Raw genomic sequence first — 144,179 nt, forward strand, 5'->3', positions numbered from 1 at the left:
TTTTCTATGCAGAAGTGTCCAGAGCTTACAGAGATTGCAAATTCTACAAAATGAATTTCTTCTTGCTGGCTACTAAAATGGGGCATATTAAACACCATTTTCATATCCTTAAAGTTACAACAAAGTTTTTATGGGAGTTAGCAGCCTGGAGTTTCAGAAATAGTTAAGTGCTGCATGTTTTGACTCTTTTACATAATCTTTCTCCTGGTTTATTAAGAGCTCGCCGTATGCAGGGCACTGTACCCTGAAATATTGTTGGAGGAACAAAGAGAGCATTTAGAGATGTTCTCTGGCCTCCTGGAATTTACAGGATGAATGGAAGAAGACATAGAGTTATGCATACTCCCGACAATAACCAGTGACTTTTTATTTGTAGACAGAGAAGCTTGGCGACTGAGACCTTTTTTTTCCCCACGCTGGATTTACGAGAACCGAACTGAATTGAAAAATGTTATTTGCTTTAACAAAACAATTTACTCTTGTGCAACATTAAATTGTGTCAATCAAGCAAACAAAGGAAGAAAGCCTTATTTATAAAATAGCCTGCTTCTGATTCACTTGATTGCTTCTCAGGTTCCAACAGGGCGACAAAATGAAGCTTTTGGTGCTTGGTGTTTTTCTGTTTTTCTGTAGTTCCCCAGCCTGGACAAAAGATAAGCACTATTACCTTGGAATTATTGAAACAACTTGGAACTATAACTCCGACCGTGGGGAAAAGAAACTTGTTTCAGTTGACACGTAAGTCACTGTTTTTATTGCTTATGGGCCAAATTTGTAACTTAGCAATTTTTAAAAATAAGCCATTAAGAGGTAATATTTCTTTAATGTGTCCACTGCAAAATGTGGACTTGAAACTGGAGACATTTTAATCAGTCTCCTCTCCATCTCTGGCTGTTTTACATCAGGAGAACTGCCCTGCTGCCTCTCCAGGTCCTGGTGAACTTGTCAGCCTCCTATTTATTGACTCCTCTGGTTTATACACCTCCATCAGCATTCTATCTTTTTGTCTGTTGATACAAAAATTCTTTAAATAATGTCTGCATAAAATGCTATGTTCATGGGGGAGGCAGGAGAGGAGAGAAAGGGGAGTACTGGGGATGGAAATTGACCACATTATGATGTTATATTGTGTGCATGCACAGATAACTAACAACCAATAAAATGCAACAATTGAAGAAAAAGAATAAAAACCTTTTAACAACAACAACAAAAAACTCTAAATGGAAAAAAAATTTTATAACACCATTTACTGGTTATCAATAGTAAAGATGCCACATTTTTTAATCCTTCAGAACATCATTTACAGAAATAAAATATAGTTTTAACAAAATGATTCTACCTAATACTGGTCGGGTAATTCTGCACAGTGAATGAATGGGGGTAATCGGAGTCCATATTTGCAAAAAGGGATAAAAACATATTTCCCAGGACACATGTCCAGCTCTTGGTGGAGAGCTCAGCATGGTGTACACATACAAAAACATATATGATACTCAATGTTTTCCTGTCTCATTCGAAAGCCCCTTTATTTTAAACAATATTCACTATACAGAAAATAAGAAAGTAAAGTTCTCCTTGAAGTGTTTATATGGAAGTTTCTCAGTTCATCTATTTTAATAATGTTAATTAAACATTTACCACCAAATGGAAATTTGTCATTTAAAACCAATATTCACTACATTAACAAATGTATTTTAATGGTGATAAAATACAATGAGTCCAATAACCAGCAGCTGCTAAGATTGTACCTTTACAAAATAGCTAAATAATTATGCCAAATTTTGTTAACTTGACTCTTAAGGATGGGTATATTCTATTCTGATTAATTGCATATATGGTTGAAATTGTTCACAGTAAAAAATAAATGCAAAACTAAGAATAACATCCAATTGCTACTTTATTAATTTAGTACTATGTGATTAGGATCACAGTAATAAAGACAACTAGTACATCTTACAATTATTAGTTTTTTTTAAAAAAATATGTTTTGAGATAGTATTCTTTTCTTAGGAGTATATTTTTACAGCTTAACTAGAAACATTACTTTGTATGGATTCAGGTTTTTCCTGAATAAAAGAATTAAATTACATGTGGTTTTTATTTCCAAGGAAAAGAGGTATCACTCAGTGGTGGAGCACTGGCCTGGTGTGGGCAAAGCCCTGGGTCTGATCCCTAGTACCTAAATAAATAAAGACATAATTTAAAATTTTTTTTCAAAAATAGAAGTACTGTCCTACTCCATGGTTTACTCACCCCCGCCATGGTTCATGAACAAAAATCAGATCAGTTCATCAGGCATAAACTAAGGGCAAGGTTAGGCTCTGGCCATGCTCCAATAAAGAAGTCTTTAATTCCAAAATTGGGAAACAGGAGAGTGAAGGAAGTTGGTAAGGATTTGGGTGGGTGGGGGGTGGTTCTTTTGTTTTTAAATACTCTCATGGCCTGTCTGTTCCTGGGAGACTATAAAGTGCATAAGTCTTGTTTATCCTGTTGTTCTTTGATAGGCACACTTAAGGATGCTTAAAAAGGAAAGTGATCCATCTTCCAGATAAGTTCAATCCTCTTTTTATCAATGTTCCATAACCTCCTGTGGCTTCAACAACAGCCTAGGGTTGTATGAACTCTTGAAGAGACTGGCCACACCATCTGATTTTGTTTCTTTCATACATCTGAACAGCGATCAGCGCATCAGCATTTTGCCAGTTGCATGTTAAACGTCTTGTGTAGATGAGTGTAGCAGTGACCTCATGCTGCCTTTGTTGTCCCATAGTCGCAGCAAGTCCAGCCCAGTCAGTGAAAGATGAGCTGGTATCACCAGACAAAAGTGGCTTTCCTTCTCATGTGATGGCCAAAAAGAAGGGGAAATAAACAGGGGAAGCAGAAGGGGAGAGAACGCAAGACGTGCATTGGGTTGAGATCTGGATTTCAGTGTGATGTTGACCTTGAATGTACGTGGAGACAGCAGGAACTCCCTCTGCTATGGTGATGGGTACCTAAAACATTGGAGTCACTGAATAAATTATTTGTGAATCTATTACAAATAAATGAATGAAAGTCCTATAGGAAGTGGGAGAAATTAGAAGCTATGTTGTAACTTTCCCTTGCACCTTGGAGGGACATATTCATGCTGTAGAATAAACCAGGCAATGGATATGATAGGAAAGGTCAGCACAGGAGTTGGTTATACATAGATTAATAAAGTTCAAAACAAGTGGATATTTAAAGAGAAAAATGTATGGATTGTCTTTGTTTTGCTTGATTGGTCAGGAAAATAGAGTTTACCTCTCGGGATGAAAGCCAGTGTTATTTACTTCTAATAGGGGACAGTGGAAAGGGATTTCCTTGTATTGTAGTCCATGCTCCCATTTATTTGGGTCAGGCCTTATCTGTCCCTTAAAAAAACCTATAAGTTGTAGTTTCTGATTCTAAATTACTAATATTTAAATAAGAATAAAAGACATACTCATATAAACAATTAGTAAATATAAGAGTGTGTTCTGGTTTCATAGTAGGTGTTAGTTCAATATTTATTAAATTAGTTGACTCTATAATAGTGAAAAATGATAATACTGGTATCTTCAGGTTATTTTGGTTTTCTGGTGACCTCCAAGAAGCTGGAATTAAGAGAAAAATTCTTTAATCCCAAGAACAGCCACCACAAAACCTTTTTAAACTTGACTTTGTAGGCTCCGACTTAGGCTTGGTGACTTTTCTCAACATATGGTTTTTACAAACTTTGATATCTAGTTTTTTGGTCATTGTTAGTTTGAAAAGCCAATGATATGATGAAGATGTCTATATAAGCAGACTAAGAAAAATAATAGCTCAAAATTTGAACAAAGAAACAGACAACAAACTAAAACTATATCCCCTTCATGGTATAATTATAATTATTATAATAATGTTGAGTGATTAGGATGCAAAAGTGTTCAACAATATTCATGTTTACTATGATTATCAGAAAAAAAAAAGGTGTCCTACCCCAGTAGAATCCTTGTTTAAGAAAACAGGGAAGCAAGCAAAATATTTTTAGAGCGAAAACTTGAAGTGAAGGAATTTATTTTATTCCTATTAAAAGATAAACACATTAAGACTTTTTCAAGTTTATCTGAGCATTCAGCATTCATGAATATGGCCACATCATATGGCCAAACAGTTTACTGGGGCATGAAGTGCAGGAAAGGATACTTTTATGAGGTGTTTTTGGAAGTCAAATTAAGAGAATTGTTTGATGAACTGAAGAGAAAGGGTCCTACTTAGAGGTTAGTTGGCAGTTTCTGGTTGGTTAGACTTAAGTTTTAATTTTAATTTTTTGGTACCAGGAATTGAACCCAGGAGCACTCAACCACTGAGCCACATCCCCAGCCCTTTCTTGTATTTTATTTAGAGACAGAGTCTCACTGAGTTGCTTAGGGCCTTGCTAAGTTGCTGAGGCCAGTAGACTTAAGTTTTATAGTATTGTTTACATTAAATTGATTTTTGGTTTGCTTGTAGGAACCCAAGGTACTGGAGCCATCTCTGCCTAATGGCCTCCCAATTATGTTAATGCCTTTTCAAAAATAATGTAAAGCTTTTAAAAATGATACTTAAGAAGGTACAACTTTTAGCTAAAATTTTCCGAAAATTTCACTTACAATGACTCATTCTCTGAGGTTGCCAAGTGCCCAAATAGTCGCAGCTAGTGTGCTGCAGACACTTCAGACAAGACAGCCTGTGTGAAGGAGATAATTAAATTATAACATTTTGTACTTTTCAAGCTAACAACCTATTACCACAGTTTCCACTGGCCCCAAGAATGAAGCCAAAGCAAGGTTGGCCATTAGGTGTTATGTTCGCGCTGTGCTGGGGAAGCCAGGCCAGTCAGGACCTACAAATTCAGGGGAACTTGTTGAGTCTCTGCTGACTTCCTGTTTTCCTTAGGATTCCTGTCTGTGGTAGGCAGAAGTTCTAAAATGGCCCCCTAAAGACCTTCCACACTAAATCTCCAGAACCTGTGAGGAGGATGAGCTGCCCCCCACCCCCAGGATTTCTGTGGCAGCCAACCTCAGGGAGGCTGCCAGGGAGGCCTCATCTAAAAGGGGAGTCCTCTAGAGGCAGAAGAGAAAGTGGAGAGATCAGAGACTGGGGGATTCCACACACTGCTGCTGACTAAGGTGGAAGGGGCACTTGAGAGGCATATGGGTGGGGTGGCCTTCAGGAACTGGGAGAGGTCCCAGCTGACAGCCACAAGCCAACAGGGATTTCAGTCCTCCAACCCCAACATCAACAACCTTCGTAATTTAGAAAGTGGGTTTTTCCACAAGGGCTTGGACAACTACTCAGTCAGACAAGCCCTCGATTTCAGCCTTGGGGTGCCCTGAACAGAGCCATGGGGTGCCAGACTCTGCCTCAGAACTGTGAGGTTACGAAATGTGATAACTAGGAGGGAAGTGTATCCACTGTAGTGAGTCCAAAGGAGAATTTGGCCACTGTCAACAGGAAGAATCATAATTAAATGTGAATTATTTGTTTGGTTCAAGGATTAACTATAATAAATTCTTTTGTCTGAATATTGGATGGCAAACTTCCTGCCAGCTTCCAGTAACTGACCCTTTGTCCCCAAGCTGTGCTCTTGAAATTAAATAGACATCCCCTAATGACCACTGGATATTCTTTTGGAGATAGATCATAAGCAAATAGACCCTCCCCCAAACTACCACACAAGGTGAAATACTTCCCAATTTGTGAAGGGGAACTTTCCCAATCAAAAGGCAAGATGGGAAAAACAGTTTGCATACTGCAATGTATAGAAAGAAACCCAAATACTAAAAACTCTGGTTCTATTATGGCTTCAGATCAATTTTAAAAGTAATTTTCTCATAAACATCCCAAAAAAACTCAGTGTAGAAAAAAAAATTAATCACAAATCTTGGACAATGAGCCTTCTATCTGGGAGAAATGATTAATACAGAAAAATACAATGAAAGCATTTTAACAAAGACCACTATAGCTTATTGAAATGGGATGTGATGTATACCTGAGTGCTTTTGAGTCACATTCAGAAAATATAAAAACACACTTAAGATTGGAAGGACTATTTTTAAACTTTGTTCTATGAAGGATGTGCTATCAACAAGGGATAGTGGAGCACAGATTAGAATCTCCATTAAATATCATCATACTAGGTCTCAGAAATAGGATGGTGTCCAGATGTTGAAGAAAGTTTATCCTGGGATTTAGACAAGCCTGTGTGAGATGGGTCTGCCCAAGGCTTTTCTGGCAGGACCAGAAAGGAGACTTTGAAGTCGCATCTGTGTGTGTGTGCCTGACCCAAATTGTCCTGGTCAGACCCCTCTCAGCAGAATGAGCAGATGAACCTCTGTTTCTAATCTCAGGGCTCTCGGCGCCTCACGGTGCTGCCTCCTGTCCTCCTGTCCAAACTCCTCCTGAGTTTGGGGAAGAGTCCACACCTGTGCTCTGCTCGTGCTCTGCTCTTTTTCCACGTATTTCCACATCCTGAAGTCTTTCTGAACCATCCCCAGTTAGTGTTCTGTTTTGCTCTAACAGACTGGGAAACTGCAGCAAACAACCCAAAGGTAAAAACAAATAGGGGGAAAGTGGCATACAAAAAGAAATGTCACTTTATTCTTCTAGCTTCCGGCTTGGTCGTCTCCCCAGGATGGGTTTGGAGGGACCGGGAAACCATCTCAGTCATTTCTTCAGGGAACAATTCTGCCTCCTTTAGAGATCCTGGGGTTTATGCAATCCAGGAAAGTGGAGGTTCCAGGTGTGCTGGTGAGATGAGATGCTCCTAGCAGGAGCTACGGGCCATCTGAAGAAGATGGCTCTATTATTACCAATGCCTGCTATCTCTGCCCACATTCAACCACCAGGACCATCGGCACGTCCCCATGCTCCCTGACCACAGCACTCAGGCCTAATCTGTGCAATTGCCACCAGCAGAGGTCTGGCCACTACCTGGGTATGGCCTGGAAACAGAACTTTGCACCCCTAGGTCTCAAGGTATCAGGGAATCTCATCTCCACTGGGACTGGTCTACTCTCTTCCCCTCAACCTCAGAAGCTCTGCTACCCAGGTTTCCCCTAAACCTAGTGCAACCCGCCTGTTCCAGAACCCACCAGGATGTCAGCTAAGAAGGGCAACTGCCTGAGCCCCAGGCCCACAGGATCAGAACCACAAAGCTAGGCCCGAAGGAGTTTGCACTCCACCAAAAACTCCACCGAAATGCCTCATCGATGTCCATACACAGAAAACTTGAGAAACATTGAGCCAGAGCCCTAGGCTTTTGGAAAACAAGATCTTTAAATTCTGCAACAATGGAATTCCAGAGCTCCTGGACAAAACCTGTTTTTGTTGAAGAAGGGAAGGGGAAAAAAAAAAAAAAAAAAACACAGCTCACTCCCTGAGTGAGTTTGCAGCTGAGGATGCATGACAAAGTGTATTCCTCAGTCAGGTGATTCAGGCCCACAAGTGTTAGTGGAAAATGTAACAGGTCAAGGATCACTGAGATGAAGGAGGCAAGACACACACATGCACACTCACACACACAAATACAAACTCAAGATCGTCAGCCCAAGTGTGAGCAGGTTTTGTTCAAGTGGAAGACAGCTGTGTTGTGGAGGGGCCGTTCAAAGTCCAGACTTACATGTCCACATGGCATTGCCCACAGATGGGTCCCATGGAGCCATCCAGAACCTTCAGTTAAGGCCAATAATGTAAAAAATCAGCTTAAGTTTGAGACTTCCATTTCTTTTTCCCCCCTGGATACTATTTATTATGCTGATTTATTTAGGAAAGACTTAAGCAGCTATTAATCAGCACTAATCAGAATATAAACATTCAATGGTTAGTATCTGCAGTAATAAGGGTTTAAAAAAAACACAAAGCTAATTCAAATCCAAAGGTGATTTTAAAACCCACACATATTGCGAGCTTAAGCTCTGGCCATGATTTAAGGGTGTTAAAAGAAATAAAAAGGAGAGAATTAATAAAGTTTCACTAATTTTAGATACATACTTACAAATTTTGAAGTCTCAAATATCCAGGTTGATTGCTTATAAACTCTAGTTGATTTTTTCCTATAGCTAAGAGAAGCATCATAGTGAAAATTCCCTTCGTTATATGCTAAATTTTAATATTTCACTTTAATTTTGTATTCAATTTCATAAAACCTCTGTTTTTATAGGAACATATTTTTGTGAGGCCTTCAAATGGCACATCCGTCACCTGACGTGAAACACCTCACATAATTAAAGCAGCAGGATTAACTGCCAGCCCTCTGCTTTTGCACAATGGGCAAATATTTAATGCCATGTGGTTATATTGTTTCTCTTTCATTATTTGCTATCCCCAGAAAATCTGGCATCTGATGGAGTTGTCTTCTTTTTCTTTGCAGAGAGCATTTCAATTTCTATCTTCAAAATGGCCCAGACCGAATTGGAAGAACATACAAAAAGGCCCTTTATAATCATTACACAGACGGAACCTTTAAGACAACCGTAGAAAAGCCAGCCTGGCTCGGGTTTTTAGGCCCTATCATCAAAGCTGAAGTTGGAGATAAAGTTTATGTACACTTAAAAAACTTTGCCTCTAGGCCTTACACTTTCCATGCACATGGATTAACTTACTATAAGGAGCACGAGGGTAAGTTCAACTCACATGGTACCTGGGATTTCCTTTCCTTTGTTTTTTAGTATGAAAACTCCTAAAATGTCGACTCCCCTCCTGGATGATACCTGTAACTGTATCATTTAGATCTGAACTATTTTAATAGCAGGTTAATTTGGGTTCATCATAAGTATGTATGTTTCTCCTGGTTGTGTGAGTTGTGTAAGTGAGTGTTCTGGATTTCTGGGTAGACTCTGATACTGAGAGTCCCTGAGACTTTGGCCAGTGCCCATGCAGCCAGTCAGAATGAGAGAAATTGACCATGTACCTTAATGGCAATTATCAAGAATACAAATAACAATAAGTGTTGGTGAAGATGTGGGGGGAAAGGCACACTCATTCATTGCTGGTGGGACTGCAAATTGGGGCAATCACTCTGGAAAGCAGAATGGAGATTCCTCAGAAAACCTGGAATGGAACCACCATTTGACTCAGTTATCTCACTCCTTGGTTTATATCCAAAGGACTTAAAATCATCATCAGAAACATGGTCACTTCAATGCTAATAGCAGTTCAATTCACAATAGCTAAGCTATGGAACCAACTTAGGTGCTCTTCAAGAGATGAATGGGTAAAGAAAATGTGGTGTATATATACACAATGGAATATTACTCAGCCATAAGAAGAATGAAATTATGGCCTTTGCCAGTAAATGAATGAAACTGGAGATTATCATGCTAATTGAAATAAGCATGTTCAGGTGCCGGGAGGGAAGAACAGAAATCCATTGGATTAGACAAAGGGGAATGAAGGGAAGGGAGAGAAGATGGGATAGGAAAGACAGTAAGTAGAATGAATCGGACATAACTTTCCTATGCTCATATGTGAATACATGACCAGTGTAACTTCACATCATCTTTAACCACGAGAATGGAAAGTTATACTCCATGTATGTATACTATGTCAAAATGTACTCTATTGTCATGAATATCTAAAAAGAACAATTTTAGGTTGTGGCTCAGTGGCAGAGCACTCACCTAGCATGTGCGGGGCCCTGGGTTCGATCCTCAGAACCACATAAAAATAAAATAAAGGTATTGTGTCCAACTACAACTCAAAAATAAAATAAAAGAACTTTTTTTAAAGAACAATTTTAATAAATAAATTTTTTAAAAAGAAATTTTAAAAGCCTAGAAGAGATGGAAATCCAAAGGGAAGAGAAAGAAGTGAGGGTGCAGACTGCCTTCACTCTGACATCCCTACCCAGGATCACATATGGCTGCCATCCTAACTCTGGATGTACTCCACCCCAATGAAGGTGGCATGAGCAGTCTCATAGTATTAACCAAACAGTACCCATGGCTGGGTGACCTAGAGTCACCTCTGTAGCACCATTAGCAGAAAACCATTTGAATATAGCACTTGGCAGCTTTTAGGGTGGAGTGTGAAGAACACAGGTGAGGTTTAGTCCTGTGGTCTGATTCTTAGCACAGTTTGAGGATCCCTTATTCCAAATGCTTGGGGCCAGGGTGTTTTGAATTTGGGGTTTTTCATACACATAATGAGATATCTTACGGATGGGACCCAAGTCTAAACATGAAATTCATTTGTTTCACATATACCTTATACACATAGCCTGAAGATAATTTAGCATTTTTCAGTAATTCTGTGCATGAAATGAAGTTGCAAGGTATGGAATTTTCTTCTTGTCGCCTCAAGTTAGTCCTCAAAAATTTTCAGATTTTGGAGCATTTTGCATTAGGACTGTTCAACTTGTACTTGATGACATGAAAAGAGGTAGTATTTTGTTATGGTCAAGGCAAGGGCTTTGAGATGAATAGACCAAGGTTAGTCCCAGGTTTGCCTCTTAGCGTCCAAGTGGTTTTTGGCAAGTTTAAATGGTCTGTGCTTCAGTTTCCTTGTCTATTAAATAGGGCTAATCAGAGTTCATAGTAAAAGCTAAATAAACATCAGCTATTATCATAAACAAAAGTGGAGGTCAAGCTACAGTTCATTGACATTATAAGGATCAAGTCTGGAAAAGAATTTAGATGAGTTCTGATTATTGGCTTTTTGTTGTTGTTGTTGTTTGTTTGTTTATTTGTTTGCTTTTTAGTACTGGGATTGATCCATATCCCAAGCCCTTTTTTTAAATATTTTATTTAGAGACAGGGCCTAGCTAAATTGCTGAGGCTGGCTTTGAACTCATGATTCTCTGTCTACTTCAGCCTCCTGAGCCACTGAGATTTCAGGTGTGCCCCACCATGCCTGGCTCATCTTTTTTTTTTTCTAAAGAGACAGCATGTTAGGAAATGAGCATTTATTTTTAAAGTGTAATAATGGTGTTGTGGTTTTGTTAAACAAAATTTAAGTTCTTATCATTTAGAGATAGCTACTCAGGCATTTCTAAATGAAATATGATGTCTGGAATGTCTTTTAAAATAATTCAATATTGCCAGGGATAAGAGTGAGTGGGTTGCAGATGAAACAAGACTGGCTTTGAGTTTATCATTGCTGGTGCTGGGTTGATAGGTATGTTAAAGACTCATTGACTTTTGGAGGTACCTAGAGATTCATCTTAGCTTCTGCATGCTTAAAATATTCCAAAATTAAGTGTAAAACATTTTGGGGGAAGTTTCATAGTTACTTCACAGACAACAATCTGATGTCGTGTCACAAGTTTAAAGTGGTAGGAGAGGGTAGTCATTTTGCTCAAACCTTCATACTGTGACCCCAAAGTAAAAGTTGTTCTTTAAATTATAAAGTAAAAGTCACATTCTTCCTTACATATCTATTATGGCCCCTTAAAGACTCAGTCAAGTATAAAAACAATAACAATTCCTGTGAAGCTTCTAGACCCCCTAGCCATTAGCCTCTCATTTTTTCAGGGTTCAAATAGGACACCACTGTATCCCCAAGGGCACTTATGAGATGCTGAATGTTTACTGAAGGAATTAATGGCCGATTTGTATACCCGTGGTGAAGTTCAAACACATTCCCTCCAACTCCAATGATGCTTCTTCCTAGGGGCCATCTACCCTGATAACACCACCAACCTTCAAAGAGCAGATGACAAAGTGCTTCCAGGAGAGACCTACACGTACATGGTGCTTGCCACGGAGAACCACAGCCCTGGGGAAGGTGACGGCAACTGCGTGACGCGGATCTACCATTCCCACATCGATGCTCCGAAAGACATTGCCTCGGGGCTCATCGGACCTTTAATAGTCTGTAAAAAAGGTACCTTTCTCTTGACTGGCCAAAGACAGGGACGCGGTTTATTTTTAGACATCCATCAAGTCTCCTTCATTGAGGCTGAGGAGGTGAGGGAGGGGTGAGCCTAGAACAGGGGAAGGGGAGGAGATGAAGGCGTAGCAAGGGCAAGGGGAAAGCCTGAAAAGCAGGGCTCCTGGGGGTAGGTCTGCTCTAACTCCAGCAGGGGTGTCCTGCAGAGATGCATGACTTAACCACGTGTGACCGCCCCCCTCCAGTGGCAATCTATGGTGACAAATCTGTAATCATCTGCATTATGCTGTGCCACAGTCTGGCTGGGCACAAATCAGGAGCCACTGAAGCAGGAACAAACTTTATTTTTGAACTCCACCACAGCAACTCCTCCCAAAGGCCACGCGGCTCCTCCAGGAACCGGCCACCGGAAATATATCCTCCGGAAATCCCTCCTCCTGCACTTCTCCAACCAATGGGAACTCCCGGGAATCCCCGGGAATCCCCACCAGAACTCCAAAGTAGTGCAAGAACTCAAAAGTAGCAGCCCAGGCAGATAGTAATTTAGTAATGCCTCGCCTGTCAATCAATACTGTTGGCAGTATGCCAGGGGTCATACAGACTCGGCCATAGCTCTCAGCAAGGCTGGTAAATACAGCCTTGGTGGTGTCTATTTGTAATACGGTGAAAAGGGCACCTGAGCACAAGAGCTCAGATTCCATGATTGGCAATCATTAGGCACTGGCAAAGTCTCGCCATGTGGCTCTATGCACCGGGAGATGGAGAGGCAATGCTGAGTGCCCACCTTCCCATTTGCTAAAAAGCACAGGGACGTGGCCAGTGGATGTGCAGATACACCAGTGACCCCAAAGGCAGGATACCAAACCCCAAAGACAGGATACCATTTCCATGCCTACAGAATACAAGTGACTGGTCCAGATAAGAGGCTTATTAGGAAAATGAATATTACACTTAAAACAACAAAAAAACTATAAATCACCTGAAAACACAAGTCAAAACAAATGCTAAAATTTTAGATCTACTGAAGCAGAAATTTTCACTTCAGATTCTCTAGATAAGGAGAAAGAAAAGAACATCGATCAAGAATTTGTGGTGATGTTTTCTGTGGTGGATGAAAACCTGAGCTGGTACCTAGAAGACAACATTAAAGCTTACTGCTCGGAGCCAGACCGAGTGGACAGAGACAATGAGGAATTCCAGGAGAGCAACAGGATGTACTGTAAGCACTGGACGCTCCACTTGACTTTGCTTCCCGTGAGCAATCAATTCTGCTAGGTCGATTCCCTTGCATAAGCAATGAATTCTAATCTGTGGCCTTGATCGCAAAGTGTACTGGACACGTGACCTGGACTCCATCTAAACAGGTCAAAATTAAAACCCTAAACCAGCTAAGCTAGATAAACCAACTGTCCACAAACCAATAAGGGCAAAATTAGAGTTAATGCATGTGTACATTACATTTATGTATTTATTTAGACTCCAAGCCCATTCTAGAAATTATTTGAGGTGGCAAATTGATTATTAAACCAAATGCTTAAAAATTATACTTTTAAAGTACTTAACAGTAATTAAGAAAACAGTTCAAATCCCTAGTTCCAAAAAGTATCCTTTTAAATGCTACCTCGCCCCCACCAGGGCCCTCTCTACATCATTCCAACTGTATTTTAGTTCACTTTCCATCTTCTAGAAATGCCTTTTTTTTTTTTTTTACAACTTACTCTTTTTCTTAATCCTCAGACACAAAATAATGAACTTAGAAAGATTATCTCTCCCTCAGAATTTGCATGAGAAATCAAATACCCTTAACACTAACTAGGCCAGTAAGAATAGATTTTTGTTTGTGTTTAGCTTCTTCAAAATAATCTTTGCTCAGAAACAAAGAAAACAAACAAAAATAACTGTACTCCCAAAGTAGAAAAATAAACTAATTACATACATGTCCTTAGTTTCTAGTTTTTGCTTATAAAAAACCGGGGCTGACCCGAGGGTCCCCTTTCCATACTTTGATCTTGCCTACGCTATGTGCTAACAGAAACAGATATTAGAAAAAGATGCTCAAACTTCCAGTCTGTATAGGTTTGGTGAATTGACAATCATCTGTGAACTGATGATCCCTCCCAGCACTGATTTCTACCTAGGAAATTTCCGAAATGACCCAGTTTGAACAATGACCCATACAGGTCTCAAGTCACACAACTTTTAACTTTTATGTCTTCGTGGCCATGGTCCTTGGTCCTGGCTCTCCTTCCTCTGCATTCTTCTTTTCCTCTTTCATATTTCTTTCAAATTTGCCTTGTAATCTTAAAAAAATAATGTTAAAGCTTTTCTTGTTTTCTTATTATAAAAGAAATTTATAGTAGAAAATTAGAAAAATTCTGATAAGCAAAAAAAACAAAACAAAACAAAAAAACTTTAAATCATCCACACTACCCCTACCAACATGACCAATAATCGATTGACTACTAAATAACCTCCAATCTTTTTTCTGTATGTGTGCAGGTATTATATATATATATATATATGCATGTGTCTATGAACACATTTTCATTTACAAACACAAATACTTACAACTAGGGTATATAGTTGATGACTAAGAGAGCAAATAGGTTTTATCTTCAGTGAATTCAGTCTGAATTCAGGTCCAAAATGGAAGAGCTCTGCCATCAACTAGCCAAGTGTGACATGAAAATGGGAGGGAGGAACAGCTGCTCCTGAGCTGGTATTTTCTATCCTGAGCTGATTCTTTTTCTGTGGAGGTAACATATTACTATCACAGGCACCCCTGGGCATCAGTCACAAACTCTGCTCTCGACTTGCAGCTGTGAATGGATACACTTTTGGAAGTCTGCCAGGACTCTCCATGTGTGCAGAAGACAGAGTAAAATGGTACCTTTTTGGTATGGGTAATGAAATCGATGTGCATTCAGCTTACTTCCATGGGCAAGCACTGACCAACAAGAACTACCGTGTGGACACAATCCATCTCTTCCCTGCTACACTGTTTGATGCTTTTATGGTGGCCCAGAACCCTGGAGAATGGATGCTGAGCTGCCAGAACCTAAACCATCTGAAAGGTAGGACACCTTTGCCTGAACTTGGCTGTCAGCTGATAAGAGTTATATATCTTGGGCTGGGATTTGTGGCTCAGTGGTAGAGCGCTTGCCTAGCACGTGGGAGGCCCTGGGTTTGATCCTCAGCACCACATAAAGATAAATAAATAAAACAAAGGTATTGTGACCATCTACAACTAAAAAAATATATATATATATTTAAAGAAAAACAAATTATGTCTCAGTTGCTACACTAACAGGGTGATCACGCGGAATCAAAGTCTAACTGTAAAATGTCCTTGGAATAATCTGAGCTTTGAACTGGTATCCTAGTTTTATCCCATAATGATACGTATCATGGTGTAATAAAAAAAAACTGAAAGCCTGGTATGTTTATAAAGTAATGAGGTCTGAAAAGATAATAAGTCCTGGACAAGAATAATTGATCCTGCCTTGAAAGCATAATATTGCATACAGTTTTTCAGTTTTGTAAAACATACAATATTGGAAAAACCAGATCCATTTATTATGCTGATAATCAACCTGGTTTTTGGCTTGTCACATGTAGCCAGCTTTGTTCCTTATTTGTGACTACCTATTCCTTTCCTTAACTTGATAAATCCCTCCTGTGTCTCCTTAATAGAAGGCAATAAAAATATTCCCTATCTTTGAAAACTATTTGTGAGATTGATCTCCCAAGGAAATTAGGCATAACCTGGGCTCCCTTATTACCCAGAACTCCAGACGCAACTGCTTGTAGCAAACATGCATGATTCTCAGGAGGCCCAGCAGGTACGGAGCTATTTTGTGAGAACAATAGTCTGTGCTCATTCTAGTCCTCCTTCTCCTGCCTCTACCTCATGAGATATGTCAGAGTCCCTCTTCCTTGCTTATCTATGGATTTGTCCTTTTTCCCTCCTCAAAAGAACTCCCCAGTGCCCTCCCACAGAAATTGGTACCACATTTTGGAAACACATGTGTTTAATGTCTCTAAGCTGTATGTGCATAAAAAGTAGATGTCTTTTTAAAAGTTTGAATTCTAAATAAAACTTGCAGCAGCATCTGCAGGGGAATAGGAGAGAGATACTTTTGATCCATTAATGAAGCCTCTTTGCTGTCCTCCCAGCCGGTTTGCAGGCCTTTTTCCAGGTTCATAACTGTAGGGAGCCCTCCTCCGAAGACAACATCCGGGGGAAACACGTGAGACACTACTACATTGCTGCTGAGGAAATCATCTGGAATTACGCTCCCTCCGGTATAGATATCTTCACCAAAGAAAATTTAACAGCTCCTGAAAGGTAATCCCCCAAAAATTATTATTTCAAAACATGCTCCATCCAAAATTTTTTTTAAATCATAAAGAACTGATTCAGCAAATTAAAATTTTAATCAGTATTGATACCAAATAGCTAGACTACTATTTATGCTGCTTGTTATAAGAGACTGTGTTTGAGAACGGACATTTGAGTCTATCCAAAAAAAATGGGTTCAAATGTTATGAAATGCTCAACAAAGTCCTAAGAAAACACTGAGTGCATTTAGAGACATGGATTAATTTTCTTTGCGTTTTTGAAAACAGTCTAGCAGCTCTGAATATGTCAACAATATTGTACAACATTAGACATATGCCCATTAGACATGCCACTACTGCCTATGCCCAGAACTTTCTTATCATCCCAAATGGAAACTCTGTATTCATTAAAACCCCCCATTTCATCTTTGCCATGACCCCTGACAACTCTATTCCACTTTTTATCCTTATGACTTTGTCTCTTCTGGGTGACTCATATAAGTGGAATCATACCACATTTCTCCTTTTGTGTGAGATTTATTTCACTTAGCGTAGTGTTTTCAAGATCTAGCCACATTATTGCATGTATCAGAATTTCATTCCTCTTTAAGATGCAACCATATTCCCACTGTATGTGTACACTGTATTTTGTTTGTTTATTCATTAGTTAAAGGACATTGGGGTAGTTTCTACCTTTTGGCTCTTGTGACTAATGCAGCTGTGAACATTGGTGTGCAAATACCTGTTCCATTTCCTGCTTTCTGTTCTTTTGGGTAGCCATCCAGGAGTGTGACTTCTGGACAGCATGGTAGTTCTGTGTTTAGTTTTTGAGGAACCACCCAGATGTTTCCCACAGTGGCTGCACCATTTTACACACCTAAAAGATGCATTCAAGGGTCCCAGTTTCTCCACATCCTCACCAACGCTTGCTGTTTTCTTCTTCTTTCAGTAGTAGCCTCTTGTGTGTGAGGAGATAAAGTGGTTTTAATGAGGCGATGGTTGGAGAATGCCATGAGATTATGCCCCTCGCCTGCCTTCTCTGTTCAGGCATCAGTGCCTCAGAGAAGTCCTGTCTGCCACCCATCTTACAAATCACACAGCAAGTTGGTACCTGGGCCTGCTGGCTCCACTCATGTCTGTGGCTCCTGAAGACTTGAGTCCCAGGCTCCCCTGACTTCCAGATGTGGCGACTCTCACAGCTCCATCTCCAACCCAGAAGGGTCTTCTTGTACATTTCAAATTTCTTAGTGACACCTCCACTTGGAGGAGTCCCATCCAACTCCGCACGTCTAAACCTGAATTCATTGTTTCCTGCATAGAACTGTTTCCTCCTCTCTCAGCGAATGACATTGCCAACTACCTGTGAACCCATTTGTCCACATGCTGGAGTCCAAAGCCTGAGTGCCATCCTTGTTTCCCTTGCTCTTCCACCAATCCCTCCTCCTCCCCCATCAAGCATTACCTTGGGGTATCCTAAATGTCTCTGAAAGCTGTCTAGTCCTCTCCTCCTCTTTGCCAATGTCTCTGAAGTCAACACCACCTTCCACTGAAAGCAACCCTCTGACTGGCCTTTCTCTTGCAGTCTGGCATGTTCCCACACACTCTCCAGGCAGCTGTCTGGAGGGTCCTCCTAAAACATTAAGCACCCATGCTTAAGTGCTTCAGCACTGCCCTTAACTAGGTCCTCTTACCCAGCCCTCATCTCTCCAAGCCTCTTTATTTACTCCTCGCCATGCCCTACATGTTTCGCTTCTGCTGTGTCCCTAGACCATCCCTGCTTTCTGAGCCTCCCTACAGGCTGTTCTTCTTTGTAATCACCTGCCCCATTCATCAGACCACACACATTTCATCTTGGTATCACTACTTCTCCTTTAGATATTTTAAAGAATCACTTCCCTGGGAGATCTGAGCAACCTAGGCCCCTCTGCATCGTGTCCCCAGCAAGAATGACTCCATGACACCCTGTGCTCATTGCATTTATTGTATCGAGATTGCTTCATAGTCACTCCTCTGATAAATGTCAGGTCCCTGTGGACAGGCATATCAGCCTGCATACTATGCATATCATCAGCATATCACAGGTGTCCTGGACAGAGCAGATATTCAACACATTTGCAAATGAAAGAAGAGATGAATGGGGTGCCTTTGTGCTAGTCAGATGCCCTTCTGGTGTTTAATTTCTTCATTTGTAAATGTGGAGGATGATTCCCACTTAGTGGCCTGTGGATTTCAGCAAATGAAAGAAAGTTTCCATCAGCTAGCTGGTGCAACTCTAAGACAAACTGCAGCTACTGTGTTTTCAAACACTTCATGACTAAGTACAAAGATTCTGTTGTAGAACAAATCATTAACTGTCAAGGGTGGACAAGTACCCTCCTGAACTTTTCATTTCAGGTGATGTTTATCTTGAGGCAGTGAACAGGATTTTTTTCTCATGTGGGCCTTATGTGAATACACACCTTCTGTCTCACTTCAACACCAGCTTCAGACCTTTTTTCTTTTGACAGTGACTCAAGGGTATTTTTTGAACAAGGTTCTACAAGAATTGGTGGCTCTTATAAAAAGCTGGTTTACCGTGAGTACACAGATGTGACCTTCACAAAGCAAAAGGAAAGAGGCCCAGAGGAGGAACATCTTGGCATCCTGGGTGAGTCTGCAGAAAATATGCATGGCTGGGGATACCCACCCCCAACCCAAGAAAGAACAGACTTCCATGTGAAAACTGGGCACTCAGAGAGTCAAACTCCAATAAAATGCAGCAACTAATGAGAAGGCCAGGCGTGACCCCAAGCCCTCTGCAGGTGTCCCCAGGACAGCCTCCAGATGTGCATAGTGGAAGACCAGAGTATGGATTCAGATGTCCTTCTTCTTCATCTGTTAGCTTCGGGGATTTTGGAAATGACTTAACTTTCTGTGCCTGCTTGACTCCGCAGTATGGGAACAATAATAGTGCTTACCTCATGAAATCATAGTGAGGATTAAATGAGCTATTACATGTAAATACTCAGAACTGCAGATAGAAAGCTCTCAAAGATCAGTTTGGCCATTCCGCAAAATATCTATGTACTATAGAACTATGTTTTTATTCCATAACTGGTAATAATATTAATTTTAGTGATAGAAAATCTGAAAGTGTCATCCTTTGTAACCAAACTAATAAGCTGCTTTGGGTGGTCATGGTTTACAGAACCCACTGACTCTTGGGACAAATGACACACATTTAGCCAGCAGAAGACTAGACTGAGGAGTATATAGTTACTTCAAATAAGTTTTTGTAGATGTGTAGACACTCAGTACAATTTTTCATGGATGTTGAAAGTCTATTATTAACTTGGGAAAAAAATGATAACAAATTTCATTACCCTGAAGTTGGATCAAAAAGTTCTTCTTATCTCTTCCTAATCTCACCATGTCAGATTGGCCATGAACTTTTTTAAAAAACCCAACTTTTCAGTTTGCCACAAATAAGCATGTTGCTTCCAGTGGTACTCGCTAGAGGACACTGCCGAAGAAAATAATGCTTATACATTTTGCACATTATATAGCAATGAAGTCCAATAATTCTCCCTTTGTTCCTAGGTCCCATCATTTGGGCAGAAGTGGGAGACACCATCAAAGTCACCTTCTATAACAAAGGACCATACCCCCTCAGTATTGAGCCAACTGGGGTGAGATTCAGCAAGGACAATGAGGGCATGTTCTATGCGCAACACTACAATCCCCCGACAGAAAGTGAGTATGGCCCCTTTCAACCAATCATCAGCAATGTAAAGTTTTACAAGACATCCAGATGCCCATTTTAGAATATTGGAAAAATATATGAAGGTATAACCAAAAATATACGTTATCCACAGTTCTATAGACAAGTACGATTACATTTTATATAATTCCTCCACTTTCTTCTATGCACTATAATATATATTTTAAATATGATCATGATAGTATATAAATATACTTATCATAATAGTTTTGCACCCAGAGTTTGTTCTGTTAGCATTATAAGTATTTATACATATAATTTTAATGATGCAAAATATACCAGCATATGGATAGCTTTGAGCTTTTCACTTTTCAAGGGTGACCAATGAAGACTGGTGATTTTGCCACCACTTGCAATGTGACCCTGGGCTGGTTATTCAGCCTCTCTGGCCTCAGTTTCCTCAAGTGTAAATTGGGGAGGTTTGAATAGTTCCACAATTACTTTCAGTTTTAAGCTTCTTGAATAAGTCACTCTAACCTGCTGATCTGACACAGGAGCACTAGTAGGATTCCATTCTCACTCACCACAAGGAACCTGGAAGTAGATTATCCTAAACTCAATTCATCATGTGGCTCTAGTGACAGTAAGAAGAACACTGACCTTCCTGCTGTGGCCTCCTCACAGGTCCACCTCCTCATCCAGCCTCCCATGTGGCGCCTAAGGAAACCTTTACCTATGAATGGACTGTCCCCCAGGAAGTGGGACCCACTTATGCAGATCCCGTGTGCCTGTCTAGGATGTATTATTCTGCTGTGGATCCCACGAAAGATATATTCACTGGGCTTATCGGGCCAATGAAAATATGCAAGAAAGGAAGTTTACATGCAAATGGGAGACAGGTAGGTCTAGTCAGAGGAAATGAAAATGATGTGTCAATCTCTAAATTATCATTATTTTGAGACAGTGAAGATTTCACATATAACTTTTATTCTCAATTTTTCTTAGCCTAATAAGATGTATATTAAGCAGAGATTTTCTGCTAATACGATTGTTAGAAGATGGGTTGGGAATGTGATCGTCCATAGGATCCCTGGTCTTTTATGATAAAAATAGACTTTTAACATGAACATTTTAAAAATCACCTACTAATGATAATGGTGCTGAGAATGAAACCCAGGGTCCCACTCATGCCAGACAAGTGTTCTACCACTGAGCCATACCCTAGTCCCATGTCTATATTTTTCTGTGGTGTTTTATAATACGTTTTTATTTCCCCTTCTTAATTGGTATAAATCAGTGACTTGATTTGAAGGTTTGATCAAATACAGAGGTTTTTTTTTTTTTTTCTTTTAAGGTTACTATAACATGTGGGCTTGTGGTCCTACAAGAATACTTCTATCAGAGAAAGTATAATGTATAGTAGGCCCTCAGTAGGAGATGTTATCAGTCATCAATGATCTTTTCCTAGATCATAAACTAATCAGAAGTTGTATTGTTGTCGTCGTCATCATCATCATCATCATCATCATCTTTTTGAATTCTACTCTTTTCTCTTTTTTATCTGGTATTTTTCTAAAAGTGGAAAGTTCCTGTAATTAGTTATTTGGTTATCTCAAGGGACATGTTCTATATGAAGGAGAAGACAAAAATTTGATCCTTCCGTTTTTTTTAAGTTTTCAAATTTGAAATAATTCAAGCTTCAATAATGTCTTTTTAAGTCAAATTATGTATTGTCAAATTTGGGGACGGATTTACCCATTCTAATAGGAGATAAATAGTTATCCTTTATTCTATTTATTTCTAGTTTATTGAGAATGTTTTTCTATTTATAAAAAAAAAAGACAAATTACTTGAACTTCTCAAAAAAAAAAAAAAATCCTGTGCTAGGCACAGACTTCAGTGGTAAATCAAACATCTAAGCTGGTTTATAGCTGTAATAGATTTACAGTTTAGAGTTATGTGGGGGGAGGGCAACAAGAGGAGAGGAGATAAACAAACACAGAAAAATGAAAATAAATAACTTCAGGGAGTGACAAATGCTTTGGAAACCAAAATACAGTAATGGGGCAGTGAACCAAAACCTTGAGAAGATGGAGACGACATCTAAGGAGCTAAACTTCAGGCAAACAAACTCACAGCAGTCTGGGGGGACACAAAGGGAACAGGTGGGCAGGAACACTCCATGTTACAAAAATTTCATTTCAGATGATATTTTTTAAATGGAATATTATAGAAATTCTCTCTCTGAAATTAAAAAAAATGTTACCAGGACATTTTTAGGTGTAGTTACTATTTCATCTTATTTCCAGTGAAGCTTTTGAATCTGAAGACTCTGGTTTTTTCTCTTTATGCTGGTGGACATTCCTGCTACTATATCTGATGATTGTGTCTCCCCCTTTTTCAACTCCTGTCTTTCTAAAATCATTGCTGTATGTACTTCTCATCTTCATTTCTTCTGATGTATGGGCACTTTCTTCAGATCACCTTCCTTAACTCAGTTCTCGATAGGATCTAACCTTCAGGTCTCTGCCTTTAGTGGGTTTTACACTTTGATAATTGTGTTCTTCATATCAAGAGGAATCTTAAAGGAAAGACATGCAACTCTCTCTAACGTTTGCTCTCCTTTGCCATCTTCTAAATTCTTTTTTTTTTTTTTTTTTTTTGGCCCAGGGGCAGGAGAGGGCCCAGCTGGTTGGAGACTGTGAATCCATGCTCCAATTCATTGGCAGATTATTTAATCACTCAGGATGATCTATCTTTCAATCTGTTGCTTCCACCTGCTCTGCCTTCAGGAATTCTGAAGTTCTCATAAATGTGCATGCATCTTCCCTGACTTCCATCACCCACACGTATCCACCCCCCAATTTTAGTAATTTTTTTTGGAGTGTGGTTTCAATTGATGGGGGGCACGTGGGTAGGAAGGGAGATGAGAATCTGAAGTTTTAGCTGCAGAGAGAAACTCAGATTACCATACTGAACCACAACCCCATTAACAGACGCCAAGGTAAACCCTGGTAACCAACTGGAATTTCACAAGCTCTAGTTCACAAAGAGGAGCAGACATGTCTGTTCTTGCTTTAGCCTGTCTGCATGCACAGCCTTATGTCTGCCGCTTTATTCATTCTGCCTTCACCTCATTGTTCTTCTGATTTGCAGAAAGATGTAGACAAGGAGTTCTATTTGTTTCCCACTGTATTTGATGAGAACGAGAGTTTGCTCCTGGATGATAATATTAGAATGTTTACAACTGCACCTGATCAGGTGGATAAAGAAGATGCAGACTTCCAGGAATCCAATAAGATGCACTGTGAGTACCACATCCCCACCAAGCTCTGGGGTTATTTCAGTGTTGAATACATACGACTTTTAATTAAACCAAAATGTGGACAGCTTTGCTCATTAATATTCAACAAATGATTAAACAGTGCTCTGATGGTAATATCATTGGTTATTTAATATTTCAGTCAATTATCCATCATTTCACTTAACTCAGAATATAAGACATACAAGATATGCCTAGTAGATGAATAGTCCTGAAAGGGGGTCCCTATCAGCAGCCTCCACATTGCCTATGGACATGAAAGGCAAATCCTTAAGCCCAATCCCTACCCAGTAAATAGAAATTTGGTGTGTTAACTCCCAGAAATCTACATTTAACAACCCTCCAGGTCATTCTGATGTAGGCTCAAGTTTGAGAACTACTGGGTTGGGCACTTTTCTCACCCATGCCTCAGTAACGACAGGCTCATTTTATTATTCAATGTAAAAAGATATGACCTTTGCCCTATGATCTCATGATTTTCACTCTTGACTGAACATCACCTGAGGATCACCTACCTGGGAGCTTTAAAAACTACCAATGCCCAGAATAATTTTCATTTAATTGAAGCCTAGATTTGAAGATATAATGCAGTGTGTGTGTGTGTGTGTGTGTGTGTGTCTGTATAATTTCTTCTTTTTCTTTTTCTCTCGGTGTAATCCTAAAATATGATGGTTATGGTTAGAGACAGTGAGCTAATGTTCAAAAAGCCCACACCACTAATTTAGAACAGTAAAAACTATTGTAGCTCACAGAGGGAAAAAAAAAAAAAGTTAAGTTTTGGTTAGTTTGTTTACAGCTAGACTGGTTCTGGTCATACCACCTACAATCTATGAAATATGTTATTGATTCTGCATTTTTGCATTTTGCAAATATCAAAAATATTATCTATTGAAAATAACAGAAAAAATTCCTTGCATCGACTCTTCCCTGACGTTCAAGATGAGAATTTTCATCTAAGACAAACACATTCCCAGTGTATGATGTCCAGGAAGAGCAGTATTTATTCATAGGTTTAGGAACTCACTAAAGTGACCACAGAGAGAAGAAAGAATGGCAGCGGAAACCCACTGTTCTAGCAGGAAGAACAGGGAGGTCCCCAAGGTGCCAGGGACACAGCACAGAACTCTGAGGCCTTCAGTTCTGCTCCTTTAGTCAGGGAAGTGCTAGGGATGACACAGACACTCCTGACACATAAAGAACAGACAGGCTTGAATGGGGCTTTTAAAAAAAAAAAAAAAAAAAACAACACATAGTTGGGTTTGGAAAGTCAGAGACTGTCATAAAATAAATTGCTCTCAATAGGATATTTCCCAACTTTTACAGCGATTAATGGATTCATGTATGGGAATCTGCCTGGTCTCAATATGTGCCTAGGAGACTCAGTCGTGTGGTACGTATTCAGTGCTGGAAATGAGGCCGACGTACATGGGATCTACTTTTCAGGAAACACATTTCTGTCAAAAGGAGAAAGAAGAGACACAGCCAATCTCTTCCCACAAACGAGTCTGACACTTCTCATGCAGCCTGACTCGGCAGGTTCGTGTGCCTAGAACCAAGATAAGACTCTGTTAGGCTGATTCGTGTAGCCAAACATGTTGGGTGGTAAAGTCACCCTGGCTCAAGTCTCCCAAAGGTCCTTCCTTCCTTGAAAGGGTGTGTAAGGAATATATAGACCTGCGTATTCCCTATCTACTGGGGATAAAAGGGGATACCAGAGGAAGAAGAGAGGGGGCTCTGGTTTACTCCGATTCCACACAGAAGAGTCCTCAAGCAATTTCCTTTTTAATTCAGGTCCTCTTGAAGGTAGCTGGGGAGGCAGAGTAGCAGGGTGGCTCCCACAGAGCTCCAACGCTGAGCTTTCCATAGGGTCTCTGGAGCCTGGATACACTGCTTGCCCTGTTCTCCGCTAGAACTGCAGCCATGCAAATTCAGACAGCGACCAGCCTTGCTCTGAATGAGCCAACCAAACTGAAACAACCCAGAAAGAATTTTAATCAAGATACGAAAATATGCTAATTTATTTCAGGATTTATTTGGCTCATTTTGTGCCACTAAAACTCAAAACAGATGCAGTGACTCCCTTTTTATTCTTTTGACAAGTAGAAATACATGGAATAATGAAAAAAAAAAGGGAGATAAAGTGTCTCATGGAGCTGAAATTCTATCCCAGGGAGACAGACACTAAGCAGTCCTAAGAATACATCCACATCAAGTGGTTATAAGTACGGGCAGAAGACTAGGGCAAGGAGGAGATGGCGACCTGTGGAGCAGGAGCCAAGACTCCCTCAGGAGGTGACAATTAGGGAGAGACATGAATAATGTGAGCATGTGCACCATGTAGATATCTAGGGAGAAGCTTCCAGGCAGGGGAGGTGGCCAGTGCAAGGGTATCTGGGTGGGCACATGCCAACCTCTTCTAAGAACAGCTAAGGGGCCTGCAATAGAGTAAACAGCAGGTGACGCCATCAGAGGTGGGTGTCAGGTCCTCTAACCGGGTCACAAGAAGGGCTTTGGCATGGATTTGGAGTAAGGTAGGGAGCCACCTTTTCCTCTCTCCCACTCCAGGGACCTTTGACATCGAGTGCCTTACGACCGACCACTACACAGGTGGCATGAAGCAGAAATACACTGTGAGCAGCTGCACACAGCAGCCCGAGGATCTCACCGGCTACCTGAATGAAAGAACCTACTACGTGGCAGCCCTGGAGGTGGAATGGGATTATTCGCCACACAGGGCATGGGAGAAGGAGCTGCATCACTTACAAGAGCTAAAGTAACCCGCCAGGCTTTCATTTCCACTTTGTGATTTTAGGTTTCCTACCAGAGGAGAATGACACCAACTTTTAGAATCAGAAGCCCTTGGGTTCAGCAATACCAACCCAAACAACAAAAGCCTCCTAAGAACCTGTCCTCATCTATTGCTGCTTAATTTTCTCATGAGGAAAACTTCCATTATTTTGTTATTTATTTTCAAACTAAACCAAAATTAGGGGCCAAATTCAGAGCTCACTGTTAACTTTATTTACCAACTATTGGCTGCTTGTTTTTCTTTCCAAATTTTACTTTTAATGCATTTTGTATTCCTAAAACTGTTAGGTATGCAAGAGTATTTTAAATGCCTGATGGCAGTCTAGGAACTCTTTCCTCCCAAGAACTTATAGGAAAATATGGTTCAAAACCATTAGCGATGTGTGCTGTATGGGAAAAAAAGAATAAATTTAGTGTGCATAACGAAGTGAAAGATGGCTACCAGAGCTTCCAACACCCGTTCCGAGCAGCATCACCTGGCACCCTAGTAAGCATTGTGCTCTCCTCTATATCAATTACATCTTGCACCGTCTGGATGATCTGGTCTGAGGACTGGGCTCTGCGTGGATAAGCAGATCCAGGGTGCACAGCACAGAGGAGAGCCGTGGTGGGCAGCACGGGCTGGTCAGTTTGACTGTGATGGCAACTGTGGTTTTCAGAGGAGTAAAAGGTTATTTTGGTGACTGGGATTAAATTGTTAAAAAGCTATGCAAGCCAGGTGTGGTGGCACACGCTTGTAATCCCAGCAGTTTGGGAGGCTGGCGCAGGAGGATTACAAGTTCAAAGTTAGCCTCAGCAATTTAGTGAGGTCCTAAGCAACACAAAGAGACTCTGCCTCTAAATATATTATTTTAAAACACAGGGGTGCTGGGGATGTGGCTCAGTGGATAAGCAATCCTGGGTTCAATTTCTAGTACCAAAAAACAAAAAGACTATACAGGAGTCATGAGGTGGCCATGAAAATTTTAGGAACAGGGAATGATTGGGAAAAGGTGCCATTGCAGCTTCTAGCATCCAGAAATGTGGCAGTAGCCTGAGATCCCATCACTGACCGAATCTGGACTCATACAGCTTTAGGCGGCACGGAAACCTAGGGATGATCTGTTGAATTCCTCATTTTAGGGGCAAAGAAACCGTGGCTCCAACAGGTCATGATGAGATGGAGGTAATGTAGCCAGTGGCAAAGTGAGGTCCAGGATCAGGGACGCCACCCAGATGGCGAGGTGTGCTGTCTGCCACACCATCTAGCTTTAAAGCCTTGGTTTTTTTTTTTTTTGTTTGTTTTACTGGGGTGGGAAATGACTAAAAACTGCCACATTACTTTAATAAAACTATACTTTTACTCAAAATTTAAAACTTAAATACAACTTCCATTTTCATTAAAACAAATACTAACCTGTTTTTTGTTTGTATTTTTTTTTTTTTTTTTAGTGTTTCCAATGCATTTCTAGATAAGGGGGAATTTTACATAGGCTCAAAGTACAAGAAAGCTGTGTACCGGCAATACACGGACAGCACCTTCCGAGTCCCAGTGGAGAGAAAACCTGAGGAAGAGCACCTGGGGATTCTAGGTAGGTTCACGCGCCTCCTGTCAGAGGGGCGGCAAGCCATGTCCCTGGGTTCTATTTTCCTTTCATATATCACAGTTGTTCAAATCAAAATAAAAGGTTATTCAGTAAAAGAGAAGCCTATGCTTATTGAAGAGTATGGATAATAATGCATTATTGCTTATACTGGTGAACTTTTATGTATTTGGTATTTATCAAGTGAATTAATGAAGTTTTGGTGAAGTTCCTAAGAAGCTGCTTCCTAATGAAATTCCTACCCAAATTCTCCCTTTTATCCCCGCCCCCTCTCTCTCTCTCACCGAGCCATTTAATTTTTCAATTAAGATGTAAATGGTTAATTACAAGAACACCCCCACACACGGGAAAGCGAGTGTTACCATGCACAGGCAATGGAGAAGTTGCCCTGGACTGGTCAGGAGCCACCTGAAGACAAAATGCCTGACTTGACCACACCAGGCTTGGAAATGATCTCGAAAACCACCTGACACCTTCACCCCCCTCTCTCCCCAACATCAGAGTTTCCCTGGGGCTTGGTTATCCTCAGCCCCTAGAGCAAGACACCCAGAGGAAAATGGCATTGATGTCGGATGGCAGAAATTCTACCAGACAGGAAATGGTTGGGATTGGCTGGGGGGCAGGATGGGGAGGGGCAGCCCATCCTGTCAAATAAGAACCGTCCTAAACTCACTCTCAGGAAGACCCCTGGGGGGACCAGCTCCCCAAGATTAGGCACTACCCCTAGAACTCTGGGTAAGAGATTTACCATGGTCTCCAGAGGATAGTGAGTAATACAGGATGACCCCTGGTCATCAGCTCCCCTGATGAGGCACTACCCCTGGAACTCTAGGTAAGAGCTTTACTGTGGTCTCCATCTTTCCTGGAAGCCATTGCTGGTATTTTTACCCCAGAGCATCTGGTACGGGTGTAAATCTATGCTGGTACTAGCTCAAAGCCACAGGGGAGATCAGAGACCGCCTCACAGTGGGAAAGTCACCTGGTCTCGGCTTTATTACTAAGTTAGAAGTTTCCATCTGGCAGGGGAATAAGCCACTCTTCCTTTCCCTCTCACCAGGCCCACAGCTTCATGCAGATGTTGGAGACAAAGTCAAGATTGTCTTTAAAAACATGGCAACAAGACCCTACTCCATACATGCCCATGGGGTGAAAACAGAGAGCCCTCTGGTGACCCCGACACTGCCAGGTACTCACGGGGAGGAGCACCTTAGGGACATGGCAGCCTCCCCATGGATGGCTACTGTCACACAGGCATTTTTTCCAAACAAGTGTGACCTGAGGAAGTGAAGCAGGAGGTGGGGGCTCAGAGGGGACACGAGGAGTGTGTCTGCACGTGCACCGGTGTCCAAGCATGTGCTCCTACCAGGGCAAAGGAGCCAACAGGGAAGCAGGAAGAGGCTGCAGAGCTGCAGATCCTCCAGGGGAGTCCCAGACGCTCCCCCAAGCTCAGCTAAGGCATGCCTCAGGTGGCACCGACCCTACTACCTATGGCCGAGGTGTGTGGGCCTGTCTCCCATACAGGGTCAGTAGGGCCAGAGACTGCCGCTTGTCATTTTAACTGCCCCCTGTATCTAGTCCAGTACCCGGCATGACCTAGCTCAGAAGATGTTTTCTCCCATTATTTGTCAAATTGGCTTCTAGGAAAAGGCCGTTTTTTTTTCGGTCATTTGGGAGTGCTCAAATACACCAAATGAGAAAAGGAATAATTGCTCTGCAGAGTTGCTCTTGCAAATTTAGCGGGGACAGAAATTAAAAAACCCTGCCCTGGTGGTCCTCCTGCTCTTCCCCGGGAGGCGAGCAGATCGGAGGGAGCTAAATGGGGAGCAGCAAGCACTGCTGTGGAAGGCCCAGCAGGGTGAGGAGTCCCGGGTGCTGTTCTAGGGCCATCAGGAGGGCTTCTTTGAGGACGTGACATTGATGGGGACATCTAAATGGCATGAGGCAATGGTGCCCAGGTAGTTGTAGGGAAGACCCAAGGCCCCCGAGATGGGAGATGGGAGTGTGCCTGGCCTGAAAACAGCAAGCAGCCCAGAGGTGAGAGCCGAGCAAGCAAGGGACAGAATGTGAAGCAGGGACAGTGGGGCGGGACAGAGGAGGGAGGGCCAGGAGGCTGTGACTAAGACGGAGAGTCTATATTCTAAACACCTGTGCGAGGATCTGAGCAGAAGAAGGATGACTGACACCTTTTAGGGGGCGTTTTGGCTAATAGGTGGGCAGGTGACTCTTGGGGCAAAGGCAGCATCAGGGACCAGTGAGAGAACTTGTTTGATAATGTGGGTAAAAATTCTACCAAATCATCGTGATTTGGAACAGAGGAGAGCAGCTGAAAGGGTAAGAAGTTGGGGTACCAGTTTGATTTTCAAAGTGCTGCTAAAATGGCCAAAAAGGGGGCAAGAGGGAGTGTGGGGGAGAGAAGAGCCAGAGAGGACTCAGGTTCTGAGCATCAACCACGGGAAGAAGAAGGCCGTGGAAGGAGGAAGGGCTAGGGAGAAGGAAATGCTTCTGTGCAGCTTGTTGCAATAAGTAAAAGCCAAGGCGACAGTAAGGTGTTCAGGTGGTGAATCGACATTTTATATTTACAATAAAATTTTTGACATAAGAATAGTTAAAGAACAGGAAAAAGTCTTCCACATCCCTGAAGACCATGCTCAGTTCTAGCCTGCTCGCCTAGTAAAGGTCTGCAGGATTCTGGCAGGTTAGAGTCGATGGCATTTTTAAATATGCGAGTAAAGAGCACAGTCAAGATTGGTAGAGGGCACGGGGGAAGTTCAGGTCCAGGAGCAAGGACACAGGAAACCTTGAGGTGACTGGAAATGGAGATGGGACTGGAGAAGAGCCTGGGGATGTGGGAAAAGGGTAAGGGTTTGGCAAGGTAGGAGGATCTTCAGGGTGTCAAGGACCAGAATATGGTTATGCCCTGCATGGGACAGGAGTGGCAGAGGAGCCTTCGATGAGACAGATGGGACAAGACAGGAGGCCAGCAGGACTTTGACAAGTCGGAGGCACAGGAGTAGGGGGGCTGATCCTGAATCCTGGGCTCAGTGAGGAGGTGGTAGGAGGAGGGGGAGAGGAGGGCCACACAGAGCCAAGGGAGTCGAGTAGGACAGTCACACACAGACATGACCCCAGGAACAGGGCTGCCCCTGCGAGACAGCCATTTGGCATCTGAGGGAAACATTTCAAGCTAAGAGGAGTTGCAAAGCTTCTTCAAATGAGGATACTGGAACAACCCCCCCCCCCCTCCTGTCTGAATGACAGCAAGTGTATCATCAATAGTTAGTTCCTAGTTGACACACAAAAATGACATGAAATATATCTAACAGTCAGTCTTACAACTAAATGCCTGCAAGGAGTTTTGAGTAGTATTACCCTGACATTCCAGTTCCTGGGTTACTACTATCAAGACTTAACTCCTGATTAATTTAGGTGAAATTCGCACTTATATATGGAAAATCCCAGAAAGATCTGGAGCTGGCACAGAGGATTCGCCCTGTATCCCATGGGTTTACTACTCCACTGTGGACCAAGTTAAGGTAAATGTTAAGTCATTTGGTGTTTTGTGACAACCCCCCCAAACACACAATTGAAGGAAGAAGAGTGTTTTCCTGGGCTCAAGTTCTATGTTAAACAGGAAAATAAGTATTCAATCTGTATTAGTTTGGTTTATTTGTTTGTAAAGATAGTTATAATTATCCTAGTATTGCCGATTATGGAGAATACTTATAGAAATTAAGTTATCGATCAATGTTGTATTTTATTTCCCTTTTGGCTTGAAAATACGTTGAACTCAAAGAGCTGGTACATGGTTTCAGCACTCTTTCCAACCAGATAATATAAAAGCTGATCTCAGCAGTCATTCACAGAGTAGCTGAAAGTGCTGTTTGATGAAACATTTCAACATTTGTTCAAATATTTGTTTTGTAGAAATAAATCTCTAGTCCAAATCTTTTCTGAGTTTTGGTGCTGCATACTGGGCGCCTCCCCCAGGGCCTTAACACTCAGCCACTCTAACATGAATGCTGGGTCCTTGGCCTCCTTCTGCATGTTCCATCGTTAGCAGCAGCAGCACAGGCACCCAGGCCACAGATCTGGTGCAGAGGTGCTGACTTACCCAGCACCTGCCTCTCCCTGGCTCACCCAGACCATTCACCCTCCCATCCCCACCTAGAGCTCAATCCATTCCTTCTCTCCATCCCCATAGCTCAGGTTCTTGAAACTTGTCTCAACTACACCATGGCCTCCCAGCGTCCAATCTCTTCCCCTCCAAGTCTTCCTTCGCTTCACCTAAATGACTTAGAACAAATTTGCTGCCATTTTCTGTCTAGTTTTTCAGTGGTTTCCAATGATGCACAAGACAGAACCTTAAGTTCTCTACCATGATTCAGCCCAAAGACCCTTCAAGACCTATCCTGCCATTTCAGACGCCCAGCCCAATCCAACTGCTCACTGATGTGGCATTGGTGGTCTCCCTCCCTGTGTGCATCAATCTTCACTGCAGCTGAGACTACTCCCATGTCTACTCCATTTCTTCCATTTCTGTTTCCTTTATTAGAATGAGTTCCTAGAGGGCAGGAGCTTTTTGCCCACTCTTCCATGGATTTATAGTGAGTGGCCTAAAGTGTGGCTCATATTCATGAGTTCATGAGCCCATGGTGTAAACAAGCCCACACTGTTCATTTAGGATTCTTTTAAATCACTGAGCATTAGCTGAGCCAATTTTTGGCCTCTATGCACATCTCTACTTCCAAACCACTCACATAACCACCCTGTTGCTCACCACTGTTCCAACCTAACCACTTCACTGCAAAGTCAGTAAACTGGCATCGTCACGTTAGGCCAAGTCTACTAATTAAATGGGTCCTCCCCAGATTCCTGAGGTCAAGGGTGGTAAGACCCCAGTTTGCTGAAACCTGACTTATATTCCAGAATGACTGAAGTTTCTGCTTGTCCCCAGGATCTCTACAGCGGATTGATTGGCCCACTGATCGTCTGTCGGAGACACTACCTGAAAGTATTCAATCCCATAAAGAAACTGGAATTCTCCCTTCTGTTTCTAGTATTTGATGAGAATGAATCTTGGTACTTAGATGACAACATCAAAACATACTCTGATCACCCCGAGAGAGTAAAAAAAGATGACGAAGAATTCATAGAAAGCAATAAAATGCATGGTATAGTATGATACATTATTCTAAAACAAATATCCTCATTTTCACCCTTTGTTTCTTTCAATTATAATTAGGTTGGAGACTATTCATTTATTACATTTTAGGTAAACTACTTTTTCCTCACTTTGTGAGGTAAAATTCTATTGAAGGGGACTATATTTAAAATCATTTGCTAATTTTTCTCCCAATTCCAAAAATCTTATTTCCTTTTAATTAAATCCAATAGTAGGATTAAGGTTTTCTTCAGTGCAAGGTGATGAGAGAAGCATTAGTGTGACATAAGTGACCTTAAAATATCCATTTCCTTCATTTGTAGTGAAATGCATTCTATTGTATCCAAAAGACTCCCCCCACATTCATCTAATATCATATTATCTGTGAAATACCTATCGGTTTAAAATATTCTACAAGGTAACATGCATTCACGTGCTTTCCCCAGCTATTAATGGGAGAATGTTTGGAAACCTGCGAGGCCTCACAATGCACGTGGGAGATGAGGTCAACTGGTACCTGATGGGGATGGGCAATGAGATAGATCTGCATACGGTGCACTTTCACGGCCACAGCTTCCATTACAAGGTAAGAGCCACTGGTGGTCTTCCTTCTTGCTCTGTTTGAATATGGCTTCACAGAGAGAAAATCTTTCCTCACATGTATCTATGAAAAATTCAAAGTTTCATCTAAGCATGGTGGCGCACACCTGTGATCTCAGCCACTCGGGAGAGGTGGAGGAAGGAGGATGTCAAGTTCAAGGCCGGCAATTTAGCAAGACCCTGTCACACACACACACACACACACACACAAACCTGACAAAAGGACTAGAAATCCAGCTCAGCAGCAGAGTGTTTGCCTAGCATGTGTGAGGCCCTGGGTTCTGGGGGGGAAAAAAAAAAAAAAGGAAGTTTCAAAGAGTAAAAGGTATAGAAATTTCAATTGATACCAGGTCTTTGTTAACCTAAGTTTTCCTTGAAGTTTTTACTGAATTTTCATGGAGTTCCGCTCACACATTGCTCAGTAAGGCATTTGAGTGGAGTTGCTCTCAGGGAGGGCAGGAGTGTTCCCGTAATAAGCCAGAGAGCAGAGGTCAGGACCATCCTAACTTTTGCCCTGCAGTTCAAAGTTCTGAATCTTAAAAGGCCTGGGTGAGCAAGGTCATCAGGCAGATGTTAAGCAACGTCCCTCCACCGCAATCCTACTTCTGTTCTCCACCCAGTGCTGAAGTGCTGATTTCAGCAGGAACCAATGGCCCTTTTATAATATTCTTTTTTTTCTTTTTTGAGTTAATGTAGAAAATGTATGAACTACTAAAAAATCACCTTGCAGAAAGTCCATTTATAATCTGCATTTTGTTTTACAATGATCTATCTCTAGTGGACTTTTGATTCTATCCTTGCAGAAATACACGCAACTCCTGTCTCCAGTTACGTCTCTGCCTGGACTGGCCCTGGCCTGGGCGTCTCCATCAGCCTCCTTTTCTGCTTCCATTACTATCCTCCTTGCCCTAGAGTTTCATACACAGATGGTCTAGGGCAGGTTCAGGCTACAGCGAGGTTGGGGCTGCCGGGCCACAGCCTAGTTCCTCTGTATAGCTCAAATGCTATACAGAGGTGGGCCAGAGTCACAGTGCAGGAGGCCACAAGCAGTCCTGAGCTGGGCCAACACCATCTCATCTTTCCTCTGCACCCACTTGATGGCCCATGGTGCTGAGGGCTTACTAGAAACACACAGACCACACATCCCACGGTCCGGATTAAACACAGATGTGCAGGGACTCATTCCATTTTTCTAACATCCCCAGGTTCCCCAGTGGAAGACTGAGCCAACTCTTAATACATTATGTAATGTTTGTCATTTTTCTAATTAAGCACAGGGGCATTTATAGTTCTGATGTCTTTGACATTTTCCCTGGGACGTACCAAACCCTAGAAATGTCTCCCCAAACGCCTGGAATCTGGTTACTCCACTGCCATGTGACCGACCACATTCATGCTGGGATGGAAACCACGTATGCTGTTCTACCCAACGAAGGTAAATATGCAGCTGGAAATTCTAGAAGCCGTATTTAATGATACGTAAAAGGCCTTTTTGCCTAAATACTCCACCCAATATGAAGAATTTGTGAATTTTATGCCCTGATTTCTTCCTTCTCTACCTCCAGGCAGGAATTTACATGGCTCAATTCCTGATAGCCAGTGCTTGAACAGCACATAGGCTCTAAGCTGGTCCCAATCTGATGCAGTATAATTGTCCCTGAAGCTGACATAAGGCATTCACCAAGAAGTGAACCATGATTTATGGAAGACACATTTAGGATTTAATTTCTGGGCAGAGGGTGTAGCTCAGCGGTAGAGCACCTGCTCAGCTTGCATGAGGCCCTCAGTTCAGTGCCCAGCACTGCAAAACAAAAACAAAAGCACAACTTTTAACTTCTTTCCTAAAGGAAAACACTAACTTTTTTCTAAGTAATAGATCATCCTTAAGAGAAGTCTGGGAAACCTCCCCCCCCCTCCAAAACAACATAATTTCCAACAGCCAATCAGACAGAGGAGCATCCTCTATGCTTCCAGGGAGAGGGGAAAGCATCACTGATTGTGAAAGATGCAGGAGAAAAAGTTAAAGCCCCTGCTCCCCAATTCCTGCAGCAATCCCCCTACATAAGTGTACACACACACACACATACACACACACACACCCCACAGCAGGAAACTGAACAGAATTTTAATGTATATACACCAACAAAGTGTACAGAGAGTGAAATTTCTGCCTTATGGCTACAGGCTTTGGTCTTTCCTGGTTCAAAATTGGACACGGCAAACTCAACAGGGGGAAATTATGTAAAGAAAACAACTCCGTTTCCTTCTCAAAACCGGGATAAAAGGAAATATATAAATGGTTGAAAATTTAAGTCACTGAAAGATTAATCCTTAGTGCAAATGGAGTTTAATTTCTGCTCCAGGATTTTATATCAACACCTTCTGCCATGAAAGTTTCTTCTATGAATGTTCTTTTTATTATAAAGAGTGTTTAGTAATAATGCAAGAACCCGATAGAAGACAAGCCAATAAATTAAACAAAGCAAAAAGTTAAAAAGGCTGAGAAAAAAAAAATTATAGTCTTTAAAAAACGCTTGCCTGCCTGTAAACCACACAAAAGAGCATCCCACTGTGATGTCATGCACCTGGAGATGGCTATTTCCACAAAGGAGAAGTCCTTAGGGAGAGTGTTGTCTGTCCTGTCAGTTACTGTAGTCCAACTCCCCACCATGAGCAGCACACAGGGACCTCCTGTGACAGATGTAAAAGGTACTTTTCTTACACTGTGACTTTTCCATGATAGATAACCTTTCAGATGCAGATCACAGGTTGAAAAACTTACTGGGTTTGAAATTCCCTAGACAGGGACTGGATATTTGTATTGCTAGCCAAGTACCCCAACCTAATACAATGCTGTGCTTGGTGACTATTTCACATATTCACAAAATGACACAAAATTTCATGAACTTTCTTTGGACATACAGAAAAGCTGCAGGAGTAGGACAAAGAATTCCCAAACGCCCTTTATCCAGATCCCCAAATGTGAATGCTCTATACAGCTTTATTTCCCAATTTCACCAATCATCCTAACTGTGTTCTTTACAGAACAAGGAACCCCACTCATGTCCCACACTGTTGCCACTTCCCTGAGGCCCCCCTGACACCTCTCTTACAGCAGCTCCTCAGACCCTGTCTTTCACAATCTTGATGCTTTGGAAGGCCAGAGGGCAGTCAGTGCACCCATCACCCTTCATCTCAGTCTGTCTGGTGCCTCCTAGTGCTTGTGCTGGTGTGTTTTTGGTGACCCTGTTACAGAAGCTTGCTGTGTTTTCCTCAATGCCCCATATTAGGAGGCACAGGATATTGAGTTGTCACATTAATGGTGAGGTTACCTTCGAAATGACTGGTTAGGGTGGTATCTGCCAGGTTTCAGCACAGTCAAGTTACTATTTGTCCCTTTATAATTAATAAAGATCCTGTAGGGAGCAATGTTTCTTTAATCATTCCTAGAATAAGAGATTTCTAAACATATGAAAAGTAGAAAATATAAACGAATTAAGAATGATTAAGCAAAGTAATACTTTAGAATACATTTAAAGTACCATCTACTAATTTTTTAATCATATAAAATACACTATTTTAAATAATGTCTTAAAATTTCTTTTTCTATAGAAACCAAGTCTGGCTGAAAGAAATAATTTGGTGATAAGTGGAAAAATTTTAAAAAAAGATTCATAACAATGTATGTGAACATGTTAAATACAACATTGCTTTGGAATGGCTAAAAACATTAATAAAAGACTGAAAACATAAAATTCTGTGCATCTGTGGGGGAAACTGTGTTGCCTGCTACAGATAAAAAAGATCATTAAGATGTTAAAAAAAAAAAAAAAATCTATGACCAGAGAGCTGTCCCGGTGGTCCTCAAAGGATCACATGAAGCGTCCCTGACATGTTCCCAACCATCACCTTCCCATCAATGCTGACATCGTTTCTAATGAGCCAGTGGGCATGCAGGTACAAGCTGCAGAGGAAGAAGGAAAAATAAAACAAAAATAAAAAGATGCCAATTGGAGTTTTGTTGAATCCTTGAAAAGATGGTCAAGGGATATTACCTGGAATTGGGAAAGGTGAAGTTGAGAAACAATGCCTATGTCAAATCCAGGTAAAAACAAACTTAAGATAATAAAATATTGAAACCTTGCCACCAGGAGACAAGCTTCAGAACGTGGTTGTGCCAGGCAGTGGGCAAGCAGAACTTTTGTACTGTCTCAACTGGATTCAGTGAATACTCTCAATGAGCTGAACTTGGACTCAAAACTCCTTAACAAGAGGTTAAAAAAGAAGACAGACGTGACTATCATGATACAGTGCTTTATTGTCACAAATGCTCCAGCTGCAAGAGCAACAGGAGTATACATCAACAGGAAACAGATACAAGGCTTGGGCTGGAAAGCATGCATTCAACAAATGATGCCAACGTCCAGACAGGAAGTGAGGTTTGTGAACATTTACTTCATCTGATGCAGAAAGAAACAGCATAGGATTTAAAAGTAACAAGAAGATAGAGTTGGAAATCTTTTACTGTGGCAAAACATTTACATCTTCCTCAAGAGAAAATTATTATTATTTTTTGAAAGTAACACAATAGAAAAATCTGGAAAAATCCAGAATATAAAAATTCTGGTGCTCTAAAGTAATATTCAAATAAACTTGTAAAATATTTCCTCGAGTGTTCCTGGGATAGAAAAAGATTGTCATGTCTCCAAGAACAAGAAATCGGTGGTGTTTTCTGGAATAAAAATCAGTATCCACTTTTAAATATGTGGCTTCCTTGAAGCATTCTTATGTCTTGAAGCTCTTTTACATTCTGGGCAATTAAAGGGATTCAGGTTATAAATTTAGAAATTAGTGGTTACCCACTACATGAAGCACCCTGAAAGAATCTGAGATATGTAAAAAATAAAAAAATTAAAAAAAAAAAAAACCCTTTGCTTGTATCTGTACCTGGCAATGAATTTTTAAAATGCAGCTTCATGTGCTACTTTCAAAAGACACTTCAAGTCAGTGATTTTTTGCGACTGCAGTAAAGAAGATAGGGCAAGAAGAATGCAGCAGTGCCATCTTCTGGGAGGATGTTCAAGAAATCCCTGAGCTCCAGTTCCATAGCGACGATGGAAAGCACTTCTGTTATGGGAAAGAAAACCTGTTAGAATGGAAAGCCCATCTTTAATCTAAGTCTCTTAATCACTCATTCGATTAATCAGAAGCTGGTTCGGGAGACAAAATACTACGACTACAAAGAGAACAGTCTCCTAAGTCCACAGATGACTTTGTGGTTTTAACAACTTCTAACATCCTTTCTAGACTCCTCTGAAGTTGATTTTATATCAGCCCCATGGGATCTGGAGTTCCTCTTTCATTGCTGGATTACTGGGTTGTTTTTCAATAGGTTCCTATTGTTTTCTAAAGAGAAATGCGACTATCTGAAAATGGCCTTCTGTTAGCGCTGTCCTGCAGGAAATATACATCAGATGTTTGCCAGGCAAGAAAACACCATTTCCAGTTGGATACCACTGCCCTAAATCAGTTCCTCTCCATTATGAGATTGTGACATTATTAATAAGTACAAATGTGCCTTTTTCATAAACTGCAAAGGAAGGTGCTCCAGTGAACATTTTCAACACGAAGGGCTTCTCATCAAGTGTATTTGTAAAGGTAAATGTGTGCTTTTGTGATTGTATTACTAGTTAAAAGATACACGCTTCCCTCTTCTAGAGAGAAGGGTGATGCTTAGGAGCAGTGTTCCCCATAAATGCCTCCTGGTCTCTGGCCCTATGTGCACTTCAGGCCATTCCTGAGTGTCCTCATGTGCCCACTACTTGCTCTACGTAAGAGCCGCTCAGAGGCATCTGCCCAACATTCAGCAATCTTAACCCTCGTCATGCAGAGGAGCCTCCTGCTGTTTTTGCTGAAAACTCATAAGTGCGGTGGAGCCATGTGGAAGATCCCTAGCTCTGGAATCAGACAGTGTAGGGAAGGAATCCAGATGTCAACCCACCTACTTGGTGAGTGACTTAAAGAGAGTTACTTAATCCTTTGAGTCCTGGTTTCCTTGTCTGTAATGTGTTTTTAGTTTGTGGTTCCTGGGGCAGTGCTACTGGTATTCAGCAGGCAGGGGCAAGGATGCTGCTGTTTAACATCCTCACGTGCACTGGGGACATCACACAAACAGACAATTTCCCAACCCTCAAAATGCCAAGGCTGGGAAAAGCTGCAGTAGAGAGAAAAATCGGCGCTCCAACACACCCTAGGAGTCCCTGGTACTCTCTTGCAGTTTTGCCCTACATTTCACTCTAGAGTGACTCTGGAACTTCTCATCAGTTCAGGGATATATAAAAAAGTGGGTCACTCGCTAAGTGGCACACCTAGAACTCAATTCTAATTTTTCAGACTCAAATCCGGGACCTTAGTGTGCTTAGCTGCTGACAGGAACACCTCTAAGAAATGGAATTTCTTCAGGTACCTCCCCTTCCAATCAATAAATAGCTACAGGATGTTTCCTGTGGGAGAAGCACATTGCTGCTGAGCAGAGTGCACACCATGAAATGCAGACAGAACGCTGTGCCGGCTCTGAGGCACTGCAATCCAATGATGGAAATCACACACGTGAGCACACACACAAACACTGGAGGAACAATTATGGGTAAGTTAGGGAAGAAAGCACATGGATGTGAGCCAGAAAGAGGCTTGACTAGATAACACTGTTGCAGAGGTGTGAAAATGGGGGACATCTGCAGGAAGGTGGGAAAGTGACCCACCCACGTGAAAACTATCTTAATTAATAGTGATTAATTATGTGATTAATTTTGATGCAAGTGGGGCAAAGCAATCAGACACCTGCCACTTCCATCTTCTGAAAATCAAAGCAGTCAGGGAGGAAGACAAAGAGTTGGTGGGAGGTAGCCTCCTCCTTCCCCTATCACAAACGTGCAACGTTTACTAAGTGGGATCTTCAGAAAAACAACATCTGATGGCCACTGGCTCTGCCTAATGTTTTAAAAATCTATTGCCTCAGCTAGAAAATATAATTCCAACACTGTCGATTTCTAATATTTCATGTGCATTACAATCAACATTGACATGACTTTTGTAGTCAGGCCAACAAATAACTAGTAACATTAACACACAACAACATAGAAAATGAAAATGATATGTCCGTTAAGATTGATAAATGACTATGTATGAATGATGAAAATTCAAATTGACAACCTACGCTGTAAAAAACTGTATGATTTAGACATTCAACTTTTAAACACTGGAAGAACTCATCCTTCTTCAATACTTAAAATTGTGTTTGTTAATCTTAGCTTCAGACATGAAGTAAATTAAACACTCAGATCATTAATAAAAGATGTAATTATCTTCATGAAGTTGTGAATTTCTATAACTGTAATAATTTGTTGACCATTTGAAAAGATTAACTTAAAATACCAGCTCTGTGAGTAGAAGAGATAAATGAATATCAAATGTGATCCGGGCACACAGATGCTAAAAATAAGCTCTTCCACTTGAAAAATTCCCATGAGAAACCTAGATACAGTATGACTCCAGCAAATTTAAAATTGAAACTAAAGTCTACGATCAAGTAAAAAAAGTACTTTTACCTTTCAGTGATGTCAGGTAAAGTTGATACTTCTCTCCACCACATTTTATTCTCTGACAAAGCTCAGGCAGCAGTTTTTTCCACCACAGAGTCTATCTTAGAAAAAAATGAATCAATTTTAGTTTGATGCATTTTACACTTAGCTTTCCAATGAGAAAAGACTGTGCAGGAAGGCACGGGGCACCATTACATCATTTGGTTAAGGAACTCAATTTTATGATAAAAGGAGTTATTATCCACAGCCTGTCTTCTGTTTAAACCAAAAAAAAAAAAAAGAGAGCTTTAAAACTTGATATGAACCCATGCACGTGGCTATTTTCAAGAAGAAGCATAGACATGTCCTGTTACCATGTCTTAGGTGACAGGAAGAAGAAAAAGTACACTAGAGTCTAAAACTCTTCTAATTTCTAAACTTAAGACTTTATCACTCAGAAAATATTTTCCCATCATGCATTATGTTTCCCAAATCTTCAAGCAATCATCTATTTAATCTCCAAACAAGAGGTTTCCAAAGATGCTAATGCATCATCATCATCATCCTGCATTTTAATAGCATCTAACAGTATCTAACCCATGCCCTTAAACATCCAGGTTCACTGGATTCACGCGGCCCTGTGAAGTCACAAATGTCCCTGTAATGCAGACACATGGCAACAAGATTATCAACGCACACTCTCACGATCAAGCCTGAGAACAGAATCCAAAAGCTTATACCCGGTTCTCTTCTTTCAGTTCGTGATTAGCGTATGGAATGACCGCCTGCGGGCATCTCTCCAGCAGCGTGTCCAAACACTGCTCATACTCTCTCAGGCGAGTACGACACAGAACGTGGACACTGAGGCCAGCAACAGTGTCTTCCGAGAGTGGCTCCAAGAAGGGAATGATGGAAGCTATGTCAAATGAAGGACCACAGATAAGAGACTAGGAACAGAAAAGCAAAATGTTATGGAGCAAGGCATCCAGACACTAAAACACGACCTACAATTTTTATCAGCTAAGGAATCAGATGATATCTCATTTCCAGTGGAAATACTGTCAGGGCTAGAATTCTCAGAATTCTCTTAAAGAAGAAAATAAAAGCAACAAACCTCACTTATCATAAAAAGAAGAAGGAGGACGCCATTTAAGAACACATGAATACAGTCCTTATTTAATAAATATTAGTGGGCTGAAGTGTTAAATATTTTGTATCTGTACCTCCAGTTTAAAGAAATAAAGATTTGTTTAATAGAAAATCATCACTTTTAAAGTAAAATAATTTCATTTATTTGAATGGACAGCAAATTAAGACTGATAGGAATTTTCTAGGACTCTGTCCTAAAGAAATAATTAACAGACAGTTGTTTGCACAAGCATATTCTCAAAACCAAAAAATCTCAAGAGATCCAAAAATTCAACAAGGAGGGATGTTAATAATGGTACAGTCATGTTGTCAAACTTTAGATAGTCATCAAAATGACGTTTCCAAAGGCTAGTTAAGGAGAAAGTGCTCATGATAAGATGATGAGTAAGAAAACCTCATTTTGAGATTATGCTCAGAGCATGCCCAGCTCTGTACTATCCACACAGGTATATGCAGCATGGAAGTATCTCTGCACGGCCCTGCACCAAAACGCACATCAGCTAATTGGATGGGAAAGCAAAGCTTACTTTCTGTTCTCTTTTCATACTTCCCTGCATTTTCCAAATTTTTTTTAATGAGACACACTAAAATAATAAATTTTAATATAAAGCTAAATAAAATTTAGTATAAAATTTAATATAAAAAAGCTAAAGCACTTATTTAGAACTTGGTCATTTAAATCGACACCATTTGCAAAAAAAAAATAAAATAAATAAATCGACACCATTTGCAAAAAAAATTAAAAATAAAATAAATAAATCAACACCATTTGCCACAAGCTGAATGTCAGGGAGCAGGTATTTCAGTATTGAGAACTCTACTAAGATATTATTATTCAGCAACTTTAGCAGTATTTTACTTTTAAAATGTGTAAGTATTTTTATTGTACCACCAAGATAATCTTCATTTCCCCATCTCCTATAAGAGAAATAGTCATGTCTTGATTTCTCCTCCCTGTATCTTTTTTTGCTACAGCATCTTCTCAGAGTTATGAGAGAATATGGAAAGTGAACTATCTGTTCACAGTTAGCATGATTATTTTATTCCAAATATCTACCAAAGAATGGCCAGGAAAATAAGGTTGGTATCTTTTCTTCTGTAAGTTTAATAAATAATTCATTTGAATAATTTCCTAACAATAAAATGGCAAAGATGAAATAAGGTAATAATCACCCACTCATAGGACCTCCCAATATGGAAGAAAATGGACATATTTCTATACTGGGTCCTTGATTACCTGGCATTTAATACAATTACAAATATGTCATTACTGTGTATGTTGTGGGAGGTCAAGGCCCGGTGCTGCCCATCACATTTACAGTCTATGCTCATGTGACGAACAAAAGTTGAGGCTAAGAAGCCTCTTTGTCACAAGAGACAAAATCTTTAAGGACTATAAATAACTCCATCTCTGGGGAAAACACAGCTCTATTTGGAGACTGAATATAAGCGATATGGTCTCTTGAGCTTCCTTCCCCAACCTCTATCCCCAATTTGACATTTGGTTGTAGCATCAATAACCACGCTTACACCAGTTCCCAGAGCTTAAATCAGGGATTGCAAACTCAGAAGCAGAAAGGGGTCAACCAGAGAATGAAAATGCATAAAGAGATCTTGCTACGAGGAAAGTAGACACAAGACTCTCAGCTCGGAGACGGAAAACATGGAGATAAATCAGGCAGACAGAACACCAGAAGCAATGCCCAGGGACTGGCCACTAGCAGGCTTCAACTCTCAGGCCTCAGGGGTAAGAAGAGTCCTGGATTGCCGGTTCTGCTGAATTTGAAACTTAGAATTACTAATATGAAATCTTAATTTTTCTCTGAGGGCAAGCGACATTGGACAAAGAAAACAACTGTGGGAATTATAATCAGTCCCTGGGCCACTGAACTATGTTAAATAAATCATAAATAAATGCAGCCCAGCCTGAAATGAAATGCACACTTCATTTCTCATTTCCAGTGGAAATACTGTCAGGGCCAGAATTCTCATGGGAGGATCTACGGTGTCTAACCATGGTGCTAGTCTTTGAAGATTCGTTTAGAAGCCAGGTAAACTGGTTACCTTGAGTTGTTTCTTATGAACTAGTGTGAGCAGTCTAAATTGTGTCAGTCATGCTAAAACTGGATTACATCCATAAAAACACCACTACATATCTGTCACACTTTCATTTAGAGTGTTTTTCAAGTGCACCCTGGAGATGAGAATAGTGGTCACTTCAGCTGGCAGAGCTTGCAGTTCCAGGCAGAGGCAGGAGTGCTGCCAAAGCCCCTGAGTATGCTCACTATAGATCCATGGATTAAAGGGACACTTGACATCTTACCAAATTTAAATCCCACATGGTACTGCTGTGTGTGTGTGTGTGTGTGTGTGTATTCAAAAGGATAAGAGGCATTTTAACTTACTTGTAATTTTGAAAGGTCTTCTTTGTAATTTTTATCAGCTAAGGAATCAGATGATATCAAGACATCAACCCAGGGGTAGATTAAGCCAAAGTGACTGCAGGCATTTATCTAAAAGATAAAAGAAATTTATCATAAACACCTAACGACAAAACAAAACCTTCCTTTGTCCAGTGATTGTTAACCCTCTGCCACATCACAGGTCAGGTACACACCAGCCTAGGAACAGGAAGTCTTTCCCAAGTGCTTTGCCTTCCCAAAAAAGAGTTTCAGCCTACTGCTTCCATGACAAATAAGCTGCACCTAAATATTCCCTTAATCTTATTTTTTTAAAATAATTTTTAGTTGTAGATGAACACATCTATTTTATTTATTTATTTTTATGTGGTGCCGAGGATCAAACCCTGTGCCTCACACATGCTAGGCAAGTGCTCCACCACTGAGCTACAACCCAGCTCCATATTTCCTTAATTTTGAACTTTAAAATATTCCAAGGTGGGGGGCTGGGTTTGTGGCTCAGAGGTACAGCGCTTACCTAGCACACGTGAGGCACAGGGTTCGATCCTCAGCACCACATAGAGTAAAATAAAGACACTGTATCCACCTATAAGTAAAAAATAAATGTTTAAAAAAATATTCCTGGGGCTGGGATTGTGGCTCAGTGGTAGAGCGTTCGCCTAGCACGGATGGAACCCGGGTTCGATCCTCAGCACCACATAAAAATAAAGGCATTCTGTTGTGTCCATCTACACCGAAAAAATAAATATTTAAAAAAAATATTCCAAGGAGGTACTCTCTAGCAAAAATTTCAAAACAAAACAAAAAACTGCCTTAAGCTAATTATACTGAAAAAGAATTAAAGGAAACTTGGAAATAATTTTCATCAATACATTTTATTTGAGAGGCAAGACACCATCCATAAGTTATCAAGACAATTCCCATGGAGGTCCCCTTATTCAAGAAGCTGGTGACTTTTTCTGTGACCCCCACATTAGCCATGGCATCCATGAGAGGCAAAGGGGCTGGAAGGGAGGGAGCCAGGAGAGTAGAAGGGCTGTTCTGGTGGCCTGGAATGCTGCAGGCCTGGACTATGCCCCTGACAGGAGCATGCCCAGTGAGGCAGCCTCCCGCCCAGGCCTTCTGAAGCTCCTCTCCCACTAGGGAGAGCCACAGAGGTCCCTTCTCTGTTCCACTATTCATTGATGACCCCTGCTGAGGAGGAACAGGCCTGGGTTCTGGGAAAGGTCCTTCCCAAGTGCTTTAACTACCAAGATGTCACTGCCAGTACCTAACAAAGGAGCAGCAGGGATATTTGTTGGAGTGTAAAACTATTTAAAACCTGGGCAAAGTCAGTCAAAGACAGTTTTAAGTGTGCTTTTAACTCCAGCTTAATTAAATATCTAGTAATAGAACACTAGGTTCGATTCTGAATCATTAAAAATAAGGCAGCAGATTATTGTAATGTGCAATATGAGCTTAATGTAAGGTACTATGCCCTTGTCTTACCAGATCCTCTGATGTTTGCAACGGGGTGGTGTCAGGAGGCTGCCTCTTAGACAATCTCCAGATGTACTGTGATGTGAGCTTGAAACAGAGTTCCTGAAGTACCACGTCTGGGAGACAGGCCACTAATTGAGCTTCCCAAAAGTCTACCAAGAGCTGAGGAATCGTATCTTCGTCCTGACCACAGAGCACCTTGAAAACAGTGAAAAAAGGCCATGCCCTAGGTGAACACAATACTGACCAAGCCACCCCTGGGCTATCACACCTCACGTGAGCCACCTGATTAACACTTTAATCAGCTTTAGCACACAGACAATGTTTAGACATTTTTAATAAGAAACAGGTTCTAGGTTGCAAGAATGGAGTTAACTTACATAAATTTACACTTTAATGTAAACTAATTAGATTTGCTTTTTCAATAAACAAACGAAAAACTCACTTCTCTTATTCTGCTTCCCCTTTTCCACTGATTTTTGTCAAACCATCAGAAACATTACTTTTTAAAAATATTTTTTAGTTGTAGATGGACACAATACTTTATTTTATTTGTTTATTTATATGTGGTGCTGAGGATTGAACCCAGTGCCTCACACGTGGGAGGCAAGGGCTCTGCCAATGAGCCACAGCCCCCACCCAGAAACATTACATTTTTAACATGACAAACCTTAAAGAAAGAATCAGCCTCTTCAATTCCAATTTTGTTGTTCTTCTGCAAGCCCAGGACTGCAGCCACGAGCAAGCCAGGCTGCGTCTCTCTCAGGTGCGCTGCAAGCTGGGTTGGAACCATCTGTCCCTTCCTCTGTTGAATCAGCAGCCGAGGTTCCAGAATGAAGCCACACGCCAACTTCATCTTCAGATGAAAAAGGAATTTAAGAACAATGTGTGCCCTTCATTCAGGTCATGCGTCCTCAGATACGCCCTGGCGCACTCAGGAGTCAGGGCTGGGCTATTCATAACTGACTTTAATCATAGTTTTTTCTTAACTACAAAGACTAGTTTCTATCTCAGGAAGGACATCATTAACTGTCTCACAGAAGCTACTAATGTTTAATTTTAAGATATTTAAGTTTTGTAGAGCTTTCCATTTAGATCTACTTAATTCGGAAAAAAAAACTAAAGTTTTTTCAAAATTATGGAAAGAAAATTTATTTTCTTAGAAGGCTTCTCTTCAAAGCAGATGCCCTAATGTTTTCACTTTATCACAAAAAAGCAGCTCTTTTCATGTTAGAGACCAGTCATACTGTGGGCATCTGAGCAGAGTCAGGCAACAAGAACAGCAGCCTGCGCTCACAGGTTACCAGGCTATGGGCTCACGGCTCACTCTGCCACCACCCACGACGTGATCACGGACAAGGTGTTGAAGCCCTGTGTCCCAGCTGTCTCAGCCACTCACAGTTATAAGGGCATCAACTTCATGGCATTAAGAATTGAGTAAGATGACACATGCAAGGGGCCTGGGACATTGTAAGAGCTCAAATAACACTACCTCTAATTTTCTTCCCATTACCATTTTTGACTCATGAGCCCAAATGATCTCTTTTCCAAGGCAGTGACTTTCTTCTTTCGATGTACCAACTGTATGTCCATCCTCCATAAAGTCACCCTTGATTTTCCCAAGGGGAGGCTATCTTTGATCTACTAATTCATAGGGCTTAGAGTTACTCTCCTTTTGCTATCCTTAAATACACACTCTCTGCTCCATTTTCGGTGAGCACACCCTGTCTCTCACACCAGATCAGACTGCTGGTTCTGGGCAGAGCCCCCAGAGCCAAGCACAGTGCTCTGGATGTCCTCAATGCTGAGCCGAAAGGTCTCTGCACACCCACTGCTACCATTTATCAGTTGAATTTTTTTCATTTGCTAGATCCAAGGTCCCACTTTCTCTTCTAATATTATGTCTATTTTCCATCACAACTAAGAAAATATGAGCAAAAAGAAGCCAAAGAGAGCAAAACACCTCAAGACTACCACCTTCAGCCTGCTATTAAGCCTGCTGTTAAGGCCAGGCAGGCTCCGTACCTCCGAATAGCTTTTCATTTCATCTCTGTACATGTCGAGATTTCCCATTTTCAGAGCCACTGCTGCTTTGGTCAGTGTCACTAGGATTGAGGCAAATCCATAAGTATCCAACTTGTTCAGGTAGCTCAAGGCAGTTAAAGGATTAATATTCTTCATGGAAGGGCTGCAGAGAACATGGGGCAGTTGCTTCGGCTCAGTCACGTGAAACATCTGAACCACTTTTGCTGCTAATTCCTTTGAGGAGCACAAAGAATAAAAGGCCATTCAGCGAATAGAAAGCAACAAAATCAGCAAATACACCTGTGTGTATGCATGCATGAATGTGTGTGTGTGTGTGTGTGTGTGTGTATAAGAACTTCAGAATTCCTAAGCGCTGGAAGACCTACGTGTACACCAAATAGAGACAAATATAGCAATTAAAAATAAAATTATAATATTATGTTATGATTAAAGAAGAAATGATTCAGATACATGGGAGACCTGAGATGAAGTGATCTCTTTGCTAAAACCTAATGAAGAAAAAGCATTGAAATACGCACTGGAGATGTGACCAACATTTCTAATTTTAACAGGAGTTCAGAGGAAGAAAATAAATGTTTCACTAAATGACACTTAAAAGTCTACAATAAAAGACTACAGCATAATTAAAAATATACTCAGTGAAGTAATTTCTATGAGAAAATTTCATCTCTCTCAAATCATTTGGTATCACAATTTCCAACTATACTCAAAACACATAAGAGGCAAAACAAAACATAGCAACAACAACAAAAAAAAACCCTTTATGTTTTAAGGTCACAAATCTGAGTTTGTAAGTGAAGCTTTGGACCCCTGGAGAATGGAGTGACCAGAAGGGGGAGAGGACAGTAGATGAGGATCAGGGCAGGGCCACACTGTTACTCTACAAGACGAGCTGCCATCACCAGGCAGGTCCTCAAGCACCACATCTCCCTCTCTTCACACTGACGAGGTGTGAGAAATGGCCCAGAAGGTCTTTTCCAAGCATGAAGACAAAGGTACATCACTTTTTTTAAGAGAAGAGAAACAAAGAGGAAAATGTTTGGAACTTGCCTTCTAAATTATATGATACAGAATAAATTACTAAAATGAAAAGTGAAAAATATTTGCTATAACTAAATAAAAGACAATATTCACTTCACTTAGTTCTTCATCCAGGTTTTCATAAAGTGAATGATTAATATAAAAGATTAATCCCTTCTCGTATTTCTGTGGTTCACTGTCCACTGCCCAGTCCACACGCGCCAAGACTTCAGCCATGGTCAAACCAGACATCTTATAGTACGGCAAGGCCAGGTGGGAATGCTGGGTGTCCAGTCTGAGGGGAGGAAAGAAACACCACAGTTTGTGGGTTGTAAGTCTGTACGTCCGACCATGCCAATAATAACACAGATCACGTTTCCAAAGACATTAATTGCAAATGACATCATGAACTGGAACAGACTCCTGAGTTTTACTTTACAAGTCATTCTAACCAGTGTAGCTTCTTTTTGCATGCTTATAATCTGGAAAAAAAGTAATTCATTAGATGAATTTTAATATTCATGATGTGTCTATCTCTAAAAACAATGGTCTTCACAGGTAGGCAAAGTCTGTTTTATCAGTTTCCAATCACTCACGGGGGTCACTCTTCATCGCAGGCTCCCCTTCTGACATCACAAAGCACTGACTACTAAGACTAAAACCACAGCCTGTCCTGCTGACACCTCTCCCTTAGCTCACAGACAGTAAGCAAGCAATGGGGTGTTCTCACCAGCCATGGCCCCCAAGGCCTGAAAACAACCTTCAAATGTCCCACGTCATGTGGTGGAAGACTCATAGCTTAAGGCTTACTGCTTATCTAGCAAACTGTGATTCTTTCAAGACAGGAAATGGGTCACATTCATCTCTGTATCTCTAAGCCTGGTACCCAGCATGTGCTCAATAAATGCTTGTGAAGTAAGTGAAAAATGAACCACCTCCTCTCACATGTCCCCAGTTTATCAGGTAACTACCAGAGATGAAGCAGTTGGCAAGCACACCCAAAACGCAAGACGGCTTCTGCAGCAAGGTTGCTAGAGACGTCACTAACCTGCTGTAACAGTCTCCGAGGTGCCCACAGCTTTCTTTAAATGCTTCCAAAAGCTCTGCTTTCTCTCCAGGTTCTAGCTGGCCGGCATCCATCAGGGCTGCCCTCACCAACAGATGAGCCTCGCTGAGGAGGTGGATGCAGCTCTGGGTTTTTATGGTCTTGTAGGTGTTGCTGTAGTCGACCTGAAGCCCAGATGACAAAGTCAATGCTGCTAAAGAAAGACACCCAAAAGGCCCAGTTCTGAAGAATATCTATTTTACAACTATATATTTTATTAACAATATTAATTTGGGGACATATTAAATGCTTTTTTTTTAGATAGAGAAAGAGAGAGAGAGAGAGAGAATTTTTTTTTAGTTTTCAGCGGACACAACATCTTTATTTGTATGTGGTGCTGAGGATCGAACCTTGGCTGCACACATGCCAGGCGAGCACGCTACCGCTTGAGCCACATCCCCAGCCCAAATGCTTTTAAAAGTAAATAAATCAGTGGTTATGTATCTCTCAGTCAGCAGTTAGTTGATGTTTTCTTCCTCCACAATCCATGAGCCAGTTTAGTATACACATGATTGATTGTAAATACTGCCTTGTTAAATAGCTTTAAGCATGACGAGGTCCAAAGAATGCTGTAATAGTAATAATGCAGATAACTCAGCAATGATTTGATCTCAATTTGATAAAACTAGTAAACATGTGAAATAGTTATCTTTTTTTTTGAAGTTCTATGATTTAACCCTTTCATATTAAGACAGTGTCCCTCCCTGAGTTCCGACTGATGAGTTTAAGTTCAGCTCACAGTGGGCTCGAAACCCTCACCAGCCCATCTGAGTCAATAAGCAATCAGCTGGTCCAGAGGGAGTCTGTGACCTTCAATTAAGAAGAGTAAACAGGCAGGACAAAGCTGAGATGATCATCAGCATTAAACTACTAGGGACACTGTTCAATCCCCAGAGTCACAGAAAACAAAGCAAAACGAAAGCAGTCCTAGGCTTACTGATATGCAGTGATATCAAAAAGAGGTATTTTTTAAGAAAAAATGTAAAGCAACAAAGTAGGTAGTCTGCTTCCAGTCATGTGCTTTACAAAACAACACACGTGCTGACACAGCTGCACAGGATATCTCTGGAAATAAACACCAAACTGGGATATGATCACTGTGTCCGGGGAGGTCAAATAGGAGACCACAAGGGCCAACTGATATCATGTGTCCTTTGCTATTGTTTGAACACTTTTTTCTTTACTGTGTGAAGTGTTATTTATAAAATTAATTTCAAATGTCTGTCCTCAGCCAGAGCTTACTCATCTTATTCTGAGCTCTAGATCAACATTTCCAACTGCCCACTTGATTCCAACTCCCACATCTGGATTTCTCATACCTTCAACTCACTAAAGGAAAAAAAAAAAAATCCAATGCATGCTCCCTCCTAAGCCACCCCACCAAAATGCCAGGGACAAATCAGGCAACACATTGACCAGATTACCAAAATTAATGTCTCCAGTGAGGGGCAGATGGGCATCCTGCACCTAGAGTTGTGACACCCTAATAAAACACACCATCTATGCAATATTCTAAGAATGCATCACCTGAATCTAATCATGAAAGAAACTCTAATAAAACCCAAAATGCAGAACTCTCTCAAATATAAAAAAAGGTAGAGGGGGAAAATCGTGTTTTTTCAAAAAATGTTAATGTCATAAAATAAAAAGAAAGGCTATACAAATATTCCAATCCAAAGAGGCTAAAGTGACATGATGATTAAATACACCCCCTGACCCTAGACTGCATCCTGGGCTGAAGGGCATTGGGGGTGCTTTTACACCATTACTGGGTCAGTTGAAAAACCAGAATATGATCCACAAGCTACGTATTATATCAAGGTAAAGTTTACTGAAGCATCAGACTACACTATGGTTACACAAGAGAATATTCTGATTCTCAGGAAATATACCCTGATGTATTCAGGGACAAAAGGCTATAGGGTACTAAATATTCTTCCCAATGAATGGGAGCACAAGAGTACAAAGAGAAAGAGAAGAAAATGGGTGAAATGTTGGTGTGGGTGAATTTATGTGGGGAATGAACAGGTTTTCTCTGCATTAGTCTTATTCTTGGAATGTTCTCTAAGTTTGAAAATTATTTCAAAATAAAGAGTTATAAATGACAGGAAGCTGGACATGATCTCACACACCTATAATCCCAGTTACCCAGGAAGCTGAGGCCGGAGGATAACACATTTGAGGCCAGTCTGGGTAAAATAGGGAGAGCCTGTCTCAAAATAAAAGTCAAAAAAATGCAGGAGTGGGGTAGGCTGGAGATGTAGCTCAGTGGTAGAGCACCTGCCTCGCCTGATTGAGGCCCTGAGTTGTTCCTAGTACCAAAAAAAAAAAAAAAAAAAAAAAAAAAAAATCATTAGGGATGAGCAAAAGCTGTTACTCTTAGAACAGGAATGAGGATGCTCGATCCTGGCCCCTTCAAGGTCAATGGAGCTGCAGTGCAGGGGCTGAGTGCCCAGGACACTATGATGACATTCCAAAGAAAAAATAATGAAATAGGGATAAATGGTCTTAGGTTCTTTTCACCTCCATTCATGGTTCTTTTTACTAGGGTTCAAAGTCAAAGCCAAAGGCTATGGATGTTTAGACTGGCACATGATCCTCTTTGGAGAGTGGGATGAATAAAGGACTTTTGATTTTAATGAAGGGAATTTCTAGTTGCTTCTCACATGTCAAAACTGAAAACAACAAAGCCAAGAAAGATACACACTCCCCTGTCAGAGCCTGGACGCTGGTGTCTGTGGCATCCTGAATGCATGGTCATTAGAATCAATGTGTGATCATCGATTTCATTCTACATTTCTACAAATAAGAATCAAAAGTCTGAAAAAGTTACCATTTCTTTGTAGAGCTGCATTGGCGAGACGGTATTCACAATGTACAAATTCCACCCAGCCTCGACTGCGGGAGGTATTCTGTTCTTAACACTGGTATCCTTCCTAGAACTAAAAGCAAAACAAAGGATAAGAACTATAAGATAAAACATGTTATTTTTAAATGGTGAGTATCAGGTACCATATTGACAACCATGACATAACTTTCAGTATTTTCTTCAGTGCTTAGCTGTATAGTCGATCTTCACTGAACACTACTTCACAATACTACACAGGCCTACAGCATTCAGTAGTCTGTAACTATCATGTATGGATAACCCAGTTGCTTCCAATTCACTCTTCAAGTATGCTCAAATGAGCAATAAGCTCAAAACAACCAGCAAGACTCCTGCAGGCTATGAAAGTTCCTGTGCCTGGCTCTCTCCTGCAGGTGGCTGTCAGGAGTCAAGTCACAAGCCCTAGGCCATAAATCTAAAGAAACAATGTAAACACAAAACATTTATACTGCTGGGAAAATGCAGAAGACTCATGATTTTAAGATTTAAGGCACAATATTATTAACTCTTGCTTTCACTGTGAGGCATTTTCTTCAATATAAAATATTTGAGAATTTTAAAAATTCATTTATTTTTTTATTTTTTATTTTTTTGACACAATGCCTTTATTTTTATGTGGTGCTGAGAGTCAAACCCGGATCCCGCCCATGCTAGGCGAGCACACCCATGCTAGGCGAGCACTCTACTGCTGAGCCACAACCCCAGCCCCCTAAATTTAATTTATTTATGCTTTTATAAGCGGTACTGAGGATCAAACCCAGTGCCTTTCATATGCTAAGCAAGCACTCTACCACTGAGCCACAACCTCAGCCCTATTTGAGAATTTTTGATCAAATGGATTTTCAAATAAATTAAAATTTTAAAAATCATTTAAAAATACTTTAAAAATGTCAAATGTGCATCATTACAAATCGGTTCTCTTCTCACCCTAAAGCTTTTAGGATCTGTCAGTCTCAGTCTATTGCATGCATGCTTAGAATGTGACCATATCCTGCTAGTGGAACAAAGTATAGGCACAAACAATTAAAAAAATAAAAATGCATGTTAAAAATATACACCTGTGTTGGACTTGAAATACACTAGATGCTCACTCACTCCAATGGATTTCTTCCCTAATTAAAATTTTCTTAGAGGAATGTTCATATTAGATTATATTCCTTACTACTAAATTTACAATGTTGAAAACATCAAATAGAAGCATTAGCAGTGTGGAACTAAGTGTTCTACTCTTAACAATGTGAAAGCAGAAAACCTAAGAGTTAACTAGAAATTAATGTTATGAAAATGCAATTTTTTCAATTTTGACAGGGTCTTGCTAAATTACTGAGGCTGGCCTTGAACTTGCCGTCCTCCAGTCTCAGCCTCCCAAGTGGCTGGGATCACAGGTATGCACTACCATGTCCAGCTAAAAATACAATTTTATTTTAAGGAAGATATACAATTATCTAAAGATCATGGGTATGTTTTCAGGTGAGAAACATGTTCTTAATTGCCAATACTAGAAAACATTCAGTAACTAAAAATGCAATTGCTGAAAGGTTAAAAAAAAAAAACAGCAAAAAGCCTTGTAGTCTTGGCTTAGGAGCACAGGCTCTGTCTTTCCCTTTAATTATACAGAAAAGCATGTTTTTAAATCCTTTTCTAAAATACCCCTGATTTTTACTGAAAGTATTTTATAATTCATTTTCTTTTGAAAGTTCCATGGTGAATTATAAAGGATATCACAGAGATCCTTAGAACCTCCTTAATTTCATCCAGAAAAAGAACATCATAGAAAAGCCAGCTGATCATTCCAAGTTTTGATTTTAAAAAAAGATAAAGTAAGACACACACAAAATATACCAGGTAAGATTCATCCCAGACATAGGAAGGAGTATCTGGGGTGGGGGATGCTTACAGAAGCCTCTTGGGTGACTCTTTTCTCTCAGGAACAGCCTCAGGCTCTGCTTTGGTCAAGAGTATGATGTGGTTTTTAAAGTGACAGATGGCTTTCAAGCCTATGAAAAGCTGTATTCTTAAAGCACAGACATCCAAACTGACAGGTGGGCAAGCCTAGGGAAGGAAAAAAAAATCACAAATGTAACCAGGAACAAAGTGCATGAACATTGACCTTCAAACATGAGTCTGCTTGTCTGATAAAATATGTTCCACTCCCCACAATCTCCCAAAAATCTGAATTCCTATTCCTAAGAGAGTGAGGAGTTTATGTAATCAACCATCTATTTAATAGAGCTACTCAATCAACGAATCAACGAACTCAGTTCTGGCTGCTGACTAAATGCAGACTGAACTGCAGGAGCCCCTGAGGAGAGCAGCCCTGGTTGACAACCTGCCCACTACTGGTGGTGGCTCCGGGTGTACCAAACGGGTAAGGTCAGACACTATAGAAGGGTCTTCTGCAGCATGAAGTGTATAAAATGGTTGTATTTTGTTTTGTTTTGTTTTCTGCGGGTGGATGTGTGCAAGAAATGCTTGTGCAAGTTCAAGGCCACTCTGAGCAACTGGGCAAGACCCTGTCTCAAAAGGAAAAGAACTGGGGATGCAACTCAGTGGTAAAGTCCTGGCCCTGGGTTCCATCCCCCATTCAAAAAAAAAAACAACAAAAAATGCTTTTATGTCTGGATGAACCTGACTGCTCGCCCCTGGAACAGGCAGGGACTGAGTCAAGGAGAATGGATAACAAAGATAATGGAAGAGATTTCTGGAGAAGAGATTTCTGCAGAGATCCCTGCCCCTTCTCCTTCAATAACGCTATTTAGCCTCTGAGGCCATCTTTGTCATCCCTTTGTGCAAAGCGGTGGGAAAACATCTAGATTTATTTTTTCATTCATAAAAATAGTTAAGTGGGCCTTGGCTAGTTAGGAAAGCCAGAACCCCAGCCAAGCACAGTGGCCACCACTCAGGACACTTTGAACTCAAGTTCAAAGCCAGCCTGAGCAACGCAGGGAGACCCTGTCTCAAAATAAAATACAAGAAGGGCTGGGAATGCTTTCGTGAGTGAGGCCTTGGGCTCACTTCCCAGTAACACACACATACACAACTACACAACCACACAGCACTTCAGACCAGACCCTGAAGCTGTGGATTCTTTTTCAGCTTCCAAAGCCTGAGTCAGCCAGTGGGCTGGGCTGTGTGCTCATTCAGGTGGCGTCGAGGATTTGAGAGTTGGTGGAGTAGCAGGAAAGGGGTGCCATGCGTTGGGATCACCACTGACCTCCCCTCTCCCACCTCACTGGCCTCCAGGCAGCACCCCACCAGCTGCCACCCTTCCCTTTCTCTCTTCCTTTTCCTTCCCTCTGGTTTCATACCCTAGGAAGACATGGCATTGTGACTGTTTTCTAAAGTAGTTTGATCTGACTTCAATTTATCAAGTAGCCCAAGTTGTACCACCACCCCATGTGAGTCCAGGTCTTTCTGAGGGTTGAAAAGACAGGTGGAGAGAAGAGAAGGATGAAAAACAGAGAACAGAAGATTTTTCATCTATGTCTTCTTTCCATTTTTACTGGGGAAATACCCCTTATCTTATAAATAATGTCCTACTTGAAAAGCCCACGCATGCGTCTCATGCTCAAGAAGCATGTAGAATCCGTGGTTCCATTTCCCAGGCAGCTGAAGGCACTCAGAAAACCTGGAAAGCACCAGGAAACGCCAGGTGGGCCTAGGCGACAGAAGTCACTGAGAACCCAGAGCCCACCCTCCACAAAACACAATCACTTATCACAAGCTGGGCCACAGCAACTGCAGCCCGAGCACCTCAGTCACCCTGGGCATCCGCTGGTTAACACAGCCTGGCTGTGAGCTTCAGGTGCCAGGCAGACATGAGCTACCTTCTGAAAAATGGGTCATCACAATTTGGGGGTTTCTTGCAGCACAGCATGTGTTTTCATAACAAATATCTATTTAAATAGCTTATACTTCAGAGGTAAAATAACATAAATGAAAATTATGCAAATAATCAGTGAGTGTATTTTTGAGAAAAGAAATTCAGGGTCAGAAGATCAGGCTGAAATTGCCTACACTTATTTTGTGGGTAAGTGCTTTTCTAAGACTAAGCATACAACTTCTTACCAAAAATGAGATTATTGATCTAATATATCCATTAACTTCTAGACTAAGTATAGAAGATTCCCGAGTGCTTGGAAAATAAATAAAGAATTTTAGGCATATCTGATAATAGTATAAACAAATCATTTTAATGCATCTTCTTCAATGTTGTGCTCTGAGTATATTGCTATCTGGACTGTTCTATTAATAGCTCTGTACAACTGCAACCGATATTTGTTTAGAATAAAAAATTATAGTATACAGAGGCATGATATCCTCTCTCTGAGGTTACATTACACATGTTCTTCCTCAAACTTTAAAAACTATGTACTATGGGCTGGGGATGTGGCTCAAGTGGTAAGGCGCTCGCCTGGCATGCGCGGGGCACTGGGTTGGATCCTCAGCACCACATAAAAATGAAATAAAGATGTTATGTCCACCAAAAACTGAAAAATAAATATTAAAAAATTCTCTCTCTCCTCTCTCTTTAAAAAAAAAAAAACTATGTACTAAACAACTGTGAAGGAAATGCTCATAAGCAATCTTAAAGACTGTCAGCTGAACCACAAATTGCAAAGTGCTTACTGTGTAACACCCCGAAGTTCTGACCCAATAAATAAGGCAGCCTCAAGGTCCTCACCAGGCTCAGGCCCAGGAGCACATCTGCAAGCACCTCGTGTTCCCCTGTGATCCCAAGTCTTCCCTGTGACCATGAGCCCGTGCTCACCTTCAGGGTGGTGTCCATGTACGGGTCCTCCTCGCGAGCGGCCGCTGCGCTGCACCGCACTGTGAAGCACTGTAGGTTGTTGCTGAGGAAGAGGAGATGGGCACTGAGTAAAGTGGAGGCCGAGGGCCAGCATGCCCACCACCATGGGGAGGGCTGCGCAGGCAGAGAGCAATGGCAGGAATAGGAAAAGACATGAGCACTGGTAATGCTGACAAGGGAGAAGCTTCTGGAGAAGCAGAGTGTCTCGGCACTCCTGGGCCCCACTCAGCCCTACTGAAGCAGAATCTCCAGGGGCCAAACCTAGACATGCATATTTCTATAAAGCTCCCTGTGTGAGTGACGTACACCCTGGGGAACAACCATGGATCCAGGTCAATGTCCTCATTCCAGACAACATGATGTCCCCGGCTCTGCCCAAGGTATAGATGGGTGACTATCAAGGCGAAGATTAGAACCTGTTCCTGACGGTTGTACTCCCCCACCCATCGCAGGATGAAATTCCACCTGGATCGAGCTGGGCACCCAGCTTAGACTGACACTCAAATCAATAGTAAAACCGAAAATGAGACTGAAGCCATCTCAGATGTGCTTTAAAGCCTAGAGCAAGGTTCATTCTGGCACAGGCCTGAGCCAATTAGATCCCAGGCTCCAATAGAGCCAGATGTCATCAACACCAATATTGACATTAAAGCAGCTAACCATTTACTGAGAAATTGCTACCAAATACATCTTGTAGAGGGAACACAAGACTTTTAAAAACATACTATAAAGCAGAAGTCACCATGAACACCTTGGCATAATCAAGTGAAGGACCAGAGCACACCTAACAGGACCTCTAGAGCAGAAGGGCTTCTTCACCAGAGAAGGTACCCCGCCCTGTCACAGTTGGGAGACTTTGCACAACAGCAGTAACAGGTTCAGCCAGGACGCTCTCCAGCTGCTGGCACTTCCACCTCTGCTTCAGCCCACTGCCACTGTCCATTTCCACAGTGGAAATGGCCTCTGGAGTCATCCCAGTGACCGGGACAGCAGCACCAGCACTTACAAATCTGGAGCAGTTAGCAACCTCGAGAAGCAGATAGAGAATGGGGAGCAAAGCAAGCTCCCGCAGTCAGAATGGCAGTGACCACAGCTACGACCACAAACAGCAATGGCCTTGGGGTCTGGAGGTGAAGACGCAGGGGCCTGTGACTCACTTCTGCCTACCATAACCCGGCTTGGTGATCCAGCTTGTTGGCTGTTGCTGAATACCAACAACCGGAGCAGAAGTTTAATAGAAGAATAAAATTAACTGAAATGGGCAGTGAAAGCTGGAAAGATGTCCAAGGTAAGCTGCCAAGTAGAACTGTAAGCTGCTGACCAGTGGTGGAGTGTGATCCACTTCTACCAAGTAACTCACAGCAGCGCAAAAGAAAAGCCGGACCAGTGCATACTGTCTGTTGGCAGCGCCGACTCTGGTGTGTGAGCCTGAGAAGGGCTTTCCAACACACACATTTCTGTAAGATTGGTGTTTTACATGATTTTATATTGTCCCTTGATCCTTAAAAAAAAAAAAAAACGAAAGGAAACTGTTTTTAGAGATACACGTAAGCACACCTATCTTCCAGAAACTTTTCAAGACAAAAACTTATGGCACAAGGTATTTCTAAAATATGTATCTACTAGATAAAATTTAAAAATATAAAATTGAGTTCTTTTTTTTTAAATGACTTAAAAAAATAGGAGTTCACGAGATCCTTAGTAAGAATCTGACTTTACTCAAAACAACTACTATTCCAATGTCTAATGGCTCCACAGTCAAATTAATGCTATCAGAGTATCTTTTGGTGCTGATACTAAGAAAAGCCCCAATGATTTCCAACCTGGAGGTAGTCAAAACCCAGAAATTCAAAGTTCCTTCAAACCCTCTTAATACTGTTTCTGGACTCAGCATTCCAAATTACTTCCCGACTTAGACGTAGAAGAGAGGCATGAATTTGGGGATCCACTCACTGTCACTGCAACGATGGGCGGTCTTCGCACTTGAGGGCAGAATGTAACATTTCTATTCCTTCCTTCTCTCTCTCCCCGCTCCTTGGCTTCTGAGATGCTGCAGTTTCCTAGGTTCCTCTGCAGCCTTCAAGCTCCTCCTCCTCTGGCTCTTGGAACCTTCACCAGAGTTTGGTTCTGAGATGACTTCTCTCTGTCTACACACCCTTGGGATCATACACCCTGCTTTGAGAGGCATCTCGTTTTTGATGGTAATAAACTTCTCCGCTGTCCTCTTTACCCTTACCTATAGTTCTCTATGTGTCCAAAAGCCTAGTTAGCATTTCTTCTTAATATTCCAATAGCATCTCAAACCCAAATGTCTAAACCAGGCAACTCTTTTGTCCCCACATCTCAGCTGCCTTTCTTTCATAAAATCAGGCTTGAAGCCCTGATGGGGATTTTCATGCCTCCCCTATCCCCATCATTCCAAGACCCCAAGCAACTCTCCTGTGTATGTGTATCCTCTCCCATCCACTCCTCCTCCTCTCACTGCTGCTGCCTCGCTCAGCCCCAGCCTCTTGGCATCCTTTCCTGAGAATCCTGACAGCTTATTTATCAACGTCAATCCAACCTCCATAAAGGCCACCATTAATTTTCCTAATGCTATACTTTGGTCATATCACTTTATCCATTTAAAATGTTGAAGAATTCCTCAGTTTAATTTGAAAGCCCCGAGTGCACACTCATGCATTACTCCCACCACCTATGTCCTCTTCAGCTTCTTCCTAGTTAAGAACATCACTGCACCCTGACAGTTGGGGCGACTAGCTCCCTCCACGATGTTCACTTTAGAAACATACTCCCAAGGACGGTGTTTCTCCTAGTACTAGAATTCAGAAGGAGAGGCAGGCAGCCCCCCAGGAGAGGATCAGAGTCCCCACGTGGCTTCTATGCAGTTTGGATTCACTGTAGCACCTGCTGGAGATTCTGGTTTACTGCCCAGTAAAAAAAAAATCACCATCCTATGCAATTAAGTACCAATGTTTCCAAAAAACTAACCATAGCCTTTGTTTACAGTCTTCCCTCTACCTATAATAACCCATCTTTTCTAATTTCCACTCATCGAATTCTAACTAACTTGAGGTCTAGCTTCAAATACAACCATCTATCTGAACCAGCCCCATGGGACCTAGTCAAAAGTACTTCCCCTAGTACTCCCAGTACAAACTACAGTTTCACAAAGCTTTAAGATATTTTCCAAAAATCCCCTAGTGTATGTGCCCCCTTTATGTGTCTCTGCTCCCCTCTTACACTGTTTTAGTAGATGGTGTACCTTATTCATGGTTGCTTGGCCAGAGGGTCCAAAACAGTGCCCTCAATATAATCTGAACTCCAAAAACAGGAAATAGAACCCAAAGCATCACTTGCTATTGAGATAAAAGGAAATGAGATCAAACTCCTGCTCCAGAACCAGTGTACATGCCAGCATACTGGGGCAAGACGACAGAGAAGACAACTACTACTGACCAGTGCCTGACTTTGGCGAACACTCATCTGACCTCACTGTGAACACTTCCCATCTATACCAATCAGGGGGTGGAATCAGATCATCTTTCTGTCCCTTCACGGTTCTAAACCACTTGAAATAACTTGATTCACACTGAAAGAATATGACAGAAATGAGAAAAGGAAATCTGCAAGGAACCTGAAGAGATGTCTTGACTGGCCCATTCACTCCCACTGGAATTCCCCATTAAAATCTCCTTTATGAGGAACCTTAGACTGGTTCCCACAGGTTTCACAAAGATACCCATCCAGTCTAAGGAAAAAAAACAAAGACAAGCCAGAGTCCAACTCTTTAACACTGGAAAGGCAGCCACAGGCCATCAGGACAGATTTGCAAAGATGGATATAATGTATGAACTTCCAATGCTCTATTCTGCTTCACATGATTCTCATTTAAGATTTAGACAGCACCTCAGCACTTACAGAAAAATAAGTGACTCAAAGGCCAGCAAGTAAACTGCAATAGTACCTTGTGATGACGTGTAAAAACTGTGGCGTGAGCACGGCCTGCTGAGACTTCTCAGGGTATTGGTAGATTGACATTAATTCAACAGACTTGACAACCATGTAGAGATAGCCCACATGAGGTAGGGAGAAAAAGCAAAAGAGACTCAGCAACTCTTTTTCCTGAGACAAATTTTTTCCATCAGAAGTAAGCGAACCTGCATTCAAAAATGAAAGAAATAAATACCATGAAGCCAGTCAGAAAAGGGGAGAGAATCCATACCTCAACTTTTCTATGCAAACTGTTTCAAGGGGTAACCAAAGAGTTGCTAAGGGGAAGTTGTTCTTTATGGAAAAATACCAGTAAGAATTGAAAAAGAAGTGACAAAATTAGAATATCACCATTTTGGGACCCCTAATAAATGAACAGAACTAAATTAATCATCAATGACTGCTAACATCACACAAAAATCCACCCGATGACCACAAGCTTTCCAACAGATATACTTGGGTTACAAAAATATAATAATAATAATAATAATTATTATTATTATTATTATTATTATTATTCTGATCAAGCCTGAGTCTACACCATCATGGTTAATAGAAATATAAAATATAATGTGGGCTGGGGATGTGGCTCAAGCGGTAATGCGCTCACCTGGCATGCGCGGGGCACTGGGTTCGATCCTCAGCACCACATAAAAATAAAATGTTGTGTCCACTGAAAACTGAAAAATAAATATTAAAAAAATTTCTCTCTCTCTAAAAAACAAAATATAATGTGAGCCACATCTGTAATTTAAAGTTTTCTAGCAATCATAGTTTAAAAAAAGTAAAAAGAGCCAGGTGTGTTGGCACATGCCTATAATCCCAGCAATTTGGGAGAATGACGCAGGAGGATCACAAGATAAAGACTAGCCTCAGAAACCTGGTGAGACCCTTAGTAACTTAGCAAGATCCTGTCTCAAAATAAAAAAATAAAAGGGGCTGGGGATGTGGCTCAGTGGTAAAACACTCTTGGGTTCAATTCCCCCCCCCACACACACACACAAAAAGTAAAAATGTAAAAACAGGTGAATTTTTAGTAATATTGTGTTAATCCAACTCATTAAAAATATTATCATTTGAACAAGCAATAAACAAAAACATTAAGGAGATATTTTATATATTTTTGTACAAATTCTTCAAAATCTAGGGTGTATTTTACTCCTACAGTCTATCTCAACTTACACTAGTCATATTTCAAGTGTTCAATAGCAATGTGGCTGAGGCATACAGGATGGTGCAGATTTAACTACCAACTCACATGGAAATACTGTGGACACAGCAGCATGTTAAATAACACTGAGGAGTCAACTGGCAAAATTCAGGTTGTGGGAAATTTTACAGGAACAGTTCAATTCCTTGCTAAATGAATTACAAAGAAAAGAGGATAAAAAGGAAGAACCTAAGTATTAAGAGACTTAAAAGACCGCCATCAATTGCAGAGTATGGACCTTACTTATTTATGTGCCTGATTCAAACAAAAGAATTACAGAAAAAAATTTTAGGCAATCAAAAAACTCTGAACATTGACTAGATACCTGATGAATTTTTAAATGTGAAATGGTACTTGTGAGTTTAAGTAAAAGAATCCTTTCCTTTTAGAGACATGCTGAAATTTTAAAGATGAAATGCTATCAACACTAGGGTTTACATCAAATAGCCTGATCTGAGCAGGCGACGGGCACGGGTATCACTATGGAAACTGTCATGGGCACACAGAGGCTCACTGTACTGTCTTCTCACTAACTGCTGGAAATCATTCATAACCAAAGTACACCCCCCCCAAATACTCCTCTTACTGACACCCTTCAAGGACATCTATTAGTGTAAAAAGCCCAATTCTGTACTCTCTGCAACTGGCCAAAGTCCAAAGTCAATTGTCCAGTTTTCCCTCCCTCTTCTTCCCTACACATGTTGGGCTCCAGCCAAGCAAACTGCTCATTAATGTCCAAACAAACCTAATTTTATATTCTGCATGTGTTCATTTCCTTAGGTAACATCTTATCAGAACCTCACATCTTCTAAAAATTCTCCCCTCCTCTAGGGCCCAGCTCACACATACCACCCATCCACCCATCTGTCCATTTGGTGAGTATTCATTAGATACCTACCGAAAGTGCTGCTGTCCTGAATTCTAGGGACACAATAGAGCACAAGACACAGCAACTGCCTGCAGAGGCTGCGTTCTAGTGATGGGACTTGGAATGGAGGACAAACAAGAAAATTCCACAGTATGAGGACAAGGGTACTTAAACTGAGGGGTCAGGGACATCCCCAGTGGTGAGGTTACATTTAAGCTGTGCATTGAATGGCCTGAATGTGATCCTACAAGATTTGAGGGAAGTACCTTCTAAACCTGGAACAGGAATTAACAGAGCTTACACAAAAATGCACTTGGCCTATCTGAGGAAGGAAGTTCACTGGGCATATCTCCTCCACAGACAGAGAACAATCAGTGGGCTGAGAGTGAGACAGGACGAGTTCAGAGCTAGGTCACGGTGCCCATGGACACATTGGGAGTTTTTGTTCCAAGTGCTCTGGGAAGCTCACTGAGTTAAAGAACTGACTCTCTAACGTGGCTCCTGGTCCTGTCTGGTCTCCAGCCTTGTGCCCACCCTCTTCCTTGCTGCACGCTCCCTGGTCTTGCTTCTCTCAGTTCCTCAAACATGAGATTCTCCCCCCACCACAGAGCCTCTGCTACTTCCTCGCCTGCAGCTCCCCCCCCTGCCCTGCACCACCCTGCACTTCCCAGGCACCCAGTTCACCCTCTGCCTCGGGAAAGCTTTCTGGATCCTGGTTACAGGCTCTCACAGTGGGATTCCTCCCCAAGAGCACTCATCTCAGTGTGATCTTGTGACTGTTCAGTTAGTGTCTGCCCCACTGGGTGGTAACCCACAGGGCTAGCACACTGCCTACTCGGGCTTCGCTGGCTCCCCAGTACCTGGCACAAGGCTCGACACAGTTGATATTCATTAAATGTTTACTAAACGACAAAGATAAGTGGAGTTACAAAGACACTGAACTAGAATAATTCTCATACCTTTTTCTAAACAACAGCTAAAGAAGCTAAACAGGCCCTGACCAAGGACACAGCCGACTGGTGGTTCTCAATCTTGGACGCCATTAGACTCCTGGCAAGCATTTAAGAAATACTGATGCCTGGGCCCCGACACTGACTGATGAAATCAGAATCTCCAGCTCAAAGGGCCTCAGCATCTGCAATTTTTAAAATATCCAGGTTGAAAACCACTGCTTTGAAGGGATTTCCATCCAGTCCATATTTCCCCACCTTGTTCACAAGGTCATCAGAAGGAACTGTGAAACCCGCGTCTGGAACCCAGATACACCTCAGCTCTAACAAGCTCCAGATTTGCTGTTCTGGTCCCAGAGACTTTCCAAAAGGGTAACATCCCGCCCTCTCCATGACATCACTGCCAGCAAACTCTGTAGCACTCATAGGATTTGTCCAGGGCCATAGGGACCCAGTGGAAGACCCCAATCCGGAACCTGCGCTGGTCCCCCTCCTGCCCCAGCCCTGTCCCCTCTACAGTGCACTGCAGCCACTTGTACCTGTGTGGTAAATGGGGAGCAGGTGAAGGGAGTGCAACTTGATTTCATCAGACGGGCTGTAGAACGAGATATCAGGAGTAAAACGTCTGCGGGTTGAAAAAGAGGGAAAAAACTAAGTTCCCTGTACTTGAAGGAGGCCCATGCGCACTAAACACTGGTGATCAACAAGCTTGGATACCTGTAGAGCAGGTGCTGAACGTGGGAGTATTTTGTGCTTTCATCAGCCCATCCCGTGGACTCCAGCGTGACCAACAGCCCAGACTGCTCACTCTTCTCACCAAGAAGTTCCATGGGCTTTTGGCAGATCACAAAATCATCTGTCTCAAGCTGTGAAGTTTTATTGCCAGTGCCTTAAAAAAAATAAAACAAGAGAATTTAACTTCAAGCACTACTCTACCTGTTTGAAAGAAAATTAGATTTCACAATATCCTCCCACCAATTCAGTAGACATAGCAATTTTATTTCTACACACACATGTCCCACATTTACAGGGCACTTGCACATTTATTTCTCACAACTGATAAAGGGCGACGAGACAGGTATCATCATCCCCTTGTATACCTGAGGAAACTGAGCCAGAGATGGTGTTACCCGATGTCATTCCATTAGTAAAGATGAGAATGAGGACTAGAAACCCTCATCTAGCTGCAGGTGTTCCATTACTTATATTGACACACACATGTGGAAATACACACACATGCTGCAGAATAAGACACAGACAGCCATGTCATAGAGACAAATTTGACATAACAGGAATAACTCAATCTGTAAATAACGTGGCTAGAGTTTTTTAGAGACTGTCAAAAGTGAACGTTTTCTCCTTGCCTAAAGCAAGGAAATAAGTTAGATCCATTACTTACCTTCTTCTGTGTGTTTCACTGGAGTGTGGGTCTTATGCGAATGGTGATTAACTCTCTCCCCATTTTTAGGGTCCGACTCCAGTTTTAGGATTAAGACTTCTAAGTCTGACATGACAGCAACATATCCAACACAAAAAGAAATTTCAACAGGACTGATGCAATCTATATGTACAATTAAAGAACGTTCAAAGTCCAATACTGAGAATTCCTCATCAATGATCTGATACTTCAAACTAAATAACACTAACTTATTTGTGCACCCAACAAGGAGGTCTCCTTTCACTGGGCAACAGGAAATGCACAAGGGGGCCTCAGAAAGGGGCATTTCAACAATAGACATCTGGTCCCTGAAGGTCTCTCTGAAGGGTGCCTCCACATTGTGCCCAACCATTCGAATGCACACACGAGAGTTCTCGGTCTTTTTACTTCTCCAGTTCACATAGGCACGCAGAAATGTGGCTTTGTTTTTCTCTTCAATTGCTACCAAGTAGTCTCCTGAAAAGGAAGTGAGATCACACTTGGAATTTGTAATTACACTTACTTCACTATTATGAAATGAACACACAGATAGCGGAACTAAAGACCCTGAGTAACAGAATCCTAGGTGTATTTCTAAGTTGTATTAGGCACTAAGGTGCCAAAATACAACCACTCTCCACTTCAGTGTCCTTAGGTAACCTACCCATTACCCTGTAACACAGAGAAACTCTACCTGCCATTCCCTACATTAGCTCTAAGTGCTCAGCACAGCTCTGACGCTACAGCTCCAACACGGCTCTGTTGCAAAAAGGATGTGGCAGTTCTAGAGAATTAGGGGGGGCTTGTTAAAATTAGGTGTAAGTTAAGGACCTGCGCTTAACAGAATTTACACATCATCCCCTCCCCTTCCTGCAAGGCACAACTCAGAGGAACAGAAAGATGATGAATGCTAAATAGAATACAAAGCCAAGCTCATTTTCTCTTACCTGCTGACGAATAAGATTTTTTTAACTCATAAAAGAGGCACATATTTGTTGCAAGAAGTCAAAATGGTGAAGTGGTGTAAAGTGAAGGGCGTAACTCCCACTGGGGGGTCATCCTGAGGCCCCCTTAACATGCAGCCTGCTGCGCCCGTCCAAGTTTCCCTTGTATCAACATGGATCCCAGGGAAGTATTTTGTCTTCTTCTTTAAATATGCTTAACATTCCGCAAGTTTCAAAAATAATCAATAAATCTTCCCCTCCAAGTCCACACATGGATATCTAGCATCATTTCCATTAACTGCAAAACATGCTAAATCTACATAAACCATCATCTAGTCAACAATTCCCCTACTGCTATACATGCTAGTATTTCCAGTACTTCTTTGCCACTCAATAATAAACAGGTCTATGCCTATACATTTGCTGGAGGATTTGTTTGGTTTCCAGAAGTGAGAAAGCTGAGCCAAAGGGCAGGCATTTTAGACTTTAGAAGGTACTGCCAGGACACTACCCTAATTAGGTGACAGAAATGCAGGTCTCCAGCAGCCCCACAAGAACACGCCTGCTTCCCACAGCTTCACTAGTTCTGACACTCTGACTGGGGAAGCCTGGACTCGGGTGGTGGGTGGGATTTAGTTTCCTGACCACTTACAGAGCTGGCTGTTTCCCTGTGTCAGCTATGCTTGGTTTCTCCTCTGCAAGTCCATCTCTTTACATAAGCTGCTCATTTTTCTAGTCAGGTATATATCATTTCCTTCTCGGCTTCTAAGCTTTGGGTCTTGTTTACATAGTCCCAAGTAATGGTCCCTGATTTGCTTCCACCTTTTGGCTCTTGTAAATAATCCTGCTATGAATATTTGTGTACAAATATCCATTCAAGTCCCTGCTTTAGATTCTCCTGGGTGTGTGTGTAGGAGTGGAACTGGGGGGCACTAATTCTTGGTTAAGAGCCTCCCTGCTGCTCTCCACTGTGGCTGCACTGTTCTACTTTCCTACAGCAAAGCACAAGGGTTCCAGTTTCTCCCCATTTTCTTAAAATGAGAGCCATCTTAATAAGTGTGAGGTGGTACCCCATCACGGTTTTAATTCGCATTTCCCTAATTACCTATGTGCTTTTGGCCATTAATATGTCTTCCTTGGAGAAATACCTATTCAAATTCTTTGTCCACTTTTTTTTTTCTTTTCTTTTTTATTGATTGATTGATTGATTGATTGCAGTATTGGGGATCAAAACCAGGATTGACTGATTGATTGCAGTACTGGGGATCAAAACCAGGGCCCCATGCATGCTAGGCAAGCATTCTACCACAGCCCCATCTTTGTTCATTTTTTAAATCAAGTTGTTTTGTTGCTGTTGGACTGTAATTATTTAATATATTCAGGATCTTAATCCTTTATCAAAATGTGTGATTTGCAAATACTTTCAATTCCACAGGTTGCCTGTTTGGTCTATTGCTGGGTCTCTAGTGCACAAGAGTCTTTAACTTTTATCATGCCCAATTTATCTAGTTTTCATTTGTTACCTATACTTTGGGTATGATATTCAAGTTAGTAAATAAATTTTAAAACTAAGCATATTTGTTTATTTAAAATAAAAGCTTTTTATTCATGTACCTATAAATAAATGTCTGTTTTGTTGACAGAGTCACAAGTCAACTAGAGTTCACAGTCTGCAGTGCCCATGTTGTGCTGTATATTTTTGGTTTAAGGACTTGTTCTGAAAATGAGGAACTAGCTCTTGCCAAGCATACCTCCCTAATAAGCCTCATGATCAGAGCTGAGAAGTTAATCTTCACAATCACCCCTTAAGGTATCCATCTTCTTTTCTACTTTATAGATAGAACAGGTTCAGAAGCTGAGAAGCTCAGACTAGCCAAATAATATGCCTAAGGCAACACAGCCCACAGGTAAAGGAGCTGGAATTTAAACTTGGGTTCAGTAGCTCAAAGGCCTTGGGCTCATTTCTCAATCACCCTGCCTCAAACTGTTGGAAGAGAGATCTGTCTATAGGACTCTGTAGAGATGATAACATTTATAAGAAAAGGCAACTAAATATTTTTAAGCATAATGTGAACAGTGCTTCATGTTACTCTATGATAGCTTCTGTCCTCATTAAGTAAATTTAAAAAATCATTGTCTTTTTTACTTTAAAGCAAGAATTACTAATTTTTAAAAATAAGTAAACTTATATAAGGTGACTGACTCATAGTGGGGTAGGGAGAGGGAGCATGGAAGGAATAGACAAACTCTAGATAGGACAGAAGGGTGGGAGGGGAAGGGAAGGAGCAGGAGGCTAACAATGATGGTGGAATGTGATGGACATCATTATCCAAAGTACGTGTATGAGGACACGAATTGGTGTGAACATACTTTATATACAAAGATATGAAAGTTTGTGTTCTATATGTGTACAAGAATTGTAATGCATTCCACTGTCATGTACTTAAAAAATAAAAGCAATTAAAAAAATAAACTTTTCCTTCTATGCAGCAAGATGACAAACCTGATTAAAAACAGTAGTACCAGATTATAGAAAAGGCATACTCCTATGATAAAAATGACATCAGAAGCATCAGAATGTTTTAATACTTCAGAAAAGTTGTGGGGCAGGTGAATGGGCTAGGGATTGTACTAAAGGACAGGCGATAACAACCATGTGGCTTTGTCCTCTGCTTGGGTAAGAGACCTGCTAAGCATTTAAAGTAAATGTAAATACATTAATTATTTCCATTTTTGACAAGGGGAAATTTGCTACAGAGGAGGACACTGAGAACGAAGAACAGAAATCTCGAGGACCCGCTTACTGTTAATGGGGGGAAAGGGCCAAAAGAGAAACACTGCGGAGTGGAAGACGGTTTTCTGGCTATCAGCACATCCAGGAGCCAGCCCCAGTTTAGTTAAGCATGAATTAATTAAAGCTATACCCAGAAGTGAAGTTTAAGCTGCAGATTGAAAGTTACCCTTGAGCTACATGACCCAAGATGCAATGCCATCCACATGACTCCTCAACTCTGAGGCAGCCAACGAGATTACAAAAAAACCTTGTGTTCTTGGCCTCAAAAACAAAATTATCAGGCTACTTGTGGACTCCTGTAGCCAGTGTGGCTCGAGTCAGTGTTTCTCAATCCTGGCTAACCATCTGACTCACTGCAATGTGGCCTCGCTCCAGAGAAACCAACACTGTATTTCTGAAGGTGTGGTCCAGGCACGGGGGTTATTTTTTTTTTTTTTAAGCTTCTCAGGTGATTTTGATGCACAGAGAATGGTCATCCAAGGATTCCAGGAATCAACACTAGTTGAAACCAGAGGTTTCTTTGAATTTCAGGATAAATGTCCATTTGAAGAATGGGGGCAAATTCTGTAAATATATGGTGTGTCTGTCTCTCTTGTGTCTCTCTCTCTCTCATGTCTGTCTCTCTTTCTCTCTCTCTCTCTCTCTCTCTCTCTCTCTCTCTCTCTCTCTCACACACACACACACACACACACACACACGTAAGTCGAAACTGTACAGTTTGCCACCCAATAGAACTCTTGAAGGTAAAACCAAGAAACCTATTCCTAAAAGAGGGTACTGTGGGAAAAACGCCCAATACTGTAAAGAGTATAACCATAGAGATGAGTTAGAAATAACAAAATCAGTATCTTCCTGCTGAAAGGAAACTTCCAGACCAAATGACTGGTTTCTCAAACAAGTCTGTGGAGTGCTGTGAAAGATCCAGTTGATGTTGTCATTAGACAAAATGAAAAAATAATGACAGCATAGTAAGCTGCTTATAAAGTTAAAGTTTCTGTTCTCTTCTTTTATAAACTATGCTTTCAGTAAATATTAAGGCTTTGGTTTTCTTAAATAGGCATCTTTACTTGACAAAAAGAACAGCCAGATGCTAAGGAAGTCCCATGGTTTGTAGCTGACTCTCAAAAATCCCAATGTCTGCAAATTACTGACCTAATAATTCAATTTACTTCTTTTAAAAAAAGAAACTAAGACCCAAAGTTTCCAATAAACTCAAACTGAATCAGCCACAGAGTAGGGATTAGAGGGAGATCGCCAATCCTCCAGGTTTATGCCCTCTGAGCTTTTCCACAAAGAATACTGCAGTTTACATCCTTCCAAAAAGTAGGAATCAACGTTTACTAGACAGTTAAAAAAAAAAAAAAAAAAAACTAGGATGAATGCTTATGTAATCCAAAAAAGCATCTGTTTTCAAACATTGGAATTTTCTAAAATAGGGACACACCCACCCAGTGCCCCCTTGGCATTGCTTCACATTTCTGGTGGAAAAAAAGGAGTGGATGCTCCTACAGCTGTTTGGGGAGGAGGTGGGGAGCAAGTCTAAGATCAAGTTCTAGATTGACAGATTGAGAGCTTGATTGGATAAGATTAGCCAGACAGACAGACAGATCAGTACACAGCATGAGCTTTCAAAACCGTCAGAAGCCGACAGAGGTACAGGCGTAAAAAGCCTGGCTATGATTTGGGATCATTTTTGAAGCTAGGAGTACCGTGAGATTTAGGATACTATTCTCCCCACTCCTACTGCTGTATGTGTTTGAAATTTTCTACAAGAATAATTTCTAAGTGTCCCGCAGAAGTGGAACCCAGTCACGGGCTCTTCTGGCGCTGGTTCAGGATGCGCGGGGCGCAGGCGCGCCGCACCGTTGCCACGACAACTGCACAGCTCCGCGCTCCCCCCGCCCCCCGCGCGCACCCTGCACAGGGGCCAGACCCGCGGAGACCACCGGCACGTGCCGTGAGGTGCCTAGTCCCTCCCGCGCCCCCCGAGCAGCCGCCCGGCGCGCGCCCACCGCGGGGGAGGCCCCGCCCGCCACCACTCACCCGCCTCGCTGTAGACCATGCGCAGCACCCTGCCCAGCGTGGAGAAGGCGCACCTCGGCTGGCACAGCTCCTGGCCGACCACCGTGAACGCCTCCACCTTGCAGCCCGCAGCCACGAACAGCGCGTCGCGCCCCCCGCCGCAGAACTGCTCGGGCTCCAGCTTGCAGGGCACCACCTGCTGCGACCCGAACGGGTGCAGGTTGTACAGGTGCACCATCCCGGCGCCGGCTGCAGGCCCGCCCGGCCTGCCCGTGCCGGCGCCCGGGCGCGACCACTTCCGCGAGCCCCGGCCGCGCCAGGTCACGTGGGCGCCGCCCCATCCCGGGCTCCGCTTCTTAAAGAGACCGCAACCTCGCCGCGCCGTGGAGGGAACGCAAGGGCAGTCCTCCCGGCTCCCTCCGGCCCTTGGGCGGGGACCCCCGCCACCCAGAGCTAGCCGCAGCCCCGGTCTACTCAGTACTTGGCTAGTGCGGGGATCGCTGTGTCCTTCCCTTCGCCTTTTCACATTACTGCTTCGTGCCAGGCGATGGAAGGACAGGAAATCCCCTGGTTCTCAGTCCAGTGTTGTCCTGTAACCTCTATCCTGTATGTGGCCTATTCCTGACATCTCAACCAGGAGCTCCTTCTTGCAACCCTGCACCCTCCCCTTTTAAAAAACACATTTAGATGAACCAGGTATTACAGTTACTTTCCAGTTTTTCTCAAAAAAATACTTTGATACAGGGACAGAACTGAAAAGAGCAAGATTTCCTGCAAGTTCTGTCACCCTCAGGAACACTTCATTCCAAGATTTGTAAGTCAGGATTAAAATTCCACTTGCCTCCGTTTTCTGTGTTCTCCAGTTGAGTCAAGTATCATTAAGTAATAGCCTTCCTTTTCCCACTCAATAGGGAACTCTGGAAAACAACAGGTTCATCAGATTCACTGAGGCAAAGACATGGACAAGAAGGAGGCGGCTCAGGGCAGGAGCTAGGGTTGCACAAATTTCAGAAGGTTCCTCTAAGGGGGAAAAAAAAAAAACTAGACTAACATATTCCACACCTAACCTGTTCTAGATACAATAATTATAAACACCCCTTTTCCCTCCCAAACTATCTGCCATGTTGTCCTTTTTTGATTAATTTCCTCCTTCAAGACTGGTCTGATATTAATTTAATGCAATTACACATGCAGAAAATGTCTCTTTTGTAGAAAGAAATGAGATTTGCCCAAAGCCAGGAATCAATGCTTTTGTGCAGATATCCTCTCCCCAACTTGCTACAGTCCCTGCACCTGGCTCATCTAACACTCTTTAGCAGGAAACATGACTCGCTAGGGAGAGGTGGGGTATGTGTCTAGCTTCCTGTCAGGAGCTGTGAGCAGGAGCTGCCTATTGGTGTTTCTGCTGCAAAAGCAGGGGCACCTGCAGAAGCATGCCATCTGCCCTGGTGGGGTACCTCCAGTGTTCATGTGTGAGGGTTTGCCATAGCAGATGCCGCCAGACTGGGCAGCTTCAACAGCATTTCATTTTCACAGTTCTGGAGGCTGGAAATCCAAGATCAAGATATAAGAAGGTCTGGTTTCTCCTGAGATCTCTCTCTTTGGTTTGCTGATGGCCACCTTCTTGCTGTATCTTCATGTGATCTTTCTTCTGCATGCCCACATTTCCTCTGTAAGGCCACCTATGTGACCCCATGTAACCTTGATTACCTCTCAAGCCCCATCTCCGACTTGAGTCACATTCCAAGGTACTTGGAGTTAGGGCTTTCACTTATGAATTTCAGGGGGGGTGGGCCACAATTTAGCCCAGGTGCATTAGTTGGATAAAACTGTCTTGAGGACTTCTTTAAACTGTATTGTTGAGGAGGTTCAGGGGAATCATACAGGTATAAATCTCCCTCCAGATTCTCCTTGATACCACCACAATTGGAGATGGATACAAAAATGATTCTCCAAAAACATGGACAGAAGCTCTACCCAGCCAGCCTAGGAAAGAGGGGTTCTGAATCCCTGGAGCACCAATTCCCAATCCCATCTGCCAGGCACCCTAGGATATCTACATAGATCTCAGAAACTGTATGTTGAGGATTCACCCAGAGGATGGATTTACTTCTCATGTTTCTATTACCATGTGTCCTCAAAGCATTTTCTGAAGAAGAAACAAAAAGCAAAAGATTCTCAAATAGCTCCACTGTCTTTGAAAACAAACCTAAAAAAAAATTTTTTTTAATGATATGAGCATCTTCCTGAAGAACAGAATGTGGCTTTCTCAGAGCAACAGAAGTAGTTTCCATGCCCTGAGCACCACCATCAGGACTGCAGGGCACCTGAGAAAATCAAACCCCTGTGCTGAGGTGCCCCGCCCCTGCCTCAGGGATAGGAAGTTGGTGGAGTAAGGCAAGACCCAGGCCAGGAACAGCTGCTTTTCTCACCTCCTTGTCTCCTCCCTCTTGCCCATTTTCTTTCAATATGGCACAGGCAGGCACTCTCCTTGTCTTTGACTTAAGATCCCCCACGTTGCCAAAAATAATGCTCTCTTCTTGACTTCTGAGCAGCATTTATCACTTTCTCTTCTTAAAAACCTTGTCTGTTGAGAGAAGCCTGGCATTTTTGCCAGAGGGAATGGTTGAAAGGTGACCCTGCTCCGGGATTAGGGCGGCTCCTGCTGGGAATAGGGCGGATCCTTCTGCCTCAGGCGCCCAATACTTTGGAGTTCCCGTTGAGTTCTTGCGGGGTTCTGAGAGAATTGGCATGTGGAGCCCGGTGGAGGTAGTGTGCTCCCGGGAAGTGTGTGTAGAGTGCCGGTGAGAGTTCGGGAATAAAAAGTTGCTGTTTGAACCTACGAGGCTTTGTGGGGGCTCGGTTATTTTGTGCCCAGCCAGACTGCGGCAAATACCGTTGAGTTCTCGCGGGGAATTGGCATGTGGAGCCCGGTGGAGGTAGTGTGCTCCTGGGAAGTGTGTGTAGAGTGCCCGTGAGAGTTCGGGAATAAAGAGTTGCTGTTTGAACCTATAAGGCTTTTTGGCGGCTCGGTTATTTGTGCCTAGCCAGACTGCGGCACTTGTCTTCTCGCAATTTCTGATATCCCACTCCCATGTTTTCCTCCTTACTGTCACTACTCTTCCTTTTTGGACTCTAAAATTGTATGTCCTGGCAATGCTCTATCTATATTAACTTTTTTGGATGAAATCAACAAATCTTATAATTTTATTTTACTTGCTTTTCAGTACTAGAGATTGAACTCAGGGGTACTACGTCTCCAACTCTTTATTTTTCATTTTGAGACAGGGTCTTGCTAAATTGTTGAGACGGGCCTTGAACTTGTGATCCTTCTGCCTCAGTCTCCCAAGATGCTGGGACTAGAGGTATGCCCTGCTGTGCCTGGCTAAATAGTATGATTTTTAAAACTTTCTAAATCTAAGGACCCCCCCCCCCGGAAAAAAAATTCCCATCTCCAGGCTTTTGGTTTCTCCCTTGAGTTCTCACCTTGAAAATCCAACGCAGATTTAGCATTTCCATGGCCTGCTTACCATTTTCAGACTTTAGGATATCCAAAGTCAACTTGTGATTCATTCACCTCCAACCTCCTCTTATCTCTAGCTAGGTAACCAGCATCACCATTTACCCGTTGCTTAGGCAGGACCCCAGGACCCATGTCTTTCTCTGCCTCCCCTTTCTGCCCGCCACCCCGTCTCTCCACATCTAATCCATTAGCAAGTCCTGTCAGTGTTGCCTTAGAATATATACAGAATCTGATCCTTTTTTACCACATCACTGTTGCCATCCCAGTCTCAGTCACCTTCATTTCTCACACAGGCAAATCTTTCTGACTGGTTCACCTGCTGTGTCCTCACCCCACTAGAGTCTATTTTCTATAGAGCACCTTTTTTTTTTTTGAGTCAGCACTTTTTCTTCCCTCCCCTTCCATTTCCACTAACAGTTCACCTTAAAACCCTTAGGTGAGGCAGGGCAAGGCAAAGCTGCCACAGAATGGGAGGAGAAAGCAATGGACAAGGGAAGTCAGAGCCCAAGCAGGATGAAAGGGGTATCAGTGATGGGGTTTTGCTGCCTCCCATGGGGAATCAGACACCAAGAATGGTGAGGAGGGCTTCGTTATGGAGGGTAAGAGTCTGCTTGCAGTTAGGAGAGTATCTGAGCAGAACAAAGAGGTCATCACCTATGGGAGTGAGAGCCTGCGCCAGGTGAAGAGTGTCCATGGAGGGGCAAGGGTCTGGCTGCCATGGGTCATCATCATCCAGGGCAGGAAAGGGGAGTGTCCATGTGATAGAGGTAGCCTGGTATGGAGGACTAATATGTTCAATAAATATATTAAGAAGAGTAAGGGCTGGGGAAATAGCTCAAATAGTTGGTAGAGTGCTTGCCTCACATGCACAAGGCCCAGGGTTCAATACCCAGCACAAAAAAAAAAAAAAAGAAGAGGAGTAACCCGGTGCTCGGGTGAGGTGGTGCACAACTGCAATCCTAGCTACTGGGTAAACTGAGACAGTCTGAGAAACATAGCAAGATTCTGTCTCAAAATAAAAAAATTAAAAAGGCCTGGATGTAACTCAGTGATAGAGCACCCCTAGGTTCATTGCCAAGTATTTAAAAAAAATGTGAGACAAGTTTCTTAGTGCTAGCAAAGGAAAGTATAATCACAAAAAGGAGAAAACCAGACTTAGGAATGAGAAAAGTTGAAATCATGAGTCATGTGTTAGGATGGGATAACAACACAATATCATTTCTGTAATAGTCATGCCAAAATTGCAAGAAAGATGAGAAAAACATCAGACAGATGCAAATTGAAGAAGATCCTAAAAAACACTGGTCTGTAATTTTCAACAGTGTCAAGGTCAAAAAAAGTCAAGACAGGAGTAGGGAACTGTTCTAGACAAAAGGAGTCTAAAGAAATATGACAGCTAAATATATATATATATATTGCTATTAAAGGCATTTTGGCAACAATTGGCAAAATTTGAATGGGCTCTGAGGATTAGATGGTAGTGATATGTTATTGCTAATTTCCTGATTTTGATGATTTTATGGTGGTCATACAGGACAACGTCTTTATTTGTAGGAACACTTCAATACTTTGTGTATGTATTCCAAGAGTATACATGTTTAAGTTTTCAGTGGTGATAAGGCATGAGGTCAGCACTTATTTGCAAAGTTAAAGAAAAAAAGAGTTTCTGTCTTGTATTTGAAACTTCTCTGTAATTTTGCGATTATTTCAAAATAATAAAAAATTAAGGATGGTGGCCTAGTTCATAAGTGCTTTTACTTCCACCTAAGATGAAGTAACAGGGACTAGATTTATTCTCTTGTCTGAACAACCAAAAACCAGACACGCTAAGTGGAGTAAGGGTCTTCAAGACACTGGACATCGGGTCAGGCAGGACTGTGTGCCTGAGAGATGGAAAACAAGCAAAGTGGGATCTACAGTGGCCCCAGCCTCCTGTCCAGAGGAGTTCTCAAGGCACAGAGTAGGAGGCAGCACCTAGAAGGAGCCAGCTGTGCTGATCTTTTGGGTCTCCCTGAAATTCTACTCTATTTCTTGTTGATATGGTTACAAGGAGAAATACACAAATCCACAACTGTAATCAGATAATTATTGAAATAGAACAGAATTGCAGAGAGACCCAAAAGACCAGAACTGGAAGAAAGGAGATAGCTGCATTTGTAGAGAACTCCAGAGATCTGCAGAGAATCAGGTAGAGTGGTAATCAAGATATACATGTGTGCCCAGTGCGGTGGTACATGCCTGTAATGCCAGGGAGTTGAGAGGCTTAGACAGGAGAATCACAAGTTAAAGGCCACCCTCAGCAAATTAGGGAAGCCCTAAGCAACTTAATGAGACCCTGTCTCAAAATAAAAAGTAAAACAGGGCTGGGGATGTAGCTCAGTGATTAAGTGCCCCTGGGCTCAATCTCCAGTCCAGGGGGAAAAAAATGTGCAGGTGTAGAAACTGTTTGAAGCTGCACAAGGAACTGTCCAAAAGGATTAGAGGTAATAAACCTGGAGTTTACACAGGACTTGAATAGTGAGTGTTCTTATCAGCCAGACTGAAAAAACCCAAACTTTAGCAGCACTGAGTAATGTATTCAGAAGGGCTTTGCCTTTGGTAACAGATAATAAAACCAACACGTATGCCTTTTTAAAAATATAATTGCTGCTTGCAAAAAACAAGCTTTAAATATAAGAACCCAAAATATATCAAGCTGATACTAATCAAAAGAGAGAATAAATGACCATAATGCTATTAGACAAATTAGATTGCAAAGAACAGAATACTACCAGGGTTAAAGATGCTCATTTTATAATGATAAAAGGGTTATTTCATCAAGAAGACAAAACAGTCATAAATGATTATTCAGCTATTATTATATCCAAAAGCAGATGAAACAAAAAAAGTGATATGATTACAAGAAGAAATACACAAATCCACAATTGTAACAAGGTATTTCAGTCTCCATCACTCATAATAATTGATGTAATTGATAGATAGCAACGATATAAATTTGACTAGTTAATCAATCAACTAGTAACCCATTAGGTCAAAGAAGCAAATGGAAAATCAGAAAATATTTTCAACTGAATGAAAGTGAAAACAAATACAGGCAAAATACTGCCAAATACTTATCTTAGGAAAAATGAACAACCACAAATTAATGGCTTCAGCTTCTACCTTAAGAAACTAGAAAATAAAGAGTAAATTAGACCAAAAGTACATAAAATAAAGGTAAAATTTTTTCAGAGCAGAATTTAGTGAAGTCAAATACAGAAAAACAATAGAGAAATTCAATAAAACCAAAAATTGGTTCATTTAGAAGATCAATAAAATTGACATACCTCTAGTCAGTTTTATCAGGAAAAAAGAAAATGAAAATACAAGTGACCAGCACCAGGAATGAGAGAAGGGACATCATTGGAGATTTTTCAGGTATTAAAACAGTAACAGGAAATGTTTAGAAAAATCTTGTGCCAATATTTGGGAAAATTCAAATGAGTGGGCAAAACTTGTGAAAAAAAATTCTAAAGCTTGCTAAAGAAATAAATAATCTGAGTAGCTATTTATCTATTAGAGAAATTTATTTGTAGTTAAGAACCTCCTCAAAAAGAAATACTCAGGGCTGGGGTTATGGCTCAGTGATAGAGCACTTGACTAATGCGTAAGAGACCCTGGGTTCAATCCTCAGCACCACATAAAAATGAATAAATAAAGGTATTGTGTCCAACTACAATTAAAGAATAAATATTTTAACAATACTCAGGCCCAAATGGCTTAATTTGCAGTTTTATAAAGAAAAAGAAAATGGCACAATGTCTCTCTCTCTTTATATTTTGGTATGTACATTTCTTTTAAATGAAATAAATTTTTCATTGTTTTATTTTTTAAAATCTGTTCTCACCTCCTTCCCTCTGGGTTCTATGCTCTGTATCTAATGGTTTTGAAATAATTTCTCTGATCCCAGGTCCCAAAACAGAACTAGGTTTTAGATTGTACTCTAAGGCACAAGGTAATGATATTCTGGATCTCTCAGCTCACATCTGAGAGACTTAGTGGTCATAGTGTTTACACAACCTTTTTCAGAAAATTTTTAAAAAGAGGGAGTGCTTCAGCTTATTCTATGTGGCCAGCATTATTCTAACAAAGACATCACGAGAAAAGAAAACTACAAGCTAATGTATATCATGAATATAATATATGCAAAAATTCTCAATGCATTTTTATCAAACTGAATCCAACAATGTGTAAAAGGATAATAGATGTAATTAAGAGGAGTTCACCCCAGATATGCAAGCTTGGCTTAGCATTTAAAAAACAATGTAACTTAATATGTTAAAAAAACACATGGACAAATGATTTTTGACAAAAGTGCAAAGATAATTCAGTATAATAAGGACCTAAATTCTAGTCCCAGCTCTGCAACTAACTGTGATGCCAATGCACACGCTCACTGTCTCTAGACCCCGTGTGTCTACGATAGTTAGAAGGGAGAGAGCAGGGAGATGGCTCAGGTGCTTCCATCTCTAGACCCTTCGATGAGTCTTTGACCCCAGTACAATTAGTCAACCTGGTAAGTGAAAGGAGGGAGTGAGAAACTTGCAAGGTCTTCATCTGGGGACACAGTAAAAGATACCAGCTCAAGTGAATGGGAAACGTAATGGTGTTTCCAGATTTCATCCCTAAGAGCTGATGTTAGGAAAAACACCCTTCGCTCGCTCTCAGACTAAGGGAAGGTATACCTGTTCTACAAAATTAATATTTTTTTTAAAACAGTAGAAGCCTCTACCCCTTTTCTTTTTTCTTTCTTTTCTTCCTTCCTTCCTTTCATTCTTTTTCCTTTCTCTTTTTTGATAAAATTTACTGGGACCTAATAAAAGAAATGGAAATGCTCTGAGGGAAATCAGCAAAGAGCTTAATATCCCAGCTGAGCAAGTGACCTCACAAGCCTGTTTCTTGATAGTGTGAGACTGACAGGAGGTAACACGGTTTTTAATGAAGAACCAGCCAGTGCAGAACCTCAATGTTCTTTGGTCCCTGTATCTCCCCAGAGCACACAGTGCTACATGGTGCTAGGATCCTGAGTAACCTAAGAATGAAAAATGGCTAGAAATACAGGCTTCATAGATGAGAGTGGAGAGTTCAACCATAGGGAATATGACTGTCATTACTAGTGGAGGGAATGTAGGGAGGAACAGGAAAACTTCGTTGCTCATAGATTAGGAAGTAGAATAGCAAAGTGATTAAGAATTTGGGCTCTTGGATCTGAACCCTGGCTCTGCAAGTTGCCAACTATGTTGTGGGATCGTGGCCAGATTATCAACCACCCTGTGCCTCAGTTTTCTTATGTGTAACATAGGATGACTGTACCTAATCTGTCAATTTGAAGATTAGATGCACTGAAACCTGAAAGGTGAAGAAAAGTCTGGAGCATTGTAAGAGCCCCCTAAGTAGAAGCTATGCCATCATTGTCTCCCCACCGAGACCCCTAGTCACTCCATTGAGGCTCCTGCTCCTGGAAAGACTAAGGTCACAGAGGAGGAAGTATTGCCTGCTCTCGTTCAAGCTGCATCCAAACATATTCCTCTCCAAGGCCCTACCAGGTAAGGGTCACAGTCCTTTCTTAGAGGAGGGCTCAAAACTGTGGTTCTCAGGTTTTGCTGCACATTAGAATCACTAGGGAACTTTTAAGAATACTGATGCCCACATTGCTTCTCCATATTTATTATTCCTCATCCACAAAATCAAAATGCCTGGAGATGGAAGTCAGGTCTCAATATTCATAAAAAAGATTCCAAAATGCAACAAGGTTTGGGAACCTCTGGCTTAAAAGACTCCCTTTCCTTCTGTGTTTAAGATTCTGAATAAATCAAAGCCCTTGCTCTGAGATTCTGTTCCATTTTTCTAAGTAATATGTAAAATTATGGAAATCCTTAAATTCTGAAATTGCTCTTCAAACAAAAACTGATGGTCAATAGCGACCTCTGGTGGTTTAAAGAGAACTTAAACTAGCGATCTAATTTTCTGTTTCAGGAACACTTCCCACACAGGAAAAAGGTATCAATGACCACCCACCCACACACAGTTCCCCCAACATGCATATATTATCTAGAAGAAAAGTTGAGACCTAGAAAGTAGGCTGAACGATGTCAAACAAGAACCAGTGACAGCCAAGGGACCTAACTGATACATCCATTTCCCCTTCCTTCAAGGGCATCCTTCCCCAGAGTGGCCTCCTCTTACACCTTCCCAGTAGGAGTAACACCAGTGTTTGCCAACAGCTTCCAGTTTCTTTTCCTTGCTCCCAAGCATGACTTTGATTGCTGCAACTTCCAAACATAGCCTCATAACTTAGCTGAGCCAGAAGTCTCTGGAGAGCACCAGTAATCCCTCTGCATGGAGCATGATCCCATGCAGAGGGATCACTGGGGTTTTGATTGCCCCTTTGGTTTAGAAGGCAAAGTTGCACTTTTTGGTAAGCCAGTCTGATGGATAACATCAAGAGGTATGAGTTCATTCCTCTAGTTAAGAACTGTCCCCATTTTACAGACCAGGGGGATGAGCCCAATGAAGGTAATTGCTTAGACTTAAGCTAGGAAAATAATGGCATTGGTTGGGTGCAAGATGGTTGATTACTTTGGGCTGCCTTGGGGTGTGCTGGTGCCATTCATTGGATAGGGAAATTTCACAAGTCTGTACCTACAATATGCTTTTATATGCTTTCCTATTCAAAATATGAACCAAAAGGGATTTTCATAATATGTGCATGTGGGCACATGTAATGTGTAACACACTGATAAAACAATCCTTGCACAAGCTGGGCTAGACCTGAAAGGGCACAGGAAAAAGGTATCAATGACCACTCACCTCCACACAGCTCCCCCCACATGCTTCTCCATATTTATTATTCCTCATCCACAAAATCAAAATGCCTGGAGATGGAAGTCAGGTCTCAATATTCTTAAGATTCCAAAATGCAAGAAGGTTTGGGAACCACTGGCTTAAAGGACTCCCTTTCCTTCTGTGTTTAAGATACTGAATAAATCAAAGCCCTTGCTCTGAGATTGTGTTCCATTTTTCTAAGTAGTATGTAAAATTATGGAAATCCTTAAATTTGGAATTTAAGGATGGGTCTCTGCTCCTCGCCCCGCCCCTTACACATCCAGAGTCTGTGCCTCTATACTGTGCTCTTGAGCAAGTCACTTAACCTTTTTTTGCCTTAGTTTCCAAAAGGAACTGCTCAGGGAGGGACCAGTCAATTATTAATGAGGAAGTGACATTTTGAGCTTGACTCTAACGGAAAACTCATCCTCAACTCCAATCCAATAATGAAGACAAGGAAAAAAGGAAAAAGAAGCTTCATTGCTTTGCTCACAAAGGAGAAACACAGAGAACTCCTGTCCCAAAAGCTGTGATTCTGCCTATCCACAGAAACAGGGGGCTTTTATAGAAGTGATTCACAGAAAATGAGTTTAGGGAGGAGATCAGAAAGGAGAAGATGAGAGAAAAGAAGACTAGGGAGGAGAAGTTTAGGGAAAAGAAGATTGGGAAAAAGAAAAAAACATGCAAGTTTCAAATCCACAAGGGATATAGTCAAAGCATCAAGTGGACCCTTGTTACAACTCCTTAGTACTAAGAGATTTCTAATGTGTCTGTCCAAGGATGAAATGCTCACTTAGAAGAGATGAACCCCACGTGACACTACAAAATGAAGTGGAGAGAAGGGTTGACATAAACATATCTTCTAGACTTGAGAAATGCAAACATGGAAGTTCGGGGATTGGGGTTCTTCAGTGTTGGTTTAACCACATGGAGCTTTTGGTAGAGAGAGAAACAAGCACTCACAGTCTCCTTCTGACCACAGAACTGTCAGCATACATTGTGATGTTAGGGAGCATTCTGGGAAGTGGCAGGGAAACTAAAAAGGCATTTGCTTTGGGAGTTCTTCTAAACCGGGGATGGGATCACAAACCAATGCCAGGCTGAGCCAGGCATTGGCACATTCTTGTTGATTAGGCTGAAGGAGGGTTCACAGTGTCTTCAGCACATGTCCTTAGCAAGGGGAGCAGAGGAGGAATCCAGCTTTGCCCCCAGGGAAAGGAAAGTGAAAACCAAGCTGTCTCCTCTCCACTTGATGAGGAAGTACCTCCAGGAAGGAACAATGATTCATACATGGAGTCATGATTTGACTCCAATTGAAAGTAGAGAAGAAAGCATACGAGACCCCAAGCTGAACAGGGAAGAGGGAACCTCCAGTGCAGAAGAAACCCCAAGTCTCCAGTGATACAACTCCATCTGGGCCAGCTCCCAGGTTCAGGGTAACTGTGGGCAGGAGAAACCTCAGCCTCTTGCCCTGGAGCAGAGGACACTGAGGGAATGAACGCTCTTTCAGTGGTAATGGTATGAGCTCTTAAGTCACCAAGGAATTTCCATACCTGGAGGAAAGATTGCTAATAGAGAAGGCCTTTGTCACAGGACAACTTCCCAGACATCCTGGTGGGGCCCACGCAACTTCCTTAAAAGTATAAAGAGTGTGTGTGTGGGGGGGGGGGGCGGGGAGGCAGGTGGAGGCTACTTTGGACAGTGGAAAAAAGGGGGCTATCACTCAGTGGAACTCCCCTGTTCATCTCATGCTTGAGAGGCCCTTGAAGTTCTAAAATGTTTATCCTTCTAAAGTGTTCTCCTTCCCAGCAACTTTATAAAATAATCTAATCCTTTTCCTGTGACCAACAGAGAGGATCTGAATTGGTCCCTCTTATAGGCTGTCAGTTCTGTGACCTCTGCAGCTACATTGTCACCTCTGTATTTCCAGTGTCTGTTAGAAGACTCTGTCACACAGGAGCTGACAGTGACCAATAAATATTTTTTAAATAATAAAATGAAAAATTAAATACAAAACATTGAGGGCTACCTTAGCTACACAATAAAATAATGAATCTTGGAGGAAAAAGTGAAGTACGGTTTTGCCCAGAACGTAAAGTTCTCTCCAATATTGATAAATCACAGACAGTCACCATTTAAACATTTATTATGCTTTTGCTGAAAGCTTGGTCCTTGTCTGGATGCCGATACAACAACGAGGAAACGCTTTTGAGAAAAAAGGAAAAAGAAGATTTATTGCTTTGCTAGCAAAGGACAAACTGTGTGATGTAAGGCAAGATGCATAACTTTTGAAATGCTTTCTTCACCTGGAAAATAGAGATAATATGTCTTATCTCATTGAGTATTCTTGATGGGACTGAATGCAACATTTTAAAAGTTGTAAAAATAAAAAAAAAATATGTAAAGCTTACTGTCAAGTATCTGTCATATGTTAAGAGCTCAGTGGCTGTTATTGTTGAGCTTTAAAATCTTCTTTTTACAAAGAAATTCTCCTTAAACTTTATTCTACCAATCAGCAGGAACAGGGGGCTTTTAAAGAGGTGACTCAAAGGCTACATTCCAGATGTTCTCTGTTGGAGTTGTAATCCACTGGTTAATTTGGGAGATAGTAATTTCTGATACCTTCTGGTGCCATCCCCCAAAGTCTACATTACTTTATTCCTATGGTGGGTGTGTACTCAGGGACAGATGACTATGCCTAGGATGGGGAAGAAAAGTAACCCTGTTTCCCCTGAGATTAGGGAGGAGGTAGGTTAGGGAGGAGCAGGGAGAGAGGAAGAGAAAGAAACATGTCCATTTTAAAAATAAGTTTCAGTGGCAGAGCAGCAAGGGCTATATTCAAAGCATAAAATAGAACACTGTTACAATGCCTCTGGCTTAATCTTTTTTTTTTTGGATAGACGAATTATAGACCTCACTTCTTATCAGTTTTTCCTTTGGTCCACATTCTTAGGTTTTCCTGTTCAGATGATGAAAGTTCAGACTCATTTAATGCTTGTTTTCAGAGTGGTATTTCAGGCAAATAGAAATAATTTTAGATATAAAGCTGATTATAGTTGGTTTATGGAAGAAAGGTAAAAATTCTAAGTGGAAAGTCTAAGGAATGGCAGAAAGAAGAAATGGAGAGAGGGGCGTGAAATGGGAGGCTAATTGTTTGTGGGAGGAGAAGGGATGAGATCTATCTGAACGTTTTCTGGTGAAGGAGACCTCCTCTCCTCCCCTCTCCTCTCCTCTAGGCTTAGGATTTCTCTCAGGGTTGCCAGACTTATCTTGTCACTGCCCTGAACAGTGACAAGTTCCCAGCAGGGGCTACAAGTCTGGTTCTCCTGTTCATCATGCTCCACAAATATTCGGAAGTCAGATTGGCAGGAGCCAATCTATCCCAAGCCAGCTTTGAAGAAAGATAAAGGAAACTTTTCTTGTTTCAAATTACCATCTTCAGAAAACTCAAAAGGACAGGAAAGCTTTTCTATAAGAGAAGATATGGACAAGCCCAGCAGAAGGCAGGAAACATGCACATGGAGCTAGGCAGTATTAGCCACAGAATGGGCTTCTGGATTCACCATATGACTTGGTGGTGTGGGCATAAACATTTTGTCTATCTAAAGGAAACTATTATGAGCATTTGGGAATATTTCTTGTTTTTGTTATATATACTACAATCTATAAATTTTAAAACATATATATATATATATATATATATATCATAGTTGAGATAATCCTGACTCTTTTGAATCTTTTCTGCAACTTTATTGCAATATCTAATATTGAATCTTTATTGCAATATTAATGCAATAATATCAGCACTTTTCTAGTGACTGAATAGCATTTCATCTTGTATGCTTGTCATTCCTCTTATTACTGAACATTAAGGTTTATAGCAGGTCACTAGTTAAACTTTAGAATCTGTTCTCTCTTTCTTCCATGGTAATATGGACTGTTGGCTGGGCACATCACTACCCTGCTCTACATTTTCCAGGCTCTCTTGCTGTAGGAATGACCTGATTGACCAAAAAACAGTCAATGGAATATGAATCAAAACTGACATGCACATCTTCCATGTCATTAGCTTAGGATGATGTCACTTGTGCTACTTTGATTTCCTCTCTTGCAGGGAGTTACAACACAGAGGTCACAGAGGCTCAAGGTGGGTCATGCAGATGAAAATGATCTTCTAGAGAAGGTAGAGCAAGGTCGAAAGGCATCTGGGTCCCTGAAAAGAGAGAAATAAAACCTTTCTCTTATTGAAGTTGTTCGTTATAGCAGCTTGTATGCTAATATAGTTTAGACTTTTCTACCACTATGAATAATACCCAAGTGAATATGCATAAAGTTTTTTATTTCAAAGTGTTTTATTGGAAGAGATTCCCCAAATTAGATTTACTAAGGGGATAAAAAGTATAGAAATGTTAACATTTTATACATTTAATAGTCAAACAGTTTTCAAAAACATATAGTGACATCTTCTGGGCCACCTCTGGAGCCCCCATTACATCCACTGGGAGTCCTTGACAAGGTATCACTTCTCTGAGCTATATGAGGTGTATTGAGGACCTCCAACAGCATCTGGGTGGGAAATTGACATCAGCTTTCTCCGTATGCTTTGCTTCTCTAGTTAGTCAGGATTGTCAAGGAAGGAATTCAAACTAGTGTTGATCAGTGTTTTCAGAAATTCCTGGATATTAAAGGACAGAGGACATGTTTCTTTATCCTACAAAAATTATGATTATCTATCAGGATAGCAGGGCAAAGTTATCTAAGAGTATGTCTTTGCAACTAAGGAATGAATTACAATAGAAAGAGGCTCTTGTCAAGAAACAAAGGCAACAGCCCAGCATGGTGGCACAAGCCTGTAATTCCAATGCTCAGGGGAGGATGAAGCAGGAGGTTCATAAGTTCAAAGTCAGCCTCAGCAATTTAGCAAGGTCCTAAGCAACTGAGTGAGACCCTGTCTCAAAATAAAATGTAAAAAAAGGGCTGGGAACGTGACTCAGTGGTTACATGCTCTGGGGTTCAATCCCTGGTACCAAATATAAATAAATAAATAAATAAGAAATTTACAAAAAAGAAAAAGAAAGAAACAAAGGCAAGGATAGTAGGTGTTGGATGACATCATCTGACAGAAGTTCCAGAGCCTTGGTGTACCCAGAACAAGCTTCTCCTAAAGTCCCTGCACCTATGAGTCAAGCATGAAGAAAAGCGCAAAGTCAATCTGCTTGAACATTAAGCCCATATGTAATTCAGACTAAGAACAGTTTCAGAAGAGGTGCTATCCTGCAGACACAACCTTTACAAGGTTTTGTCAAAGAGAGATGAATTTTTAGTTTTCTATTCCCAATCTAAAATTTTTACCCTGTTTTTATAAATTTTTAATTTCTCACATATGTCCTAAGATACCTATAGCTTTCATAGGGGAAAAAGTAACTGTTTTTGGTCTTTAGTCTGTTAGCATGGTACCACTTGATTTTTAAAAAATTTATCTATTTCATTTATTTATTTATTTATTGAAGTTCTGATACTAGGACTCAATCCCAGGGCTTCACATGTGCTAAAGAATAGACCTACTACTGAGCTATATCCCAGCCATTTTTTCTGTTGAAATAGGGTCTTGCTAAATCACCCAGGGTGGGCTTGTATTTGTGATCCCTCTCCCTTGGCTTCCAAAGTAGCTGGGATTACAGGCGTGTGCCACCTGCTCAGCTTTGGTTTTGTTTGCTGCCGCTGTTTTTTTTAACTATTGATTTTTGTGTAGCTTTTAATTTGTTTTCACTTTCAGTTGTTAGATTAAAGTGCGTGACCTGAGAATGTTATACCAATCTGGGAATGGGGAGATTAGGATTTGGATTTTAGGCCTTTTGGGATAATTACTCTTCAGGGGTGGTATTGAAAAACATGTAATTTTGTTGCATTTGTTTTAGGACTTGGAACTAACTCAAGGCCAGAAGCATAAAGCAGCAACATGTGTAATGATTCTGTAATTCTCTGAATGGGGGTGTTTTGTGAATTAGTAGGAGGATAATAACATCCTAGTTGTGCAGTAATTTTACAGTAGTATCCTACCAGAATTTTTCTTAGAATCCTACATGAATTTCTCTTTGAATGCCAGGTTACCTGTTTGTCATTCTTTTGAAAAACAACTATATTAATTATATGGATAAAAATATGTCATCCTTCTTTTGATTATTTTTGTTTTCTGCAAATTTCTGTTTATCTAACTATTGATATTTCCTGATAAGCTGAATTTTCTGAAAACTGACAACCACCTGAGCTGACTTGGAATATGTTAACCAATATCATCAATTTTTTAATGTTTATCTTAAGAGCTTACACCTTATTTCTTTTTTAAGGTCAACACTTTACTAACAATATTTGAGAAATAGAGATTTTATTTGTAAATGTTACAAAGTTATCATTTGGATTAATCAAAATATATGTATTTGTTAAATTTAATATAAATTAATAAACATAGCAACAGAATATTAATATGTAATAACTCTAAAACTTCATGTTCATGAACTTGATTCTCTTTGAATTTCTAATTCTGTTAGATCAGGAGATTAAGTTCCTCTAAAAATCTGATGAAATGTTTTATATTCTCTTTAAGTTGAGAGATGTGTTTGATATTTTGCATTAAAAAATAAAACCTTTCTAAAAGACTCATTGAAATGGAACGTTAAACTTTCATTCTCACATTTGTACAGTTAGTTGTAGAATGCAAAAGTTTGGTAAATGTTGATGATCACTAAAAAACTGAGTAGTTTTTCACATTTAAAAAAAGTCTTTTTAAAATCATATTGAAAGTGCATGTAGAGTTTAAAGTTTTAGTCTTTAAATAATTCTGCTTGGATTTAAATATAAAGTGAGACTTAGAGCCCTACTTTTTTGAAACTGGGAGAACTCCCTGGGCAGGAGACAAAGGGGCCACAAGTCCCAGGCAGGTCTGATGCTTCAGCAACTCTGGGCTTGGATAACGGAAGAGCATTTAGAGTCCAAAGGAGGAGGGAAGAATTATCTCCTGGGAAAGACCGGTGCAATCTGGAGCACCACATACTTCTCTGGGTGGGAGTCCAGCTTGAACAGTCTCCTGGTCTTGGATTAGAAACAATTCAGTTTCAAGGACATGCATCTGGGAAAATGACTAGCTTCAGCTAACTCTTTTTCTGGTGTTTAGGGACAACCCTGCTGATGGAGTGCCAATCAGGAAATAGTTCTCAATCAACCATATTCCTTGTTAAGCACTAAAAGGCTCATTAGGCAATAATTCTATTACAACAATAATGGTAATGATAATAAGACTATTTATTGAGCTCTTGCTTTAGGGCAGGCGCTTGATATTCATTGTATTATTTAATTAGGAATTTAACAGGGCATTATTTTTACATCACTTCTTTTGCCCTGACAGCTTTGGTTTACCCAGGATTCTGCCCTAGAATCTGCAGGGGCCTGATTAAATGTAAGAAGATTTAGCTGCAAATAATTAAGTCACAAATTATTTTCTCTACATTGTCTTCTTTGGTAATTTTTTAAAAAGGCTCAGAAATGGTATTGTACTCATGTTCATTTCCTGGTTTTGATCATTGTACTATGTTTCTGTATGGAGTTGAAATAAGCAGAGAAAGGGAGACAAGAGAAGAATCTGTACTAATTTTTATGGGTTTTTTAAGTATAAAATTAGTCAAAAGTAGTTGAAAAATAGTTCATTACTATAATTTCTTCTAGAGTTTATTGTTTGTCAGAAAAGCAATATATATCAATATGAGAACATTTTGCATACATATAAACAACAAAAAATAGAAAATAGCTCAGGTATAGTAGTATATGCTTGTAATGCCACCTACTTGGGAGGCTCAGGCAGGCCAAATCCAAGGCCAGCCTGGGCAACTTAGGGAGACTCTGTTGCAAAATGAAAGATAAAAGGGCTGTGGATGTAGCTCAATAAAGGAATATTTACCCAACATGCAAAGGTCCTGAGTTCAATCCTTGTACTATGAAGAAAAAAAAAAAAGAAAGAACGAAAGAAAGAAAACTCCTTAGTTTGACCAGCCAGAGGTATCTGCTATATAATCTGGTGTCAATTCATTGAGATGTGGGTGGACATGATGTATGAATTACAATCACTGATGCCATATGCAAAGGTAAATTTTGGTTTTTTATTGAACTTATATTAGACCTTCAGTCTACCCAATGGGAGATAATTTAGTCATTTTAGGATTTAATGTAAATTAAATTCAGTTTTCTATTACTCCCTCTTATTCTCCAAGGGAGTAATGTTTGAACTCTTCATCTGCAGACACCCCTGCCAATGCAACTCCTCCCTACTCATTGTTGGGGACCAGCCTCCTGCTTTTGCTTGCTGGAGCCAAGATTGACTAAGCCCCAGCTTCTCCGCTTCACAGGGTTGCAGACTACTTGCAGGACTCTCCTGGGATTCTACAAGGCTGCCCTTGGGGCCCTTAGCAGAGCCTCCTTACTCCTATACTGCCCTGCCACATTGCTGGTCTCTCAGACTTTCTCTAAGATCAGCAGGATCCTGAGATTAGGCTCTGTGGAATAAGGCACAGCTCCCTTTTCTTATGGGGCTCTCTGGATACTTTGCTAGGCTTTGACACCCCTCCCTTTGTGGACCTTGATCCAGTGTGATGGCACTCCAGGCCCCTTTCCTTAAGAGCCACTTAGGAAATTTACTCTGCAAAAACCCTCCCATCTGTCATTCCTGAAAATTCTCCCTCATGGAACTTTCTTTTCTTTGGGGTGAAAGAACAAAACAAGCAAAATTTTATTCAATGTAACATAAACTTGGAAGTTTTTGTATTGAAGGCACATATCTGAGTGTTCATCTTCTTAAAGTTTTTTTTTGAATTGTGAAAATTTGATTATGAATTAGTTACTAGGAGATACTGAGGATTGATTCGTTATTAATTTTACTAGGTATGATAATGGTCTTTTTGTTATACATGGAAATATTCATAGTTTTCAGAGAAATTAGTAAGGACATTATGGGGGGGGGCACTGGGAAGTGAAGGGAGTTAAAGCTGGAGTGGGAGGGAGGGAACAAATCATAAAGAGCCACACATGCCATGCTTGGAGTTCATGCTCACTGGGACACACAGGAGAATGACAAGATTAATTTGCATAAAGGGTGGGGGGAGGAAGAGAAAGTGCCCTTAGGAGGTGGGTGGCTGGAGTAATTTTGGATTCCTTCCCCTTCCTCATCTCCCATATGCAAACTTTTCAGTTAGCTTTGCTGGTTCTCTTAGCTTTATGTATTTCCCCATTGCAGGCCACCGAGTCTCTTACTTGAGCACAATATTTTCCTAATTATCAATGGCTTCTATTTTTGTCCCCTAATAATCCATTTTCCACACAGCAGCCAGAGTGAAGTTTTTTTTTTTTTTTAAATATTTATTTATTTTAGTTCTCGGCGGACACAACATCTTTGTTTGTATGTGGTGCTGAGGATCGAACCCGGGCCGCACGCATGCCAGGCGAGCGCGCTACCGCTTGAGCCACATCCCCAGCCCCCAGAGTGAAGTTTTTAAGAGCCTACATCATCATTTACCTGCTTAAAGCACTCATTGGCTATTCATCAGTTAAAGCACAAACTTTACTGTAGATGGATCATAAATTCCTATGTCATCTGGCCTTGACTTTCTTCTCCTTCCTCTTTTTGTGCCATCTCTCCTCCTTACTCATTCAACACATAAGCCACCCTACTGTTCTTCCAGTTACAAATGTTTATTTTTCAGAAAACATTATCTAGTGCGATAAGTTGTAGCATTTTAATCAAAACAGTACAAATTGTGCTTGCTTTTGGAAAATAAAAAGTAAAGAAGAATGATTAAGTCAAAGAATACTCAAGTTCAGTTTTTGATTCTGGGATGTAAAAATGCTGACAATGTGAAAAAAAGTTTTGATTTTTAAGTATTACTTTATATACCACATTCGTTAACCATGGGACAGTTGTAATTCACAGATTTTAAGTCTTGAAAGAGCCATGTTCCTACATTTGGGATTTTATCTTTCCGTCTAATGAATATGGCTTCACCAGCTATACACACAAAATATTATCAGTCTGGGCATTTTCTGGCATATTTTCCAAAAATCTATTGAGTCTGGCACAATAAAGTTGAAGTGCATTGCCATTTGCCTCCTAAAACTTTCAATAAAGTGGAATAACTTGAAAATGCTATTATCGTTACATTCCTCATTAACTTCTGTTTGGTTAAATTAAGAAATAAATTTGTTTCAAAATATATCATTGGGGGTAGGGATTTAGCATAGCGGTAGAGTGCAGGCTTAGCATGCCTGAGGCCCTGGATTCCATCCCCAGCAAAACACACACACACACACACACACACACACTTTCTCATTCCATTTCTGGCTTATGGTAATAGATCCCCCCTTAAGGTAATGAATAAACGCCTCTTGAAAAACTTTCATTGACCACCTTTCATACTCTGCAAATGGAAGCATAAAATGGACAATTTGATGGAGAGCAAGTGTCAATACTTACCACATGTACAATCATATTTCCTCTCTGATCCAGCAATTCTGACAGTCACACTGCGCCCCACAAGCAGCTCAGTGCCACCACCAACTTCCTATCCTGATGCGGGTGCAGCTGCTTTTACCCGCAGCACCATCTTCTCAGCCCCTCAAGGCCAAGGCCCAGCATCTCCAGCTCTAGACTGCAGCAGGCCCAGGCATGAATTTTGCTTCCACGGCAGCCATATCGATCGCGGCCATTTCCAACTATGGTCAACCACCTTAGTTGTGCTATCATCCTATGTATGTCTTGTACCAAAAACATGAAAAATTTCCTTTAGAACAACAAAAAATGGAAAAGCCAATCTATACATTCCTTTTAACATTTTCTGAACTCGATGTGTCTCACATACACCGACCACGCTTTAAAATAACAAAGGTCAGCGCTAAGTCCCAGCATTGGCGGCAGAAAATGAAGGTAAACAGTTTGTCACTGATTGCCTCTGGTCTCCTAAAATGAGAAACCCGTTCTGTGAAGACCATATTGTACATCAGATATGACAAGCAATGAGAGCTAATGTGAGGTCGGACCTGCAGAATGCGGCTAGACTTCGCGGGCAACATTGTTAGGGAGAGTTGTTTCCCCCGGGTTGGGACAGGGAACGCAGCACACGCCACGAGCACCGCGGGCACCGCGCTCGCACTCGGGGCCGCGTGGCTTTCCCGCGCGCCCTCCCTGGGGGCGGGGAAGAACCCGGATGGAACCGCCCCTGCAGCCGGGACCCCCCGCCGTCTTTGAATCGCAGGGCGGGGCGAAGTTGCCCTCCCTTCCGTGTCCCGATTGGGTCGTCTCCGCAGGCTCCTCCTCCGGATTGGACGTTCTCAGTGCCAGTCACCGAGCGTCGCGGGTCTCAGATTGTTGCTAGCCGGGGACGACGACTACGTCCGCCTAGACGCGAGGCGCCTTGCTCTTCAGCGCTGCGCTCCTGGTTCAGCGTTCGGAGCCTGCCCCTGGCTTCTGGGCTGCGAGGCCTGGAAGGAACTGACCGAGGCGGCTCAAGAGCCTTCGCGGGCGCGCAGCGTCCCTCGGGTCACCCCACGCAGCACCATGTCCTGGATGTTCAAGAGGTGAAGGGGGCGGAGGGGGTGGGGCGCTGGGGCTAACGGCCTGGCGGCGTCCCCAAGTGAACCTGACCTTCCGTGCGTTGCCGCCGCGCTCGCTGCGCACCGTGCAGCTCGGTTTCCCGTCTGCCGGCCTCTCCTGCTGCCACGGGAGGAATCGACGCATTGTCTAGCCTGCGAGGAGCAGCTCCTCGGGCGAGTCTCGTGCCAGGGCCTTGGGAAAGCTCTGTCACGGACTGCGGGGGGTCGCGCTCAGCCGCCCGGCGGGTGCTTTATTCCACACGACATCCATTAGACACCCACTGTGCGCTAGGCCTTGCAATCCAGCGGAGGCCGAGAACGGCAGCTCTGTCCCCAAGTAGTCACCATGCATGTGCACGCACAGATGTGCGAATATGTGTTTGCAGAAGAGCTGAAAGAGGAATGCGCGACGCGCCAGGAAAACGCAGAGCAAATAGCGACTGTCGCTTCCAGTGGAAACTTCTGGAGGCCCCCGCACAGACATCTCATTTTTCATCGTCCAGAGTAGTTTTTATGCCTATTCCTGAAATAATTATCCATAAAAATTTTCTTTAACCAATGGGTGGAGGAGCTTGGTTAAGGGGGCGCTTGAGGTCTGCTTCCCATGATGGCTTAGTGTGGAGATCTTAATAAAATGCGTGCTCTTCGGAGGGAATTAAAGTAATGAATGCTGGATGCATTATCTGAAAAGATAGGAACAGCTTCATGTCTAATAGTTCTGTTTTTGCGAATCTCTTCTAGATCAGTCGCCATTGGAATTTTGGCATATAATCATAAGTCCATACATTTCAATTTCAATAGATGACTTTCACTAGGAAAGTGTTTTGTCAACCCTTACTGGGTTTTCATGTTGAATTGGGGCAGAGGTGTGGTAAAAGAGCTGGTTTTGAACAGGTAGGGTTCCTGGACTCCTTCAATTCCAGCTTTAACCAGAATAGCTATTCATCTGTTCACAGGGATTCCCACATAAGATAATTTATTTGCTAAAATAAAGTGAGGAAACCATTGATCTATAAATGCTATTGGTCTGTGGTTTTTGAGAAATTATTGGTTAAATACTGTAGATTTTCTGTGCTTTTTTTTTTTTTTTTGTCTTTATTAGGGATCCTGTTTGGAAGTATTTGCAGACTGTTCAGTATGGAGTCCATGGAAATTTTCCACGCCTCTCATACCCAACTTTCTTTCCACGTTTTGAATTCCAAGATATTATCCCTCCAGATGACTTCCTAACTAGTGATGAAGAGCTGGATTCAGTGTTATTTGGAACTTTGAGAGGTCATGTAGTTGGACTACGCTATTACACAGGAGTAGTGAGTATAAAAGTAGATATTAAATTAAATCGTGGTGTATTTGTGGTATTAACCTAGAAAACAAGAGTGTTAGAAGGTGATATATGAAATGTATGTAAGCAAGAGATAACAAATAATTTATTTTCCTTACTTTACTATTGTTCTTTTGCATTTATAGCCTGCTTTCAATATTCAGAGCGCTTTGCACCATCATTTGATTCGTACAGTAACTAAGAGAGGTATCCTCTTTGAGGTTAAAAGATTTACCCAAAATACAGAGATACTATAAAGTATCTTCTGCCTTTTCTTTCCCTATTATTCTGTATCTGTTGTGAATTATGTGTATGTGTGTATGAGAGAAAGGGAATAGGGCAGAGAATATAACTTTTTCTGGTTGGAGTTGTCTTTGTTATGGTCATTGAGGATGCCTCTTGTGTCATTTGGATACTATAGCTCTTATTTTATGAGTTTACTAAGAAGAATTTTAAACATGCATGAAAATAAAAGAATACGATAAACTTACATTATATCTATGATCCAGATTCTCCAGCAGAGTTTTTTCCCACATTTTGTTTTCTTTGTCCATTTTGTATTGTAAAAAGCAAATTCCGAATATATCATTTTATGTTAATATAATTCAGTATGTATTTCTCAAAAATTTTACACGTCTTACATTTTATTTTTATATCCTATCTAATAAGTAACCCATAAATAGATTCTCTTGACTTTTAAAAAATGTCTTTGATTTTTTTGTTTTGTTTTGTTTTGAATCAGCGTCAAGACAAGGCACATATGTTATTTTTGGTTATAATGGGTCATAAGGCCCCTTCCTCCTTGTTTCATGCTATAGTTTTGTGGCAAAACCCAGATCTTTTGTAGAAATTTGTGGATTTGGTAGTTTTTTTTTATTCCCCCATATTTTTCCTATGTTGAAGCTTGTCAAACCATCTTTTTTAATTGTCTGAAGTATGTTCTGCAGGAGATTTCTTGTGTAAAAGTTTCATATTCCAGTATTGTCTAGTCTTTTATTGTCTCATATTTTGTTTACATTGGAGCTTCTCAAATTGTTTGGTGATCATCTGAACTGTATTGTGTAGGAGATGACTTAGGAAAGAACAGTTTTTCCTGAGTTTTTGTATGTTATTAATTTTGACTTTTTGTACTTAAAGAAAGTTTGGCTGACTATAAAATTCTAGACCCAAATTACTCTCCATATCCTAATGTTGCATCAGATGTTCATAGGAATTCTGATGCCAGTATGATTTTCTGTCCACTTAAGTGAGTTGGAATTTTTCTTTTTTTTCAGGATGACTAAAAGATATGTCTATTTTTTACCCTGAAATTCTAATAGTGTTTTTAGGGTATGTCTTAATTTTGTAAATTTGTTTTCTTCTGTTTAAGAAAATTTTCTGTAATTTGTTTTGAGTGTTTGCTTTGTTCCAAAGCTCATTTTCTTTTTCAGCAACTTCATATTCTGTCTCCCCACTCCGCACCCCTGTAGACTGCTGTATACCTATATCTTTGTTATTCCTCATATTTTTTCATTTTTTAATTTTCCAACACTTACCATGTCTGTTCACTCTTTTGTTCTTTTAATTTAGTCTTAAAATGGCTTTTCTTTTTCTAGTTCTTTTTAGAATTGTATCAGTTTTTTTTTTTTTTTTTTTGGTGCTGGGGATTGAACCCAGGGACACTCAACCACTGAGCCACATCCCCAGCCTTCTTTTGTATTTCATTTAGAGACAGGATCTCACTGAGTTTCTTAGCCCCTGGCTTTTGCTGAAGTTGATCGTCCTGCCGCAGCCTCCAGAGCCACGGGGATTATAAGCGTGTGCCACTGCACCTAGCCCCAGTCCTATTTTGTATTTTATTTACAGACAGGGTCGCACTGAGTTGCTGAGCTTCTTACTATTGTTGAGGCTGGCTTTGAACTTGCAGTTCTCCTACCTTAGCCTCCCAAACCCCTGGGGTTATGGGTGTAAGCCACTGTGCCCAGCTAGAATTGTATCAGTTCCTATTTGATAAACTATCTGTCCTGTAGCTCTCATGCCCAAGTCTGTCTTTCTTTGGTACTGGGGATTGAACCCAGAAGTACTTAACCACCAAACCACATCCCCAACCCTATTTATTTATTTATTTATTTAGAGACAGAGCCTTGCTAAGTTAATGAGACTGGCTTTGAACTCGTGATCCTCCTGCCTCAGCCTCCTGAGCCACTGGGAATACAGCCATGCTTTTTGTGTTTTTATATCCTTTTGTGTCTTAATTCTTTGTACCATGCAGAATGTCTTGAATCAGTAGACAGATGCTGGGAGAGGTTCAAAGCAGTTTTCCTGTATCTTCAGGAAATTAAAAAATTAGGATAGTCCACATACTATCAAATTTATTATTTGTCAGCTGGGCCTGGCAGTGTGTGCTTATACTCCCAGCAGCTGCTTAGGAGGTAGAGGCTCGAGGATTACAAGTTCAAGACCAGCCTTGGCCACTTAGCAAAACAAAAAATAGGACAGGCTGGGGTTGTAGCTTAGTGCTAGAGCACCTTTCACTTCGATCCCAGTACCACAAAATTTTTTTTCTTTTTTGCTATTTTTCTTTTCTGCAGTGCTGATGATTAAATCTAGGGCCTCTCACATGATAAGCAAGCACTCTACCACTGAGCAGTGCCCCCAGCCCTGAAACAACATTCCGTGCACATGTACACACACACACACGCATTTATTTTATAAAGCAATAACAGAATACACATGGGTAGGGGTTGTAATTGAGGACCTTATGCTTGCATTTGTTGTACTATTGAGCTATATTACATCCCCAGTCCTGTTTTTTTAGTACTGCACTTGGAATTCCAGGGCCTTACAAGCCAGGTGTGCACTCTATCTCTAAGCTGTACCCTCAGCTGTTTTCTTTTGCTTAAGTTACCATTGGGAAGTCCAGTTGAAGTCCAGATCCTTGGTGCCTGATGTCCCAAACAAAGAATTGAGCAAGACACACAGAAGTAACAGGCAAAATACAGATTTATTGAAGGTGAAGGTAGCACTCTGTGGTAGAATGGAATGGGATGAGAGAGAGAGAGAAAAAGAGAGGTGCTTAAGGCCCCAGTGCCTGGAAATTAGGGTCTTACATGCTGAGCTGTGGGATGTTCTTTTCCCTATACAGACCTGATTGACTACCTTACCCCATTTGCTACTATTGGTTACCTTTTGGTACCTCAAAGAATCTATTTTCCAATTTTCCCCCCATTGGTTACTTTAGAAAACCTAATTAGAATATCGCCCACTTTACCCCAATTGGTCATTTTAAAATATCAAACCTTTGGTGGGAGATGTCATGGTGATAAGTCCTCAGTGGCAGGAATGGTCATGGTAGGGGGACGTACTATAAAGAGGGACTGACTCCTTGTCTTGTCCTCCAATGCCTTCTTTTACCCTGTCTCTACAATCTTGGTGTCCCTGAACTGCCTAATTTGTAGATTTGCCTGCTCTAGATATTTTATAGAAATGGAATTAGGCAGTATGTGGCCTTTGGGTCTGGCCTCCAGTGCTGCCTTCTTGTGTATTAAACTGGTATTTTCTAGTGTACCATAAAATTTTATTTATTTTAAAACATACTTTGAGTTATTAGTAATTGTCATAAGGATTACAGTTAACATCTGAATTTATTGTAAGACCCTAGTTTGATTTGGGCCACCTTAATTTCAATAAACGCTTTGCTCCTAGATATCTCCATCCTACCCCTTTTTTGTGTGTGTGTTCTCTTATTACACAAATTATGTCTTTATGTTGTGTACATCAGTGAAGATTTATAGTAATTGTCTTATGTACTTTAAAATCAGTTGAGAGAGACTAGGGACATAGCTCACTTTCCTAGCATGTGCAAGGCCCTGAGTTCAATCCCTAGCACCACACACACACAAAAAATCGGTGAAGAGGAAAAAAACTACAAACAAAAATCCATTTATACTGTCTTTTTTTCTTTTTAGTGTAAATAATTATCTTTACCTGCTCTTAATTTCTTCATGTGGATTCAAGTTAGTGGTTAGTATTTTTGGGTTTCTGCTTGTCTCTAGTATTTCTGCTTGGTGATGGATTCTCTTGGTTTTTGTTTCTCTAGGAATGTCTTAATTTATCCTTCCTTTGTGTGTGTGTGGGAGGTGGGTGGGTACTGGGACTGGAACCCAAGGGTGCTTTACCACCAAGCTGCACCCCGGCTCTTTTAATTTTTTTGCTTTGAGACAGGATATTGCTAAGTTGCTAAAGCTAGCTTCGAACTTGGGATCCTCCTGCCTCAGCCTCCCGGGTAACTGAGATTGCAGTGCATGTGCCATTTATGCCCTACTCCTTCATTTTAGAAGTGTAGTTTTGCAAGCTATAAAATTCTTGATTGAATTTTTTTCTTTCTGCACTTTGAGAAGTTTTTTCATTCTCTTGTGGCCTCCCTCATTTCTGATGAGAGATCAAGTCTTTGTATGTGAAGAGGTGCTTTTCTCTTGCTGCTTGCTTTCAAGATTCTTCGACAGTTTGATGATGCTGTGTCCAGATGTGTGTCTCTTGAATTGATTTTACTTGGCGATTGTTGAGATTCTAAATGTGTAGATTAATGTTTTCCATCAAATTCAGGACATTGTCAGCCATTATTTCTTGTGATGTTTTTTCTGCTCCTTTCTCCTCTCCTCTGGCACTCATTATGTATGCGTTTGTATACTTGATGTTGACACACAGATCTCTGAGGCTCTGTTTGTTTATGTTTTTACATTCTTTCTTTGTTCTGTTGTTTAAATCCCAGTTGACCTATCTTAAATTACACTGATTATTTCTTCTGTCTATTCAAGTCACCTATTAAGCCTCTCTACTGAATTTTTTTTTTTTAATTTTTTTTATTGGTTGTTCAAAACATTATAAAGCTCTTGACGTATCATATTTCATACATTAGATTCAAGTTGGTTATGAACTCCCAATTTTACCCCAAATACAGATTGCAGAATCACATCGGTTACACATCCACATTTTTACATAATGCCCTATTAGTAACTGTTGTATTCTGCTACCTTTCCTATCCTCTACCATCCCCCCTCCCTCCCCTCCCATCTTCTCTCTCTACCCCATCCACTGTAATTCATATCTCTCCTTGTTTATTTTCCCATTCCCCTCACAACCTCTTATATGTAATTTTGTATAACAATGAGGGTCTCCCTCCATTACCATGCAATTTCCCTTTTCTCTCCCTTTCCATCCCACCTCATGTATCTGTTTAATGTTAATCTTTTCTTCCTGCTCTTCCTCCCTGCTCTGTTCTTAGTTGCTCTCATTATATCAAAGAAGACATTTGGTATTTGTTTTTTAGGGATTGGCTAGCTTCACTAAGCATAATCTGCTCTAGTGCCATCCATTTCCCTGCAAATTCTATGATTTTGTCATTTTTTAGTGCTGCGTAATACTCCATGGTGTATAAATGCCACATTTTTTTTATCCATTCATCTATTGAAGGGCATCTGGGTTGGTTCCACAGTCTAGCAATTGTGAATTGTGCTGCTATGAACATCGATGTAGCAGTATCCCTGTAGTACGCTCTTTTAAGGTCTTCAGGGAAAAGTCCAAGAAGGGCAATAGCTGGGTCAAATGGTGGTTCCATTCCCAGCTTTCCCAGGAGTCTCCATACTGTTTTCCAGATTGGCCGCACCAGTTTGCAGTCCCACCAGCAATGTACAAGAGTACCCTTTTCCCCACATCCTCTCCAGCACTTGTTGTTGTTTGACTTCATAATGGCTGCCAATCTTACTGGAGTGAGATGGTATCTTAGGGTGGTTTTGATTTGCATTTCTCTGACTGCTAGAGATGGTGAGCATTTTTTCATGTACTTGTTGATTGATTGTATGTCCTCCTCTGAGAAGTGTCTGTTCAGGTCTTTGGCCCATTTGTTGATTGGGTTATTTGTTTTCTTATTGTTTAATTTTTTGAGTTCTTTGTATACTCTGGATATTAGGGCTCTATCTGAAGTGTGAGGAGTAAAAATTTGTTCCCATGATGTAGGCTCCCTATTTACCTCTTTTATTGTTTCTCTTGCTGAGAGAAAACTTTTCAGTTTAAGTAAGTCCCATTTGTTGATTTTTGTTATCAACTTTTGTGCTATGGGTGTCCTATTAAGGAATTTGGAGCCCGACCCTACAATATGTAGATCGGAGCCAACTTTTTCTTCTATCAGACGCAGAGTCTCTGATTTGATATCCAGCTCCTTGATCCACTTTGAGTTAACTTTTGTGCATGGCGAGAGGAGGGGATTCAGTTTCATTTTGTTGCATATGGATTTCCAGTTTTCCCAGCACCATTTGTTGAAGATGCTATCCTCCCTCCATTGCATGCTTTTAGCTCCTTTATCAAATATAAGATAGTTGTAGCTTTGTGGATTAGTCTCTGTGTCCTCTATTCTGTACCATTGGTCCACCCTCCTGTTTTGGTACCAGTACCATGCTGTTTTTGTTACTATTGCTCTGTAATATAGTTTTAAGTCTGGTATCGCTATACCGCCTGATTCACACTTCCTGCTTAGAATTGCTTTTGCTATTCTGGGTCTTTTATTTTTCCATATGAATTTCATGATTGCTTTATCCATTTCTACAAGAAATGCCGTTGGGATTTTGATTGGCATTGCATTTCAGTTATTTTTCTGACTCCAGAATTTCTTTGAGATCGAGTTCTCATGTTTGAAGAAATGGTTTGCTATCTTTCAGCATATTTAAAGTAGTTGACTTAAAGTCTCTTTCTAGTATGTCGAACATCTGTGCTTCCCTAGGGTATAGTTCATATTGATTGCTGTTTTTTTTCTATGTATAGACCATGCTTTGCCCTTTCTTTGCATGACTTGTGCTTTTCTTGTGTAAAATGGGCATTGAAAGTAATGTTCAACTCTGGAAATTATATTCTCTCTTTCTAGGGTTGTTTATTATTGCCAGCTTTGGTAATTGGTATTTGCTAGTGACTTTTCTGAATTAATTCTATAAAGTCTGTTCATTGTGTGTAGTCACTGAAGCATGTACTTGGCTTAGTGGTCAGTTAATGGTTGTACTAGAACCAATCGATTTCCCAGCCTTTGCCTAGAGTGCCTGTGTATGTTGGGGGCATTCCTTCAAACCTCCAGGGCTGGGAACAGTTCTGCCTTAGCCTTTATTTCCTGCTTCTTAAATGCCTCGAGTTCAGCCAGAGACAGGCGCATAGGGCCTTCTCAGGTCTTTGCTGAGAATGTGCACATTCATGGTCAAATGGGTAGTCCTGTGTTTTCATGTGGCCTTTTAGAATGCCAGGGATATATTGGAGCTTTTCAAAACACCTATTGACATCTCATTCCCCAGCTTCTCTGTTTAGACTTTTGGTTTTTCTATTCTGGTTTTTTTTTATTATTATTCTAATTATTATCCATTCCTCAAACAGCAATAGCGTTAAGATACTTGCCTGTAAAGTTGTGTCTGATGAACACTTGGTCAAGGAAGCTTTCTCACCTGCCTCTGAGGTGGGCTAAGAGTTCAAATACAGCCAGAGAGCAGAGTGTTATAGGGAACCATGACATGGGCCAGGCAATGGTGGCTTTTCGGGTCTTTGAAAAAAACCTGCAGTTCCACCCTGCCCACCCTGTTGAATGCCAGGCTGCTGTAAGAATCTCAGTGGGTTGATGTTTTTAAAGGCTGCTCTGTAGCTGGGGAGTTGGGAAGGAGACTGAAGCATTTATATTCAGCTGTTTTTCTTGATAAGCACTCCTTAAACTTCTTCCAGCCTTGGATTAGTTCACAGAGTTCTGGAAAAGTTGATTCTATCAGTTTGGACAGTTTTTCTGCTGCTTTTATGGAGGAGAGAACTTTGGAAATTCTTATGTTATTTTCATTGCCATCTTCACAGTTTTTAATCAAGTTGAATCAGAAAATAGCATGGGTTGGAGGCTGGATATATTTTCCTTATGCTAGTTCCATTCTGAGTTACAAATGCCTTTTTCCTCTCTAAATTCTAGAGAATTGTGGCTCAAGAAGTAGCCTGCCTAGGTTCCAGTTCTAGCATTGATACTTAATTAACTTTGTGGTCTCAAGCAAATGACTTCTGTGCTTTAGTTTCTTCGTATGTAAAATGAGAATAATTATATGCCTACGAATTGTGAGGGTTTAAAAGGTCACTATGTAGTGTACGTCAAACAATGTTTGGCATATAGTAAGCTCTTAGGAAAGGTAAGCTATTTTTCAGAAGTTATTGCTGGTTTATTAACTTCACAGTGAATATAAATTAGAAAAGTTGTACAAAAGAATCATTGTAAAATATTTTCCTTAATATTTCTGGTTTGATTCCAGATGAATAAACTGTGTAGAAGTAGCATTAAAAAATGAATAGAAATTTCAGGTAAAATATAATGAAGTCAAGCTATTATTGTTTGTTCATAGTTCTAATAATGTTCTTATCTGCTCATTTTTCTTGTTAGGTTAATAATAATGAAATGGTTGCATTACAACGAGAGCCTAATAACCCCTATGATAAGAATGCCATTAAAGTAAACAATGTGAATGGAAATCAGGTTGGACATTTAAAGAAAGATCTGGCAGCTGCTTTGGCCTATATCATGGACAACAAATTGGCACAAGTGGAAGGGTAACGTACTTTTAGAGTTTGGTTTTCGTATTGTGAGTCGAAGCTATCTTAGAACTTATTAGGGCCTCTTAAGGCCTATAAAAGTGTTGTGGTGCCTTTTGATACTGTCCCTTTAGTTAACCTGTCCAGTTCTCTTACTGCGTAGCCATCCAATAGCTGTCCTCTTGCTTTCCTGTTAAGTTGTACCATGGAGAAAAAGACCATGGTTCACCTGTTGGGAAGTGTACTCCATCTCTCCAACCTTATCAAGTGTAGATTTGGGAATTCAGAAATGTGTATAAATCAAAGGTTGTAAACTGGTATCCTGTGATCAGATGTAGGTGAGTTTCATTTTACCTGCTGTTTTGGAATTATTTTTATTTATTTCTAGTATCCAAATCTGGATATCTACATTTTCTATTTCCTAGTTCTTTTTCCTAAATGGAAAACTTCAGATTTTTCTCTTTATAAATGGGAGACTGGCTAATGCTGGACCCTCATCTCCACATGCCATCAGTTGACTGGAACTCATAGTAGCTCTTCTTTCAGCTAAGGCACATGCTGTCTCACTTCTTCCATCTCTTTGTTTTTATTTTTTTAAGCTCTGATATATTCCTCTTGGTTACCTTTTCTCTTTTAGCAGTTTATATTTGTTATCTCAATTTAAGTATTTGGAATATTCATACCCCAGTTCTAATGCTTAGGATATTCATGTACTGAGAACGAATTTGAGTGAATCCTGGATTAGAACTAGTTCCTGCAGGTCATTTCCCATCTTCCCCCAGCATCCACCTTTGGTGATTCTTTTAACCAAGGCTTCACCGTCAAACGGATTTATAGAATGTTTTATCTTGTAGTTTTGTGTAGAAACAGTTGTGTTTTGCACTATTTTATCCCTTGGTGTGTTTCTTTGGACATTCTGTTCCTCGCTGATTTTCTATCCTGTCCTTTTTCTCTCTCAAGTCCTTCCAAGTGGTCAGTGTCTTCCTACTTTATTCCCATTCAAAATTTGAAGGTACAATGGGATATTTAACAGATTCTTAATTAGGATAACACATTCTTCAAATTTCCCCTTTTCTTTCTCTCCTAAATATAATAGGGTAGTTCCTTTTGGTGCAAACAATGCTTTCACCATGCCTTTGCAAATGACTTTTTGGGGAAAAGAAGAAAATAGAAAAGCTGTTTTAGATCAATTGAAGAAACATGGATTTAAATTGGGTCCTGCACCAAAAAGTAAGTTTAAAATTTAACTTAATATTATTTAATATTGTAAATGCAGGAATTGTAGACTGTTTATTGTCTTTTGAGTTTTGTTGGCCAGACTAATTTGTGTTGAAAGCCCTGGTGTCTTTTTGAGGAAATCTCAGATTTTTTTCTTTTTTCTTTTGAAATATAGTAATACATCACTTAATGGGAATGGATTCTGAGAAATGCATCATTAGGAGACTTTGTTTTTGTGCAGACATCACAGAGTGTGCTTATGCAGGCTAAGATTGCAATATTGCTATTCCATATAATCTTATGGTACCAGCGTCTTATCTGGTCTGACATTGATCAAAATTTCTATACATGGTGCGTGGTTGTAACTGTGGATTCACAAACATATATGCAAAGAGCTTCTATAGACTCCCTCTTAAATTCCCCCAAAGCTAATGATTCTTTTTGATACATTTTAGACAAAACAAATCTCCAGATTGAGGGTGGAAAAGAATTGTTGGTTAGGCAAGAGCTTATTCATGTACTGTGGAATTATTTTAATAATGTGTTTTTTAATTAGTATTTAGCTTTAAAATATTTATCTAGAGCTTGAGATGTAGCTCAATGGTAGAGCACTTACCTAAATTAGTTTTTATTATTTATTGTTTTGTGGTGCTTAGGACTGGAACCAGGGCCTTGACCCACTAGGCAAATGCTCCACCACTGAGCTATGTCCTCAGCTACTTGGAAATTCTTAACGCGGTTTCTGTTCCTCGCTGAGTTTTAAAACTCTTTTATTTTTATTTGTGAATTATAGCTGTGGGATTCAATTTGGAAAGTAGTTGGAGCTCTGGAAGAGCTGGACCAAGCTACAGTATGCCAGTTCATGCTGCGGTACAGATGACAGCGGAACAGGTGTGCTTCTCTTTCATTTTGTGCTGAAATCTAAAAGTAAATTTTAAATGTAGAAGGTTGGTATGTCAAAGAATAGAATAATATGTATGTGCTGGCATTAATGATCTTTATATTTTTAAAATGATAAACCTGTTATATAGTATATGTGTGTGTGTATATATGTATACACATAGTTATACTTGTTTGTAAATGTTATCTAAAAAGCTGTGATAAGGATTGTAGTCATCCCTTGGCATCCACAGATAGGTTCCAGGATCCCTAATTTCCTTATATACCCACATACATCCTCTCATATACTTTAAATTGTTATTGGATTACTTATATTACCTAATGTAATGTAAATGTGTAAATGCTATATGAATAGTTGTTGTACTATATTGTTTAGGGAATGACAGGAGAAAAGATATTTACATGTTCAGTACAGGTATAGCCATTATAGGCCTAACTACATTTTTGATCCATGGCTGGTTGGACCTGTTCTACCAAAATATTCACATGTGTGGATCTGCATGAGATATTTTTGCATTTGAGATTTTCAAAATGTCCAAGTGGTAATTTAAAACATCAAAATTTGAAACTTACTACTCCTTTCAGTAAGGTTGCAAATGCAATGGTAAAAATTAACTCCAAGTCTTGGCATTGCTCTAGCCCTTACTTTGTCTAATTCATAATCTAGGATTCTATTATCTGGGTTAATTTGAAATAGTGTATAAAATAAATAAATCTAGATCAATTTAAAAATAACATCAAAATATTTTAATATCTCTACCTGCTAGTGTTAGTCTTATTGTCTTCTAATTGTGGTTACCATGTTTTCCCTGTATATCTTTTTTTTTGGTACCAGGGATTGAACTCAGGGCACTTGACCACTGAACTACCAGCCCTATTTTGTATTTTATTTAGATACAAGGTCTCTGTTTTATAGTCTTCCAACTACAGTGCAGTTACTTTTTTAAAAAATTATTTTTTGTAAGTACAGATGGACAATAGGCCTTTTATTTTATTTGGGTTTTTTTAGTGCAGTGCTAAAGATCAAGCCCAGTGCCTCACTTGTGCTAGGCAGGCACTGTGCATCTGAGCTACAGCTCCAGCCCCTGCAGTTTTTTTCATAACAACAACAAAAAAGAACAAAAGCTGTTCATTCTACCGTCAGTGAGCCATATAGCATCCCAGAGGGTTAAATGTTTGACTCTTCTGGTTAATTAAACAATGTGAATTCATGTAATCCTAGCCACTTGGGAGGCTGAGGCAGGAAGATCACAAGTTGGAGGTCAGCCTGGACAATTCAGCAAGACCCTGTCTCAAAAAATTAAAAGGGTGGGGATGTAACTCACTGGTAAAATGCTACTGGGGTCAGTCCCTAGTATCGGGAAAAAAGAAAAAGACATGAAATCTCTGAGTTAGATACAGTTATCACTTGACTTGCTTAATGGTGTTTCTTGTTGCTGTTTACTACAGCTTAAAACAGAATTTGACAAATTATTTGAAGATTTAAAAGAAGATGATAAAACGCATGAAATGGAACCAGCTGAGGTATTGGGCATTTTTAAATATCCTCTTTATTTCTTTGCACAAGATCAACTTTTTAGGTACTGCATGTAGAGAAAGGAAAGAACTAACTATAGTTCTGTGAAACTCTTGTTTCTAGGCTGTTGAAACACCACTGCTTCCTCATCAGAAACAAGCTCTGTCTTGGATGATCTCTCGGGAGAACAGTCAAGAACTCCCTCCATTCTGGGAGCAGCGGAATGACTTATACTATAACACAATAACAAATTTTTCTGAGAAAGACCGACCAGAAAATGTCCATGGAGGAATTTTAGCTGATGATATGGGTTTGGTAATTATTTTTTTCTTAAGTTAATACAATCTTATTTTGTGATTATGATTTTATAAAAAGTAATTTTGAAGTTGAAGCATATGTGTCAGTGTAGAACACAGGCTTTGTGTGTTGGGGGGTTGACTTAAAATCATACTCAGTTTTTTTGTTTGGTTAAAGAACGTTAAAATAATTGGGTAGCAGTAATTGCATAAACACGTAGTTTTCAATTTCTTTGTGTTTTGAAATTTGGGCTAATTTGTCTTTCATAGATTTTCTTTAAAAAAGTGAAGGCAGGGCTGGGGTGTAGCTCAGTGGTAGAGTGCTTATCCAGCATGCACGAGGCCTGGATTTCAGTACCCGGCATGGCAAAAAATGGTATTCTCTCACAAGAATTGTAATATGCAGAGTATTCAGTAGATATTTATGAATATTCTGAATAGATATTTATAAGTTACACTAGCAGTTTTTATACTTTTGGGTCTCAGTAACTTTTTTTTCTCTTAAAAAATTATTAAAGACAGTCAAAGGACTTTTACAGCATTAGACATTGAAAATGTTTTTTAAATATTAAAAAGAACAGTTGACAAAAGTACTTGTTAATGGCATATTTTTAAATGAAAAGTATTCCAAAGCAGTTGCAATTTTGGTGAGAAAACTGGCATTGTTTACAGTTTTTTCAAACCTTTTTTGATGTTTTGGATGAATAGATGACACCCAAATTCTCATGTCTGTTTCTTATTTCATTCAGTTGTGAATGTGGTGTTTTGGTTGAAGTGTATGAAGAAACTTTGTACTCATATGGATATAGTTACGAAGGAAAGAGTATTTTGATAGTTTTTTAGATAATTATAGATTTGGTTCTATGCTGAAATCCAACAAGTATTAGTTTATTACAGGTTAATAGTTATAATATAGAATTTGAAATCATACCAGTGAACTTTTAATAGCAGTGCATTAAAATTTATTAGTATATTTTCCACATTGCATAGATGTTTTACCTACTCGTGATTTTATCACCAGGCTCATTCATTTGGAAAATATTGATTCACTGTATTATGCTGATCTGCCAAATGTTGGTGCATTTCAATATACAATCTTAAGATTTTACATTCTTTAATATCACCACTGATCTTACTAGAAAAGCATTTACATTTTTGGAAGCTGCTGTCTTCATAGTGTCCCAAGTTTTATATTGATTTTCACTTGAAAATCAATTTTGTACCTGGCATTGAACCTAGGGGCTCACAAATATCTACTGAATACTCTGCATATTACAATTCTTGTGAGAGAACACCATTTAACCACTGAGCCACATCCCCGTCACTTTTTTATGTTTTATTTAGAGACAGGCTCTTGCTGAGTTGCTTAGTGCCTCACTAAGTTGTTGAGGCTGGCTTTGAACACGTGATACTCTTGCCTCAGCCTCCCAAGCTGCTGGGATTACAGGCGTGTGCCACTGCACCAGGCAAAAGTTCAGATTTTATCCTTGAACAACAGATTCTCAGTTGTTTTACTCTTTTTAAAGATGATAACCCCACTTTGTTAAATAAGGTCTTATTAATATTTCATTATTATGAAAACAGTTTTGACCTCCCATTTTCCTGAAACTGTCCTGGGCCCACACATTGAAAATTCCTGTTTAATATTGCTTTAACTTTGCCAGATGTTTGCTTCTGTGTTGTTAACTATGAATTACACTGCAGAGAAAACTGAAAAGTAAACATGTTTTCATTTAAGAAAAATACACAGGAAGTATCATGCCCCTTATGATTTGATGAGTTATGGCTTTTAAGTTTTGTTAAATCAGATTTAATAAAGTGATTATCTTCATAAGCATACTGGAGTTAGGACTCATTTTAAATTAGCTCTGAACTTCATTTGCAAACTAATTGTTAACAGTTTTATGATAAAATTAATAGTTCTGAGTTAAATGTGGAATCTAAGAACAGTAGTCATTCAATAAATGACATTCATCTGAGTTGCTTGTAGTATTTTATAATATAAATCTTCTAATAATTTTTTAATAATGTGAGGGAGGAAAAGCATTTCTTAACTGAAAGATTCTCATTTTTCATTAGCATGTATGTCATTTTATATAAGGATCCTACACTTCTGTGGCCTTGAATGATAGTCAGTATTTGATTATTTTAAAATTGGTTTTGGAATGTTTTCTGATCAGCTGGATTTCAGAATCTGACCTTTTTTTTTTTTTCTTTAAACATTTGAAAGGGTAAAACTCTTACAGCCATTGCTGTAATTCTTACCAACTTCCACGATGGTAAACCTCTTCCTGTAGAGAGAATTAAAAAGAATCAACTGAAGAAGGTAAAGTATTAGTGAGTGTTTTTCTGTGAAGTCTTTGGCTGACTGTGAAATTTATAAATTTCATTAAAAAGTAAATGCCTGGGCTGGGGATGTGGCTCAAGCAGTAGTACACTCGCCTGGCATGCGCAGGGTGCTGGGTTCGATCCTCGGCACCACATAAAAATAAAATAAAGATGTTGTGTCCACTGAAAACTAAAAAAAAAAATTATGGGGCTGGGATGGTGACTCAGTGGTAGAGTGCTCACCTAGCATGCGTGAGGCACTAGGTTCGATCCTCGGCACCACATAAAAACAAACTAATGTATCCACCTAAAACTAAAGATACATAGATAAATAAATATTTAAAAAAAAAAAAAGTAATTGCCAAGAGCTGGAGTTTTAGCTCAGTGGTAGAGCACTTGCTTAGCACATGTGAGGCACTGGGTTCAATCCTCAGCACCACATAAAAATAAATAAAACAAAGGTATCATGTCTGTCTACAAATAAAAAAAATATTTTTTAAAAATTGCGAAGATTGGGCTGGGGATGTGGCTCAAGTGGTAGCACGCTCGCCTGGCATGCGTGCGGCCCGGGTTCGATCCTCAGCACCACATACAAAACAAACATGTTGTATCCGCCGATAACTAAAAAATAAATATTAAAAAATTCTCTCTCTCTCTCTCTCTCTCTCTCTCTCTCTCTCTCTCTCTCTCTCTCTCTCTCTCTCCTCTCTGTCACTCTCTCTTAAAAAAAAAAAAATTGCGAAGATTGATGATACCTTTGGTAGTATGATTAGGGTGTCTTGTGGTATAAGTGAAAGGGTTACATTCTTATGGGCAGTTGCCTTAAGTCTTCATAATCTTTGACCTCATCAGTAATTTTTAATAATCTACTTAAGGAAGTTCTCAGCAATCCATTTTTTCCAAAGATAGTAGTACAAATTATTTCTTCAATGTTATTTTAAAAATAGACAATTTGAGGGCTGGAGTTGTGGCTCAGTGGTGGAGCACTTGCCTAGCATGTGTGAGGCACTGGGTTCAGTTCTCAGCCCTGCATATAAATAAATGAATAAAATAAAATAAAGGTCCATCAACATCTTAAAAAATATTTTTTTAAAAAAAGTAGACAATTTGAAATGTCTCTTTATTGGTAACCGTTAAATTACGATATAGCCATAAAACTTAATGCTATGCAGCTATATTCCAAGTTGTGAATACTTTGCTTTCATGTTTGTTTGCTCTTGTTGTTTTGCTGAGTGGGGGATTAAACTCAGGATCTGTGAATGCTAACGCCAGGTACAGATCTGTGTATAGAGTTCAATTCTCCACTTCCTAATACTTAAATAAGTCATAAAAGTTCTTACGTACTCTGGGGATACCAAAATGTTAATGATAATAATTTGTCCTGTGGGTGGTTTTTCTTTATACTTATTGTCTGTGCGTATGTTTATAAAATATATACACAAATATGTTTATGTTCATTTAAAAATTAGTGGAAAAATAAATGTGATTACAAAGAGTTAAAAATTAGTTAAAAGAGAAAAATAAGTGTTACAAGAAAGAAAAACCATTATTCTTTGTTTTTACCTGAAAGTAGGCTAGGGCAAAGATGTGTGCAAAGAAGCTGTCTCTGAATCCAGCTGTTCCTTTCCTCATGTTTTAATTTTCAGAGGCTGCTACTCAGTCTCCTGTGTCTTGCTCACAGCTGTGTACTGCCAGTTCCCGCCTAGTCACATTGCCTTCTTTTTTGCTTTTATTGAGAGGTAAACCTGCTAGGAGTTCAGGTTCAGTGCCCTTCTGTGGATAGTCCAATGATTTATGTCACTAAAGTGAAAGTTCTAGGGTTACAAAATTGGTAGAAGCATATATGACTAGTTATAGCTTCATTCTTCATTATCAATTGAGAAATTATCAGTTATCACTAAAGACTTCCCTTATTTTTCCTGTAGATTAGCAGTGCATTTAAATTGTTGTAGGACGTTTGAAGGATCTTCATTTTAAAGATACTTATTTGAAATAGAAACTGAAAATGTGATTTCTAACCCACTGAACTTCTATTCCCGTACCACCTTGTTCAGGGTTAGCATCTATATATAGAGAATATTCAGCCTCTTGTTTTTTGGGGCTGGCTTATTTCACTTAGCATGACAGTCTGAGTAATAATCCATCGTGTATATACACCATGTTTTATTTATCCATTCATCTGTTGAAGGGCATCTAGGTTGGTTCCATAGCTTAGCTATTGTGAATTGTGCTGCTATAAACATTGATGTGGCTACGAGTCACTATAGCATGCTGATTTGAACTCCTTTGGTTATTTACCAAGGAGTGGGATAACTGGATCAAATGATAGTTCCAATCCTAGTTTTTTCAGAGAGGAAAGGTGTTAGATTATTAGAAATTACTAATGAGATCAAAGATTATTTACACTTAGGCTCTTGGTATATGTTACCAGTTGCCCTTAAGAATATAACAGTGGATTTTGAGGAACCTCCATATTGCTTTCCAGAGTGGTTGTACTAATTTACAGTCCCACCAACAATGTATGAGTATAACCTTTCCCCCACATCCTTGCCAACATCTGTTATTTGTATTCTTGATAATTGCCATTCTGATTGGAGTGAGGTGAAATTTCAGTGTAGACTTTGCATTTCTCTGATAATTAGAGATGTTGAAATTTTTTTCATATGTTTGTTGACCATTCATATATCTTTGAAGTCTGAAGAATGTGCTTGTTGTGCAGAATCACTTAATATAATGAATAATGTAAATGACATCCTTTACGTGTATATAAATTTTGGGGTAATAATTTTGTATACTTTTTTTTTTAAAGAGAGAGAGAGAATTTTTAATATTTATTTTTCAGTTTTTGGTGGACACAACATCTTTATTTTATTTTCTGTGGTGCTGAGGATCGAACCCAGTGCCCCACGCATGCCAGGCGAGCGCGTTAACGCTTGAGCCACATCCCCAGCCCCAATTTTGTATACTTTTAACTCAATGGTTGCACTAGTCTAGTGATTGAAGACCTGATTGAAAAATTGACAAAAAGCATTTTAACATTTTCTTGGAGCTAATGCATTAAAAATAACCATCCAAACCGGGCATAGATATGCCTATAATCCCAGCTACTTCAGAGGCTGAGGCAGGAAGATCACATATTTAAGGCCAGCTTGGGCAATTTAGTAAGACCCTGTCTCAAAATAAAATGGAAAGGGCTGGGGTTTTGGCTCAGCGGTAGAGTGCTTGCCTGCTCGCCTAGTATGTGCAAGGAAGGCCTGGGGTTTAATCCCTAGTACTATAAAAAAATAAATTGAATGAGGGAGGGATGGAGGAAGGGAGAGTAAAAGAAAAGTTAACTATTAACTCTTCCAGTTACTGTAGCTCTAAAAATGGTTTAGATTGGTACCATTAGAAGGGGATGGTTCTTCTCAACCAACCTCCCACCCCCACCCCAATGTTTTAAACCCAGGGTCTCATGTCCTAGGCAAGTGCTCTGCTAAGCTATACCCCAGCTCCAACCACATTTTTTTTTTTTTTTTTGGTACTGAGGATTGAACTCGGGGGCAGTTGACCACTGAGCCACATCCCCATCCCTCTTCTGTGTTTTATTTAGAGACAGGGTCTCACTGAGTTGCTTAGTGTCTCCCTTTTGCTGAGGCTTGTGAACCTCAGTTCAAACCCTTGTGAAGGGTTTGAACTTGTGATCCTCCTGCCTCAGCCTCCTAGGCCACTGGGATTGCAGGCGTGCACCACCATGCCTCGTTCCAACCACATTTTTAGTAAGATTTTATGAAGTATTCAAAATTCTACTTTTATAGGATTATTTTAAATTTATGTATACATTGATGCATTTTGAAACAAGAGATTCTGTGTGTGATTCTGTTCATGAAGAGAAAATGAGAGAATCATGGATGGCTGGAAATCTCTGATAGAGTAAAGTGGAGGGCTCTCTGGGACCTGCACTGCTGCATCTGTCTGCTCCAGATTTCAAGAGGAAAAGTAATGAAAGGACAGTTTAAGAAAGTAAAGCAGTACAAGACAGGATCTTTAAATTTGTTTAAAACTGATAATAGACCTAGTGCAGTGACACACTCCTGTAACCCCAGCGACTCAGAGGCTAAGGCAGGAGGATCGAGACCAGCCTCAGAAACTTAGCAAAGTCCTAAGCAACTTAGCAAGACCCTGTCTCAAAATTTTAAAAATAAATAAATAAATAAAATAACAAGTTAAGGGCTAGGGATGTGGCTCAGTGGGTTCAGTCCTGGGTACCCAAAATAAACAAAACTGTTAGTACCATTAAAGAAATGTGCCTTTTCACCCAGGAATGTAAGGAATGTAATGTTAAAGATGAGTCTGAGAAACTTGGAGGAAACAGTTCTACTGAAAAGGCAGATGGGCAAGGCAAAGGTAAGCGTTAATTTTAGCTATGACCTGATAATTTGATTTACATTTTTTCCAGCTAATAAATTGCAATTTCATCTTTAATATAAAAAAATTTAGGATCTCTTTCTGAAAGACCTCACAGGGATTGGCTATCAGGAAAAGTTTTATTACAGAAGTGATTTGGTGATTATACAATAGGCAAAAGGCTAGGAAGAACATTTTTGGATGAAAAAAAAAAAATCTCATGAAAGGATAGTTTAAGAAAAAAATAAAGAATATGTTTTGTTTTGGGACCTTAGTGTATTTCATGTTATTTATAATGCATTGTGCAAGAATAACAGCAGATTAAGCTAGAAAGATAGGTTAGAGCCACATTCTGAAGTCCAAGGAGAAAAGAAAAGAGATATGTGGATTTAGTAGTGATATGACTTCACAAAGTCAATTTCTGAAGGTAGGTTAAAGCAGAGTAAAACGGAACGTATTTTAGGTAAGAATCGTAAGAGGACTATTTGGAAGTAACTGTGCTATTGGGGATAGGAAAATCTTTTTTAGAGCGAACAAAGCTGCAGATGGGGTTTTGTTTTGTGGTGGTAGGAAAGAAATCTGTAGGCTGGAAGACTTTTGGATATAACTAAGAAAATGCTTAGTAGGCTTGAGGAAGGAGATGGACATGAGAGAACAGTTAGTTGGATGAGCTGACATTAGAAATAAAGTAGTCAGATGGGAATAAGTAGAAGAGGAAGGCCATTAAAAAAAGGCAGGAGAATTGGGACTTAGGCGATGGCATCTGCTTTTCCTTGTAAAGGGAACGAGGTGGTCTAGGTGTGCAAGGAGTTAAAATCTAGGCAGAGGATGTGGTATAGTGTGGTCATTGTGGAGAATGGCTATGGGAAGTGGAGGAAGGAGTTGATAGGTAACAAAGTGACAGCCAGGATCTGGAAAGTTGGTTAGTGATTGACAGCAGCTGTGTGTGATTCTGTTCTGTTTTGTGAACCCCTCCCCTACCACAGCTTTTGGCGGCCTGGGCCTCCATGGTACAGAGGAATTCATCCAGTGTGGGAACTGGCTGGGTGACTCCTGGGAAAGGATTGCATCCCAAGAAATTGAAGGTTCTAGGTTGGGAAAATGTAGAGTAACTACAACTGGCTGTTTCATGGAAAAAACAGGGCATTTGAAAAAAGTGAAGATGTTGAGAAAACAGATCAGTAATTGTAAAACCAAGATTTTAAGAGGTGGTACTGCTGGTTTAAGACAATTGGATAATTATCTGTATATTTGGCTTTTTCTTTGAAATAGAAAGATCTAGATGTAGTGAAGAACCCAGTATTTCACATATCAAGGAGAAGAAAAAGTGTTCCATGTCAGAATTGTCCAGCTCTCGCCCCAAAAGGTAAATTTTTTTGTGGTTTGATTAAATGAGATGTTTTAATTTAAACTCTTTTTCTTATATATACGAAAGAAAGATGACCGTTTTATCTCAGTTACATAGTTATTTCAGATACTTTCTCATTGCCAGAATCACTGACTTGGATAGTCTGTTCTCATTTTTACAATTGAAGAAAAGTAATGTTGATCTATAGAAGAAGTGAGTTAATAATCATTCATCTTTCTGCCACTTATTATTTCTTTCACTTAGTAATGAAGATCAAGCTCCTGAGTTTTTTGTTTTTGTTTAGACTTTAAAATAGTTTTCTTTAATGTATTTAGGGAATGAACACTAAAGAATTATGTATTGGATGACTTGACAGAACCATTCTTTTGCTCATTTCAAATTTTTTTAAGTTCACTATAATGAAAATAAGACATTTAGGTAGTTATGGAGAGTATCATACTGACTTAGGCTACAGTATGGGAAGAATTTTAGTAAAATACATCATACCCCTCTGATCTACCTTGAATTTTAACAACTTAATTTATACTCTCTGAAGGCTGTGCACATACTGGGCTTTTGTGGCACAATTTTCTGTGGTGTCTGTAGGTGTGATGCCGTGTGCCTGAGTCCTGCCAACAGTAGTCTCTTAACCATCATGGGCGATGATTCTATCATTGGTACCTACATCAGAACTGAACCCCAGAACCAGCACTTGTCAGTTTTTCTTTTATCTGAATCTCAGGTCCATAGATCTGAGCTGTGAACCTAGCTAACATGGTACTGGTAGTGACTGTACCGGGTAAAAGGCAGTAGAGTGCAGTGCTGAGTTCAGCAGCATGTGGCACACTCCCTGTGGCTGGTGTGGGTGTGCCTCCTGTGCAGCAGGCACCTCTGATCCTACCAGGAGGATCACATTACCCCCACTCGCTAAGTGAGAAAACTGCGACGTAGGAACATATAAGGTGGCTTGCTTAAAGTCTCAGCAAACTAGTGGCAGAATGAGGATTTGAGTCTGGGTGGTCTCACTCACTGCAGGGTCCATTGTTCCTAGCCACTTAACCAGTTACATGTTTCTACATGAAATTTAGGAAATTTTCCATTATGATGAATCATTTTGCCTTTGGTTGCTTATTTCTTTATATTGAAGTAGTTGCTTTGATAAGGACCTTTTCTTTTTTGTTTTAGTTTTACATAAAGGTGTTATTTGAACTATAAAATATTGAATTCATTATTAGAATGATTATTTTTTTGACTTAGTTTTTTAAATTTAATATTAATGATATGTATTTTATAAATAAGTACATCTGGTTATGAAAACAGATGCTTTTGACAGATTTGACTTTCATAAGTCAAATAAAATCTTTCTCTTGAAAATATTTCAAAAAATAAACAGTGAGATGAAAAAGCATTTGAATTCCATTTACTAAAAGAGTGTCATATCCCATTTTGGATTGATTTTCTTTGTGTATACTAAATTTTAGAAGAAAAATTACTGTCCAGTACGTTGAAAGCAGTGATTCAGAGGAAATTGAAACAAGTGAATTGCCACAGAAAACAAAAGGTAATTAATGTGCAGAGGATTGGGTTGGGTAATGTGTCTGTATTTTAGCCTTGCATGCCCGTTTTAATGTTTATTTTGGTTTTGTTTTAGGCAGACTGAAAAATATACAGTCAGAGACTAAAAGCCGGGCAAAAGGTATGTGTGTCCTAGACCTTCTTAGTACTAAGAGTCCACACTTAAGGATTATTAAAGTAAAACCCTACTGGTTTGTGTTTCCCAAGATTGGAAATTTTGAGTAATATGTCTTCAACTTTGTTTCTATTTACATTTGAACTCTTCATGGAACTTCATATTTGTTAAATGAATTAAATAAGGAAAATTCAATAAGTAGTTTCAAATTAAAATCTAAGGGGTCATACTTAGATCAACTTAAAATAATTTTCTACTAAAAAAATAACTTCAAGGGACTGGGGATGTGGCTCAAGCGGTAGCGCGCTCGCCTGGCATGCGTGTGGCCCGGGTTCGATCCTCAGTACCACATAATAAACAAAAATGTTGTGTCCGCCAAAAAATAAATAATAAATAGTTCTCTATCTCTCTCTCTTAAAAAAAAAAAAAAAAAAAAAAAACTTCAATAAGATACTTTTATGTATAAATAGTAATTCACAAAGTTAAGTTGGGAGTACCTTTTTTGTTAATATTCCCTTCTTTAAAGGGTGTAAAAATAAAAATAAATAGCTTTATTTCTTTCCTCTATTCTTAAAACATCCCAACCCTATGTGTGCGCAACCCCAACATGGGGGACAGTTGAACCCCAGAGTTGCCCTATCACTGAGCTACTTTTTCAGTCATTTTTATTTTTTATTTTGAGACAGTAAGTTTGGTAAGTTCCTGAGACTGGTCTCCTCCAACTTGGGATCCTCTTGCCTCAGCCTCCTAAGATGCTCAGATTGCATACGATGCCACGATGCCTGGCATCTCCAAAACATTGTTTACTTTATTCTTCTTTAATTCAGATCAAATTGTTTTCCTACTGAATTAAGAAATTGTATTGCATTTGGAAATAAACTGATCATCATTGAACTGATCTGGAAATTTGGTGGCCTTGTTATTAGGAATCAAACATCTGTTTCCTTGAAAAATTTTTTTCCACCCCAGAGTGTAGGCCTGCTCCTCCTCTCACCATTCTTTCGAAGCAGTAGTCTTACCATGAGTGGTTGCATCCCTTCTGTGAGCTAGAGAGACACAGTTATTGTCAGAGGTGACAATTTTTGTTACCAGATAGTTTTATTTTTTTTTCAATAATATATGCTCGTAACATGCTGTAAAAATGGGATCTCTTTCCTCTCATAAAGCCCAGGGAAGGTGACACTGTAAAGTATCTGATTGGCTGTGGTTTTACATCAGCAGGATCTTCCAAGGTCAAAGAAGATGCAGCCTTTGCATGTGCACTGACTTCACCTAGCCCTGCAACAAAGAAGAAAACCTTGAAAAGGGGTCAGTGAATCTGCTAGTTTTCCAGTTTTTTCTGTTTTTCAATGAAAAATGACAAAAGTTATTAAACCATATTAAAGAAGTTTAGAAAATAGAGCAAAGGGAAAGCCACATCCTGATGTCATTTCCCTCAGTGCTTTTTCCTACTGTGCTTGTTTTACAAAGGCATAAATAAGCACAGGGAGTTCTCTAGTGAAGACACAAGAGTAATTTTATAGTTGTTTTAAAGTGTGATTACTTAATTTGATTTCAACTGAATTATAATAAACATTTAGTTTTTGTTATGATTAAAATTTGCTTTTTATTGAAGAATATTAGTGATCTTTATTATAATTTTGTATTTTGTAGCTCATTTGAAAACATTGCTTAAGAGTAAGTATTTGAGATGGAAAGAGATTGAGCTAAAGATACAGAGATCTGGGGCAGTGTGTGTCTCTGTCCCTTGGTCTCATCTGTTTAATACACTGGCATTTCAGCAAATGCATCTTATTTCTGTGTTTTCATCAACTGCTATTAGGACTTTGGTGTCCAGCCCAGTGTCCCTGAATATGTGCTCAGCTTGCTGTCTTGCTTCACTTAGGTTTCTAAGAGATTGTCACCCAAAAAGCAGTACCCTCCATAACCCTCCCTCTCAGACCTCCTCAAGCCCACAGTTTCTGTCCTCACATCACATTTAATTTTTTCTTCACATTGTCACTGCCTGATGTTACTCTATGTATGTCTGTGGCCCGCTTCCTCCATTGGAGTATAAGTCACCTGAGTCATTTTGACCATATCCTGTGGGTGACAGAGAGCTGCCCTTGTGTAATGGGGGGAGGGATGCATAAGTTGTTGTAGCAAAGTAAAGATCACTTGGGGCCAGCTTGGAGTACAAATACTGCAGGTTTAAGAAACTGTGTAGAACCATTACAAACAGCAATATAGGCTGTGCACACCCGGCAGTGTCACAGACTGCTGCCTCTGTATCCTTCCAGGCACATCCTGCTGGCTCTTCTGATAAACATTCTCTGGGGTTTTAGGTTTTTAAAGTGACAAGGTAAAATTTAGTCTCTGTTCCTTCGTGGCTACAGACACAAATTCATCCACTTCATTTTAATTCTACTCAATTTCTCTTCTCATGAGGCAGATGATTGCCACCTCCTTATTGACATGTATGTCCCCCCCACCCCCAAAATAAAATAAAAGTAGTCAAAGGCTTTGTCAATGATTTGTCCTCAGGAGCATCTGCAGTGGAGGGTTCAAAGAAAACTGATGTTGAAGAGAGACCAAGAACAACACTGATTATCTGCCCACTTTCTGTGTTGAGCAACTGGATTGTAAGTCTTTGAAGTCTTCATTTAAAATGTGGTGTAATTTATATTTGTCTTATAAAATATATTCTGTTAGAAATATGCTTTGTCATCATTTTGTGTTAGGTGAGTTGGGATTATGTTTGCTGAGTTGAAGTAATTTTTCTTTGAAGATTTATGCTAAAGAACTTCATTTGCTAATGTGAGATTTGGTTATATTTTTGCCTTTGCCACTTTTGTTCCCTGAATAGAAAGGATACATAATTTAATATTCCACCATGTTTACCAACTGACTATCAGAACTTCTTTTTCTGATAATTACATGCATAGTTACTTATTTTTATAACACAGCCCCTTTCTGCTTTGATTATTCTTAAGCTCTTTTTATAGATTTTTCTATTTAATCCTCACAATTATTATTTTCACTTATCACGTGACCAAACTGAAACATAGAGGTTAAGTAGCTTGAGTAACGTCACCCAGGAAACACATGATGGAACTTGGGTGCTGTGTCCAATACTAGGACTCCTGAGCCTATGCTTTCAAGGTTACTCACCAGAGGAGTTTGTCCCCCCCACCTGCCCACCCAACAGATTGCTTTTCTTTTCCAAAACATAACATGGGAAGTGCTGCTTGCTCCCTGTCCATTTTGCGCTTAAGACCTCACATTGTAATGAAATACTGAGTCTTTTGAAAGCACTGTGGGTGTCCCCTGTATATGAACCTGCATTCTTGCTGCCCCTGAGGTTATCAGTTCTCTGTCTTTGCTCCTTTTATCTGAGAGAAGGAAGTCTCTCACCTCTTTTTAAGACCAGTACTTCAGTGTGTACATTGTTTTCCGTCTTTTCTGCCTTTGCCTTTTCTCCTCTTCCCCGTCTGTTGATAATCCGCTCTCTTCCCACTGGTGTCCGTGCAGCGCACTAGGGCTGCTTCATCCTACTCCACTGTCCTCTTGTCAGACCTCACCTCTGCTGGTGCTTCTCTGCTCGCCTTCACTGCCGTGCTGCAGGTTCGTCCTGCCGGGGGCTTTCACTTACTCTTCATTGTTGTCATCGGGCTTTTACCATCAGTGGTCAGAATTGCATTGGGAAAGATAGTGATCGTCTAGTGTCTGTTCTTGGCTTTTTTTTCTTGGCCTGGTGTTGACTGAAAGGATTTCTCCTTCACTTTATGGGCTTGCCTGCTGTGGCAGGGCTTTTCTGTTTAAGTTTTGGCTTATTTGTTTTTTTAAAAAAAGGAAATACCCCTTATCTCAGTGCATCCATTTTTCCTCTTAGGACTAGATAGTTTTGACTGAATGGATTTCTCCTTCACTTTATGGGCTTGCCTGCTGTGGCAGGGCTTTTCTGTTTAAGTTTTTGGCTTATTTGTTTTTTAAAAAAGGAAACACCTCTTATCTCAGTGCATCCATTTTTCCTCTTAGGACTAGATAGTTTTAGTGATCTATTCCTCTTTTTTAATTATTTATTTTGGCAGGGGGCACTGGGGATTGAACTCAGGGGCACTCAACTGCGGAGCCACATTCCCAGCCGTATTTTGTATTTTATTTACAGACAGCGTCTCTCTGAGTTGCTTACTGCCTCTATGTTTCTGAGGCTGGCCTTGAACTCGTGATCCCCCTGCCTCAGCCTCCTGAGCTGCTAGGATTGCAGGCGTGCACCACTCACAGCATCAGTATTTCTTTATAATTTTATATTTGGAAACCAAAGTTTGAGTAATATAAACATAGTAAATGAAACTTCCCAAGTCTTTCCTACTGAGATTATGTGAAAATTGAAAGGAATGAGGGATGGTTGGGCATATAGGGGTTCAAGGTAAAGAGTTAGAATTTTTCAGTCTCTCAGCAAGCTGCTTGCTGTCTCCCAAGTGAGTGACATAATGTTCTAAAGAACATGGAAACTCATCTTCCTTTCCCCCCACCCCAGATATGGAAAATAATCCAGTTAAAGGATTAAGGCCTGGGGACAGTCCATCTTCTATCACATATTAATTCTGGATATTTAGACATGTTGTTTAATATTTTAGTACCTTTTTCTTTTCTGTGACCACCTGACAAGAACAACTTAGACAATGGAACGTTTATTTGGGGCTCGTGTTTTTAGAGATCTCAGTCTGTAGATGGCTGAGTCCATTGCTCTGGGCTTGATGTGAGACAGCACATCACTGGGAAGGTCCGAACAGAGGAAAGCTGGTGGGCAGGAAGCAAAGGGATAGAGTGAAGGGACCATAGGGAAGGTGCACCCTTTCAGGGTACACCCCCTGTGTGACCAGCCCCCTCCAGCCACGCCCCACTTGCCTATGGTTACGACCCATCCATTTAAACTAAGACAGGCTGATTACCTCTGAGTATTCCTGTATTAGCAGGAGCTTTTGGGAGACACCTCATATCTAAACCATAACACTTGTCATTTTCTGTATTCATATGGAACCCAGCACAGTATCCAGAAACAGAGTAATGGTAGTTTTTTCTTCAGGAAAGTTGATTTTCTTCTATTCTCAATCTAATTCTTTCAGAAATACACTGTGCTATTTTATTGCCACCCTCTGACTCAGGTTGCTTATATAGAATTTTTTCTCAGTACTAGATTTCTTCACCAAATTTCTTGAAAATTCTCTGTATTTTTACCTTTATCATTTCACATTTGCTGTTTACTTCTTTGCATTTTCCTGTTCTGTTTCATGTTGCAGGCTCTCTTCAGCCCACAGTTGTCTGGGGTTTACTCCCACCTTTTCTGGAAAGTTTTGGGAGAGCTTCTTTGACCTCCTTGTGGAGACCACTGAGCTTGTTTTTGTTCTTCTGCCTTACTTTGTGTGTCTTATTTTGTAACCCATCTCCAAACCTTTTTATAAATAGGATGAACATAATTTACAAACTAAAAGTCATCATTGAAGTTTAATATTCTTTGGCTCTCACGAATGTCTTGTTACCTAACTTTCTAACCACTGTTTCTTTGCCTTTGTTCTGGGTCCTGTTAAGTTCCTGTTAAGTTTTTCTTCTTTCCTTTAAAGCATGGTATTTTTTAAAAAATTATGAGGCATTTTAATGAGATCTGCATTTACTCAGAAAGCTTTAATAATCACCAAGAGTCTAACACATTCGCATTACTTTTTCTTTGCTGCAGTATGCCCTTCCTCCCATAAAAGTGTGAGCGCACTCTGAATAGTGAGTGATAGGCGCTGTCCCTGACCACCTTCTATTTTTGTTGTACATCCTAATCCTAAATTTTTTTTCCCTCAAAATCTTCCAGGTCAATTGTTTTCATGATTTATAAAAACAAAACAAAAAAACAAGACAGGGACAGTTTGTTATTTTTCCCATTTTCAGCTGCATCATTGTTGTGGTTGATATTTGGCAAATAGCAGGCCTAGTAAATTGAAGGAAAGAACGGGTACTGTGCTTGAATCTTGCCCTACATCTTTGGAAATATTAGTTGCTGGTTTATTATGTTTAATCTTGATATTAGGGGTCTCCTAATTCATAGAAAAACATTTTTATTAAAACATTAAATTTTCAAAATGCTAATTTCTGTTTGAAAGAAGCTTGATAACTTTTTTCTCTTTAAAATGGAATGGCTTTTTATTATATTGGTAGGTCCAGGATTACTGTATGTGTCAGTTTTTCTGACAATGTAATAATAATTAATAGTTATCATTATTATCTTGTTAGTTTAGATTACAAAAAAATTTATTTTATGCAATTGTGGTAGCTTGATTTGTGACACTATTGCCAGGACTATATTTCTTATGTACATAATACATTATTAAAAATATTTCTAATTTTCTTCTAGGACCAGTTTGGGCAACATATAAAATCAGAGGTGCACTTGAATTTTTATGTTTATTATGGTCCTGATCGTATTAGAGACCCAGCCTTGCTTTCAAAACAGGATATTGTTTTGACTACCTACAACATTTTAACTCATGACTATGGAGTAAGTGTGCTGATATTTAGAGATTGAAGGTTGAATTTAAGGACTGTTATCATTCTTCAGGTTTCTGAAGTGTTCTAAAATTCAAACTGTGTACTCTTTTATTCTAATACTTAATATGTAGAGAATAGTAGGATTTTTAAAAAACTTGGTTAAAAAAGGAAGGATTGTATTTTGTTTAGATACTAATTTAGAAATGTTTTCCATTTAGAATGTTTTTAGTTAAAATTTAACTTTGGATTTGTAACAAGTACATATAGCAGTTTATAAATGAAAAATTTTTTTATTCTGGAAAATTGTTTTCTGTTGTAATGATTTGATTAATATTTTGGTTTAAAAAATAGCTTTTCTGTAGCTGCAGTTAATAAGTTTCCCAGTTCTAGGAATAGGAATCTAGGTGTTTTTTTTTTTTTAAACATATATAATTCAAATTGTTCAGTTAAAACATTTTTTAAAATACCTTTTAGTCACAATTTCAGTCTTCTCATGAAAATAGAAGAGAGACCAATAGAATAGAGGAAGGAGATGGGAAGAGGAGAGGAGAGGTACTAGGGAGTAAAATCGACCAAATTATATTATTAAATTGTGCACAAGTGCAAATATGTAACAGTGAATTCCACTGTTATGTATAATTATTATGCACCAATAAGTAATACTAAAAAAAAAAATGGAGGAAAATAATTTCAGACTTTAGGTAAGAATGTTACCTTTATATAAAAGAAATCAAGGTTGTTACATTGAAAGAATTCTTATAACTGGCAGTTGTTTATCATCATTGTAAATCTGATGCAGAGTAGTTCAGGGTATCCTACAGTTTGATTCTTTAGCGAGCTAGACTAGACTTGGGTTTGAAGGCAGGTTCTTCTGCTTCCTAATGGTGGTTCTTTGGACAGCAAACTTGGCACCTTGGGCTTCAGTGTTCTTACCTCTGATAATGCTCAGCTTGTGAGTGTTCAGTACTTTAACGGGCATAGTTCTTGAATTAAAAGCAGTGTTGATGTTAAAGAAAAAGAGCAAATATTATTAAGCAAATTATGTCCTGTTCCTGTGTTTTTCAACTGTCATGACACACTTCTTTCAGACGAAAGGGGACAGTCCATTACATAGCATAAGATGGCTAAGAGTGATCCTGGATGAAGGCCATGCCATTCGAAATCCAAATGCTCAGCAGACAAAAGCTGCACTCGATTTAGAAGCAGAAAGGAGATGGGTATTGACAGGTAATTATGACATCAGACTTATTTTTACCTTACATCGTTTTGATTTATTTTTAAAATTGACCTATAAGTATTAAAATATTTATGGGGTACCATGTGGCTTTTCAAGATATGTACACATTGTGTCATTATTCAGGGTAAGCCTAACTATCTCCTTAATTGTGCATCTTTCTTTGGGTGAAAATAAAGTCCTTTCTTTTGGCTCTTTTGAAGTGTGTTGATATTGTCTGTAGCCACCTACTAATTCTAGCTGTACCTTAGTACCCACTGACGAAGCTTTTACTACTCCCTCCCTGTTCCTCTCCTCGGCCTCTGGTCACACTTCTGTGAGATGACTCTATTCCATGCTGCTTTCCATGTTCCATGATGACTGTATTAATTTGCATTCCCACTAACAGTGCACAAGGGCTCTCTTTTCCTCATGTCTTTGCCAGGAATTGTCTTTTGTCTTTTGATAAGTCATTCTGAATGGAGTGAGGCAATGTCTCATTGTGGATTTGACTTGCATTTCTTTTATGAGTAATGATGTTGAGCATCATTTTCATATACCTGTTGGCTATTTCTGTATCTTCTTTTGGGAAATGTCTACTTAGATGTATTGATCATTTAAAAACAATTTTTTTCTTTTGCTATTAATTTCCAGAGTTCCTTATATATTCTGGACGGCAAACCCCATCACATACATAGTTGGCAGATAATTTTTCCATTCTATAGGTCGCTTCTTCACTGACGATTGTTTCCTTTGTTGTGTGAAGCTTTTTACCTTCATGTAATTCCATTTGTCTATTTTTAATTGTTTCCTGCATTTTGGGGATCTTTTGGGATCTTATCAAAAAAAGAAAGAAGAATATTTGCTCATTCCAGTGTTCTAAAACATTTTACCTGTTTTCTTCTAGTAGTTTTGGGTCTTGCCTGTAGTCTTTAATCCATTTCAAGTTGATTTTTGAAACTGATGGGATATAGGGGTCTGGTCTAGTTTCATTCTTCTGCATAGAGATATTCAAATATCTCTGCACTGTTTATTGAAAAGGTCCTTTTCTTGTACCTGGTCTTAGCACCTTTGTTGATAATTATGTGGATAGACTTGTAGGTTTACTTCCACGCTCTCTGTTCTGTTCCATTGGCCTGTGTATCTGTTTTTATGCCAGTGTGATGCTATTTTGATTCTCACAGACTTTCAGTTGATGGTTGAAGTCAGGTAATATAGTGCTTCTGCTCTATTCTTTTTACTCAAGATTGCTTTGGCTGTTCCAGAGTTTGAGATTCCTTGTGAATTTTTTTTTCTTTTTTGGAACTGAGGATTGAACTCAGGGGCAATCAACCACTGAGCCACATCCCCACCCCTATTTTGTGTTTTATTTAGAGACAGGGTCTCACTGAGTTGCTTAGTACCTCACCATTACTGAGGCTGGCTTTGAACTTGCAATCCTCCTGCCTCAGCGTCCTGAGCTGCTGGGATTACAGGCATGTGCCACTGTGCCTGGCGGAGATTCCATGTGAATTTTACAATTTTTTTTCCTTTTCTAATTCTGAAGAATGTCTTTGATATTTTGGTACAGATTGCACTGAATCTGTAAATCGCTGTGGGTGCTACAGACATTTTCTCAGTATCGATTTTTCCAATCTGTGACGGGATGTTTTTCACTTTATTTTTGAGTTCTCTTCAATTTTATCACTGTTTCCTAGATCTCCTTGTAGACATCTTTTGCCTCTTTGGTTATATTTATTCCTAGGTCTCTTGGTTGGTTATAGCTATTGTAAATGGGGTTTCTTCATTTTTTTTTCCATATAATTTGCTAGTGTCATATTGAAATGCCACTACGGATTTTGTATCTTACAACTTTGCCAAATTTGTTTTTGAGCCAGAGGAGTTTTGGGTTTTTTTTTTTTTTTTTTTTAACATATAAAACCATATTCTCTGTTAACAGTGACACTTTTAACTCCTTTTCCAATTTGGATGCACTTGTTACTCCAGCTAGCACCTATGTGAAAGTGGTAAAAGTGGGAATCTTGTGTTAAATTTAAAAAATAATTTTGGGGACCGTGATGTAAGTGGTAGAATGCTCATCTAAAATAGAAGGCCTTAGGTTTGATCCTCCGTACTGCAAAAGAAAGAAAGAAAAAAAAAACTTTTTAACTATTAAGTTGGTGATATAACATTGTAATTGACTAAAAAGTCAATTCTAAAATTAATGATAGAAACAATTTAATCAAGTGTTTTGTTCTTCATAATTGCTCATGATATAACACCCTTAGGGTCATAGTTTATTTATGGAACCTGCTTATTCTTGAACCTCAGGGAAGAATAGACACTCCAATCCTATAATCAGAATCTTGACTTTCCTATTGTCCATCTTAGAGCCTGTTTGCTATTCATGATACCTTTACTGGAAGATGGGAAAAGGAATATAAATTTATATTAGTTGCTTATTTTTCTTGCTGGTGCTACTTATTTTAAAACCAAATAAGCTAGGTATGCAATGAAGAGAAAGTGGAGTTTACTGGATTTTTCTGTTCCCCTTATGTTGACAAGTGACAGCTAAAAATTAGAGTAAAATTATATTTTGAGATGTGTACATGTGTAACAAAAGACTGCAGGCACAGCTGTTAGTGGTGTGCCTCATCCAGAGTGTCTGTTTTCACCTGTTTCATCTGGTTGTACAGGACAGATGTTCTTAAGCATCAATAGGGACTGGGGGTGTGATCCAGTGGTAAGAGTGGTTGCCTGGCACGTGTGAAGTCCCAGGTTTGATTCTAGAACTATCAAAAAAGAAAAAGGAGGAGTTATAACAGTTTCCTTTTATTTTTAGGAACTCCTATCCAGAATTCTTTGAAGGACTTGTGGTCTCTTCTGTCCTTTTTAAAACTTAAACCATTTATTGATAGAGAATGGTGGCATAGAACAATACAACGTCCCGTCACTATGGGTGATGAAGGAGGACTTAGGTAAGTCACTTCATAACAGCTGATGTGTGTGTTAGTGACAGACAGTGGAACCATTTCCATTATTCTTTTTATTTGACTCTTGACTTCCCTTTCTAAAAAGTGTATACATTGTATCCCTTTGACTCTTAGAACATAGTGACTTTTATTTGGGGAGACAAAGATTTCTAATCACCAATAATTGCTTTTTTTCTATTTTAGCCATGAATGGAAAGGCAGGGCTTTGTGCTCTGGGTGTTGCTTTTAGCCACTGGAGCCCCCACTAACAGATTCAACAGTGATAGGAAAAATAGTATCCTTCAGGATCCTATAAGCATTAAATTGTCATAATTCATATAGTTTTGTACATGATTGTTGATGATGTGATTCAGTGACCTCAACAAGTTTTTTTATGAGAGGACGTTTCCCATAGTTGTTTCTGGTGGACACAGATAAAAGTTGAACACATAAATGAAAACTCAACTTGGTGGCAGCCATTTGCTAGGATAATGTGCTTCAAGTTTTTTTATCTTAGAGCAGTGATTTTTAAACTGAGGATTTGGGACCATTAGTGGGTTACAAAATTGTTATAAAGGTTGTAGTCAGTATTGAAAAGAAAATGAAACAGTATAAGAGAAAATAAAAGTTCAAAGTGTATCATACATGGTAAATATTGCTTTGAGAAATATATTTGTTTGTGTATGTTCTCCAGGTGCAGTAAAATGTGTTTCTTACTATGAGTTAGAGTGAAAAAGATTCAGAAGCCATTAACTTAGTTGGCAGAACTGACCACTTGAACCAGCTATTTAAATTCAAGTTAGGGAATTGTTTTTGTATTTCACTGTTGGGGAAGTGTACATCAGTTCTTAAAGAGGTGGTGTGCCTCCTTTAATTCTGATGTTGAGAGAGAGCTGTAAAGATTGTGGAACTAAGAAGGTGTTTCTTCCCTGAATTTTCACATCATGTTTTTATTTTGGGGACACTTGTTATTTATAAAAATCACTTTAGATTTTCATATAACACTGTTGATTTTCATATTATAGAAAATAGGATTTTTTAAACTTATTAAGTAAAAATGTTTATTTTGGCTCACAGAAGGTTGGCTCTTACCTATATTTGTATTCTTGCAACTTTAAATGAAGCACCTTGTGATTATAGCATAAGAATCTGAGTCTTGACTGTTGATGATGTAGTTGACAGGACAATTGAGAATTAATGACTGGAACAAAAATGGAGAGAAGAGCTTAAGAAAAGACAGGATTTAAGAAGATTAAACTGATTGGGATTTAGTTGAAAAAAATTCAGTACATTTGTTGTAATAATTTTCTGCTTGTAGAATAGTTCTGTGATGGGCTGAGGATGCGGCTCAAGCGGTAGCGTGCTCGCCTGGCATGCGTGCGGCCCAGGTTCGATCCTCAGCACCACATACAAACAAAGATGTTGTGTCCACCAAAAACTAAAAAATAAATATTAAAAAATTCTCTCTCTCTCTCCCCCTCTCTCTTTAAAAAAAAAAAAAATAGTTCTGTGATTATCAGATTGGATAAGACCTCAAATAAGGATTAAAAAAAAAAACTTTACTAAGGTTATAAAATAGTAATAAGTTAAATTTTTCTTTCTTGCTATGTAGAAATAAAAAGTTGTTTTTTTAATTATTTTTTTTTTTATTTTGACTAGACGTTTACAGTCCCTAATTAAAAATATCACACTTAGAAGAACAAAGACAAGCAAAATTAAAGGAAAGCCTGTTTTGGAGTTACCAGAACGTAAAGTATTTATTCAGCACATTACACTTTCAGATGAAGAGAGAAAGATTTACCAATCTGTGAAAAATGAAGGCAAAGCTACTATTGGAAGGTATGGAGAAAGAGCTGTGTTCAAACTTTTCTTTCTTTGTTTCCCACTAACTGAATCACGTTTCGTTTTTTTGTTGTTGTTGTTGTTATTTTAATATATGTTAGCAGTAAAGTTGCAAATTTATTGAAAGATAATTTTCTTCTGTGGTCTATAGGATTTTTTTTTTGTTTAAAAATTAATAGTTGAAGTGAATGACATAATAGTGTATTTTACCAGGTAAGTAATTCCTTTAGGCTGGAAAAAAATTTAGAGTCTACATAAAATCATAAGTTTTGAATTGCTTGTCAGAAGACCTTGCTTGCTTCTATTTTTGACTGTGTCATGGGAGTACATAAAAACCATTTGGAAGAGGGTGGATGCATGGCTAGATAGAGAGATAGTTCAACTTATTAAGGACCAAAACTATAAGGAGGATGTGCACATTTAAATGAATTAAGATTTTTAAAAAGTTACTGTAGATTCGTTAAAGATAAAAGTATGAAGAAAGAAAAGAAAGTTATAGTACAAGAAAGAGGGAGTGATCAGTGGTGTCACATGGTGTAGAGAACTCAGAAAGGGCCATTAATCTTGTGATCAGGAGTTACCAGGGTAAACTCTCAGATGAGGAAGTAGATTACAAAGAAATGGAGACTGCAGAGATGGACTAGATTCCACTAAGGTTATCTTTAAAAGGAAGAAAAAAATGAGACTGGTATGTAGGGTTGATGCTTGATTGTTAGTTCAGCTTTTAATGGGTTTGGGTAACTGCTTTTTTTGGCGGGGAGGGTGGTACTGGGGATTGATCTCAGTGCCACTGGCTACTGAGCCACATCCCCAGCCCTGTTTTGTATTTTATTGAGAGACAGGGTCTCACTGAGTTGCTTAGCACCTTGCATTTTGCTTTGAACTTGTGATCTTCCTGCCTCTGCCTCCTGAGCTGCTGGGATGGGTTACTGCTTCTAAGGGGAAGAGAATATATGTGTACTGCAGAGGAGAATTCTCCAGAGGACAATACAGCAGGTGTGTAGAAGAAGTGAAGCCCAGTGGGAGCAAATAGCATCCAGAGTCAGGCAGTGGCCTGTGAGGCTGGCCATCTCCAGAGGAAGGTGGGGTCGGGGCTGAGGAAGGTCTGCTGACTTTGCAGCTATCTTTAAAAGGTACAGTGTTGGGAGTGACAGGGTCCTGTCTGTAGGGTGGATAGAGAAATTGGTCAACAGGACTTGCCAACAAAAGGAACAAAATGTGGGAATCTGAGAGTGGGAACTGTGACTGACTGTAGCGGATGAGGAACTGGTTGGAATGGAGTCTGGGCCAGCAGAAGCATGTGTGATGTGCGTGCTACTAGGGCCTAGAGTGAGCAGGACTGCACAAGTGGGGCATCCTCCCAGCACGAGAACTGCAGGAAGGTCAGGCCCATCGCAGCTTTGGTAGAAGCCAGGTCTTTTTTTCAGAGCACTTTGTCGTTGCCTTAGGATTCTTTTTTAAGGAAGAAGAGTTTTATTGAGTGACATGAAGTCATGGCGGTATCCTTGGTCATAATTCTTGTTTGTTCTATGGCAGTGTTTCTCTGGTGACTTTCCTTTTGCTGCCTTCCTTGCTCTGTGCTAATTATTACTTAGCATTCAAGTATCTTGAATTCTTACTGAACTAGTATTTGCTAGTCCAGGTTCATGTGAGGTTCATACCCGTGTGCCAGAACAGCAGGAAATATTTCAGTTTACTTTTGGGATGTACATCTGTTCTAGGTTCTTTGTTGGTGCGCACATAACAGATTCAAGGCCCTGGAGCTGTGAGGTGTGGAGGACTGGGCCCGCACGTGTCGAGTGCATTTCTGGGCTTCCTCGTGCAGCTTGCCTTCCTTTTTTGGTATAAACGTGTGCAGAGAAGCTCAGGGCACCAGGTGTGCACCCTGAGTCTGCCATCTCTTTTAAAGGATTGTGGTTTGGTGGGTCATATCCATCAACATCTTGTCCAGCTTTTCCTACAGCTGGCAGCCATTGCTCATCTGTAGTGCTCTGTGGTTAACAAATCTCTCTTGGTATCATTAAATTAAAGTATGCTTTTCTGGCTTTTGTTCTTGTTTTGAAGTAATTTCCAGAGAAGTTGTTTAGAGGATTTCACTCGTAACACGTTTCTGTTTCAGGTACTTTAATGAAGGAACTGTCCTTGCACACTATGCAGATGTCCTGGGTCTTCTGCTTAGACTGCGGCAGATTTGTTGTCACACTCACCTTCTTACAAATGCAGTGTCTTCCAGTGGCTCCTCAGGTAAGAAGTATGTTGGAGGTGTGCCATTGTATTTGTTAGAAGTAATTTAAATCGGAATGAGAAGTTTTTTATGTGGCTTAAATTTGGTTTATTGTTTCATTTTGCCCTGTGAACATTGTTTATTAAAGGGCTTAGTGTACTCAGGGTGTGTACTCAGGAACTTTTTACCAGAGAAAGGGAATTATAAGGTTCTTGCAGGATTTCTAGTGGTAGATACCCTTAGATGAAAGGTTCAAGTTGGATCTTTTAGTCTGCTAGTGTAATCAGATCAAGCTGTAATGATGCTTCTATAGGAGGTTTGGTAGGAATCATCTATTATTTTGTCTTCTGACTTTTTCTTAAAATTTCAAATTTAAACTAGCTTTTGCCATGTCAAGAACAGATGAAAAGACTACCTATGTTTGCAAACAGAACTTTGCCTTATGTAAGGTAGATTAATTTGTCTAGCCATGTTATAAATCTTGCTCTGAAATTAATTTTTCAGCCTTTTCTCTAGGAAATGATACACCTGAAGAATTGAGAAAGAAGTTAATAAGGAAGATGAAGTTAATTCTGAGCTCAGGTTCAGATGAAGAATGTGCAATTTGCTTGGATTCTTTAACAGTTCCTGTGATAACACATTGTGCACATGTGTTTTGTAAACCTTGTATTTGTCAGGTCATTCAGAATGAGCAGGTAAGTATTTTGTTCAGTATAGGATCACTGTTGCATGGAGTGGTGGGCTTTTCTTTAGCGTAATGGAAACCCAGTTCCAAGGAAATAGAAGTTTCGACTTATATTTAATAATGACCTTTTTGATGATTAATTATTTCAGTATCTTCATAGATGATTTATTTCTCATTGTTATTCCCTTTTAACTACTATATATACATATATATATATTTTTTTTTTTTGAGGCACTTTTTTACAGACAGTAATCCTAGTTCTGTGTACTGTTTAGATCATTGCTGATAAATATACTGATGAGGAAAGGCTGAAAGATAATTTCCATCTTATAGCAGCCATATTTTTTGTGAAAAAAACATGAAATTTATTTTAATAATACACTTTAATCCAGCATATCTAAAATAAAAATGTGATATATTACATTATTTTTAACTAGATGTTCAAATTCTGGCGGTATTGTATACACCTATCACCTCAATTTGGCTCATTTAAAAAGCTTAATTGATCCATGTGATTATTTGCCATCATATTGGGTAATGTAGATCTAAATACTTCTGTGTGGTAAATTTTTTTGAGGTAGAATAATCTTTTTAAGCAGTCCTGCAGCTAGTGCAGATTTTCTTAAACATTTTGATTCGACATGTAGAATACATTTAGAAAAAAAGTGGATAAATTACAGTTGTACAGTTAGAGAATTATAATTATCATAAGGTAAACACATCCATGTATCTCCTCCCAATCCTTTGCCATCTTCCTTCTCCCAAGAGGTAACACTAGCATACTGATTTCTAAGAGTTTCAGTTTCAGAGACTTTTCTTATTGCAGTAGTATTTGTATCTAGTTATTTAAGATATAATCTAATTTTATTAGCAGGTCTTAGTATAACAGACAACAGATGTTGCTTTGAACAAACCTGATAGTGGTTGGCAGATCTGGACAGCTGTATAAGGTGTCATAAGAATTGCCTGCAAATGATGTGGTATTTAGCATTTTAAGCTCTTGCTGCCAGTCAAGACCACATACTTTTTATTTTTTTTTAATGTTTATTTTTTAGTTGTAGATGGACAAATACTTTACCTTGTTGATTTATTTCTATGTGGTGCTGAGGATTGAGCCCAGGGCCTCAAACCCAGCTGCTCTGCCGCTGAGCCCCAGCCCAGCCCTAGGCCACACACTCTCGCTGTCCTCTTTCTTCATCCCATGCCATGAACCCTTCCATCTGTACATGCTGGCTGGAGCTCAGCATGTACAGATCTACCTTAGGTGACTGAATCTGGCTCAATATAAGTGCTGGCCACAAGAGATACAGAGTCTGTCATCTATTAAAATGTTTCGGCAAATTTATATTTCTTTTCCTCTAACCAGTGTGGCTCTTATTTTGTTCTTAAACAGCCACATGCTAAATGCCCTTTATGCAGAAATGATATACATGGAGACAATTTATTAGAATGTCCTCCAGAAGAATTGGCATGTGACAGTGAGAAAAAGTCCAATATGGAATGGACGTCCAGTTCAAAGGTAAAGTACACGTGTACAGATATTTGAGTATTTTTTATATAAGAGAATACACATCATGTAACAAACAGTCATTCTACTTTTAATCATGTCTTTTGAATTTCCTTTTTCTGGCTACTGATTTTTTGCTTACTTTATGTGGTGAATTTCAGAGGAGAGAGAAAGGGTTTCAGTTTATTGTAGTATTCTTTTAGTTTTTTTAAAAAAATTTAGTCTCATTTTGCCTTTTAGTTAAGTAACATGGCAGCACCTTTTTTGGACAACATTTTGGAATTTGATCAGTGCATATTATATGTATGTACAGAAATAAACTGAATCCTATTAATATGTACAATCACAGGATAAAAATTTTAAGAATGTGGGGTTTATTTTGCCATTTAAAAGTGGAATCTAATGGGTATCTTAATTTTTTTTTTCAGATTAATGCTCTAATGCATGCTTTGATTGACTTAAGAAAGAAGAATCCAAACATAAAAAGTTTAGTTGTTTCTCAGTTTACAACGTTCCTGTCTCTAATAGAAACACCACTTAAGTGAGTTCAGTGTTTTTCACTTTGACTCAAGGGATTTAATATACTTTTATTGATTTGAATCAAAGAAAAATATCTAATTAATGTTTTGCCAGTTTTAGTCATTTTATCTGTCAGAAGTGATGTTCAGAGTCACAAAAAAGACTGTTTTGTGGCAGCATAAGATTCAAAAGATCAGATCCCTAATTTATTAGAAAACGCAGTGGCTGGCATATTAGTAGGTCCTCCGTAGTGTTTGTTAAGGTAAGTTAGGGTTGGGGATGTAGCTCAGTGGGAGGGCAATTGCCTAGCATGTGCAAGGCCTTGGGTTGGATCCCTAGTACTGCAAGAATAAGTAGACACATATATACATTAGTGAAAGAATTGATTGAACTACTATTTAACTTTTTTTTTTTTTTTAATAAAGTAAGAGTTACTTCTCTCCTTGTCCCTATTAGAGCCTCTGGATTTGTGTTCACTCGTCTGGATGGTTCCATGGCCCAGAAGAAAAGAGCTGAGTCCATTCAGTGTTTCCAGAACACTGAAGCAGGCTCTCCAACTATCATGCTGCTGTCCTTAAAAGCAGGGGGAGTTGGTTTGAATCTTTGTGCAGCTTCTCGGGTATTTTTAATGGATCCAGTGAGTAGTTTTATAGGCTTTTCAAAAGACAAACTCTTTTGAAGATACTTCATATTTATTATTATGAAGATTCTGAGGCAGACTTTAGAAATAGATAATAGCTTAGTAAATGTGTATATTGGGGGCTTTCTCTTAAGGGATTTACATATGTTAACTAAAATCCCCACGACATTCTTATGAGGAAAATAACATCCTTATTTTATAGATGAGGGAACTGAAGGAGAGAAGTAAACTGCCCAGCTTCACACAGCTAATAGTAGGGAACACCAGAGTCACAGTGTGTGTTCTTAAGTACTGTTTTTTGGTACTATTCTGCTTCTCTTCTGTGTGCAGAATAAATACCTACTAACTGAACACGTGAGCGGTCCATTCAGCCTGTGAGAAATGAGGCCCTGCTTAGTGTCAAGGTGTGGTACAGGCAATGGGAGTCTGACACCTGTTATGTGATAGTGATCTTAAAGCTTTAGTATGACTAAGAATTAGTCCAACTGCAGTTTAAGACCTCTGTCTTCAGATTGAAGAGGTCTTGGGTAAGACTCAGGAATCCGCATTCTTAACATTGATCACAGGTAACTCAGGTGGTCGGGGATCTCAATTGGAGAAATAACTAATGGAGTGTTTGCAGAAAGTATTATTGCCTGATGTTGTGCAGTCACTTGTGGATGTACATTTCGGACCTAGAGGTGGAAGGAAGCTAAAGTCTGAGTGCTGGGCTGAGGTGGTGTCCACACAGTAGCACATTCTGAACACACACGGGAATGAACTGATATGACCCTGGTTTGTGCCGGGTGCTGTGTGGGCTGCAGACGGCCCTGTGCTATGTGTTGTGAGATGCAGAATGTGGTCTCACCTGGTGTCTGAACTGCAGACTCACTGCGTGTACGAATCTTACACATCTTTTTTTCTGGTGAGGTTTTAGTTGATTCATGTACCTGTATACCAAAGCTTTTTTCCTCTTCTTTTCCCTCAACTGAGGGTGACCTTCACAGTAAGATTCCAGCTAGTCGTATGTAGGCTTTCATAGGCACATATCGTGGCTGGCAGAGGTTTGTATTTACCTTAGTGCTTTAGAGTGAGTTTTATGGTTATTATTTAAGACCTCTTCAATCTGAGGACAGAGATTTTAAATTGCATTTGGACTAATTCTTAGCCATACTAAAACTTCGATGGGCACAGTGGCACATGCATGCCTGTTAATCCCAGCAGCTTGGGAGATTGAGGCAGGAGAATTATGAATTCAAAGCCACCCTCAGCTACTTTGTGAGACCCTGTCACAAAGTAAAATATAAAAAAGGATGGGATGTAGCTCAGTGGTTAAGTTCCCCTGGGTTCAACCCCTGGTATCAAAAAAGTCACCATAACTATAGATTGTTTGATGTTAATGCAGTGTTTATGCAAAAACCTTAATTTTCTAGAACAAATTCCCAAATTATTTTGTCTTATTTATATAATCTTAGTACTAGATAAGGAAGAGGTTATTAATAGAGTACTTATTATTATAAAGGTTTTTTTGATACCAGTGATTGAACCAAGGAATGCTTAACTACTGAACCACATCCCTACCCATTTTTATATTTTATTTTGAGACAGGGTCTCACTAAGTTGCTTAGGGGCTGATAACTTGCTGAGGCTAGTTTTGAACTTGTGTGATCCTCCTACCTCAGCCTCCTGAGCTGCTGTGATTATAGGTATGCACCACCGCACTCTATTACCACTCAATTATTACCAGTTATACTTTTAAAAAACACTCTCTGGCCTATATGCAGCACATATCTGTAATCTCAGCAACTTGGGAGGCTGCAGCAGGAGAATTGCAAGTTTGAGGGCAGCCTGGACAACTTGGTGAGACCCTGTCCCAGAATAAAAAATAAATAGGGTTGGAGATAGAGCTCAGTGGTAAAATGCCCTTGAGTTCAGCTCCCAGTTCAGCAAAAACAAAACAACCAAAGGACAGAAAATGTTTCTAACTTTAAAAAAAAAAATCAAATCCCAGGAAGACAAAATTCAATTTAAAAATTGTGAAAATCTTTTACCTTTTCATGCAAACATTGTGTAAGAGGGGTGGTATATAGTGTCCATTATGAGCTTCTGGTGAGACTAATTATTTACTTAATCACTACATGTGGGAATGGGAGCTATCAGTTTGGATTTCTGACAGTCACATTGGATGTATGTTGCCAGCTTGTCTTTAGGTTGCTAGATAAAATAGGTGCAACAGCAAGACATTTGACTTGGTGTCTTGGTTGTAACAATTTTAAAATGTGTCTGTGAAATACAAAATATTCAGATAATATCATACCTATCAGTTCTAGAAAATCATAAGCTAAGTGTGTCCTTAACTTCCACACTGAAAAAGCATCCCAAATTCAAATTACAACTCAATAGCAAAACCATCCTCTTCCTTAGATCCCTAGGGAACTTAAAAAAGAAAGGAACAGTTAGCCTAAGTATAAATCATATTGTAAAACTGTCATCTATATATTCATCTGATGTTGTTTTAGTTTTCGGCTGATAATTTGCTGTATAATGTACCTTTCCCCCAAAATACCCTGTTTTCAATTTCTGCAGTCATCCTGGTGATCCTTACCTTGATAATTCGTGATTCTATTTAAAAACCAGTTGACTACTCTCTTTCTAGATTACAGACCTCCATCTTTTTGGATATTCCCTCCATTTCATTACATCATCATTTTCTTCTTCAGCTTAAGCAGTGTTTTTATTACGTTGGTGTTAACCAGAAGTCAAACTGATTTTAGGCAGATACAGAAAACCTTATCAAAAATCTTAAGCAGTGTTTAGGGATCTTTTTTTTTTTTTTTTGTACTTTTGTTTCCTGAATAGAGGAAAGTAAAAGAACCAAAGACTAGCAGAGGGTGAGAAAACATTTTCATAAATGGGCCCAAGAATTGCATATATTATAAATTGTCATCTAAGAGAATGTATAAACTTTTATACTCTGACCCACTTTAAAGTGAAAAAATCAGAAATTACTTGATTATTTGGGTGCTGACATCCATGCTAAGCCATGTATTTAGGGTGCAGGTTGAGTACCCTTAATCTGAAACATCTGAAGTGCTCTGAAGTTGGACTCTTTTTGAGGACAACACTCAAAAGTTTTGGATTTGAGCATTTTGGATCTCAGAATTTTGGTTCAGGGATGCTCAACCAGTAAAGTCTTTGCAAATATTCCCAGATCTGAAATACTAAAATCTGAAACACTTATGGTCCCACGCATTTCAGCGAAGAGATACTCAGCCAGTATTAAAAGTGGAGTGAGGTGACACAGGAGAATGCCTGCCTCTCAGCAGAGTGATTGGGGAAGTGGACTTTTTTCTTTCAGTACATTTGCAGTGTCAGCATTATGAATTCAGTCAGAAAAAAGATGGTGCATGTTGCTGAAATGAAAGGGCTAACCATAACTCACCCGGCAGCCCAATACTAAAGCCAATCCTGTTCTGTAGGCCTGGAATCCTGCTGCCGAGGACCAATGCTTTGACAGGTGCCACAGACTTGGCCAGAAGCAAGAAGTTATCATCACTAAAGTGAGTTTCTGAATCACCTGTCTTTTAAGACAGTGAATGTGAATGTGTTTTTTTTTTTTAATTATGCAAGTAATAACATGAATACATTATTGTGATAGAAGTCAAATTATGGAGAGCAAAACTCAGTCTCTTCTCCTCCATGAATTTTTAGAATATGTTGTTCCCTGTACTTACATGCATTTTTTTTTAGTATCTATCTCAACTTTTTAAAAATTTACTTCAAAGATAAACAGGATCATACTTTATTATTCTGCAACATATTCTTTTTACTTAAACATTATACTGTGTAAGTCCATTTGGTTCAACAAATTTTAGTGTGGTGAAATACACACAGCACATTCTGACACTTCAGCCATGACTGTACCTGTGCCATTCAGTTGTTGTAAGCACATGCACACCAGGTGGTCATGCAGCCGTCCCCAAAATGCTGCTGTCATCTCAAACTGAAACCCTGCTCCCTTCAAGCCACAGCTCCCCATTTCTCCCTCCTGCCCCGCTGGCAACCAGCATTTTACTTTATCTCTGTGAATTTGATTCCTTTTTAAAACCTGAATATTAAATATTTTTGTAATATTTATTTTTTAGTTATAAGTGGACACAATATCTTTATTTGTATATGGTGCTGGGGATCTAATCTAGTGCCCCACACATGGTAGGCGAGCACTCTACCTCTGAGCAAACCTAAAACCCCAACCTAAAACCTGAATATTAAATATTTAGTTCACTTTTTATGATAAAAATAATGCTATGATGAGCACTGTTGTACATACATTTTTGTGCATACATATGAGTACTTCTTCAGTATAGGTTAAGAAAACTAGAATTCTGGATTTAGAATTTTTATTTGACATCTGTCAAGTTGTTGTCGAAAGAGACTTTAATATATAAGACTGGTAGAAATTTTTGCTCATGGTCAAAAAAGTGCCCTTCTGATTTGCATTTACCTAAGACCTTGAACATATTCACATTTCTATTCATTAATAGTTTTTCTGTGGATTGCTTGTTTATATCTTTTGCTAGTTTTCAGTTACAGCAGGAATGTAGTCTTACAATATGAAGGACACCTTTGTACATTCTAAGTTATTGGTGATGTATGTTAGAAATGGCTTATCCCAGGCTCTTTCTTGCCTGTCTCTAAACCTTATGATCTTTTTGTCATGAAAAAGCTTTAAAATTTTTATGAGTTAAAACCTGTCAGCCTTTTTTATAGTTTCTAGGTTTTAAGGTCTTTTTAGAAAAGAAGGTTTTCTCTTTAGATTTTAAAAACTATTCTCTACTTATTTCAGATTTTTTGGGAAGATTTGTATTGGGTGACAATGGGTCTAATTTTTTTCTTTTTCCAAATTAAAAAAAACATTTGTATGGTCACTTTTCTTTTTTTAAGTCTTTTTTTCTAATAATATGAAATGTATATGTAGGTCTGTATCTAGACCATTCTGTTCCATTGATCTCTTCCTGTTCTCAAGACAATATTTTATAATATTGTTGGTTTTTTTCAAGTATGTTTTGGTTCCTTAAAGGGTAGAGTGTTCTCATTACCCTTCATTTGAAAAATCACATTGTTTGTTCCTTTTACTATTCTTACACTTAGGGTCAGGATAATAATTTATTTGTTGATAATAATTTATTTAATTTCTTCATTAGCAGTAATGAATGTTTCCCTATAGGAACATAGTTTCTTCATTTATTTAGCTCTTACATATTCCAGTAAAGTTTTATAATACAGCTTCTTTCATTATTGTAGTAACTGGGACTTCTGCACTTGACTTGCTCCTGTTTTTGTTGGAAATACTTTGTTTTATATTAAATGTTTTTGTTAGTAAATTTTTAATAGTTTCCTTAATAAGGTTGAGTATGTCTCTTATTCCTAGACTAAATCAGTTTTTTTTTTAATCAGAAATAAATGTTGAATTTTATCAGATGCTTCTTAAGAGCATCTGTTGAGAAGGTACATGTTTTTTCCCTTCCCTGTTTGCTTAATGTTATGAATTAATACTGGATAAAGACTCACTCTTAGCTTTCTAGAAATTTCTCTCGCAACTTTTTTAGGATAAGGTTAAATTCATTTTGCTTTTATTCTAGTTAAGACAGATTTGCTTATATAGTTGTAGGTTGTTTTTTTCCTTCTTTCTCATCTGTTGATAGGGTTGTCAGATGTCACCTGTGTCCCGTGGGCTATAGTCCTCATATGAGACAACCATGCCCAGTGGTACAGGAGAGCAGAGCATAGCTCTAGTGCTCCTGGTCACGTTCAGGTGTTCTTGTGGCGTATTGAGAAAGAATAAGGAGCTGAACAGTTTTCTAGAAATTATTGCACATTTTCTGAAAGCTGCATAATAAGATTACAAATCCTTTTGTAGTATACCACCATTCTCATGATGTCTGGGAATTTGTTTTTTGTTTTTAGTGGGCAGTTATCATATTTATCCTTCATGATGAGTCTTGACAGTAGTTCATTTGATGTTTTTAATAGGGGTTATTATTAAAGATTTTAAATATTACTTTAAAAGTACTTAACCAATTTCTTTTTTTTTTTTTGGAAGTTCATTGTGAAGGATTCTGTTGAAGAAAATATGCTGAAAATACAAAACACAAAAAGAGAACTTGCAGCTGGAGCTTTTGGAACAAAAAAATCGAATGCTAATGAAATGAAACAAGCTAAAATTAATGAAATCCGAACTCTAATTGATTTATAATTTTTGGGATTTTAGTAAGGTCAGTTTGATCAGATACTAAGTTTTGAAAATGAGAAACAATACAGAGATTTAGGAATGAGCTCTAGAGTATGTCTTCTAAAAGGGGCCTATTTTATATTAGTAAAGAGGTATTACTGACACATAATCTCTTATATGAACCTATTTTTAATGATACTTCAAATAGCAATAAGTTCCGATACATACTGTGGCCTAAAATAATTTTTTGGAAAAAAAAGTTACTTTGTTATTCAACTTTTCATAGTATCTATGCTGAGTATTTTCACATATCTTCCAAGTACTCAGCTTTTTCATATTTCCAATAAGGTCAAACCTTTTATACTTTTGACCCGTAAAGACTTATTTTCTGTGTTGGACACATTTGGTTATTCACCAGAGCCTCTTGATTGGTGATGCGTGGATCCCCAGTCCTTGTAAATGATTAATATATACATATATACAGACTGTAAGAGATTGATTTTGACTTTGAAAAACTACAATTTGCATTCCAAAACCAAACCTTAATGAGAGACCAAAGTCCAAGTTGCTTGCCTTTTTTTTTTTTTACAGTTTCATTGAGATATAATTCACATGTGACTTGCAATTTTTATGTTCATGAAAAAATTAGGGACTATGTTACAATACTATTTTCTCCATTTTTGTCAATTAGTACTACTTCATTGTTTAAATGTAATTTGATACACAGGGTGTAAATACAGTCTAGGGCTGAGAGGGAAGCAGTTTTACGCAATTTGATTTGAATATTTAAATTATGGAATTTAAATAGATATTTCTATAAATAGTACTTTTTATTTATCTAGCCTTTTTTTTTTTTTTGGAAATAACTATAAATTTTTATAATTCAGAAGACTACTATATGTGAGAGGCGTGATGTCTGGATGGAAGTTGGGCTGGATGATCTCCAAACTCGTCTCAACTCTTAAAGACATCTTAATCCTGAATGTAAAAATTTCTTTGTTATGTGTGTTTAAAATCAGAATTTGATTTTGGAACTTAAGTAATTCATCCTTACATTTTTCTTACTTTTTTACATTAATAAGCAAACTCACAGTAGTTGCCACAGAATTCTAGGTGACTCAAGTCATTTAAAATAAATAAACTAGAGGTTGCGCAGTCAGGTTTACGTATTCAGTGGTTTTATTTCCTTAAGGGATTTTTTTTTTCAATCCAAAGAAGAAATTACCATAGTTAAGAGATGCATCATGTTTGATACAGACTTAAGAACACCTACTCTTACTTACAGTGTTAGAGGTGATTTGATTGACAGATGAGAGATGAGAGCAATATGAGGTCACAGGGGACACACCTGAGGTGTGCACCAATACCTGCCAGCTAAGCCCTCCCCTCCCTGTGTCTAGAGTAGCAATGGATCAGCCAGCAAGAATCCCCCCAGTCCCTTTTCTCAGAGGTGAGGCAGAGGACTGACTTCATCAAGACTGAGAGGATCTGCTGAGACAGTAGTGGAGTAATGACTTGGGTTGGTCTGCTAGGAGTCCAGGAAAGTTCCTTACCTGCTAGCTCTAGCATTACACAAAATCAGGTGGATCAGACTCTGATTAAATGTGGCAGGTGGGTTGTGTGTGCCAGTACCCCAGCAGAATCAAGTATAAATAATTCTTAGTGGGGGGGAATCCCCCAGACTGCTCCTCTTGATGGTGAAGGCAGAGACAGTGCGGCTTCGCCCGCACAGTGAGGAACTATTTTTTTTTTTAAACACATTCATAAATGATGTTTGGCAAGTCATTTAAAAATGTTTTTTGTTTTGTTTTGTTTTTGTATAGTTCAATTAAGTGGTGTTAAATTAAAAAAAAAAAAGAATTTAATTCATCCTAAGAAAATATATAAACCACTGGAATGAAAACTTCACATTATGCTATGCTGTTAATTGTTTTATTATTACATAGAATAATAGCTTTAGAAATATATTGTAAACATTGTATTTCCAATCGTGGTTCCAACTGAAGTTTGTGGTTCCAACTGAAGTTTGTGGTTCCAACTGGATTTTGTTTTAAATTTAAAATTAATAAAAATATCAAAAATTGATTAGCTTACTTGGTGTCATAGTTTTGATGACTATTTTCTCATTGAATAAAATGACATTAAATCTCATTTATGTGAAGTGTTTATATTGTATAATTTTTATTGACAGTGCGTAGGAAGTACTGTGAGAGTAATTTATTC

The 144,179-nt window shown here is 39.7% G+C and overlaps 3 protein-coding genes across 15 annotated transcripts; 2 read left to right on the forward strand and 1 right to left on the reverse strand.

Moving 5' to 3' along the window:
* Window positions 1-303: 303 nt before the first annotated feature.
* On the forward strand, window positions 304-46,440 carry Cp (ceruloplasmin). 2 transcript variants are annotated; one of them, XM_046431669.2, is made up of 20 exons: window positions 304-738; window positions 8,396-8,643; window positions 11,635-11,847; window positions 12,899-13,072; window positions 14,673-14,927; window positions 16,030-16,201; window positions 18,702-18,841; window positions 19,774-19,926; window positions 20,579-20,793; window positions 23,051-23,201; window positions 24,540-24,752; window positions 25,782-25,989; window positions 27,456-27,595; window positions 28,665-28,793; window positions 31,034-31,140; window positions 32,562-32,778; window positions 33,215-33,354; window positions 34,641-34,803; window positions 43,073-43,177; window positions 46,009-46,440. In XM_046431669.2, the coding sequence occupies exons 1-19, from the start codon at window positions 593-595 to the stop codon at window positions 43,174-43,176; spliced, it is 3,288 nt and encodes a 1,095-aa protein (XP_046287625.1). In that variant the 5' UTR covers window positions 304-592; the 3' UTR covers window position 43,177; window positions 46,009-46,440. The 2 variants fall into 2 exon arrangements, with proteins under 2 accessions (XP_046287625.1, XP_046287626.1); XM_046431670.2 differs by lacking the exons at window positions 43,073-43,177; window positions 46,009-46,440 and adding an exon at window positions 36,981-40,737 and having other exon boundaries at window positions 310-738.
* Window positions 37,667-72,365, reverse strand: Hps3 (HPS3 biogenesis of lysosomal organelles complex 2 subunit 1). Of its 7 annotated transcripts, none has more exons than XM_046431671.2 (17): window positions 72,084-72,364; window positions 66,285-66,779; window positions 65,603-65,774; window positions 65,425-65,510; window positions 61,832-62,024; window positions 57,826-57,907; window positions 54,952-55,106; window positions 53,001-53,109; window positions 50,111-50,292; window positions 49,177-49,357; window positions 48,022-48,255; window positions 46,667-46,852; window positions 46,006-46,194; window positions 44,503-44,610; window positions 41,689-41,895; window positions 40,976-41,066; window positions 37,667-38,495 (listed from the first exon to the last, which is right to left on the reverse strand). In XM_046431671.2, exons 1-17 carry the CDS (start codon window positions 72,298-72,300, stop codon window positions 38,368-38,370), a joined length of 3,015 nt encoding a protein of 1,004 aa, XP_046287627.1. In that variant the 5' UTR covers window positions 72,301-72,364; the 3' UTR covers window positions 37,667-38,367. The 7 variants fall into 7 exon arrangements, 4 of the variants coding, with proteins under 4 accessions (XP_046287627.1, XP_058430903.1, XP_046287629.1 ...); XR_006849105.2 differs by having other exon boundaries at window positions 38,361-38,495; window positions 40,976-41,070; XM_058574920.1 differs by lacking the exon at window positions 66,285-66,779.
* Window positions 72,366-93,841: 21,476 nt separating this feature from the next.
* Window positions 93,842-144,107, forward strand: Hltf (helicase like transcription factor). 6 transcript variants are annotated; one of them, XM_046431248.2, is made up of 26 exons: window positions 93,842-94,062; window positions 95,180-95,387; window positions 103,818-103,984; window positions 105,063-105,196; window positions 105,978-106,075; window positions 107,534-107,608; window positions 107,724-107,915; window positions 110,127-110,222; window positions 114,526-114,610; window positions 115,883-115,976; window positions 117,440-117,519; window positions 117,610-117,654; window positions 118,867-118,956; window positions 120,172-120,269; window positions 124,031-124,174; window positions 125,253-125,391; window positions 128,199-128,334; window positions 129,988-130,167; window positions 132,290-132,414; window positions 132,899-133,089; window positions 134,473-134,598; window positions 135,015-135,127; window positions 135,562-135,742; window positions 139,204-139,284; window positions 141,828-141,999; window positions 142,844-144,107. In XM_046431248.2, exons 1-25 carry the CDS (start codon window positions 94,043-94,045, stop codon window positions 141,978-141,980), a joined length of 3,051 nt encoding a protein of 1,016 aa, XP_046287204.1. In that variant the 5' UTR covers window positions 93,842-94,042; the 3' UTR covers window positions 141,981-141,999; window positions 142,844-144,107. The 6 variants fall into 6 exon arrangements, with proteins under 6 accessions (XP_046287204.1, XP_046287205.1, XP_058430932.1 ...); XM_046431249.2 differs by having other exon boundaries at window positions 142,847-144,107; XM_058574949.1 differs by having other exon boundaries at window positions 141,828-144,107.
* Window positions 144,108-144,179: the final 72 nt, after the last annotated feature.

The sequence above is a fragment of the Marmota monax genome, unplaced genomic scaffold, assembly GCF_021218885.2.
Source record: "Marmota monax isolate L192 unplaced genomic scaffold, Marmota_monax_Labrador192_F-V1.1 WCK01_AAM20220418_F8-fsc00022, whole genome shotgun sequence".
In the NCBI taxonomy this organism is placed as follows: Eukaryota; Metazoa; Chordata; class Mammalia; order Rodentia; family Sciuridae; genus Marmota; species Marmota monax.

Excerpts from the sequence above, each read along its gene's own strand:
- Cp (XM_046431669.2), top strand. The coding sequence starts at position 593 with ATGAAGCTTTTGGTGCTTGGTGTTTTTCTGTTTTTCTGTAGTTCCCCA. Across the intron at positions 18,842-19,773 it reads GGAACATCTTGGCATCCTGG|GTCCCATCATTTGGGCAGAA; the intron begins GTGAGTCTGCAG and ends CTTTGTTCCTAG. Across the intron at positions 20,794-23,050 it reads TACATGCAAATGGGAGACAG|AAAGATGTAGACAAGGAGTT; the intron begins GTAGGTCTAGTC and ends TCTGATTTGCAG.
- Hps3 (XM_046431671.2), bottom strand. The coding sequence starts at position 72,300 with ATGGTGCACCTGTACAACCTGCACCCGTTCGGGTCGCAGCAGGTGGTG. Across the intron at positions 57,908-61,831 it reads TTTTTACACGTCATCACAAG|CAACAACCTACAGTGCTTCA; the intron begins GTACTATTGCAG and ends CCTCTTCCTCAG. Across the intron at positions 50,293-53,000 it reads TGCAGCTCTACAAAGAAATG|GTCGACTACAGCAACACCTA; the intron begins GTAACTTTTTCA and ends TCTGGGCTTCAG.
- Hltf (XM_058574949.1), top strand. The coding sequence starts at position 94,043 with ATGTCCTGGATGTTCAAGAG. Across the intron at positions 118,957-120,171 it reads GAAGAAAACCTTGAAAAGGG|GAGCATCTGCAGTGGAGGGT; the intron begins GTCAGTGAATCT and ends ATTTGTCCTCAG. Across the intron at positions 134,599-135,014 it reads AATGGACGTCCAGTTCAAAG|ATTAATGCTCTAATGCATGC; the intron begins GTAAAGTACACG and ends TTTTTTTTTCAG.